Source organism: Gorilla gorilla, chromosome 15 (genome assembly GCF_029281585.2).
Source record: "Gorilla gorilla gorilla isolate KB3781 chromosome 15, NHGRI_mGorGor1-v2.1_pri, whole genome shotgun sequence".
In the NCBI taxonomy this organism is placed as follows: Eukaryota; Metazoa; Chordata; class Mammalia; order Primates; family Hominidae; genus Gorilla; species Gorilla gorilla.
Genome location: NC_073239.2, coordinates 89842695 through 89986318, shown reverse-complemented (window position 1 = coordinate 89986318; position 143624 = coordinate 89842695). Strand labels below are relative to the sequence as shown.

Genomic DNA, 143624 nt, shown 5'->3' with positions numbered 1-143624 from the left:
TCCCCCACTGCACAAAAGATGCATAGAAATGTTGATCCTTTTCTGATAGCTCTTTTCTCCCAAGAAAACAGTGTATTAGCTATAGAAGTAATAACTACTCAGAATGTGAAAGTTTGTTTTTCTTATTCCACTTAGTAAACGTGCATTATCAACTGCACAGATGGAAAAACACAGCTAATAAAAAACCAAGTATGAATCCACAGAACAAGCCTTCTTTACCTGTAATATTTGGGGTCATCTCTATCATCATCATAGTCTTCTAAGAATTCTTTTAGTCGTTTAGCTTCTTTGGCCTTTGAGGAAATAAGGACAATGTATAAAATTAACATACAAGTAATAAAGATTACTCTTCCCTTTTTTGTGTAAACAGATTTTTCTGACCCAGACATAAACCAAGAGTAAGAGGGAGATTTATAGGAATTTCTCTTCACATAATTTTAAGAAAAACATGGCCGTTTCAATAAATGAAACTAAAGTTTCTCCTGGATCCCAGAATTCAAACCATATTTATAAATGTATATGTATTCAGCTATTTGGTTTAAATAAACTTGTTGGGCTAGCCTGGGAAATGGTGTTTTTATTATTTTCTATAGAGAAAATATTTTCTAATTTAAATTGGAGCTATCTGTGCAGCTATCTCTCTACAGTTGTACACAAAATGTTTTTACTGTAAAATGAGATATGTATAAAATACCACTCTATGCCATAATAAAGATAATACTACTTTGGTTAAAAAAAAGATTTTTCTTGTCCTCTTAAATTTTAGTTTTCATATACTCCATATATTAAGTATAGGTCACATTAGACATTTTAATTTTTTACCTCTAAGAAAAGTCTGAATGAGGACGCATCTGTAAAATGCAAACTATATATATACACTACACTACAATAAATATGCTCTTTGAATATAATCTTCAAAATACAATACCTAAGCACACCAACAAAACTGGAGATTATCTTATTAAATGAAAAAATATGGCTGGGCGTGGTGGCACACGCCTGTAATCCCAGCACTTTGGGAGGCCAAGGTAGGCAGATCATTTGAGGACAGGAGTTTGAGACCATCCTGGCCAACATGGTGAAACTCCGTCTCTACTAAAAATACAAAATATTAGCTGGGTGTTGTGGCACACGCCTGTAATCCCAGCTACTCGGGAGGCTGAGGCAGGAGAATCGCTTATCGCTTGAACCTGGGAGGAGAAGGTTGCAGTGAGCTGAGATCACACCCCAGCCTGAGTGGCAGAGCAACACTCCGTCTCCAAAAAAAAAAAAAAAAAAAAAAGTATATACATATATATGTATACATGTATGTATGTATATGGTTTTTAATTCCATTTTTAAGGTAGATGATACTATAAAAAATAGTTTTTAAGAAACGCAGAAATTTAAATCATGTTCATCAATCAATTTAAAAGTAATGCCCCCCTAACTCTAAACCAATAGTAAACAATCCATGAGATAAAATGAATCTCTTAACTTACGGAATTTCAAATGCAACTATTACATCTAATAACAACAGTTCAACAATTTTAAAAATATGCAGATTCTTAAAAATAAGTTAATAAATTCTTGACTTAAATATTACTATATGACAAATTTACTTTGATGGTATACAAAAAGATAACTTTAGATGCAGCAAAAATTTGAAGAGGAAAAAAGATTTTGGTGTACTTAAATTGGCTCAAAATTACTCAAAATACATAAAAATTAAATTATCCATGAACAGAGAAGCTTGTGCATTTCAATTATTAAGTTACTTGTAGTTAGCAGTAAAGATATAATCTGACTTTTTACCTGAAAAGTCACTTATTTTAGCCTAGAATCTTACCATTTCTCTTCTTCTTTCTTCTTCTCTTTCAGCTTCTTTCTCATATTCCCGGGTTTTCTTTCGTTCTCTGATTTCCCAATTCTTAAGGCGCTAAAAAAATTAAATTTTCAAAGCTTTAAAAATTTATACATAGCATTCTATAAATATTGATTAACCTATTAAGGGATACCAAGATTTAAGAATAAAAGCATTTTCTCAACTTACCTCTTGATAAGCAGCTTCTTTCTCTCGGAGTTTTCTTTCAAGTTTTCTTCGTTCATATGCATCTTCTTCATCTTCTTCTCGGTCCCGTTTTTTGTCTTTTTCTCTTTCTCGCTCCCGTTCCCTCTCTCGCTCTCTCTCTCGCTCCCGTTCTCGTTCTCGCTCTCGTTCTCTCTCTCTCTCTCTTTCCCGCTCTCGTTCCCTTTCACGATCTCTGCTTTTTTCTCTAATGTAAACAAAATATTTTACAAATCTGTCAGTCTACTTTCTGTTTTCAAGACCAAAGTAAAGGAGGACAACATACATTATGAAATAATATAAAATCTCACAGGCCAGAATCTAGCACTTGATTTCCATAAAACTATGTAACCTCTACACTCATCAGAAAGACATAAATTGCAGTCCCAAATCCTAAAATGCATTCTAATACCTAATGCTTACTGGTATGTCAGAAAACAAATACAATCTGAATATAAAATAGTTATAAATCATTATAATGAATGGTTAGTTAATGCCCATCATATACTGGAATAATAGTCAATCCCCTGATGGTGTAAAACAGAAAAAAGGAAAACTTAATTCCCAAAAGAAATATGAAGGACTAATGAATATGTTAAGAGATAGTTTAGCTTACTAGTGATCAAGGAGTAAGTGCTGGCAAACGTGGAAAACAGAGAATTTTGACATGTTGCATGGATTAAGTTAGAACTTTTATAAGTATCAGCACTGAAAGTTCTCAAATATTTAATTAAGAGTGATAAAACCTAATCCCAACATTTTAAGAAGCCAAGGCAGGAGGCTTGCTTGAGGCCAGGAGGCATGGTGGCACGTGCTTGTAGTCCTGGCTACTCCAGAGGCTGATGTGGGAAGATCCCGTGAGCCCAGGACTTGGAGCTTACAGTGACCTATGATTGTTATCACAGCACTCCAGCACGTCTCTAAAAAAAAACGCCCGTCTCCAAAAAAAAAAAAAAAAAAAAAAAAGGAATAAAACCAAACTGCAGATTACATACAGCATGATACCAAGGATCTAATCAAATAACTGTGTGTGTGTGTGTGTGTGTGTGTGTGTGTGTGTGTGTGTGTGTGTATTTAATATGTATATATGAAATATGCTCTTTATGGATACACTTATGCCATAAATATAAGAGATGGATTTTATACATACCAACCTCTCAATGACTGCATCAGGAATGGACAGAATGAAATAATTTTAATGCCTACTGAAGGTTGAGAGCTCTGGGTTTCCAGTTCCAGTTCTAGCAACTAGGTGAAATGACCTAAAGTGGAACTCCCTCCAGCCATAATCAAGTAAGAAACTGCAACACAGTAATGTATATTTTTAAACTAGCCTGAAGAAAAAGGAGCTTTTTCTCTCTTCCTTGCTGCTTTCTCCTCTTCCTTTGTTCATGTTTGCTATACCTCATTGCTCAACAATGAGATGACTCATCAAAATAATTCAATATAAGGCCGGGCGTGGTGGCTCACGCCTGTAATCCCAGCACTTTGGGAGGCTGAGGCAGGCAGATTACCTGAGCTCAGGAGTTCGAGACCAGCTGGGCAACATAGCAAAACCTAGACTCTACAAAAAAAATACAAAAATTAGTCCGGGACAGTGGTGTGTGCCTGTAGTCCCAGTTACTCGGGAGGCTGAAGCAGGAGAATTGCTTAAGCCTGGGAGGCAAAGGTTGCAATGAGCCAACACTGCACCACTGCACTCCAGCTTGGGCAACAGAGCAACACCTTGTCTCAGGAAAAAAAAAAAAAAAAAAAAAAATCAATATAATTAAAAAATTTTAAATAAAAAATAAAACCTTCCAAAGAGTAAACTTACTAGAAGCCAGAGGTAGAGGTAGATAGTAAATTTATAGACAGAAAGATTAAGCTATGGCAGTGCAGTGGGCTACAAAAACAAATAAAAATGCTAGGGGCTAAAAAGACGTGGTGCTAGAGCTGATGTCTCAGTATACAGAACTTCAACAAAAAGAGCAACTTTAAAAATGCCCACGGACCCAAGGAGACAGCAGGGAGTCATGTCTGCCCAGAACATTGAGTGGCCACTGTGTTTCTATAAAAAGTGGCTTCAGACAGAAATTAACCAGAGTTGAAAATTATTACTTTTACCCATAGTGAGAGTGTGTGTGTGTGTGTGTGTGTGTGTGTGTGAGAGAGAGAGAGAGAGAGAGAGAGAGACAGACAGACAGACAAAGACCATGTTGTCTCTAAAAAAATTCTCAGGCCGGGCACAGTGACTCACGCTTATAATCCCAGCACTTAGGGAGGCAGAGGCAGGCGGATCACTTGAGGCCAGGAGTTCAAACCAGGCTGATTAACATGGCAAAACCCCATCTCTACCAAAAATACAAAAAATTAGCTGGGCATGGTGGTATGAACCTGTAATCCCAGCTACTTGGGAGGCTGAGGAATGAGAATCACTTGAACCCAGGAGGCGGAGATTGCTCAGCCACTGCAGTCCAGGCTGAGTGACAGAGTGAGAATGTCTCACACACACAAAAAAAGTTCTCATTCCATGAATGCAAATGGTACTCTGGAGGACTACCCGATAGTTCTCTTAAAGCTATCAGGAAACAGTAACTTCTGTAAAGCCTTACCTTGATCGACTGCGATCCTTATTACGATCTGAGCTCCTTTCTCTATCCCGGTCACGATCTCTCTCTCGATCCCGATCTCGGTCTCTCTCTTTTGTCCGGTCACGGTCCCTATCCCGTTCTCGTTCCCGCTCCCGTTCTTTCTCCTTTTCTCGTTCACGTTCTCTTTCCCTTTCTCGTTCCCGTTCTCGCCTTTCTCGTTCCCTTTCACGCTCCCTCTCTCTTTCTCTCCGTTCTTTCTCAATTTCCTGTCTTTCTTTTTCCTTTTTGCCTTTCTCTTCTTCCAGTTTCTAGAAACCAATAAAAGCACTTTTAGAGTTAACTCTGTAGCTCCAGTATTCAGATTTTTCCCGGCGCAAAGCCCAGTACTGGGAACAAAAACACCAAACCACTGATACATTAATATTAAATACTTGTGGTTTTATGTGACAAATTAAACTGAAGCAATCACAAGACTAGAAAGATTTCGTGCAAAACCATATACTCTACACAGACCAGGAATCTCCAATCTTGGATGCTGGGAGATTGTGTCAGGTGTGGCTGGCCACTCAATGACTATGTACTAACTAAAATGACCATGAAGAATGTGGTGGTTCGAAATATTTTCTATGAATACGATCATTGGTTAAAACTCAACTCTGTCCATTATGGATTTCTGTAAATCCACAAGATTATTAATACTAATTAAAACCCCAGACTGCACATTACCTCAAGTTGAGGGTTTCAAAGGGCCAGTGGTATAGAAGAATACCTATAATGCAACTAAATAATCTCTGCCCTCTGATTTGCCCACCCTCCAAAAGAAACACAAGCTGAATTCAGCCCAGAACTGCCTTATCATCTATGGAAACATTTACTCCCACCATTACAAGATGGACAGCCCACCAAATACAAAGTCTGAAAATCACTCACTTCAAGCAAAATATATGTAACTGTAATAGTTTCATTTAAAATATTTAAAAGCAACATACTTATGCCCATTATGCCTGTAAGACAATGAAAATATATTTACAATGATAAATCCATCCTTGGAAGGAACGATTGTGCATTAACTTACAGATGCTGTGCTAGGACATGGATCGCCAACACTGGATTAACCTTGCCTACAAGCTATGTTTCTGGGAGGAAGAGCAAGTACATGGTTCACAAATAAACCAAATAACAAAGTCAGACCAAGTTTGTACCCTGACAAGATTACCAGTGTACCACACGGTTTCTACACAAACTCAGAAAAAAATACCCCAAACAGGTAAAACAAAACAAAACAAAACACATTTATCCCTTTTGTTTCACGTTTAGTTTCACCAAAATGAAATTTTAAACTGCAACAATAAAATGTGCATTTTTCTTTTCTCAGTCATGTAATGCATTTAAAACAACTTTAAAAAGCAATCTTACCTGTCAGATACTCTTTTTCTCTTCCTCATGGATCAGAGAACTTATAGCAGGTTATGAAAGGAAAGCTAATGTATGAGCAATATATTCAGTTGCTGTGCCAGTCTATATCGAAGTAGAATACGGGCAAAGTCAAAACTGAATACATTGAAATTACAAAGGAATGAAATGAGATATGATAGAAAGAGGACAGAAACTAACAGCTATTAAAGGGGGAAAAATCTCATTTCTGAAACAGTTCTAATGAATATAAAAATTTATATTGTAAAATGAGGCTAGACTATATAAAACTTACCTCAATGGCATACACTTATAAAGAAATTTGTTTATTTCTGAAATAGATACTTACAGAATATTTTAGCTGTTCCAATACTAATTTTTCCTGTAGAACTCCTCAATTTTTAATTCTTGCTTATTTCACTGTGCTCCTTATATTCAGTTATACAAATAACCATTTGTTTCAGAACTCATTTCAAAAGTTTGGTTCTAAGTAAATGAAAAAGTGAGTGAATCTAGTCCATACTAAATGTTTCCTAAAGTTTATATATGAGATAGATAGATATATATATATATATATACACATGTATACAAATACAGGTATACATGTAAACATATACATGTATATTTTTAAAGAAAGACTGGAGAAGGGAAATGAGCCGAGTCTAAAATTATGTAAGAAAGTCATGAAGAGGAAAGGACAGATTAAAAAATCATAAATCTTACCTTATTCTCTCTTCAGACTCATCCGTGCTGTAAATGGACGCCCCCTGCCACGCTGATACCCTGACAGTCTGTGGTTATTTAATAAACTCATACCAAAACATGCAAAGGTTCACTGAGCTCATTTTTTGTTACTGGAGTTTCAAACAACCCTTTTAGCCAAACCACCCAATAAAAAACAACTGTTTTGGTTTTTCATTTTGATTTCTTTTTATTTTGAAAAGACATTCTGAAAATTCAAAACATTCCCTCCAGTGAAATAATACTAAGGCAGTAAAATGCCTGACAGATTCCCAAACTTTAAAGCAAATATATTTTTGAATTTTTCTTAAAACATGATTTCCTCATAATTTACCAATAACATGACAGGGTTTAACAAATAAATAAAAACAAAAAGGGGGTAAACCACACACACAACCATATACCATTTTTAAGCTTACTCGGTCCTGAATTTCAGTATTATACCTAACCAAAATTATTTATCTAAAATGATTTCCCATAGACCACCTTTTCAACTCTCAAGATGAATTTTGGGAGAATTATGTTTGTGCTCTTAGACACATTTAATTCTTGAAAAAGCATTGTGTATGTGAGCGAGGGCTGGGCATCTGGATAGTAAGTGTTCAGCAACACTGATTCATTGGCATTATTTGTGAACTGCAGATTTTGAAAGCAATGGGAAAAAGTAAGAATAAAAGAGAAAATGAACATTTAACATTTCACTGAGTTAAAGATCTCTCAGTCTATCAGTAAGAACCAGCAACACCTTATTATCTCTACCATCAAAATACATTTCATGCAGTGTTTGCATTGCACCGTTCAAAGCATCATTTTCAACACCAGCGAACATTCACAGATGCACTGTCATTGAGAGAAGCTTCAAATAGGCAAAACTCGTGAGTGGGATTTACTATGCATAAATACCCATTTCCAAGCCAGTTACCCCTTTGCATATTTTTCTGAGGGGGCATCCATAAATATAATAAAAAACAGAAGCTCATACTTACATCCTATTCCTTGTTACTTTCCAAGCTGAGAGTTTCATCTTGCATTAGTCACCATATGATCTCTATCATAATGGTGGGGGTCAATGAATAGATTAGCTTTATGGGAATTTACAGTTCTTCCATGCATCTAAAATTTGGTAAGTCTGGTAACCACTGACCTACTTTTTAAAATCTCCCCCACTCAACTTAAATCTATACAAATATAAAATGTAAATTTTAATCTCAGCTCTAAAGAAAAGGTATTCCTAAGATCAAGTTAAATAACTGCCCCCAGAAATACACTACAGTGTATGTTATCCTGCTGCCCCCTGAATCTAAGTCTGACCTTGATGTTTATGTTGAAATCTAAAAATAAAATTAGCTTCTATTCATATTAAAGTGAGATGACTGCAGAATAGTCAGTAACTGAAAAAACTAAGCACAACATGTCAAGGACCACTTTAATATGGTATTGGTCTTCTGTTTCTTTTTTCTATCTAAATATCAATTAAACCTATAAAAAACATTTAAAATTATATTCTAATTTAAGGTTGATTTTTTTTGTCTCTTTGCTTTGGATTCTGTAAAAAGTCTAGATTGGTATCAAGTGAAAAGACAAGAATACTACCTTATGTGTGTCTCTGAATTTGCTGATCTCTCGAGATATCAGGTCTCTTTTGTCTTCTTCCATTTCTATAGCATTTATGTCCTCCTAAAAGAAAACGGGCACAGGAGGGAATGAATAAAGAACACCCTACTTCAATATAAACAGTTAAAGGTTAGATATTCTGTATAGGTCTCAAAGAGTAAATAAGTAAACAGAATATCCACAATAACAAATCTAACAATCTAAAGTTAAATAGTGAAAAATCAGATAGACAAGAATGACAAATCAACAATCAGCAGTAAACACAGGTATTGTCAAAGCCTACAATTTAAACTAACCTTAGTGATGAGTGGATAAGGGATCAGTGGGGCCACTGGAAATCTGCGGAAAATCTGTGAAAAAATCCACCAAGAATCTTTTTTAAAAAAGAAAAACAGAGCTCATACTAATCTGCAAAGCAATGCCCTATACATTTATGACGTGAACAATACAGTACACTTCTGTGATGCTTTCTTGATTTCAAATTACTTGGGAATAAAAGTGATTTCACTCTTTTTACAATAACTGATCACACACTACCCTCCTCTCTGGATACTCCAACACCCCCAAGAAATGGAAATATAGAAGGTGATCTCATAGTAGCAGGGCTTTCTAATCATACCAACAATATTTACCCATAACTCCTGCCACAGAGGAAGAATTTATTATCTCCTCCCAATCCACATCAAACAAATATGTTATTTTTCTCCTTTCCCACTAATGAAGAAAGAGGAAGAATGAACTCTACAGGCCTCAATTACCCTGTACCTTACTGACCCTACCAATTACCATTCCTAACAGAATACACCTCCTTAGAAAAGTTATGGGTCGGGCACGGTGGCTCACGTGGATCACGAGGTCAGGAGATCGAGACCATCCTGGCTAACACAGTGAAACCCGTCTCTATTAAAAACACAAAAAAGTAGCTGGGCGTGGCGGCAGGCACGTGTAGTCCCAGCTACTCGGGAGGCTGAGGCAGGAGAATCACTTGAACCCAGGAGGCAGAGCTTGCAGTGAGCTGAGATCGCAGCTGCTGCACGCCTGGGCAACCGAGTGAGACTCCATCTTGGGTGGGGGTAGGGGGGGAACAAAAAAGAAAAGTTCTATGACCAAACGAGGAAACACATACCAAACAATAAAAATGTATGTATCTGGCCACAAAGAAAACTGAATATGGCCTAAAAAGGCACTGCAATTTAAAATAATATAAAATGTAACCATCCATTCATAACTAATCATAATATATATACCGCGTAGTACTTTTTTATTACATAATGCATGCATATAAAACACGTTGAGCCGGCTATGAGTGATTCACACTTGTAGTCCCAGCACTTTGGAAGGCTGAGGCAGGCAGATCATTTGAGCTCAGGAGTTCAACACCAGCTTGGGCAACATGGTGAAACCCCGTCTCTACAAAAAATACAAAAATTAGCTGGGTATGGTAGCACATGCCTATAGTCTCAGCTTCTCAGGAGGCTAACACAGGAGGATCACTTTAGGATGGGTATTCAAGGCTGCAGTGAGCCATAATTGTGCCACCATCCTCCAGTCTGTGTGACAGAGCAAGATACTGTCTCAAAAACATAAATAAAACACTTCCAATATTTGTGGGATTTTTTTTCTTACTTTATAGAAGGGTCTCGCTCTGTGGCCCAGGCTAGACTCAAGCTCATGGGCTCAAGTAATTCTCCCCTCAGCCTCCCAAGTTGCTGGGACTACATGTGTCAGCCACCACTTCTGGCTTCTTCCAGTATTTTTAAAAGAACACTTCCTATAATTTATCTAAGTTTATCCAAAGGAAATAAGTATGAGAAAACTAAACCTTTTCTTTCAACCTGGACTGCCCACTGTTCAATTAGCTTAGGGCCACAAAGAGGTAGCAATCAATTCACTGAGGAGGAATGTTTCAAGTTGTACTGCTCTTTCAGAATCCTCCAGTTTGATTATTCAATACCATTATTGTTCAGGGAGGGGAATGCGACATAGTTTCTTAAGGAAAGGCAGCTAAAAATTAAGAGTGGGTGGAAATCTTCAGTGAATCAGATCTGGTTTCTTGCTTAGAACAGAGACAGAACAACCATAGGCAAACAAAGTAAAATAAGGGCCGGGCGCAGTGGCTCATGACTGTAATCCTGGCACTTTAGGAAGCGGAGGCAGGAGGATAACCTGAACCCAGGAGTTGGAGACCAGCCTAGAAAACATAGTGAGACCTTGTCTCTGTAAAAAAGTTTAAAATGTGGCCGGGCACAGTGGCTCACGCCTGTAATCCCAGCACTGTGGGAGGCCGAGGCGGGTCAATCACGAGGTCAGGAGATTGAGACCATCCTGGCTAACACGGTGAAACCCCGTCTCTACTAAAACCCAAAAAATTAGCCGGGCATGGTGGCGGATGCCTGTAGTCCCAGCTACTCGGGAGGCTGAGGCAGTAGAATCGCTTGAACCCCGGAGGCGGAGGTTACAGTGAACTGAGATTGCACCACTGCATTCCAGCCTGGGAGACAAAGTGAGCCTCCATCTCAAAAAAGAAAAGAAAGAAAAAAAAAGAGAAAACTGACATGTAATCAAAGTATAAGAGTGATATCATAAAAAACAAACGGTAGAAATGATATGTTGTTGTCAGAACACATACGTCCTCCTTCTTTTCCTTCTTCTTCTTCCTGGGGTGAGAATCAGATTCCTGTGAGGGGGCATTTAGCTCACTGGAGTATTCACGAATTAAAACTTCAATAGCCCCTTTAATCATCTGATCTCTCCTCTTTGTTTCTTCATCCAAGGCTTCTTCATCGTCATTAGTGACAGTTTCTGGCCTTGCATTCTTAAACAAAACAGCAAATTCAGGGGAAAGAAAAATCAAGCAAGAAAATCAAAATCACTCTACAACAAGAGTTAATAAACATACATGTTTTCTCAAAAACATCTCTGTAGTCCTATTAAACACAGAATTGGTTTTGTTCTTAACATCAGAAAAGCTTCATTTTTTTATTTAACTATTCCTGAGATACTAGTTCATTTTCATTTTCTTTTTCTTAATAGCTAAAAAATTCTGGTCCCTAAATTTCAGGACTAGCACACTATACAACACATCTGCAAACCATTCACAAGTTTTCAGACTGTTTTGCTCAATAGGTACACAAATAGTAACAACTCTTTTAAACAGATAAAGTTGAAAATTCAGTTATGTAGTAAAGGCAAAATACAATTTTAAGTTAATTGTGATAGCTACCACTCAGAATAAGCAAAATTGTATGTAGATTAAACAAACAAACAAAAACATCAGATTGCTAAATATACCAAACTGCAAGAATCGGGAGTTTAGGGGCTGTAATGATGGCTTATTTCCTATTTGCTTTCTACGAGTGCTTATAATGCAGGAATACATACCACTTACAGAAACCATACACTTACAACACTAACAAGGAATCAAAGTAAGTATTTGTAGGTCTTTATCAATAATTTTCTGGCCAGGCACAGTGGCTCACTCCTGTAATCCCAGCACTATGGGAGGCCGAGGCGGGGGCGGATCATGAGGTCAGGAGTTCAAGACCAGCCTGGCCAACATGGTGAAACCCCAGCTCTACTAAAAATACAAAAATTAGCCGAGTGTGGTGGTGCATGCCTATAATTCCAGCTACTCGGGAGGCTGAGGCAGGAGAATCGCTTAAAACCGGAAGGCAGTGGTTGCAGTGAGCAGAAATTACGCCACTGCACTCCAGCCTGGGCAAAAGAGCGAAACTCCATCTCAATAATAATAATTATTATTTTCTAAGAAGTCTAGATTATTCCCTCTATGTGGGGAAAATTGTTGGCTTCTAATGTGCTACAAAAGGTGTGCTACAATAGTTGTGCTACAATAGTTCTGCATGCCCCAAAGTTTTTAACGACTTACTTGGTAAACATATACCGTGCACATTTTCAGATACATACAAGAACCATGCTCATGTGCATACATGCCTGGCTCTTGGTCATAATTCCTGCAACTCTATTCAAGGTGATTTTCATGCCTTGTGGCTCCTTAACAATGTAACTTAGCAGTAACTTTATAAGTTGACCACAAGCCTTCTGAAAGCTGTCTCCAATGGATACATATTCAACAAACATTTTATTTCTTAGATTAATTTGCTCAACAAATTCTTTTTTTTTTTTTTTTTTTTGAGGCGGAGTCTTGCTCTGTTGCCCAGGCTGGAATGCAGTGGCGTGATCTCAGCTCACTGCAAGCTCTGGCCTCCCGGTTTCACGCCATTCTCCTGCCTTAGCCTCCTGAGTAGCTGGGACCACAGGCTCCCGCCACCACACCCGACTAATTTTTTTGTATTTTTAGTAGAGATGGGGGTTTCACCGTGTTAGCCAGGATGGTCTCGATCTCCTGACCTCGTGATCCACCCGCCTCAGCCTCCCAAAGTGCTGGGATTACAGGCGTGAGCCACCACACCCATCAACAAATTCTTAAGAGCATACTGTGAGAAAGATGCTGCACTTAGACGGAATAAAATCCAAATTGAAAAACGCTCTCTTCTCCTCAAGCTGTATCACTACAGAGTAACAGATGGGTTATGACACAGATAACTTAAATATAAGGTATTACATGTTATTACAAAACTAACCACTTGGCAGGGCTTGGTGGCTCACACCTGCAACCCAGCGCTTTGGGAGGCCAAGGTGGGCGGATGACAAGGTCAGGAGTTCGAGACCCACCTGGCCAGTATGGTGAAACCCCATCTACCAAAAATACAAAAAATTAGCTGGGCATGGTGACATGTGCCTGTAATCTCAGCTATTCAGGAGGCTGAGGCAAGAGAATTGCTTGAACCCAGGAGGTGGAGACTGCAGTGAGCAGAGATCATGCTGCTCCACATTCCAGCTTGGGAGACAGAGCGAGACTCTGTCTCCACCCCCATCAAACACACACACACACACACACACACACAAAACTCGCTCCTGTAATCCCAGCATTTTGGGAGGCTGAGGCGGGCGGATCACAAGGTCAGGAGTTCGAGACCAGCCTGACCAACATGGTGAAACCCCGTCTCTACTAAAAAAATACAAAAATTCCCCAGCCGCGTGCAGCGGCTCACTAAGTCAGGAGATGGAGACCATCCTGGCTAACATGGTGAAACCCCATCTCTACTAAAAACACAAAAAATTAGCCGGGCATGGTCCCAGCTACTTGGGAGGCCGAGGCAGGAGAATGGCTTGAACCTGGGAGGCAGAGATTGCAGTGAGCCAATATCACGCCACTGCACTCCAGCCTGGGCGACAGAGCAAGACTCCGTCTCAAAAGAAAAAAAAAATCCTTATAGACCCTAAATTGATTATTGTTTCCACTGTAAACCAAAATTTAAATATCAGTATGGCTATTTTACTATTAGAGATAAAGCATTTGGAATTAACTAATTCACATTTTTAGAAGAAAAGTTTATTAACCCAAAAATCTTAACTGATTGCTAATATTTTTAAAAAAACAATAACAACAACAACAAAAAACCTAGGCCAGATGCAGTGGCTCACGCCTATAATCCCAGCACTTTGGGAGGCGGAGGCAGGCAGATCACAAGGTCAGGAGATCGAGACCATCCTGGCTAACACGGTGAAACCCCGTCTCTACTGAAAATACAAAAAAACTTAGCCAGGCGTGGTGGCGGGCACCTGTAGTCCCAGCTACTCGGGAGGCTGAGGCAGGAGAATGGCGCGAACCCGGGAGGCGGAGCTTGCAGTGAGCCGAGATCGCGCCACTGCACTCCAGCCTGGGCGACAGAGCGAGACTCCGTCTCAAGGAAAAAAAAAAAAAAAAAAAAAAACCTGATCATGGTAGATGATCAGGTTAGAAAGACCACTCCACAGACTGGCAAGTTTCATCTAAAGCTCTATCTCTGGAATATCAACTATACACGATTTTCTGATTTCCTGTTTTTTTCTTATACTTCAGAAACCAGATGGCCGGGTGCGGTGACTCACACCTATAACCCCAACACTTTGGGAGGCCGAGGCAGGTGGACCACCTGAGGCCCAGAGTTCGAGACCAGCCTAGCCAACATGGCGAAACCCATCTTTACTAAAAATACAAAAAATTAGCCAGGCGTGGTGGCGGGTGCCTGTACTCCCAGCTACTCAAGAGGTTGAGGCAGGAGAATCGCTTGAACCCTGGAGGCGGAGGTTGCAGTGAGCCGAGATTACACCATTGCACTCCAGCCTGGGCGACAAGAGTGAGACTTCGGTGGGCAGAGAGGGAGAAACCAGAAAGCATATTCAGTAATACTGGGAAACAAAAGGTGAAGGATTCAGCCATATAGGAAGCTGACAGATTATCTGTAATGTTTACATAGCCCACCTAGTTGGTTCTTTTCAGAGAAATTAAAATTTCAATAGTAAAGCTAGTAGCTGTGAAGTTAAACAGCTCTGCTGGGCTCATTCTTTGGCACTGAGGTCTAGAATCCAAAGTACGAATCTTTTAAAAAAATTTAAGGAAATGCAGAGTTCTTTCTTTTGAGAAAATGTACTCAGCCAGGCTAATTTCCAGACAAAGATGTTCACCTGAAGCAGCTGTCCTCTATTAAATAGGTTCTTTCCAGAGAATAACTGTGTTTCCAGCACTTGTCAGTGTTCATTCTTGAATATATGGTTAATAACTATGACTTGTGACATACAAGCAGATATATTGTCTCCTATACTATTTTTGCTGGACAGCCAGAAAGCAATAGGACATGAACTAAATTAGCATGGCCACCTCACACGGAATACTTTACAACTAGAGGTCAATAAGAAATGGAAAGAAAAAAAGTTACACCTGCAAATTCTGCAAAATCTAAATTAAATGTTCAGTCAAGTTGACAAGACACCTTACACATGTGCAAAATTCTTCTTAAAATTCTGAATCTGGCTGGGCGCAGTGGCTCATGCCTGTAAACCCAGCACTTTGGGAGGCCGAAGCAGGAGAACTGCTTGAGCCCAGGAGTTCGACACCAGCCTGGGCAACAGAGCGAGACCCCATCTCATAAAAAAAGAAAATTTTGGGGGGCAGGGGGGAGGGATAGGATTAGGAGGTATACCTAATGTTAAATGACGAGTTAATGGGTGCAGCACACCAACATGGCACATGTATATATACGTAACAAACCTGCACGTGGTGAACATGTACCCTAAAACTTAATTAAAAAAAAAAAAAAGAAAATTAAAAAAAAAATTCTGGATCATGAAAAATATGTTGCTCCCCTAGACAAACTCATGTTTCCTTTTTAGTCAATGAGAAATAAGGAACTAATTGTTTTCTCTTCTGCCTCAGAGGAAAATGCCTAATAAAGCAACACAAAGGGTTTTCAATGTCTCATTCTCCTACCCTCTACTTAACAGCTTTCTAAATTTCTCCAACTAATCAACGACCAAGAATAAAAAACAATCACCATGTCATATTTTTATACTGAAAAATCACGGCGGCAGTAGCCACCCATCTCGCCCCCACCATCTTCTCCCCTCCCCCTGCTCCCTCCCTCCAATCTCTCACTCTCCGACTTTCATCTCTCCCTACACCCCCCACCACCCTTAAAATAAAAATCATGGCAAATCTCTAATCTACTCCACTATATAGTAATATTTGCTTAAGTTATTTGAAAATCTTTTTTTACATCAGATAGAATGCTTTTTTAACCTATATTTGTTGAGTAAAATTGACACTTAAGGAAAATATGCCATGTTTATCCTATGACTTCAAGTACCACTGGGCAAGAAGCCAAAGGGCACTCAGAAATACACATATAACAGTTGGAACAATAAATCATATAACTGATATCTCTCAATTGTTTTAATTTCACTTTATTAAAAATAATTTTTCTGTGATTTTATTGCATGTAACTTCGCTTTTTTTTTTGACACAGAGTCTCACTCTGTCACCCAGGCTGGACTGCAGTGGCGCAATCTCAGCTAACTGTAACCTCCGCCTCCCGGGTTTTAAGTGATTTTCCTGTCTCAGCCTCCCAAGTAGCTGGGATTACAGGTGTGCACCACCACATCCGGCTAATTTTTGTATTTCTTTTTTAGTAGAGATGGGGTTCCACCATGTTGGCCAGGCTGGTTTCAAACTCCTGACCTCAGGTGATCCTCCGACCTCGGCCTCCCAAAGTGCTGGGATTACAGGTGTGAGCCACCACATCCAGACACATATTGCTTTTCCTGAAGACCAACAGATCTAAAGTGTGGTTACTCTGGCTAATGTTGATTATACAAAAAATGTAAGCTGGACACAGTGGCTCCTGCCTGTAATCCCAGCACTTTGGAAGGCTGAAGTAGGTGGATCACTTAAGCCCAGGAGTTCAAGGCCAGCCTGGACAACACAGTGAAACTTCATCTCAACAAAAAATATAAAACCTAGCCAGTATGGTGGTGCATACCTGTAGTCCCAGCTGAGGCAGAAGGATCACTGGAGCCTGGGAATAGGAGGTTGCAGTAAGCAGAGATCACACCACCCCACACTCGAGCCTGGGTGACAGAGCAACACTCTGTCCCCACCCCAAAAAAAAGCAAGCAAGCAAGAAATGCGAAGTCACATAATTGTGCACTTCCTTATTTATAAAAATACGTAGTATAGTGACTTATTTCATTCTCAGAGTTTTTCAGTATAACATTTGCAAATGCTACAAATTAAATGACCTCAAAAACTGAAGATTAAACACAAGAAAACAGTGAGTCCTAGCAAATCAGAACACTTTGAAGATACTGAATCCATACTTTCAACTAGTTAGTATACAGTTATCACAAGGCAAACCTGAAAATTCTTATTTCAAACATTTCTGTTTTTTGAGGTTTTAGTGATGTGACAGGCAGTATTACTGATTTGAAATAAAATATAAATAAAATATAACTTCCTTATGAAGCAGGGTGAGGATAGTAAGACTGACAGATAAGCGTCTATTAACAAATGTTAATTCCATCCTTGCTTTAGGCAAGACACTGTCCTAGATGCTGTGGAGGTACAAGATGAAAGAGACACAGCCCACAAACTTATCACCCTTTCTATTTGTAATCAGAGATGGGGGTTGAAAGAGAATATGGGAATGAGATGGGTTACAAGGGGCTGTGAAAGAGAGAGATATATAAACAATATCTACTAAAACAGCTATAAAGATCTGCTTTATATGGGAACAGAGGACTTAATTCTGTCTGAGAGAAACTAAGGGTAGGCTGATAAAGTCTGTATGAATCAAGGGACATGTTAATTATAAGTATGGAAAGAATTTCAACAGGAAGCTTGGATAGGCAACAAAGACATGAGATGCCAGCAAAGCAAAAAGGAAGACTGTGGAGGTACATGCAGTAGTATGTGCAGGGGAGGGAAGATGGAAGCTAGAAACGTGGACTGGAGTGAGCCTTGAATGTCATCCTGAAAATATGGGCTTTATGGCCGGGCACGGTGGCTCACGCCTGTAATCCCAGTACTTTGAGAGGCCGAGGTGGGTGGATCACCTGAGGTCAGGAGCTCAAGACCAGCCTGAAAGACATGGAGAAATCCCACCTCTACTAAAAATATAAAAATTAGCTGGGGGTGGTGGCGGGTGCCTAAAATCTCAGCTACTTGGTAGGCCAAAGCAGGAGAATCGCTTGAACCCGGGAGGTGGAGGTTGCAGTGAGCCAAGATTTCGCCACTGCACTCCAGCCTGGGCAACAAAGCGAGACTGCATCAGAAAAAAAGAGGGGGGGTACTTTTTTCTGTAAGAAATCCAAAACCATTAAGGATGGGTCTCACATAATATAAGCAAGAGTTTCATAAAATTATACTTATGTTTTAGAAATACAGGCAATGCTGACCGGGTGGAGTGGCTCACACGTAATCCCAGCACTTTGGGAGGCTGAGGCAGGCAGATCACCTAAGGTGAGGAGTTCAAGACCAGCCTCACTTACATAGTGAAAATACAAAAAGTAGCCAAGCCTGGTGGCAGACACCTGTAATCCCAGCTACTTGGGAGGCTGAGGAGGGAGAATCGCTTGAACCTGGGAGGTGGAGGTTGCAGTGAGCTAAGGTAGCACCACTGCACTCCAGCCTGGGCAAGAGAGGGAGACTCCATTTCAAACAAACAAACAAAACCCTACATTTGGCCAGGTGTGGTGGCTCACACCTGTAATCCCAGCACTTTGGGAGGCCAAGGAGAACAGATTACCTGAAGTCAGGAGTTCGAGACCAGCCTGGCCAACATGATGAAACCCCATCTCTACTAAAAATACAAAAATTTGCTGAACGTAGTGGTGGATGCCTGTAATCCCAGCTACTCAGGAGGCTGAGGCAGGAGAATCACCTGAACACGGGAGGCAGAGGTTGCAGTGAGCCAAGATCGCACCACTGCACTCTAGCCTGAACGACAGAGAGACTCTGTCTCAAAAAAAAAACAAAAAACAAAAAACAAATGAACCACATTCATACACAGAAAAATGTCTGGAAGAACATACATCCAAACTGCCTACAGTGTTGCTTATGATGATGGGATTACAGGTGGTATTTAATTGATTATTTATACTTTGCTTCATTTTGTGAGTTTTTTGGGTTTGGTTTTTATTTTTTTTAACAAAGAACTTGGAGGGAACGTGAAAGGTATTTCTTTTTTCTTTTTTGGCGGCAGGGAGACAGAGTTTCACTCTAGTTGCCCAGGCTGGAGTACAATGGCTAGATCCCGGCTCACTGCAACCTCCGCCTCTGCAGTTCAAGCGATTCTCCTGCCTCAGCCTCTGAGTTGCTGGGATTACAGGCACCCACCACAACGCTGGGCTAATTTTTTGTATTTTTAGTAGAGACAGGGTTTCGCCACGTTGGCCAGGCTGCTCTCGAACTCCTGACCTCAGGTGATCTGCCCGCCTCTGCCTCCCAAAGTGCTGGGATTACAGGCGTGAGCCACCGTGCCCAGCAAAAAGCGATTTCTATTTTGAAGATAATAAAAATTTGAAGACAGCGAAAGACTCTTCTGGTTTTGTTTGTGTTGGGGGAAGGCATTAATAAATCTATTTTGGATTTGTTCAGCATGAGATGCCAAAAAGGAACTAAGAAGAGAAATGAAGGAAACATATACTCAAGTTTTAGCTATGTTTCACTTTGCTGAGGAGGTAATAATGTATACATTAAAATACAATATACAACAATGTCGTTTATTTTAGCTTCACTTAGTAGAGCTTGGATAAAGCCCCCAAGCTAAGGCAAGTAATCAGACTTTCATTCATTTTAGAGTCGGTGTATTTCTAAAAGAGAGGGAAACTAATAAAAATTGTGTAGGTTGAAATATATTTTGTACTTACTTACAAAGCTGCCTTAATGAATTAGCTCTGTTTGGAATAGTCTGTACCAGTGCTTTCTCTGGCAAGTTAACCTTGTCCAGCCTCCCTTACTACTTTCATCCCAACCTGGAACAAGCAAACCAACAGTCATCCACCCACTATGGGCAGATAAGACTTAAAATAACTACAAACTATAAAATACCCTCCTACATTAAGCCACAAGCACATACATGATGATCTTTTGAAGCCCCATATTAGATTCATTTATAATGAGAAGCATTACACTGAAATAGCACAGTCTGGCCTAGAAAAGATAACACGACAGAAAACATACCCCATTAGAAGCTTTCTTCTTTGCTTTCCATTCATCCAGCTGTGCTTTTGTCTTTGCATCAACTTTAACGAGTAGCTTTTTCTCTCCAATTTGCAGGTCATGTAATAATCTGAGTGCACGGAGGGTAGATTCTGGCTCCTTGTACTCACAGAATCCGAAGGCTAGCAATGGATGAAAACAATTACTGAAATACCAATTCACTTACAAAAGAAAAAAAATTATGGAAAAGTAGAATCACTAGAGTCCAAATGTTTTAATACAAAGACCACTCAATTCATAATTCCACCCCTGTCCACCAATTCCCTTTGATAACCATTTCACTTTTAGTACCCTCAAACAACCAAAGGGGAAAAAAAGGGAAAAACAGAGAGGAAGAAAAATTCAAATCAGACAAACTGCTACTCATTAGAAGCTCTAATAAAATATTTAGCAGAGTCAGTGAAATTCATGATTAAAAGGAGTCAATTGGCCGGGCGCGGTGGCTCATGCCTATAACCCCAGCACTTTGGGAGGCCGAGGCGGGTGGATCACGAGGTCAGGAGATCGAGACCATTCTGGCCAACACAGTGAAACCCCGTCTCTATTAAAAATACAAAAAATTAGCCGGGCGCGGTGGCGGACGCCTGTAGTCCCAGCTACTCGGGAGGCTGAAGCAGGAGTATGGCGTGAACCCAGGAGGCGGAGGTTGCAGTGAGCCGAGATAGCACCACTGCAGTCCAGCCTGGGCGAAAGAGCGAGACTCCGTCTCAGAAAAAAAAAAAAAAAAAAAAGGAGTCAATTATTTCATAAATTCACCCTATCTAGACTTCCAAACAGCCACAGGAAAGAACAGACTGCAGGAACACAAACAATGCACTTTTCAATTCTGAGATGTTAAATTACAGAATTAGTGATCTTGTATCCTAGTTACCAGTCTAGTCTATTTTACTTATATCTATTTCCTTTTATAACTAGTCAATCTCACTATTAAGATGACTTTAACAGAGATATTAAAACAAAATTAAATCTAAGAGCAACCAACAAATTGAAAATAAAATCAAATAAATCTAAATATGTATATAATGACAGGAAATAGAAAAAAACTACTGATATTAAAATAGTAAATTTGACTATAACATTTTCAGTGTGATATACCATAAAGACAAACAGATATGCCCCTCAAAAAAGTACCTTTAGGCCGGGCGCAGTGGCTCATGCCTGTAATCCCAGCACTCTGGGAGGCAGAGGCAGGCAGATCACCTGAGATCAGGAGTTCCAGACCAGCCTGGCCAACATGGTGAAACCCTCTCTCTACTAAAAATACAAAAACTAGCTGGGTGTGGTAGCACATGCCTGTAGTCCCAGCTACTAGGGAGGCTAAGGAAGGAGAATTGCTTGAACCCGGGAGGCAGAAGTTGCAGTAAGCTGAGATTGCCCCACTGCACTCCAGCCTGGGCAACAGACAGAGACCCTGTCTCAAAAAAAAAAAGAAAAGTAATTTTAAATGATCATATTGCTGATGATAGTGTCAATGTTGTTAGTGTGAAACTGTTACATGTGCAATGCGAGATAAAGCAACTCAGTAATTAATAGTTTATCATCCCCAATGGCCTTGAAACTCAGGGACCTCAGTGTGGGGAAAAAGGAGATACAAATATATGACAAAACAGGTTAAATAAAAACCTTTCAGTCCTGAATCTGAATTAGTATACACTGGAAAAACCTAAAAGCAAACACCAAACCACTGTTTTTTGTTTTTTGTTTTTTTTTTTTTTTTTAGACGGAGTCTTGCTCTGTCGCCAGGCTGGAGTGTAGTGGTGCGATCTCGGCTCACTGCAAACTCTGCCTCCCGGGTTGAAGCGATTCTCCTGCCTCAGCCTCCTGAGTAGCTCAGACTAAAGGTGCGCACCACCACACTCAGCTAATTTCTGTATTTTTAGTAGAGACAGGGTTTCACCATGTTGGCCAGGATGGTCTTGATCTCTTGACCCGCCTGCCTCAGCCTCCCAAAGTGCTGGGATTACAAGCTCGAGCCACCACGCCCATCCCAAACCACTGTTAATATGAGTGCACCTAGTGTCCAGATCGTGATCTTCAAAACAATTTCCCCTGGAGAAATGGCTGGTTCTAAGTCTGGGGCCGAAAACCTATTATACTAGATGACCTTAGAACAAATTGTCATACCAGATAACAAAGCAGCTGTCAAAGGTGTTCAGGGTCATGTCAAAACCACTGGAGATGTAAAGTGCAGAGACAATTTAAGTTAAGCTTTAATGGTGATAATAACTACAATGAATCCATATTAAATACAATAACACTAAATATGCTTCAATTCCTAAGTTCACAATAATTCAAAAGAATAAAGAAAATCAGTCACTGCTAGAGAATGCTGAGGATAGCAACTCATTGTTTTAAGAAAGAAAGCCAGTGCATCTATCCTGCCTGTTCTGTATTAAATATGCCTCTATGCCAGGCATGGTGGCTCAAGCCTGTAATCCCAGTACTTTGGGAGACTGAGGTGGGTGGATCACCTGAAGTCACGTGTTCAAGACTTGCCTGGCAACCAGGGCAAAATCCCGCCTCTACTAAAAAAATCAAAAAATTAGCCAGGCGTGGTGGTGGGCGCCTGTAATCCCGGCTACTCAGGAGGCTGAGGCAAGAGAACCACTTGAACCCAGGAGGCGGAGGTTGCAGCGAGCTGAGATGGTGCCATCGCACTCCAGTCTGGGCAACAAGAGCGAAAAACTCCATCTCAAGAACAACAAAAATGCCTCTAAGTTACCAAACAGTAGATGCAGGGGCAACTTTCTCCATAGAGAAGCATTCTACTAATACATGAAAAAGATTTGTTCCTCAATAAAAGAATGACAGAATTCTTCAAAACAGACTACTGATGAGGCCGGGCGCGGTGGCTCACGTCTGTAATCCCAGCACTTTGGGAGGCCAAGGCGGGCAGATCACGAGATCAGGAGATTGAGACCCTCCTGGCCAACAAGGTGAAACCCTGTCTCTACTAAAAGTACAAAAATTAGCTGGGTGGGGTGGTACATGCTTGTAATCCTAGCTACTCGGGAGGCTGAGGCTGGAGAATCGTTTGAATCAGGGAGTTGGAGATTGCAGTGAGCCAAGATTGTGCCACTGCACTCCAGCCTGGCAACATAACGAGACTCTGTCTCAAAAAAAAGAAAAAAGACTACTGATGAATTATTTCCTAATGAATTAATCAATCTAGGCACTGGCAACACTGATGCTATTACACATACAAAAAAGACAATCTCACATGTGTTCCCTGATGGAAGAATACTACCTTTATAGTATTCTTGCTATAAGGTGCTAGAATAAAAACACCAAAAAAAAAAAAATAGCGGCCAGGAGCAGTGGCTCGTGCCTATAATCTCAGTACTTTGGGAGGCTGAGGTGGGCGGATCATAAGGTCAGCAGCTCGGGACCAGCCTGGCCAACATGGAGAAACCCCATCTCTACTAAAAATAAAAAATTAGCCGGGCATGGTGGCACATGCCTGTAATCCCAGCTACTCAGGAGGCTGAAGCAGGAGAACTGCTCCAACCCAGGAGGCAGAGGTTGCAGTGAGCCAAGATCACGCCACTGCACTCCAGCCTGGGTGACACAGTGAGACTAGGTCTCAAAAAAAAAAAAAAGTTAACAGGCCATGATTGTCTCTTCTTCTCCCTTACTAACACTAATTGTTCCATTTTGATCATGCAGTCATTTCTTGAGACAAAAGAGACTTTTGAAAGAACAAGAAACCAGTTAAATTGAGCAATTTTAATTTTTTCCTTTCCTCTTACACCTTTTTCCTCCTTCTGATCTCAATTCTCAGCCAATATTTTCCCAAACTGCCTTTTAACCCTATTTCAATAAAAAAGAGGACAAAGACTGCTAATAAAATAAGTCTTACTGATAAAGACAATGAGAGTTAAGTCATGCAAAGTGATTAAGCACACAGGTTAGTTAAAGTGATTTCAGCAAATAAGGAAAAAAATGACATACCTTGAAGCTTTCCGGAAGCACCTTGTACTCTCTTCCAGCTCAAAACCAAACCACATTTCTTAAAAAGAAAACAAAACAAAAAGATTGCTACCATTTAACAAAATAATTTTTAATGTAACTAAAAGCAAAATTCTATTTCTACTAGGGATAAAAAACATAAAATAAAAAACCAGCAACTACATTTGCGAAAATTTTTGCAATTCCCACAAACTTATCACATGAAAGAAATGAACAACAAATCATTTAAAGAAAAATATAAATTCCTACTGATTCCTCATTTGCAGAACATTGTTTAGCTTTTATTAAAAGTTTCGCATCACTACTTATCCTAACAAAATAAACACGTAAACCTAAATGCCTAAAATTAGAATGGTTAAAACAAACTATAATAAATTTAAGTAAATATTATGAATCTATAAAGAAATGTTTTGAAACAATATGTATGTATTCATAAAGGATTTTTTTTTTCTTTTGAGACGGAGTCTCGCTCTGTCACCCAGGCTGGAGTGCAGTGGCGTGATCTTGGGTCACTGCAACCTCTGCCTCCCAGATTCAAGCGATTCTTCTGCCTCAGCCTAAGTAGCTGAGACTACATGCAGGCACCACCACGCCTGGCTAATTGTTTTTTGTGTTTTTTTTTTTAATTTATTTTTAGTAGAGACGGGGTTTCACCATATTAGCCAGGCTGGTCTTGAACTCCTGACCTCGTGATCTGCCTGCCTCAGCCTCTCAAAGTGCTGGGATTACAGGCACGAGCCACTGCGCCCAGCCATCCCATTTACATGGGAAAACGCTTGATACGGTATGCAAAAATAACTTGGGAAAAGAAAATGCAGATACACAGCAAGACTTTAACTATAAACAAAAACAGCTTTCTGTAAAAATAAAGAGAAATATTCCAAAATGTGAAGGAGGGCAGGTTATCTGAACGGTAGGACACTGTTATACTTTAAAAATAAAAGCAGCCAGGTGTAGCTCACGTCTATAATCCCAACACTTTGGGAGGCTGATGTGGAAGGATTGCTTGAGCCCAGGAGTTCAAGACCAGCCTGGGCAACATAGGGAGACACTGTCTCTACAAAAATAAAAAAACTAGGCGGGCGTGGTGGCACACACCAGTGGTCCCAGCTACTCAGGAGGATGAGACGGATGGATGGCTAGAGCCCAGGAAATCGAGGCTGCAGTGAGCTGTAATCATGCCACTATGCTCCAGTCTGAGCAACAGAATGAGAATGTCTCAAAAAAGAAAAATAAAATAAAGTTCCATCCAGTTAAAAAAAAGAGGGTCGGAGGGTGTAGGTGAGAAATCTTCAGAGAACAAGAGAAAACTAATGGAAACTTGAAACATGGCATTAAAAATAAATATTTCAATGGAAGTCTGGAAGGTAAAGTTAAGGACAAATCCCAAGAACCCGTGCAAAATAGTAACAGATGGAAAATAGGAAGTCAAAAACACATAGGTCAAACCTGGAAGCTCAACATCCAAACAGAGTTCCTGAAGAAAGTAAAAAGAATTCTCAAATAGCTCAAAAATTTCTCCTGAAAAAAGTCTCCAGAACGAAATGGCCCACCAAGTAAGTGACCAACACAATGATATAAGAAAAATAAGAAAATCAAATAAACATTCGAAGAATTTCACATAATTAGGAACTAAAACCTCCAATCAGTCAAATCCTCACTAGGAGAGGCATTCCAGGGAAAAACAGTTCACACACAAAGAGCATTCAGAATGATGCGGGACTTCTGAAAACCATCATTAGATGCTATAACACGATAAGGCAGCACCTTCAATGTGAGGAAGATAAGCTTCATCACAGAATTCTATATCCCGGTAAACTACTGACCACATGAAATAAAAAGCGCTTCAGATTTAGATTCAGAAAAGTTACCAACCACATACCCATATATACCATGTACATCATATACAGAGGATGTATCATCCCAATATAACAGGAACTACTATGTGTCGGCACAAGCAAGATATAGGATCCAAACCACCCAACACAGAACAGCAATAAGGGGAATACTAGAAAAGACAGAAAAAAATCCAAGGATAAAAGTAGACTTAGAGGAACCAGAACACATGAGACGAACAAAGGGACCTGACAGGAGGAGCTCTAGAAAAGAAGGGAAAAAGAAGGGAAAAGAATCCCCACACTTTGGGAAGCCAAGGTGGGTGGATCACTTGAGGTCAAAAGTTCGAGACCAGTCTGGCCAACATGGTAAAACCCCATCTCCACTAAAAATACAAAAATTAGCCGGACGTGGTGGCGGGTGCCTGAAATCCCAGCTACTTGGGAGGCTGAGGCAGAAGAATCACTGACCCGGGAGGCGGAGGTTGCAGTGAGCTGAGATCGTGCCACTGCACTCCAGCCTGGGCAACAGAGCGAGACTCTGTCTCAAAGATAAAAAATAAAAAATTAAAATAAGAAAATGGACTAGGCACAGTGGCTCACGCATGTAATCCCAGCACTTTGGGAGGCTGAGGCAGGGAGATCACTGGAGGTCAGGAGTACCAGACCAGCCTGGCAAACCTGGTGAAACCCCGTCTCTACTGAAAATACAAAAATTAGCCAGGTGTGGTAGCAGGCATCCATAATCCCAGCTACTCGGGAGGCTAAGGCAGGAGAATCGCCCGAACCCCGGATGGCGAGGTTGCAGTGAGCTGAGATCACGCCACTGCACTCCAGCCTGGATAACAGAGTGAGACTCCATCTCAAAAAAAAAAGAAAGAAAGAAAACAAAACAAAAGAAAGAAAATACAATCATAGCACATAACCTAGTTCTGCTAAAACTATTTACATAATAATACTTATTAACAAGTTCGCCATCTTGTAACACCTGTAAGGAAGCTGGGGAAGGGAGACTGAGGCCTTTAACAGTTTAGGCCTCAAGCTACCATAACATGTCAACAGATAATATCAAAATTATGAAGAACAGTAAAAAGGCATATTGAAATAGGAATAAGGTATTTCACAACACAATGTAAAAGTCTAAATAAACACCAATTGTTAAAAAAGATGTGTAAGAGGGCCGGGCGCCGGCCAGCCGCCCCGTCCGGGAGGGAGGTGGGGGGGTCAGCCCCCCCGCCCGGCCAGCCGCCCCGACCGGGAGGGAGGTGGGGGGGTCAGCCCCCCGCCCGGCCAGCCGCCCCGTCCGGGAGGTGAGGGGCGCCTCTGCCCGGCCGCCCCTGCTGGGAAGTGAGGAGCCCCTCTGCCCGGCCACCACCCTGTCTGGGAGGTGTACCCAACAGCTCATTGAGAACGGGCCATGATGACAATGGCGGTTTTGTGGAATAGAAAGGGGGGAAAGGTGGGGAAAAGATTGAGAAATCGGATGATTGCTGTGTCTGTGTAGGGGGAGGCAGACATGGGAGACTTTTCATTTTGTTCTGTACTAAGAAAAATTCTTCTGCCTTGGGATCCTGTTATCTATGACCTTACCCCCAACCCTGTGCTCTCTGAAACATGTGCTGTGTCCACTCAGGGTTAAATGGATTAAGGGCGGTGCAAGATGTGCTTTGTTAAACAGATGCTTGAAGGCAGCATGCTCGTTAAGAGTCATCACCACTCCCTAATCTCAAGTACCCAGGGACACAAACACTCTGCCTAGGAAAACCAGAGACCTTTGTTCACTTGTTTATCTGCTGACCTTCCTTCCACTATTGTCCCATGACCCTGCCAAATCCCCCTCTGCGAGAAACACCCAAGAATGATCAATAAAAAATAAAAAATAAAAAAAAAGAGGGCCGGGCGCGGTGGCTCACGCCTGTAATCCCAGCACTTTGGGAGGCCGAGGCGAGCAGATCACGAGGTCAGGAGATCGAGACCATCCTGGCTAACATGGTGAAACCTTGTCTCTACTAAAAATACAAAAAATTAGCCGGGCATGGTGGTGGGCGCCTGTAGTCCCAGCTACTTGGGAAGATGAGGCAGGAGAATGGCATGAACCCAGGAGGCAGAGCTTGCAGTGAGCCGAGATGGTGCCACTGCACTATAGCCTGGGCGACAGAGCAAGACTCCATCTCAAAAAAAAAAAAAAATAAAATAAAAAAAGATGTGTAAGAATAGAAACTCGGACATGACACTGCTGCAGTAAATATAAATAAATTGGTGTGGAATTATCTTGTAAAGCTGCAGATAAGCATGCCCTAAGACTCAGAAACGGCACTTCTATGAGAATTTGTGATGAGAATCTTTTCACATAAACCTAGGGAGAAAACATTAGCAGTAATAACATAGCAAAACAGAGACTTCCAGAAGCAGACAGGAGCAAATACATTTCTATACTCCAGTACCTTCTGACTTTCCTGAATTCCATTAGAGCAGAGTAAGTGCTAGTTCTCTGCAGACCCCAGATTAGGCCTTGTGGCTACAGTGAAAAGAAGCCCAGGAGAAAACTCAAGAATAAAAATGGAGTCAGGCTTCAGACTGAAATTACCAAAAATCCCATGGAAATAAAAGAAGAAAACAAAACTGAGAAACCCAAAACATCCTCAAACCAGTTAATTAAAACTTACAGAGTGCCCAGGAGATCCAGTCTTCTAAAAGAACAGGAATTTCTTAAATATGAATAGTTGAGGAACAAGAATCATGAATGATGTAAAGTAATTGCCCAGCATCTCAGAGGGGCATAAGGAGAGCAGGCAACAATATTTCCAGAGGATGACAAGATTGCAGGACTCATACTGAACTACTCATGAGGTGAACCACAGGTTGAGATAACCCTGGCCCCGTCCTTACAGAGAACCTACACAAGATTCTGGGATACAGACAAAGAATGACATCTTTGCAGATCCTCTCAGTGCAGAATATAGTCATTCTTCCAAACTCCTTTTTTTGTGTGTGAGACAAAGTCTAACATTGTCACCCAGGCTGGAGTGCAGTGGCGCCATCTCAACTCACTGCAAGCTCCGCCTCCCAGGTTCAAATGATTCTCCTGCCTCAGCCTCCCACGTAGTTGGGATTGCAGGCACCAACAACCACGCCTGGTTAATTTTTGTATTTTTAGTAGAGACGGGGTTTCACCATGTTTATCAGGCTGGTCTCAAACTCCTGACCTCAAGTGATCCACTCACCTTGGCCCCCCAAAGTGCCAGGATTACAGGTGTGAGACACCGCACCTGGCCTTATTTTATTATACAATCATTCAGCATTATTTCACTTAACAATGTACATGTATCATCAAGATAAAATCTTAAAAAGGTAAAAAAAGTGAATCAACAAGTTTACCAAATTTAAACAACTTATTACTATTCAAGCTCAGAATAAAACTTTAAAAGGAATCAGTCAATCATCATTGGATGCTAAAATCATTGTTTAAGGTCACTGGGGAAAAGGACTCACAGTCTCAAAATATTAACCCAGGCCAGGTGTGGTGGCCCACGCATGTAATCTCAACACTTTGGAAAGCCAAAGCAGGCAGTTTGCTTGAGGCCAGGAGTTCAAGACAAGTCTGTATAACATGATGAAACCTTGTCTCTAAAAAAACACAAAAATGAGCCAGGTGTCACGGCACGCGCCTGTAATCCCAGCTACTAGGGAGGCTGAGGCATGAGAATCACTTAAATACAGGAGGCAGAGTTTGCAGTGAGCCAAGATGTCACCACTTCATTCAGCCTGTGTGACAGAGCAAATCTGTCTCAAAAGTAAATAAAAATCTTTCATTGGATCATGGATGAAAAATAAAACAACTATTAATATTATGGCCATTACTGGGAAAATTAAATATAAACTACATGTGCATTAGTTAACAATATTATATCAATTTTATATTTTTTTTTGTTTTAGAGACTCTCTTGCTCGGGCTGGAGTGCAATTACAAGATCATAGCTCACTGCAGCCTTCAACTCCTAGACTCAAGCAATTCTCCTACCTCAGATTCTGAACAGCTAGGACTACAGGCGTGCATCACCACACCTGGCTTTTTTTTTATTTTTATTTTTTAATTCCTGTCATTATTTTTTTGAGATGGAGTCTCGCTCTGTCGCCCAGGGTGGAGTGCAGTAGCACGACCTCAGCTCACTGCAGCCTCCATCTCACAGGTTCAAGGGATTCTCCTGCTTCAGCCACCCGAGTAGCTGGGATTACAGGCACACGCCACCATGCCTGGCTAATTTTTGTATTTTTTGTAGAGACGGGTTCTCACCATGTTGGTCAGGCTGGTCTCGAACTCCTGACCACAAATGATCCACCCACCTCGGCCTCCTGAAGTGCTGGGATTACAGGCATGAGCCACTGCATCTGGCCCTATTATTTTTTAATTTTTTGTAAAGATGTGTCTCGATATGTTGCCCAGGCTGGTCTCGAACTCCTAGCTTCAAGAGATCCTCCTGCCTCAGCCTCGCAAAGGACTAGGATTACAACTACAGGCAAAAGCCACTGCACCCGGCCAAATCTCATGTGTGATAGTGGTATTGTGATTATGTCGCAGAATGTCCTTGCTCTTAGGAGATAAATGAAGGATTCACAGGTGAAATGTCATGTCACAATTTACTTTCAAATTATCCAAGAAAAAAGTGTGTGTGGTACACATGTGCACATAAAATATCTAAACATGTTCATTGGTGAATCTAGGAAAAGAATACAAATGTGTTCACCGTACTTTTTCACCTTTGCTGCAGGATTGAAATTTTTTAAAATAAAAAGCAATCACTGAAAGTCTTCTTTCTGCTTAAGTTTGAAATGTAGAATGACAAAAAAATTTTTAATGAAAAATAAACAGTTTAACTTACAGCTAAGAGTTGTCTTATGAGCATGTCTGAAGCTTTCTCGGAAATGTTGCCAACAAAAACAGTAGTAGTAGGACCACAATTTTCATCATTTTCTTTAGCCTTTAAGCCTGGATGATCCTTTCTTGCGCCCAAATGCTTTCCAACCATAGACACAGTGGGTACTAAGACCTAAGGTGAAGAAACAAAATAAAAATGGATCCAGCAATTAAATTTCCTACCACAATTAACATTAGGCTAAAAACATCAGGATTAAATAAATATATATAGCACATTATTTAAGCTCTGCATGCTTGTATACTTCTAAAGCTCCTAAAGTGCATAGCACATTTCATTAATGCAAACTTATTTGTGACAAGTAAACTTCTACTATTAGATTACCTTTCTTCTTAAAAAAGAAACAAAAATAACCAAGAAAACTTTGTTATGTTTAAGACATAATTTTTACTTTTATTTTCTGAAACGGAATTTCGCTCTGTCGCCCAGGCTGGAGTGCAGTGGCATAATCTCGGCTCACTGCAACCTCCGCCTCCTGGGTTCAAGGGACTCTCCTGCCTCGGCCTCCCGAGTAGCTGAGATTACAGGCGCACACCACCAAGCCTAGATAATTTTTTGTATTTTTAGTAGAGACAGGGTTTCACCATGTTGGCCAGGCTAGTCTTGAACTCCTGGCCTCAGGTGATCCTGGCCTATGTCTTGAACATTTAAAATTTATGCCTTAGGCCATATACCTTAGGAAGGTAGGAGGAAACATATAAAAGGTATTCCACACAAATTTAATTTCAAAATTTTAATTTTTACAAGGATTCCTATGTTCTTTTAAGAGATCAGACATGTCACATCCTTCTCCCATCTCCCAGGACCAAGATGAGAAGGCAATGAAGAGCCAAAGTCCTAAATGTGTAATAACACGTATATTAAGAGTCTAGAGAGTAACAGGAAAATCATAGAATTATCTACTTAGGGAGCACATTGCAGGGGCAACTGCATATATGCACACCTAAGTGAAAATGATACTTATTCAAATAAATGATATGCTCTACAGGGGTGCTGTCATTCTGTCCTTGTTATTCTTTTAAATACTCATAATTTATCTAAGTTTATCATGCTGTTCAGCTTAAAAGCACTAGCACTACCATAACTCATTATTCCTCCTTTAAGTTATACTTACAGTTGGAGCAGGAGCCATAATGCTCATTGGTACAGGAATCATTGGGGTCCCTAAGAAAAGAAAAACCACACTGATTTTACATGACTGCATTCTCTATCAACAACATGCCACACAATTAAGTATCCTTACTCATAATTAACATAAGTGGAAATATAGGACAAATGAAAGTGAAATACTGATAAATACTATCTTATTTTCAAAAGGAATGTGGTATCAGGTTGGTCCATATAAACTTACAAAAAAGACTATCCTGAAAACAAAATGGCCACCTCAATATGCTTTTGACTTAAAGAGCATAAAATCCTGGATAGTTATCCATTCGGGTTCATGTGGTTCGGTGAGCCTCAAAACCAATGCCTTTCACAAATACAGACTAACTTATAGGTGAACAATGCTATTAAAGAATCCTTTAAAAGTAAAAACAGCTGGGCGCGGTGGCTCACCCCTGTAATTCCAGCTCTTAGAGAGGCACAGGCAGGAGGACAGATTGAGCCCAGGAGATCCAGATCTGCCTGGGCAAAATAGTGAGACCCCGTTCTCCACAAAAAGGAAAAAAAAAAAAAAAGACCAAAAAAAGGTAAAACACGTCGTGCAACATGGTGATACAGTTAGTAAGTGTACTATATTCTTGAAAATAACTAAGAGAAAATCTCCACTTAAAATCTAGGGTGTTCTCACAACAACAAAAAATAAGTATGTAAAGTAATACACCATGTGTTAATTAGCTCAATTTAGTCATTCCACAACATGTTATTTCAAAACGTTGTGCATGATAAACATATAAAATTTTGTCAAATAAATAAAGTAAAAACAAATCTTTTGAAAGTTATTTTAAGCATGAGATGAGAAATTTATGTGTAAATCTAAGAAGAATCTTGTTATTCCTGGCTCTTTCACAGAAAATAAAAATCATGGGCCGGACGCAGTGGCTCACGCCTGTAATGCCAGCACTTTGGGAAGCAAAGATGGGTAAATCACATGAGGTCAGGAGTTTGAGACTAACCTGACCAACATGGAGAAGCCCTGTTTCTACTAAAAATACAAAAATCAGCCAGGCGTAGTGGTGCGTGCCTGTAATCCCAGCTACTCGGGAGGCTGAGGCAGAATTGCTTGAACCCGGGAGGCAGAGGTTGCAGTGAGCCGAGATCACACCATTGCACTCCAGCCTGGGGGACAGGTGCAAGACTCTGTACCAAATAAATAAATAAATAAATAAAATCATGCTTGTAGTTGCAGCTATTCTGGAAGCTGAGGCACAAGGATCCCTGAGCCCAGGAGTTCAAGGCTGCAGTGTGCTATCATTGTGCCTGTGTATAACCACTGTACTCTAGCCTAGGAAACATAGCAAAACTCCATTTCTTTATTTAAAAAAAAAAAAAAGGCAGGGAGTGAGGGGACACGGTAGCTCACACCCATAATCCAAACACTTTGGGAGGCTAAGACAGGCACATCGCTTGAGCCAACACGGCAAAACCCCATCTCTACAGAAAATACAAAAATTAGCCGAGCTTGGTGGCACACACTCATAATCCCAGTTACTAGGGAGACTGAGTCAGGAGAATCACTTGAACCCAGGAGGCAGAGACTGCAGTGAGCTGTAATGGCGCCACTGCACTCCAGCGACAGAGTGAGACTCTCAAAAAAAGCAAAACAAAACAAACAAACAAAAAAAATCAAAGAAATTTAAAATCTTTTCTATAAACCCAATCTACTGGTAAGGAAATTAAAGCACAAATTCTCCATAACCATCTTTTCTGATTCTAAACAAGCGATTAAGCTTACTGCCACCCCCCACCTCCCCACAAGACAGGGTCTTTCTTCCCTATGTTGTCCAGGCTGATCTTGAACTCCTGGGTTCAAGAAATCCTCCTGCCCTCAGCCTCCCAAAGTGATGGGATTACAGGTATGAGCCACCATGCCCAGCCTATAACTTCTAGAACACTCGGGCTTTGCATCATGGTTATGGTAAGGCCCATCGAAAAATGGATCTGAGTCAGGCATGGTGGCACACACCTATAGTCTCAGCTACTCAGGAGGCTGAGGCAGGAGGATCAGTTGAGTCCAGGAGATAGAGGCCACATTAAGTTATGGTTATGCCACTGTACCCCCAGCCTGGGAGACAAAGAGAGATCCTGTCTCAAAAAAATTAATAAATTAAAAATTAAAACCCAGAACTGCATTATGAGCCTATAAATATATGAAGAAAATCAGGATATATGGACCAAAGAGAAAACTGAAGCCCAAATGAAAGTTGTTCAAAACACTTTCCTTCTATAACTATTAATCTGTTTGATGGCTGACAACTAACTTTATTCAGTTTTCTGCAACATTTTCTCAATTTTCTCAATAGAATTTCCTTTCAGCAAAATTTATTTTAAGAAAAAATTTTGTCCAAAGGGCCAGCTAGAGCCTTCCAGTAGAATTTAGTCTATTTATGGTCCATTATAAAACAACTAAGTTACTACTTAAAATCAGTAATTGTTACATGGGATAATAAAGCAGTAGTGTAAACTTTTACATTACTCCTCTGGCAGCAGATGATAACAAATATACATCCATGATTATCTAGAAGCACAGCTTAAAGCAGCTCCACTACAAGCATAATGTCTAAAATAGCTTATTAAAGTACTGCATTCTATTCCATAATATACATGCATAAACAGTTGTTCTGATTTTTTTTTCTTTTTGAGACAAAGTTGCATTCTTGTTGCCCAGGCTGGAGTGCAGTGGCATGATCTCGGCTCACTGCAACCTCTGCTTCCCAGTTTCAAGCGATTCTCCTGCCTCAGCCTCCTGAGTAGCTGGGATTCACACCTGAGCCACCACGCCCAACTAATTTTTTGTATTTTTAGCAGAGATGGCATTTCACCACATTGGCCAGACTGGTCTCTAACTCCTGAACTCAGGTGATCCACCCACCTTGGCCTCCTAAAGTTCTGAGGTTACAGGCGTGAGCCACTGTGCCCGGCCTGATTTTTTTAAATTATGATTTTCCCCCAATTCTTGAAGTGTTAAATAATATTCCACAGAAATTCCCATATTTATCTTGGGGCTTTTCAGACCCAAGGGTAGAAGGCTCCCAAAGCTGAGCCTGTGGCAGTAAATTAAAAATTTTACAATGAGTAGTTGAATCCAAAATAAAGACAAGGTCAGGTGCAGGGTCTCACATTTGTAATCCCAGAACTTTGGAAGGCTGAGGCGGGAGTATACCTTGACCCCAGAAGTTCAAGACCAGCCTGGACAAGATGGTGAGACCCCCATCTTTATAAAATGTTTTTTAAAAAAATTTTAATTAACAGAACATGGTGGCACAAGCCTGTGGTCCCAGCTCCTCAGGAGGGCTGAGATGGGAGCCCAGGAGGTCAAGGCTGCAGTGAGCCATGATTGTGCCACTGTACTCCAGTCTGGGCAACAAAGTGAGGCCTCGCCCAAAACACACATACACACATGCACACACAAACAAAATAAAGACACATGTGCTGTTTATACAACCCCCGTAACATACATGCTATGAATTAACAACCCATCATAAGTCAGCCAACTGCAATGTTCTTAAGTCAAAAGAAAAATTTCTTATAAGCAAAGATTTTTTGTTTTTTCAAAGATGAGGTCTCACTCTTTGGACTTGAACTCCTGGGCTCAGGCCATCCTCCCACCTCAGTCTCCTGAATAGCCAAGACAACAGACACACACCACCACACCCAGCATAAGCAATGTTCACTACGTACTTCAGGATAATGGTTCTCAAATGTGGATTCTCCATGCTTAAATGAGTGCCAAAAATTATCTGTGAACTTGTTAAAAATTAAGAATCCTGAGCCCCAATTTCTGAGGATCTGATTCAGGGGGATGGAGCAGGGTCTGAACATTTTTTTTAACTCCATAAATCTTTACTTATATTGACTTATAATATACACTTTTAAGTATCTGGAAAAATCAAGAAAAAACTAATAACCTTATTGCTTCCCTTTTTAGTAAGGGGATAGCAATAGCAGTTATGGGAATATATGAAGAAAATTTTTCACTGTATTACTTTCTGTATTTTTTTTTTGTTTTTGAACAATGTGTATGTATTACCCATTTTTTTTAAATATAGAATTTTTAGGCTGGGCATGGTGGCTCACACCTGTAATCCCGCACTTTGGGAGCCGGAGGCCGGCGGATCATTTGAGGCCAAGAGTTTGAGACCAGCCTGGTCAACATAGCGAAACCCTGTCTCTACTAAAAATATAAAACTTAGCCAGGCATGGTGGCAGGTGCGTGCAATCCCAGCTACTCAGGAGGCTGAGGCAGAGAACTGCTTGAGCCTAGGAGGTGGAGGTTGCAGTGAGCGGAGATCGTGCCACTGCACTCCAGCCAGTGTGACAGAGCAAGACTCTAGCTCAAAAAAAAAATAAAATAAAATAAAGAATTTTTTAAAAACTTTCCAGATGAGAAGAAAAAAAAAAATTTCCAGATGAGTTTGATACTCAGCCAGATATAAAAGCTACTGCTATAGGAAAAAGAGACATCCACATTTCCCAAACAACGCTGAGAGGCATCTTCACTAACACAGTCACATATCTAACATTTTCCTGAAGTTAGTATCACAAAGACAAAAGTACAAGTTTAACAACAAAAAACAGTATCAACAAACTTACCTGGAGGTACAGGTGGAGGAAATCCTGGAAACTGCGGGGGTGGGATCCCTGGTGGGAGTGCTGGGATTCCCATGGGAGGGCGATTCAAATGAGGGGGAAAAGACATTCTTACTGCAGCAGTCTAAAGAAAAAAGGACATGACAAATCATTTTATTTGAAAACTTCACAATTTTATATGCCTTCTTTGTTGACTTTCATTTTTAGAGTATCTGCAAAATTCTGAACTTTTCTTACCCAAATAAATTGGCAAAGACCCTCTTTTCATTGAGAATTCTTACGACTTAGATTTTTTCTAAAATAAGTTTCCAAAATGTACATGACCGAAGTTCAGGACAGACTCCTACAATCATGTAGGAATACATATAAAGGAAGAAAAAAATTTGGAGGTTCAGTTAATATCCAAAAATTAAATACCATACATAAATGAATCTTTTTAGACCAAACTGAGAATTCAGAGGGGTATCTAATAGTTTTTAAGTGTTCTGATTTTTTTTTTTTTTTTTTTGAGACAGAGTCTCACTCTGTGGACAGGCTAGAGTGCAGTGGCGCAATCTCCGCTCATTGCAACCTCCGCCTCCCGGGTTCAAGCGATTCTCCTGCCTGAGCCTCCCAAGTAGCTGGGACTACAGGAGCGTACCACCACGCCCAACTAATTTTTGTATTTTCAGTAGAGACGGGGTTTCACCATGTTGGCCAGGATGGTCTCCATCTCTTGACCTCAAGTGATCCACCCTCCTCGGCCTCCCAAAGTGCTGGGATTACAGGCGTGAGCCACCATGCCTGGCCTTTTTTTTTTTTGAGATGGAGTCTCGCTCTATCGCCAGGCTGGAGTGCAGTGGTGCAATCTTGGCTTACTGCAACCTCCACCTCCTGGGTTCAAGCAATTCTCCTGCCTCAGCTTCCTGAGTAGCTGGGATTACATGTGCGTGCCACCACGCCCAGCTAATTTTTATCTTTTTAGTAGAGAAGGGGTTTCACCATGTTGGCCAAGATGGTCTCCGTCTCCTGATCTCATGATCTGCCTGACTCAGCTTCCCAAAGTGCTGGGATTACAGGCCTGAGCCACCGCGCCCGGCCCATTTTTATTATATCTATCAGAATCCTAAAAACTAAAGGTACCAAGTTACACAGTATTTGTTGCTTCAATGCTGGCCACTACCTAAGAGACAAATGTGCTCATGAACCATACATCTCAGTAGGGGGAAATAAACTCCTGACTTCCAGTCAGATAGTAACCATTCAAATATAAAGAGAACATACAACTTTTGACAAGAGAAAAAAAAGTCACAGTTTTTTTTTAAACTTAAAAGTAAACCTTGTAACCATTCTTGAATCAAAACTGAAGAATCAGAAGCTAGCATTTGATTTTTTAAAGTTTAAGAACAGGTTGGTTGCAGTGGCTCACGCCTGTAATCCCAACACTTTGGGAGGTCAAAGCGGGTGGATAACCTGAGGTCAGGAGTTCGAGACCAGCCTCACCAACATGGTGAAACCCCGTCCCCACTAAAAATACAAAAAAAAAAAAAAAAAATTAGCAGGGTATGGTGGTGTGCGCCTGTAATCCCAGCTACTCGGGAGGCTGAGGCAGGAGAATCACTTGTAATCCACTGCACTCCAGCGTGGGTGACAGGGGAAGACTCTGTCTCGGGGTGGGAAGAAAAAGAAAAAGAAAAAAAAGAACATATTTAACTGTTTCACTTAGTTTGTCATGTTAAAGAAAACTTTGTCATTTTGTTAAGTGTTGCCATTTAATGTTAATATTTAAACATTAGCATTTTCAGTATTAAAAACAATTTCCAAATTAGCCAAGCATGATAGTGCGTACCTATGGTCCCAACTACTTGGGAGGCTGATGCGGGAGGATGGCTTGAGGCTGAGAGACAGAGCAAGACCCTGTCTCAAAAAAAAAAAAAAAGAAAAAAAATTTTTTTTTCACCTCAAACTTTATTTTCAGCAACACACTTTTTTTTTTTTTTTTTTTTAAGAGACAGGGTCGGCCAGGCGCGGTGGCTCACGCCTGTAATCCCAACACTTTGGGAGGCCGAGGCGGACAGATGACCTGAGGTTGGGAGTTCAGGACCAGTCTAGCTAACATGGAGAAACCCCATCTCCACTAAAAATACAAAATTAGCTGGGCATGGTGGCGCATGCCTGTAATCCCAGCTACATGGGAGGCTTAGGCAGGAGAATCGCTTGAACCAGGGACAGGGAGGTGGAGGTTGCAGTGTGCCATTGCACTCCAGCCTGGACAACAAGAGCAAAATTCCATCTCAAAAACAAACAAAAATATTTGTCTCTATTATTTTGTCTTTCATGTTTTACAGAAACATAAAAAGAGAAAACATAAAAAGTTTAAGTCTTCCACTTCCTTGCCCCCAATCCCAACAGTTTGGTATCTACTGCTGTGCTCTTCTTAATATCATTCTATGAACTAATAATTTTTATTTTTCTACAACCAATCACATCATGTGAATTTCTCCCTCATTATAATTGCCATCTCTTCATGTCAGTTCACAAAAGTTTTATTCCAAGCCAGGACGGTGGCTCACGTCTGCAATCCCAACACTTTGGGAGGCCAAAGCAGGGGGATCACTTGAGGTCAAGAGTTCTAGACCAGCCCGGCCAACATGGTGAAACCCCATCTCCACTAAAAATACATAAATCAGCCAAGTGTGGTGGCACATGTCTGTAATCCCAGCTACTCAGGAGGCTGAGGCAAGACAATCACTTGAACCCAGGGTGCGGAGTTTGCACTGAGCTGAGATCGTGCCACTACACTCCAGCCTGGGTGACAGAGTCTGTCTAAAAAAATAAAAAACAAAAATAAAGTCTTATTCCACTCTTTATAATGCAGTAAATTGGCGGGGCGTGGTGGCTCACACCCATAATCCCAGCACTTCGGGAGGCCGAGGTGGGTAGATCACATGGTCAAGAGATTGAGACCATCCTAGCCAGCATGGTGAAACCCCATCTCTACTAAAAATACAAAAATTAGGAGAGGGGGTGGCTGCAGTAGTGAGAGGCTGGTGCTGCAGCTCTTTCCCTGCAGTCCAGCCAAAGAAGCGTGCGTCCCTGGCGCTTCCTTCTCTTTGGACAGAGAGCTTGGGATGTGGTAATGCCAGCCAGACTTCTCAGAGCCATGGTCAGATCTACCGTACATTGGCAAAAGCACATCAGTGCCAAAGAATTGGTCATCTAATGTTAAAACCACTAAAGGAATTTGAAAATGCGACATGCGGCACACTGACAATATGTCAAAACTTGGATTTGTTCCTTCCTGATAATACAGCTGGTGGTCTGAATAAGTCTCAGATCCTGTAAATGAAGCAAAAAAAAAAAAAAAAAAAATCAAATACAAGCATTGTCTCTCCATTAAATGCTGCTCACTGCCCAGACGAAAAGGCACACCTTCCAACCATGAAATCCTTTGGTACTCACAAGAGAGTGACCCACAAACCAAATCTATTGGGGTCTAAATGGTTTATAAAAATATTAAAGAGGCATTTCTCATCTGTATCAATGGAAACATTTGTTCCAAAACAAGGCTTTCCACATATCAAGAGACCACTAAAAGCATCCAGGACCAAACAGCCATCTAGGACCAACCTTCCAGTTCTGTCTGTGAACGAGGTAAAGTTGGGATGGTCGTGGCTCATGTGCTTAGTGATCACTGCTCACACTAAACCAGTGTGCACTGCACCCCAGCCTTACCGCCAATTTAAGAAACTGGCAGTCAACTCAGACTGCTCCATCAAGATCTTTGAAGCCTAATAAATATCCAAAGAGATTAAAAATCTTAATTTTTAAGAATTAATGATACATATAAAAACAAAATACAGGCCGGGCGCAGTGGCTCACACCTGTAATCCCAGCACTTTGGGAGGCCGAAGCGGGTGGATCACGAGGTCAGGAGATCGAGACCACGGTGAAACCCCGTCTCCACTAAAAATACAAAAAAAAAAAAAAAAATTAGCTGGGTGCGGTGGCGGGCGCCTGTAGTCCCAGCTACTAGGGAGGCTGAGGCAGGAGAATGGCGTGAACCTGGGAGGCGGAGCTTGCAGTGAGCCAAGATCGCGCCACTGCACTCCAGCCTGGGCAACGGAGCGAGACTCTGTTTCCAAAAAAAAAAAAATACAGGCAATAAAACATGAAAAAAATACAAAAATTATCCAGACATGGTGGCACATGCCTGTAGTCCCAGCTCTTGGGAGGCTAAGGCAGGAGAATCACTTGAACCCGGGAGGTGGAGGCTGCAGTGACCCGAGATCAAGCCACTGCACTCCAGCCTGGCGACAGAGCAAGACTGTCTCAAAAATAATAAAATAATAATAATGCAGTAAATTATTATAATATGGACATATTTATTTAACCAACATTAACAGTTGGCTCCACTTTCAGCTCTCACAAATAATGTTGAACATTCCTGGAGATAATAGACATACAACTGTATGCATCTGTACAGGTAATTCTCTAATACAGGTTAGAACTATATGTATCTGATTAGCTGGGTGTGGTGGCAGGTGCCTGTAGTCCCAGCTACTCAGGAGGCTGAGGCAGGAGAATCGCTTGAACCTGGGAGGCGGAGGTTGCAGTGAGCCGAAATGGCACCACTGCACTCCAGCCTGGGCGACAGAGCAAGAATCCATGTCAAAAAAAAAAAAACAAAAAACTATATGTATCCAAACTTTACCTCCAAAATCATCCCTGAAAACTAGCATATAAATGTATATTCCCACCACCAGAATATGGGTATGCCCTTTCCTCATATCCTCATCATTGGTAGAATTAGATCAGTGTCAAAATTCTCACAATTTCATAAAATATACTCTTATTTCAATTTACATTTTCCTCATGACTAATGAGGTTGAGTATGTGTTTACCCGTTTACTAGACATCTCTTTAAAACAGAAAAGCATGACCTACATGCTCACAGCTCTACTTCCTCAGAATTCCTTTGACTTAAATTGGGATAATACCATATTCAATAAAACTAAACTCCAACTTCAGAAAACACAGTATACTTAAAATATTTAGAAAACTTTATAGGTAAAGGAATCCCTAGGATGCATTTTTTTTTTTTTTTTGAGATGGAGTCTTGCTCTGTCACCCAGGCTGGAGTGCAGAGGCACCATCTCAGCTCACTGAAACCTCCGCCTGTCGGGTTCAAGCGATTCTCCTGCCTCAGCCTCCCAAGTAGCTAGGATTACAGGTGCACACCACCAGGCACGCACGACCAAGCTCAGCTAATTTTTGTATTTTTAGTAGAGACGGGGTTTCACCATGTATGGCCAGGCTGGTCTCAAACTCCTGGCCTCAAGTGATCCGTCGGCCTCGGCCTCCCAAAGGGCTGGGATTACAGGTATAAGCCACTGCGCCCAGCCCTTAGGAGGATTTAATATACTTGGCAAATGAGGTATTAGAAATGTTTTAAACAGTAGGTAGGTTATCAGTACATATTAACAATGAAAAACACAAGATTGCAAGACTGTAAATGTGTTGAGTTTTAAAATAAACTTTCTGTAAAACTTTTTGACCAAAACCAAAAACTGGGGGTGGTATCTCTTTTTAAAACAGAAAGGGCTACTGTCCTACTTACAGAAGCTCTTCTATTATCATTATAATAGCCTATCTCAGTGCTTTCTTAGGATAGTTGGTTTTCATACCTGTTGAATAAACTGATTAATGAATAAATCAGTAAACAAACCCTGAGGACTTCAATAAACAAATTTATTATGCTATCTCATGCCGCATACTATATTCTAGCAATGGCCCAGTGCCTAGCCTCACAATGGTTACAAGACTGGGCCATGAACTCATTTTTAAAACCACTTTTCCCCAATAATATTAGATATAAATAATGCTTAAAAACTAAAACTCTCGGCCAGGGGCGGTGGCTCACACCTGTAATCCCAGCACTTTGGGAGGCCAAGGCGGGCAGATCACTGGAGGTCAGGAGTTCGAGACCAGCCTGGCCAAAATGGTGAAACCCCGTCTCCACTAAAAACATAAACACTGGGCTGGGTGAGGTGGCTCATGCCTGTAATCCCAGCACTTCGGGAGGCCAAGGCAGGCAGATCACAAGGTCAGGAGATCAAGACCATCTTGGCCAACACGGCGAAACCCCATATCTAATACAAAAAGTTATCCAGGCATGGTAGCGTGCGCCTGTAGTCCCAGCTACTCAGGAGGCTGAGGCAGGGGAATTGCTTGAACCTGGGTGGCAGGGGTTGCAGTGAGCCAAGACTGCGCCACTGCACTCCACCTTGGCGACAGAGCAAGACTCAGTTTCAAAAAAAAAAAAAAAAAATTAGCTGGGCACAGTGGCTCACCCCTGTAATCCCAGCACTTCGGGAGGCCGAGGCAGACAGATCACTTGAGGTCAGGAGTTGGAGACCAGCCCGGCCAACATGGTGAAGCCCCGTCTCTACTAAAATACAAAAACTAGCCGGGTGTGGTGGCGGGTGCCTGTAATCCCAGCTACTCAAGAGGCAAAGGCAGGAGATCACTTGAACTCGGGAGTCCGAGGTTGCAGTGAGCCGAGATCACGCCACTGCACTCTAACCTGGGTGACACAGTGAGACTCCGTCTCAAAAGAAAACAAACAAACAAACAAACAAAATTAGCCAGGTGTGGTGGTGCGCACCTGTAATCCCAGCTACTCTGGAAGGTGAGGAAGGAGAATTGCTTGAACCTGGGAGGCAGATGTTGCAGTGAGCCGAGGTCACGCCACTGCACTCCAACCTGAACGACAGAGTAAGACTCCGTCTAAAAAAAAAAAAAAGTAAAACTCTATATTCCTGGTATTTAAGTTATATTTTATGGTTTTTAAATGTGTGATTCATTCTGTAGAGGTAACCAGATATATTTAATTTTCGTTTATGCCAATATACCCATTCCATTCACTTCAAATTTTTCCATAACATATTCCCCTTTATTTGGAGCTGCCAAAACTTGCTTGTTGATAGGCTGGACTTCAAAGGTGAAGGCAAAAATACCAGTTAACGGCTAATTTTTATGGATATTCCTTTAAGATAATTGGCCTCTCCTGGGCGCAGTGGCTCACATCTGTAATCCCAGCACTTTGGGAGGCTGAGGCGGGCGGATCACAAGGTCAGGAGTTCGAGGCCAGACTGGCCAACATGGTGAAAGCCCGTCTCTATTAAAAATACAAAAATTAGCCAGGCATGGTGGTAGGCGCCCGTAGTCCCAGCACTTGGGAGACTGAGGCAGGAGAATTGCTTAAACCTGGGAGGCAGAGGTTGCAGTGAGCTGGGACCGCGCCACTGCACTCCAACCTGGGTGACAGAGTGAGACTCCATTTCAAAACAAAAATAAAAAAAATTGGTCTCTCATGGAAAATCAGAAAACATTTCTCATCTTTGATAAATACTAATGTCCACTTTAAGCAGCCTAAAAGGAGATTACCAACTACTTATTTCAACACAGGTTTATGTGTTTTGCTATGTGAAACTGATTGAGAATTAATTTTTATAATCATAAGCAAAGCTTATCTGTTACCTATAGATGATAAACAAAATAAATTATAATACATTGAAAGATGGTATGTACTTTGTAGAAAAATAAATTAGGGAAGAGAGCTATGGAGTAGTTTATTTTAAATACAGCGATTAGGCCTCACCAAGAAGGTGAAGATTAGAACAAAGATTTAAAAGAGGCAGAGGCAGGAAGCCCTATTCATATCTGGGGGAAAGACTTCCAAGCAAAGGAAAAGACAAATACAAAGAGGCTGAAGCAGGAATGGTGTGTTTGAGGGAGGAATAGCAAGGCCAACAGTATGACTGGAGCAGAATAAATGAAGAAAATCAGAAATAAATACTGAGTATTATGAGTAGAGTGTAGGGCTATGTAACACAATGTAAACAAACATTTTAGTTTTAACTCTGAATGAGGTGAAAATCATTTGAAGAGTTTCTGACTTGTCACATTTTAACAGTATCACTGGCCACTGTGTTAAGCCTGGAAGGGAACAGGATACAAGCAAGAGACTGGTACAATAATCCATATAAGAGATGGTGGCCTGGAGAGATGGTGGCCTGGAACAGGTGGTAGTGGTGAAAGTGCTATCAAGTTGTTGGATCCTGGATATATTTTGAAGGCAGCCAATAGGATTTGCTGAGGCATTCTATAATATGTGGGATTTAAAAGAGAGAAATGCAGAGTTATCTTATGGCACTGAAATCATTTCCATAGCATTTTTTAAAATATTGAAAGTACCTCACATTTTAGAAGGTTCAAAGCACCTTTTCCTGCTAAGTATGAAACTCTGGGCCGGGCACGGTGGCTCAAGCCTGTAATCCCAGCACTTTGGGAGGCCGAGGTGGGTGGATCACGAAGTCAGGAGATCGAGACCATCCTGGCTAACACAGTGAAACCTCGTCTCTACTGAAAATACAAAAATTTAGCCGGGCATAGTGGCAGGCGCCTGTAGTCCCAGCTACTCGGGAGGCTGAGGCAGGAGAATGGCGTGAACCCGGGAGGCGGAGCTTGCAGTGAGCAGAGATTGTGCCACTGCACTCCAGCCTGGGCGACAGAGCCAGACTCCGTCTCAAAAAAAAAAAAAAAAGAAACTCTGTAGCCCACGATAATAAAAACAGGAACCCGGGCCAGGTGCAGTGGCTCATACCTGTAATCCCGGCACTTTGGGAGGCCGAGGCATGCAGATCACTTGAGCTCAGGAGTTCAAGACCAGCCTGGGCGACATGGTGAAACCCCATCTCTACCAAAAATACAAAAAATTAGCCAGGTGTGGTAGCATGCACCTGTGGTCCCAGATACTCAGGAGGCTGAGATGGGAGAATCGCTTGAGCCCGGGAGGTGGAGGTTGCAATGAGCCGAGCTCACACCACTGCACTCAAGCCTGGGCGACAGAGTGAGGCCCCCCAAAAATTAAATAAAATAACAGAAACCTATGATGGAAGGGTTCCCTACCTCTAGTGTGGCGGTGGTCACACAAGTATATGCATTTGTCTAAACTCATTGAAATTAAAACAGATGCATTTTATTGTATGCAAATTTTATCTCAAGAAATCTGGTCCAAAAAGAAACCCTGAAGACGTATCTCTAGTACTCAACATATGCATGCACTCAGCTTTTCTTTTATTCACTTTTTTCTCTTTGAATCTTTCAAACTATTTTTTCTGCACTCTTAAGAATACTGCAAGTATGCAAAATACAGAAAAACACTGCTAATAAGCATTCCTCTATTGTAGACTTATCCAGATAGAAACAAAATTATTTCTCCCAGGATAGATTATTTTAGACTAGGTCCATCAGTACACTACGTGCCAAATTTCTGAAATGATAATGAACTGAGATTCCTCTGAGCAAATATTCACATACAACTCACTCATTCATTCAATATCTACTTCCAATTATGTGTCAGGTCTGCAGGAATTATTCCTAGAAAAAAAAAAAAGTGTTTTATGCCCAAAGAAGAATGGGAAATGCTTAACAGAAAAACTACTTTTACAGCAAAGCTTTTCAGAAGTATGAAAATACTCAACTGTTTGGAAATCTCCAAAAAAGAGTTGATCTTTTTCTGACATTGCCACTTTTGTTGTTTTACCATTTTCAATGATTAAAGAGCAACACTCCTGTGCCTGCCTATAGTCACAGCTACGCATGAGGATCGCTTGAGCCCTGGAGTTCTGGGCTGCAGCACACTACTGATCAGGTGTTCATGCTAAGTTCATTCAGCATTAATATGGTGACCTCCTGGGATGAGAGAGAACCACCAGGTTGCCAACAGAGAAGGGCAAAACTCCCAAACTGATCAATAGTGGGATTACGCCTGTGAATAGACACTGCACTCCAGCCTGAGCAACACAGGAAGAATCCATCTTTTTTAAAACAAAAACAAGGCTGGGCACAGTGGCTCATACCTGTAATCCCAGCACTTTGGGAGGATGAGGCAGGTGGATCCTTTGAGCCTGAGTTCCAGACCCGCCTGGGCAACATGGTGAAACCCCATCTCTACCAAAAATACAAAAAAAATAGCCAGGCATGGTGGCGTGCACCTGTGGTCCCAGCTACTTGGGAGGCTGGGGTGGGAGGATTGCTTAAGCCTGAAATGCAGAAGTTGCAGTGAGCCAAGATCGCAGCACTGCCCTCCAACCTGGGTGAAAGAGACCCCCATCTCAAAAACCAAATAAAACAAAAAAGCAGCGCTATCTACTGCTATCTATACAGAAAAATGAGTGCTTGCCTGAAACTGGGGTGGAACAGGGTGACTTGCAAACAGAAAGAATCCTTTTGGGGTAATGGATGCATAACTTTGTATATTTACCAAAAATCATTGAATTGTGCACGTACAGGTGAATTTTCTATGTCAATATAGTTCATATAGTTGCCATTTTAAAAAAGGCATATTGGCCAAGTGCGGGGGCTCACGCGATCCCAACACTTTGGGAGGCCAAGGCGGGTGGATCACCTGAGGTCAGAAGTTCCAAGACCAGCCTGGACAACATGGTCAAACCCCGTCTCTACTAAAAATACAAAAATTAGCCAGGCATGGTGGCAGGCACCTATAATTCCAGCTTCTATGGAGGATGAGGCAAGAGAATTGCTTGAACCCGGGAGGCGGAGGTTACAGTGAGGTGAGATCGCGCCACTACACTCCAGCCTGGGTGACAGAGCGAGACTCCATCTCCAAAAAGGAAAAAAAAAAAAAGTATAATAACTCAGAAGAATCGGCAAAATCTATTTAAGAACTGTAGATTAGGTATTTTATCAGTGTTAGTTTCCTGATTTTGATTGTTGTACTGTTGTTAGGTAAGACTAGTCCTAATTTTTAGAAAATACACTTAAGTATTTCTGGGTTAAGGGGCATCACATCCGCAACTTACTAGCAAAACATTTCAGAAGAAACCTATGAAGAGAAGAGAAGGATAAAGCAAATTGGCAAAATGTTAACATTTGAGGAATCTGGTGAAAGACAGCTGAGATTTCTTTTGTACTATTCTTGCAACTTTTTTTGTAAATCTGAAATTATGTCTAAATAAAAAGTTAAAAGCCAATACCAATAATTCTGGGTAGTGGAATTTTGTTCTTCCTTTTAGTTTCAGCAACTTTCAATTTTCAAAAAAAGGTAGAAAAGCTATTTAAGAAGAATCAAAAATCCCCTTTTGTGAATGGCAGTGATAGTGTTTGAAAAGTCAATCAAGAGATCTCTAAAATACACACTGTTTTAGCAAGATGTTAAGATTGATAAATGATTCCTTTGCTTCCAAAGCTATAAAATAATGTAAATTTTCACTAAATCATGTGTAAATAAGAAAAGTAAACTGCTAATTTGTCTGTGGACAAAAACATAACTTGAAAATTCCAAATTCCTGTTAGGTCTGAAGTAGTTACCCAATGTTAACATGGACTAGTTTTACTTTAAAAATACATTCAGAAGGCCGGGCACGGTGGCTCACGCCTGTAATCCCAGCGCTTTGGAAGGCCGAGGCGGGAGGATCACGAGGTCAGGAAATCGAGACCATTCTGGCCAACATAGTGAAACCTCACCTCTATTAAAACTACAAAAATTAGCCGGGCGTGGTGGCGCGCGCCTGTAGTCCCAGCTACTCAGGAGGCTGAGGCAGGAGAATCGCTTGAACCTGGGAGGCGGAGGTTGCAGTGAGCCAAGATCGCGCCACCGCACTCCAGCCTGGGCAACAGAGCAAGACTCCGTCTTAAAAAAAAAAAACAAAAAAACACGAAACAAAAAAAAATTACAGAGTCAGGGTTGGACTCATATTTCATTGAAAATCCTTAAATAACAAATTATGTCAATATAGATTTAAATGCTTATGCGTGTTACCTGGATACAGCACGAAGGATTTTACATACGTTTTTCTTAATCCCCAACCCCAATAACGTATAGATACTACTATAAATTCATTTTACAGAGGAACAAAAACCAAAGCTTAAAAGAAAAAAGAAAAAGAAAAACCAAGGCTTTAAGTTAAATGAATTAGAATACTATAAGATTCACTTTAATCATGAGTAACTTATGACCAACTTAATCCCTTTCAAGTCCTCTGAATGTTTTTGGAAATAGCCTTTAAAAAAATTAAAAGCTCCAAAGACAATACAAAAATTATTTATACATTACTGCCCACGGCCTAATACACAGAGTACTTCACACTAATACAGCAGTAGGGTGCAACAGAGGTCCAATCTCTTCCCTTCTCTTGACTCCACTCTGCCCAGTATCAAAATGGCATTTCCATGGCAATACAAATCCATATTACATAACCTCCGAAAAATCTTCATAGTCCTACGTCTATTCCGGAAAACCGTACTTAAAAGCATGATTGACGACCAAAGAAAAATGAGAAAGTAACATTTTAATGTGGAGCTTAGTAATCGCCTAGAATGAATGGCGATATACAGTTTACTGCACCCTCCAATGCGCAAAAGAGGCAGGATGGCAAAATTCATGACTATCTTAAGCAAGCCAGGAGACTGCTAAAAAGGTAGGTATTAGCTCAATTCCAAGGGGGTGGGGCCCAGTTCACTTGGTGGCGGGCTCTAGATGGCCAAAGAGGAAGGGAAAGATATCCGTTGGTGGCCAGCACCTCGCTAAAAAGGGTGGGTAGAGGCTAACTTCAAGGCAACGGCTGGGGCGAGAGCGTCCCAGGCCCGAAAACCTACTGTGGGGCTCCGGTAAGTAAGGGGGCTCAGGGAAGGGCTCCCCTGGGGCAGATCGATCGTTTTGTATCTAACGTGGAGCCCAGGAGGGGCAGAGAAGATTCACTCCGCGGCGGAACGTGGAAGGGAAAGGGAAAGTGGGCGACAATGCAAGACGGAAAGCTCAAGCCGTAGGTCTGGCCTCCACCAGCTACGGCTGGGCCCACAGGTTTTCCAGGCCTTAGAGAAGAGGAGAAACCAAGCCTCGTGCCGACCCCTCCCCCACCCCCGCCTCCGCGCCCCCCCCTTACCTCTACCCCACCCTGGCGCTTTCGCAGCCACCCCGGCTTTTCCCCCTCCACCAGCTGAGGCACCCGGTCTCCCGGTTTCCACACGCGTTCAGAGACACAAACTCACCCGCCGCTGAGGAAACGGTACTGCCTTCGCGACCTTCTGGGATCCAGGTTACGAGTGCGCTCCACCGGTTTGAGATTTCTGCCCGTCGCTCGCCAGAGAGACCGAGTGCCCAAGCGCCTACTCGCACAGGCCGCAAATACAGCCGCGCTGCGCGGGGAGCTGCTGGAGGTCTTCCTCTTGCCCGGCGTGCACTGCGGTCGGGGGCGGGGAGCGCGGAACCATAGAGAAGAACGTATATAGATCGTCTCCGCTGTTGGCTCTGACTCACCAAGCCGAGACGAATAACCATAGAGAAGCAGCGTCTAGCGGTTACTAGAAAGGCCCGACCTGTAAATTATGACCCACCATGTTTGATTGGAGCCGACTGAATCTTACGACTACGGGACGCCATCTTGAGGTCAAGGTTCTGGCTGGGCACGGCGCGAGGAGTGTTAGAGGATTTCTCACTTTTCGTAGTTTTTCGGGGGGTAGAACCTTGCTTTGTGATTCCTTGAGGTTCGAGGAACTGATAGCTGGGCGCGATCCGCAACCTTAGTGTTAAACCCCAAGTGCTGTTATAACAACTACTCGAGATCAAATAATTGGCAAAGGCTGTGGAGGTTTTTTGAAAAGCAAAAGCTTATGCGTAGTTGTAGGGCCAAAGAGGTGGCTAGAAGATGTTTGGAAAAACGTGAAAAGTCCTGTAATACTAGTTAACACAGCTTTCGTTCTGTAATCTAAACGTGCTAAAAGAACTTAGCTTAAGTTAATGGAAATGAATAAAATTAATCGTAAATGATTACGTTATTCAAATTGTGGACCTTATAGGCAATATCTAGTTATACGCCTTTCTCAACTGCTTGCCTCTAGGAAGGCATAAAACGTATTCAGTATAAAGTTATTGCCTCCCTGAGTTCCTGGTGCTGTGTTAAGTGCTGGAAGTATGAAGGCAAATGGAAGTGAGATTTGTTCCTGTCCTGCAAGAACTGTGAGCCAGGTGAAATAGATGACAAACCATGACCAGCCTAATATAAAATTGAAACATACTACACACTTCCTGCCTGCCTCTCCTACTTAATTTTACTCTAAAGCTCTCATAACCATCTATCATAACATACATTTTTCTTGCTGATTTTATGGTCCGTCACTACCCCCACTAGAATGTGAATGTAAGCAATGCATGGATTACCTGTTTTGTGCAAGAACAGGTCCTGGTACATAGCAAGCGCTCAATAAATATTTGTTGAGTGACAGAAATGATTACCGGCCGGGCGCGGTGGCTCACGCCTGTAACCCCAGCACTTTGGGAGGCCGAGGCGGGTGGATCACCTGAGGTTAGGAGTTCGAGGCCACCCTGGCCAACATGGCAAAACCCCGTCTCTACTGAAAAGACAAAAATAAGCCAGGCGTCGTGGCAAGCGCCTGTAATCCCAGCTACTCGGAAGGCTGAGGCAGGAGAATCGCTTGAACCCTGGAGGCGGAGGTTGCAGTGAGCCGAGATGGCACCACTGCACTCCAGCCTGGGCAACAAAGCGAGACATTGTCTCAAAAAGAAAAAAGAAAAGAAATGATTAACATAAGATGAGTACCAATAGAACACAAAATTTAGTGGGAGCACAAATGAGAAAGTAGCACTAATTACTACCATCTGCAAAATTTACATCCGTCTATACTTCTGCTTGCTAGGTTTCCTTACCATTAACTAAAGTTAATAATACCTTTGGCCATGCGTGATGACGAGTGCTTGTAGTCCCATTTACTTGGGAGACGAAATTAACTTATGTATGTTTGTACTTTGTTCAGTAAAGTGCTATTCAAATTTATAGTTTTTATAGTGCTACTCTATAATGCTATTTATTGTTTGTAAATAAAATGAGTTTCTTTTTTTTGTTTTGTTTTTTGTTTTTTGAGGAGGGGTGTCTGTTTCCCAGGCTAGAGTGCAGTGACGTGATCTTGGCTCACTGCAATCTCTGCCTCCCAGTTCAAGCGATTCTTGTGCCTCAGCCTCCCCAGTAGCTGGGATTATAGGCGTGGGTCACCATACCTGGCTAACTTTTGTATTTTTAGTAGAGGTGGGGTTTCGCCATGTTGGCCAGGCTGATCTCCAACTCCTGACCTCAGGTAATCCACCCACCTGGACCTCCCAAAGTGCTGGGATCAAAGCTGTGAGCCACCATGGCCACCGAAGAGTTTGTGCCTATTTACAACAAAAGGCATAAACAGAAATCTCAGATTAATCTGTGTCCCTTTTTATTATTAGAAACATTGTACATGAATTTGTGTTTACTGTGTAATAATGGGAGCCCTCAGGCAACAATTTGCTAACTTTCCTACCTTAGACAATTTGTTGCTGATGTCCATGCAGCATCCATTCCCCTTGCCTTTAGTAATGAACCCTCCACATTTTTTAAAAGAAACCATCTTGGCCGGGTGCGGTGGCTCACGCCTGTAATCCCAACACTTTGGGAGGCCGAGGCAGGCAGATCACGAGGTCAAGAGATCAAGACCAGCCTGACCAACATGGTGAAACCCCGCCTCTACTAAAAATACAAAAATTAGCTGGGCTTGGTGATGTGTGCCTGTAGTCCCAGCTACTTGGGAGGCCAAGGCAGGAGAATCGCTTGAACCTGGGAGGCAGAGGTTGCGGTGAGGCGAGATTGTGCCACTGCACTCCAGCCTGGGCAACAGAGCAAGACTCCGTCTAAAAAAAGCCAGGCGCAGTGGCTCACACCTGTAATCCCAGCACTTCAGGAGGCCGAGGCGGGTGGATCACCTGAGGTCAGGAGTTCGAGACCAGCCTGGCCAAAGTGGTGAAACCCTGTCTCTACTAAAAATAACAAAAATTAGCTGGGTGTGGTGGCAGGCGCCTCTAATCCCAGCGGCTCAGGAGGCTGAGGCAGGAAAATCGCTTGAACCCAGCAGGCAGAGGTTGCAGTGAGCCGAGATCGCGCCATTGCACTCCAGCCTGGACAACAAGAGCAAAACTCGGTCTAAAAAAAAAAAAAAGAAAAGAAACCATCCTTCCACTACTCCAGATCCATGTACTTTGGATAGGAAGTCCCAACTCTAACCAGACCCCCTTAGGACACGGGAGTAAACTTACAACCTAATCAAAACCTGATAATTTAGTCACCCCTCCCTTTTTTTTTTTTTTTTTTTTTTGGTACTAGCCGCAGTTTAAAGCATTTTGCAAATATCAACTCCTTTAATCCTCATAACAACCCCCTGAAGTAAGAACTATTGTGATACAAATGAAGAAACCAAGGCTTGCAAAAATTAACCTATCAAAGGCTACAAAAATAGTAAGTGAGCCAGTCTGGTTCCTGAGTTCGTGCTCTGGAACATTATACTGCTTCATCCTTTCAGGAATAATCCTAAAAAGAAGGGGAGGGGTCTCTATATTTTTCATTTAAATTGATTTTTTTTTTTCAATTTAAGCTTAGGAGGATTTAAGCTTAGAATAGATGGGGATGAGAATGAAATCACAGAAGAAAGCAGAAGTAAGACAGGGTGAGAGATTTTTGACAATATCAGTTGAGAAAATGGTTCATTCATTCATTTTGTTTGTTTTTTGGTTTGTTATTGCTGTTGTTATTTGAGATAGGGTCTCCCTTTGTTGTCCTGGCTAGAGTGCAGTGGCATGATCACGGCTCACTGCATCCTCAACTTTCCAGGCTCCAGCGATTCTCCCACCTCAGCCTCCCGAAAGCCAGGATTACACTGAGCCCGGCTGGCTCAGCTACTCCTAAAGCCAGCTGTTCTAGGCTTATCAGTATGTAACCCAATACATTACTTTTCCAAAATCAGTTTGAGTTGAGTTTTCTATTCCTTACACAGAAAGAACTCTAAATGATACACTTATATACCACTTGTAGAGAACAAGCCAAGCCATTCATTTGCGATGCCAGTTATCCTCCTTCTATTTTTTTCTTACAAATCCTTGCTAAGGAAACTGTAGATAATTAATTTGGATACTACATTCTGTGTGCATTTGGACACCATTCTTTTTTTTTTTCTTTTTTTTTTTTTTTTTTTTGAGATGGAGTTTTGTTCTCATTGCCCAGGCTGGAATGCAATGGCATGATCTCGGCTCACCGCAACCTCCACCTCCCGGGTTCAAGCGATTCTCCTGGCATAGCTTCCCAAGTAGCTGGGATTACAGGCACACGCCACCATGCCGAGCTAATTTTGTATTTTTAGTAGAGGTGGGGTTTCTCCATGTTAGCCAGGCCGGTCTCCAACTCCCGACCTCAGGTGATCCACCCGCCACAGCCTCCCAAAATGCTGGGATTACAGGCATGAGCCACCACACCTGGCCTGGACCCTATTCTCATTGGCCACATCTGACCCAACTAAACAGCAGCATACCAGGAAAAATGTTGTTTAGGTGGAACTGAGCAGATCTTCTCAAAAATTGAAACTGGAGCCCAGCACAGTAGTACACACCTGTAGTCTCAATCATGAGAGAGGATTGCTTGTGTGTGTGTGTGTGTGTGTGTTTGCGTGTGTATGCATGGCCATCATTTTACATATATATATACATAAATACATATACATACATAAATATACATATATACACAATGCCATTATATAGTATATAATGGCATAAAATATATAAATATAATACATATAATGCCATTATATATAATATATGTGAATATATATAATATATATGTGTATATAGAGAGAAGAAGATAGAGAGAGGAAGCACATTAACACAGAATCTAGAGATCAAGGCTGGACTCCCCAGCAAGGTGGAGTAACTGAAGTTTACCAAGTTAAGTCAGGACTCTGAAAGGATCTTAAAGTGCTCCCTTGTTAGTAATAGTCCTAGGCTCTTGACAGAAGCAAACATAGTCCCCATGGAGAAAGGAATCCCTAATTTAGGCTTCAGGATTCTGATATCAAATGTGAGCTTAAAATTTAAAAATGCAGGCCAGGCATGATGGCTCACGCCTGTAATCCCAGCGCTCTGGGAGGCTGAGGCGGGTGGATCACCTGAGATCAGGAGTTTGAAACCAGCCTGACCAACATGGAGAAACCCTGTCTCTACTAAAAATACAAAACTTAGCCAGGTGTGGTGGAACTCACCTGTAGTCCCAGCTATTTGGGAGGCTGAGGCAGGAGAATTGCCTGAACCCAGGAGGCGGAGGTTGCAGTGAGCCAAGATGGCACCACTGCACTCCACCCTGGGTGACACAGCGAGACTTAGTCAAAAAAAAAAAAATTGACCGGGCAATGTGGCTCACATCTGTAATCCCAGCACTTTGGGAGGCTGAGGCAAGTGGATCACCAGAGGTCAGGAGTTTGAGTCCAGCCTGACCAACATGGAGAAATCCCATCTCTACTAAAAATACAAAAAATTAGCCAAGCATGGTGGTGCATGCCTATAATCCCAGCTACTCAGGAGGTTGAGGCAGGAGAATCGCTTGAACCTGGAAGGTGGAGGGTGTGGTGAGCCAAGATCACGGCATTGCACTCCAGCCTGGGTAACAAGAGTGAAACTCTGTCTAAAAAAAAAAAAAAAAAAAGCCAAGGGCCAGGCATGGCGGCTCACACCTCTAATCCCAGCACTTTGGGAGGCCGAGGAGGTGGATTGCTTTGAGCTCAGGAGTTCAAGACCAGCCTGGCCCACATGGTGAAACCCCATCTCCACTAAAGTACAAAAATTAGCCGTGCGTGGTGGCACACGCCTGTGGTCCCAGCTACTCAGGAGGCTGAGGCAGGAGAATCAGGTGAACTTGGGAGGTGAAGGTTGCAGTGAGCTGAAATCGCTCCACTGCACTCCAGCCTGGGCAACAGAGTGAGACTGTCTAAAAAAAATTAAAGTGCCAAGAATATTAGGAATGAGCCACCATAAATGCAGCATCACACACACATACACACATGTGCACACACAAAACCAACAGACTTAAATTCCCAATTCAGATATTGAAATATTAGATATGGAATATAAAAAGACTACATAGGAAATCTTTAAAGGGATTTTTCTTAGGCTGAGGACAGTGGCTAACGCCTATAATCCCAGTGCATTGCGAGGCCAAGACAGGAGGATCACTTGAGTCCTGGAGTTTGAGACCAGTCTGGGCAACATAGGGACACTCTGTCTCTAAAAAAATTTTTTTTGTAATTAGCCAGGCATGGTGGGGCACAGGTCAAGGCTGCATGAACCATGATCACACCATTGTACTTCACCCTGGGTGACAGAGTGAGACCCTGTCCCACTCTGTAGAAGAAATAAGTAAATAAATAAATAAATTAGTCATAAATAGATGTTGAATTTTATGGAGTTCTTTTTTAGCAGTTGTTGAAATGAACATATTAATTATCAATGATAAAACCTTAAAACTTTGAGAACATCTTATGAATTCATGATAGGGAAAGATTTCTTTTTTTTCTTTCTTTTTTTTTTTTTCTTTTTTTTGAGACAGAGTTTTACTTTGTCACCCAGGCCGGAGTGCAGTGGCGTGATCTTGGCTCACTGCAACCTCCGCCTTCCAAGTTCAAGGAATTCTCCTGCCTCAGCCTCCCGAGTAGCTGGGATTACAGGCGCCCACCACCACGCCCAGCTAGTTTTCGTATTTTTAATAGAGACGGGGTTTCACCTTGTTGGCCAGGCTGGTCTCGAACTCCTGACCTCAAAAGTGATCTGCCCGCCTCAGCCTCTCAAAGTGCTAGGATTACAGCCATGAGCCACTGTGCCCCGACAGGAAGGATTTCTTAAGGAAGATACTATAAGCATAACCTAAACAGAAAAGATTGACAAATCCAACTATATTAAGAACTTTTGATATATTGAAAGTCACCATCAAAAAAAAATGTTGGCCGGGCGCGGTGGGTCACGCCTGTAATCCCAGCACTTTGGGAGGCCGAGGCGGGTGGATCATGAGGTCAGGAGATCAAGACCATCCTGGCTAACATAGTGAAACCCTGTCTCTACCAAAAATACAAAAAAATTAGCCAGACGTGGTGGCGGGCGCCTGTAGTCCCAGCTACTCCGGAGGCTGAGGCAGGAGAATGGCGTGAACCCGGGAGGTGGAGCTGGCAGTAAGCTGAGATCGTGCCACTGCACTCTAGCCTGGGTGACAGAGCAAGAGTCTGTCGCAAAAAAAAAAAAAAAAAAAAATCTTGAATATGGAACATGAGCACAGGGGAAGGAAATAGCATTGCACTTATAAGCACTGCACTTTAAGTAGAAAATACAATGTCTTAAGTAAAACTGTATTTAATATTGGCAAAAAAGGCCAGGCGCAGTGGCTCACGCCTGTAATCCCAGCACTTTGGGAGGCCGAGGCGGGCGGATCACAAGGTTAGGAGATCGAGACCATCCTGGCTAACACGGTGAAACCCCGTCTCTACTAAAAAATACAAAAAATTAGCCGGGCGTGGTGGCAGGCGCCTGTAGTCCCAGCTACTCGGGAGGCTGAGGCAGGAGAATGCCGTGAACCCGGGAGGCGGAGCTTGCAGTGAGCTGAGATTGCGCCACTGCACTCCATCCTGGGCGACAGAGTGAGACTCCGTCTCAAAAACAAAAAAAAAACAAAACATTAGCCGGGCGTGGTAGCATGTGCCTGTAATCCCAGCTGCTTGGGAGGCTGAGACAGGAGAATCGCTTGAACCTGAGAGGTGGAGGTTGCAGTGAGCCGAGATCGCGCCCCTGCACTCCAGCCTGGGCAACAGGGCAAGACTCCATCAAGATGAAATGAAATGAAATGACATGACATGACATGACATGAAATGAAATGCAAAAAAAGAAATCTGTATATAACACCATTAATACAAAGCTCCAACCTTGGCATAACTAATAATCTATTGTGTAGAAAAACATATACATGGGATAAGACTATATATTTTTTAAAAACCAAAGAAATAGTTAATAGAAAATTCAAGATAGGCTGGGCACGGTGGCTCATGCCTGTAATCCCAGCACTTTGGGAGGCCGAGGCAGGTGGATCATGAGGTCAGGAGTTCGAAACTAGCCTAACTAACATGGTGAAACCCCATCTCTACTAAAAATACAAAAATAGCTGGGCATGGTGGCAGGCGCCTGTAATCACAGCTACTCAGGAGGCTGAGGCAGGAGAATCGCTTGAACCCGGGAGGTGGAGGTTGCAGTGAGCCGACATCGCGCCACTGCACACCAACTTGGGCAAGAGAGCCAGACTCCTTCTCAAAAACAAAACAAAACAAAACAAAATCTAAGATAGTGTTTCCCTCTTGGAGGGAGAAAATGTAATGAGACTGAAAAAGCACACACGGGTAGCCAACATGATTTCTGTAATGTTCTAGTTCATAAGTTTAGTGATGGATTGACTGATTTTATTATTATCTTCATAATTTACATTAAATTTTTTAATGTACCAAATATTACACAATTTTTCTTTGCTTTCTTTCTGTTTTTTTTTTTGTTTTTTTTTTGTTTTTTTTTTTTGAGACAGAGTCTTGCTCTGTCACCCAGGCTGGAGTGCAGTGGTACAATCTTGGCTCACTGCAACCTCTACCTCCTGGGTTCAAGCGATTCCCCTGCCTCAGCCTTCTGAGTAGCTGGGATTACAGGGCTCCTGTAACCATGCCTGGCTAATTTTTGTATTTTAGGTAGAGACGGGGTTTCACCTTGTTGGCCAGGCTGGTTGGTTGCTGGTCTCAAACTCCTGACCCCAAGTGATCCACCCACCATCTCAGCCTCCCAAAATGCTGGGATAACAGGCATAAGCCACTGTGTCTGGCCTTTCTTTTTTTCTTTTTTTAATTTTGAATCTTTAATTTCCATTTTCACGTATTTTCTTCTTGCTTCCAAAAGGAAAGGAGTGTGTAGCTCTGTCGCCTGTACATCATCCATGGCCCCTGGGTTGGGGTGGAGTATTTTTATTTTTATTTTTATTTTTTTTGAGACAGGGTCTCACTTTGTCATCCAGGCTGGAATGCAGTGGTGTAATCACAGCTCACTGCAACCTCGACCTCCTGAACTCCAGAGATCCTCCTTCCTCAGCTTCCAAAACAGCTGGGACTACAGGCACGTGCCACCACACCCAGCTAGTTTTTTCTAGTTTTTATAGAGACAGTGTCTCCCTATGTTGTTCAGGCTGGTCTCAAACTCTTGGGCTCAATCGATCCACACACCTCAGCCTCTCAAAGTCCTAGGATTACTGAGGATTACTGGTGTACTGGTGTGAGCCACTGCACCTAGCCTTTGCTTTTTTTTTTTTTGAGAGGGAGACTTGCTCTATCCCCCAGGCTGGAGTGCAGTGAGCCACTCAGCTCACTGCAACCTCTGCCTCCCAGGTTCAAGTTATTCTCCTACCTCAGCCTCCCAAATTCCTGGGATTACAGGCACATGCCACCATGCCCAGCTAATTTTTGTATTCTTTTTTTTTTTTTTTTTTTTTTTTTTTTTAGTAGAGATAGGGTTTTCACTATGCTCGCCAGGCTGGTCTCAAACCCCTGACCTCAAGTGATCTGCCTGCTCCAATCTCCCAAAGTGCTGGGATTACAGGCATGAGCCACCATGCCTGGCCTGCTTTTTAAAAATTTTGCCAGTATATAGAACTCTACTTCATTTTAAAAACTGATATTATTTTTAAAACTCCTACATTGTATTCTTAATATGGTTGTGTCATAGTGTATCATCTAGGAGGCTTTCAGAAGCAAGTACCAGACAATCCAACTCAAACTAGCTTAAACAATAAAGAATGGGCCGGGTACGGTGGGTCATATCTGTAATCCCAGCACTTTGGGAGGCCAAGGTGGGCAGATCACCTGAGGTCAGGAGTTCAAGACCAGCCTGGCCAACATGGGGAAACCCCATCTCTACTAAAAAAAAAAAAAAAATTAGCCTGGCGTGGTGGTGGGCACCTGTAATCCCATCTACTTGGGAGGCTGAGACAGGAGAATGGCGTGAACCCAGGAGGCAGAGCTTGCAGTGAGCCAAGATCGCACCACTGCACTCCAGCCTGGGCGACAGAGCGAGCCTCTGTCTCAAAAAAATTAAAATAAAATAAAATAAAAATAAAAAAGAGAAAACAAACAAAACCAATAAGGAAATGTATTGGCTTGTCCAGCAGAAAGACTAGATAGGCTGCTCTTCAGGGTTGGGTCATCCACAGGCTGAATAATTTCATCAAGAATGAGGTTCTTCCTGTCTCTCTGTTTTCCTATCTCTGCTCTACCATCTACAGTGTGGGCCTCATTCTAAGTCTGACTTCCCTAATGCTCAGAAGATGGCTATGTTGAGTCCACAAACTTTTGAATTCAGAAACAAGATTGAGTTGATTTCAGAAGCTCTCCCAGAAGATCAAGAAAGAACTTTCCAGGATCTTCAGGAACCTGAATTGAGTCATACGCCAAAGTGAGTTTCATGCTCTTTGGCAAAACAATCATTGGCAGGATAGATGTAAGTACACTTAGGCAATTATACCTATCCTTTGAGCCACTGGTGAGGTCAGCTTTCTCTGGGACTTTGGGCCTCAGAGGAAAGGTGGATATTTGCATAAAATTATAATTTTGTTAGAAAAGAGGAAGAAGGAAATGGATACTGAGAAGGCAACTATCATCCACTATACAATTTAATCATTCCCTTAATTATGGACATTTGTTTCCAATTTGTAGACATGTAAACAATCCTGCAATTACCATCTTTGTACATGCTTTCTTCTAAATTTGTGCATGTAATTCTCTACCGCTGATACCTACAAGTGGAAACTCAAGGTAGAAGGCTATGCTAATTTTGAAATTTAAATATATATTACCAAATAGCTCTGCCAAAGAGGTATACCAATTATATTTCTTTTTTTCTTTCTTTCTTTTTCTGAGACAGGGTCTTGATCTGTCACTTAGGCTGGAGTGCAGTGGCATAATCACAGCTCACTGCAGCCTCAACCTCCCTGGCTCAAGTGATCCTCCCAAGTAGTTAGGACCTTAACATTTTTTTGTAGAGACAAGTCCTCACTATGTCGACCAGGCTGGTCTCAAACTCCAGTGCTCAAGTGATCTTTCCCGCTTGGCCTCTCAAAGTTCTGGGATTACAAGTGTAAGCTACCACATTTGGCCCCCAGTTATATTTACTTTTATTTATTTATTTGAGATAGGGTCTTGCACTGCCACTCAGGACATTTTCTCTCCCCCAAATAGAAACTCCACAAATATGAAGCAGTCATTCCTTACTATCTACTCCCACAGTCCTGAGCAACCACAAACCCACTTTCCATCTCTATGAATTTGCCTATTCTGGGTATCATAGTATATGTGGCCTTTTGTATCTGGCTTCTTTTACTTAGCATAATACTGTTAAGGTTCATCCATGGTGTAGCATTTATCACTACCTCATTCCTTTTTTTTGAAATGGAGTTTTGCTATCATTGTCCAGGCTGGAGTGCAATGGCGCAATCTAGGTTCACCTCAACCTCTGCCTCCCGGGTTCAAGCAATTCTCCTGCCTCAGCCTCCCAGGTAGCAGAGATGACAAGCATGAGCCACCACGCCCAGCTAATTTTGTATTTTTAGTAGAGACAGGGTTTTTCCATGTTGGTCAGGCTGGTCTCGAACTCCCGACCTCAGGTGATTCCCCCACCTCTGGCCACCACACTGGCCGACTTCATCTTAAAACAAACAAACAAACAAACAAACGGCCAGGTGCGGTGGCTCACACGTGTCATCCCAGCACTTTGGGAAGCTGAGGCGGATGGATCATGAGGTCAGGAGTTCAAGACCATCCTGGCCAACATGGTGAAACCCCATCTCTAATAAAAATGCAAAAATTAGCCGGGTGTGGTGGCAGGTGCCTGTAATCCCAACTGCTCGGGAGGCTGAGGCAGGAGAATCGCTTGAACCCGGGAGGCGGAGGTTGCAGTGAGCCGAGATTGTACCACTGCACTCCAGCCTGGGTGACAAGGGTGAAACTCCGTCTCAAAAAAAAAAGAAAAAGAAAGAAAGAGAGAAAGAAAAGAAAGAAAGAAAGAAAGAGAAAAAAAAAAGAAAGAAAAAGAAAAAATAAATGGTGGTGGGGGGGAATCTTGCTAGATTACCCAAGCTGTTCTTGAACTCCTGGGTTCCAGTGATCCCTCCTCAGCCTCCTAAGTGATGGAATTACAGGCACAAGCCACCATACCTAGCTCCAAAGCTTTTGATGTTGATGAAATCTAATTTATCTTTTTTTTTTTTTTTTTTGAGACAAAGTCTTACTCTTGTCCCCAGGCTGGAATGCAGTGGCATGATCTTGGCTCACTGCAACCTCTGCCTCCCAGGTTCAAGTGATTCTCCTGCCTCAGCTTCCCAAGTAGCTGAGATTACAGGCGCCTGCCACCATGCCCGGCTAATTTTTGTATTTTTAGTACAGATGGGGTTTCACCATGTTGGCCAGGCTGGTCTTGAACTCCTGACCTCAGGTGATCTGCCCACCTCGGCCTCCCAAAGTGCTGGGATTATAGGCGTGAACCACTGTGCCCAGCCCAATTTATCTACTTTTTTAATTGCTTGTACTTTTGGTATCATATTTAAGAAACTGTTTTCTAATCCAAAGTCACAAGGATTTATATGTTTTCTAACAGTATTATACTTCTAGCTCTTACATGAGGTATTAGGTGCATTTGAATTAATTTTTGTGTATGTTGTAAACAGGGGTCCAAATTCATTCTGTGTATGTAAATATCAAATTATCCCAGTTGAAAATACTATTCTTTCCTCACTGAAAGGCTGTGGCACCATTATAAAAAATCAATTGGCCAGGCGCAGCGGCTCACGCCTGTAATCCCAGCACTTTGGGAGGCCAAGGTGGGCAGATCACCTGAGGTCAGGAGTTTAAGACCAGTCTGGCCAACATGGTGAAACCCTGTTTCTACTGAAAATATAAAACTTAGCTGGCCGTGGTGGCACACATCTGTAATCCTAGCTACTTAGGAGGCTGGGGCAGGAAAATTGCTTGAACCCAGGAGGCAGAAGTTGCAGTGAGCCGAGATGGCGCTGCTGCACTCCAGCCTGAGCAACAGAGTGGCACTCCATCTCAAAAAAAAAAAAAAAAATCACTGACCCTATCATCCCAGCACTTTGGAAGGCCGACTCCAGAGGATTTTTTGAGCCCAGGAGTTTGAGACCAGTCTAGCAAGATGGCAAGACTGCATCAAGAGGGCAAGACCTCATCTTTACAAAAATAAAATTAGCTGGGAATGATGGCACGTGACTGTGATCCCAGTTAATTGAGTGCCTCCTTCCCTCAGGAGGCTGAGGTGGAGGATCCTTTAAGCCCAGGCATTCAAGGCTGCAGTGAGCTGTGATCATATCACTGCACTGCAGCCTGGGCAACAGAGAAAGATCTTGGGTTTTTGTTGTTGTTGTTTGTTTTTTTAGACAGAGTCTTGCTCTGTCGCCGAGGCTGGAGTGCAGTGGAAAGATCTTGGCTCACCGCAAACTCTGCCTCCTGGGTTCAATCGATTTTCATGCCTCAGCCTCCCAAGTAGCTGGGATTACAGGTGTGTGCCCCCATACCCAGCAAATTTTTTCTATTTTTAATAGAGATGGGGTTTCACTGTGTTAGCCAGCTGGTCTCAAACTCCTGGCCTCCAGTGATCCACCCAGCTGGGCCTTCCAAAGTGCTGGTATTACAGGTGTGAGCCACCTTTCCAGGCCAGCAGTTAGAATGTGGGTAAGAATTTCACTGAATATGAAGATCAATCTGAGAAGTACTGCCATCATAGCAATATTAAGTCTTTCAATCAATGAAGACAAAATGTCTTCCTATTTATGTAGATCTTCTTTATTTTTTTCAGTAATGTTTTGTAGTTTTCAGTGCATAAGTCTTACATTTCCTTGTATAAACTTATTCTTAGGCCAGGCGTGGTGGTCACACCTGTAATCACAGCACTTTGGGAGGCCGAGGTGAGCAGATCACAAGGTCAGGAGTTCGAGACCAGCTTGGCCAACATGGTGAAACCCTGTCTCTAATAAAAATTCAAAAAATTAGCCGGGCGTGGTTGTGTGTGTCTGTAATCCCAGCTACTCAGGAGGCCGAGGCAGGAGAATCACTTGAACCCGGGAGGCAGAAGTTGCAGTGAGCCAAGATCATGCCATTGCACTCCAGCCTGTCAATAGAGCAAACTCTGTCTCAAAAAAAAAAAAAAAACTTATTCCTAAGAGGAGGCGGTGACCCCCCTGGACCCAGATTTCACTATCTTTGTGTGTCTATTATTTTGACGCTACTGTAAATGGAATTATTTTCTTTTTTTTCTATTAATTTATTTGTTTAGAGATAGAGTCTCCCTCTGTCACCCAGGCTGGAGTGCAGTGGCTCGATCTCGGTTAACTGCAACCTCCGCTTCCCAAGTTCAAGTGATTCTCCTGCCTCAGCCTCCTGAGTAGCTGGTACTATAGTCGCAGACCACCATGCCTGGCTGATTTTTTTTTTTTTTTTTGAGACGGAGTCCTGCTCTATCGCCCAGGCTGAAGTGCAGGGTAAGATCTCGGCTAACTGCAACCTCTGCCTCCCAGGTTCAAGCTATTCTCCTGCCTCAGCCTCCCTGGTAGCTGGGACTACAGGCATGTGCCACCACACCTGGCTAATTTTTATATTTTGAGTAGAGATGAGGTTTCACCATGTTGGCCAGGCTGGTCTCGAACTCTTGACCTCAAGTGATCTGCTCACCTCGGGCTCTGAAAGTGCTGGGATTACAGGCGTGAGCCACCACACCCGGCCAGCTGATTTTTATTTATTTATTTATTTATTTATTTATTTATTTATTTATTTATTGAGATGGAGTCTCTGTCGCCAGGCTGGAGTGCAGTGGTGCGATCTCGGCTCACTGCAACCTCCACCTCCCGGGTTCAAGCGATTCTCCTGCCCCTGTGTCCCAAGTAGCTGGGACTACAGCTGTGCACTACTACACCCAGCTAATTTTTGTATTTTTAGTAGAGACGGGCTTCACCATGTTGGCCAGGATGGTCTGGATCTCTTGACCTCATGATCCACCCGCCTCAGCCTCCCAAAGTGTTGGGGATACAGGTGTGAGCCACTGCGCCCGGCCTGATTGTTATTTTTATTTTCATTTTTGAGATGGAGTCTCCCTCTGTCGGCCAGGCTGGAATGCAGTGGTGCAATCTCGGTTTACAGCAACTTCCTACTCTCAGGTTCAAGCGATTCTCCTGCCTCAGCTTCCCGAGTAGCTGGGATTATAGGCGTGTGCCACCACACCTGGCTAATTTGTTGTTGTTGTTGTTGAGACGGAGTCTTGCTCTGTCGCCCAGGCTGGAGTGCATTGGTGCGATCTTGGCTCACTGCAACCTCTGCCTCCCAGGTTCAAGTGATTCTCCTGCCTCAGCCTCCCAAGTAGCTGCGATTACAGGCATGTGCCACCATGCCCAGCTAATTTTTGTATTTTTAGTAGAGACGGGATTTCACCATGTTGGCCAGGCTGGTCTCGAACTCCTGACCTCAGGTGACCACCCGCCTTGGCCTCCCAAAGTGCTGGGATTACAGGTATCAGCCACCGTGCCTGGCTTTTTTTTTTGTATTTTTAGTAGAAACGGGGTTTTACCTTGTTGGCCAGGTTGGTCTTGAACTCCTAACCTCAAATGATCTGCCTGCCTTGGCCTCTCAAAGTGCTGGGATTACAGGTGTAAGCCACCACACCTGGCCTGTTTTCTTTTTCTTTTATTTTAAGAGACAGGGTCTTTACTATATTGCCCAGTCTGGTCTTGAACTCCTGGCTTCAAGAAATCCTCCTACCTTGGCCTCCCAAAGTGCTGGGATTACAGGCATGAGCCACCGCGCCCGGCCCTTTGTTTTTTATTTGAGATGGCATCTTGCTCTGTTGCCCAGGCTGAAGTGCAGTGGTGCAATTTCTTTCGGCTCACTGCAACCTTTGCCTCCTGGGTTCAAGTGATTCTTCTGCCTTAGCCTCCCCAGTAGCTTGGACTACAGGTGTGTGCCACCACACCTGGCTAATTTTTGTATTTCTTTCTTTTTTTTTTTTGAGATGGAGTCTCGCTCTGTCACCCAGGCTGGAGTGCAGTGGTGCGATCTCGGCTCACTGCAAGCTCTGCCTCCCTGGTTCAAGCGATTCTCCTGCCTCAGCCTCTCGAGTAGCTGGGATTACAGGTGCACGCCACCATACTCAGCTAATTTTTGTATGTTTTGTAGAGACGGGGTTTCAGCATGTTGGCCAGGCTGCTCTCAAACTCCTGACCTCATGATTCACACGCCTCAGCCTCCCAAAGTGCTGGGATTAAGCGATGAGCCACTGCAGCTGGCGGTTTTGTGTGTGTGTGTGTGTGTGTGTGTGTGTGTGTGTGTGTGTGTGTGTGTGTTTTAAGACAGAGTCTTACTCGGTGCGCAGGCTGCAGTGCACTGATGGGATCTCAGTTCACTGTGACCTCCACCTTCCAGGTTCATGTGATTCTCCTGTCTCAGCCTCTGGAGTAGCTGGGACTTCAGGCACATGCCACCACACCTGCCTAATTTTTTGTATTTTTAGGGGAGACAGGGTTTCACCATGTTGGCCAGGCTGATCTGGAACTCCTGACCTCAAGTGTTCCACTGCCTGGCCTCCCAAAGTGCTGGGATTACAGGCGTGAGCCACTGCACCTGGCCTCTTTTTTTTTGTTTGTTTTATTTTGTTTTGAAACGGGGGTCTGTCTATGTTGCCAAGGCTGGTCTAGAACTCCTAGGCTCAAGTGATCCCACCAGAGAGATCAAAACAAACAACTGAAATTCTTTGAGTATAATGTCTGTTCTGCTCCCTCTGGTACTGGGCACTCTTGCTATGAACACAGTGCATCTTCAAGGTCTCTTTTGTGCTGAGGAACAGGGGAAGGTTCAGCATAAGGTACAATGTCACAAAGCTCTTCTATGAAGATTCAGTTGTTTTTTTTTAACTAAGCATTTCCTCGGTTGTGGCAAGGTTCCGATGAGTAGCCAGAGTTCTGAGAATGATCATTCTGTGAGTTTCTGTCAGTTTATCCATGGTCCTTGTGGAGGGACAGACCAGGTGTTCCTTATGCCACCATTTTCACCAACTTCCCCTGTTTCTTCTCCTGTTTCCCATCCCAGTAAGTTCTTTATCATATCCAATTGCTGAGATGTTATCCTGGGCATTATTCCTTATTTTCTCTCTCCTCTACAAACCCTTACACGCCTGCCTATTGCCCTCAGTATAAAATGCAAACCTGACAATCTAATTTACAAGCTCCATCACAGGCCAGGTGTTGCCCAGGCTAGAGCGCAGCCTCAGTTCACTGCAACCTTTGCCTCCTGGGTTCAAGCAATTCTCCTGACTCAGCCTCCTGAGTAGCCGGGATTACAGCCGTGTGCTACCGCACCTGGCTAATTTTTGTATTTTTAGTAGAGATGGGGTTTTGCCATATTCCAGGCTAGTCTTGAACTCTTGGCCTCATATGATCTGCCCGCCCCAGCCTCCTAAAGTGCTCGGATTACAGGCGTGAGCCACCGCACCTGGCCCCCACCATTTAAAAATGTAAAAACCACTGGGCACGGTGGCATGTTCCTATAGTCCCAGCTACTCAGGAGGCTGAGGCAGGAGGATTGCTTGAGCCCAGGAGTTCTGGGCTGCAGCACATGATGCCAAATGGTTGTCTGCCCTAAGTTCAGCATCAATATGGCGACCTCCCAGGAGCGGGAAACCACCAGGTTGCCTAAGTGGGGGTGAACCAGCCCAAGTCGGAAACAGAGCAGGTGAAAATTCCAGTGTTGCTCAGTAGTGGGATCACACCTGTGAATAGTCACTGCACTACAGCCTGGGCAACATGGTGAGACCTGTCTCTTAAAATTAATAAATAATGTACAAACCTTTTTTTTTCTTTTTGAAATAGAGTCTGCTTTGTGGCCCTGGCTGGAGTGCAGTGATTGGTTCAGTCTTGGTTCACTGCAACCTCCGTCTCCCAAATTCAAATGATTCTTGTGCCTCAGCCTCCTGAGTCGCTGGGACTACAGGCGCGTGCCACCACACCCGACACATTTTTGTATTTTTAATAGGAATGAGGTTTCACTGTGTTAGCCAGGCTGGTCTCGAACTCCTGGCCTCAAGTGATCCACCTGCCTCAGGCTCCCAAAGTGCTGGGATTACAGGCCTGAGCCACCGTGCCCAGCCTAAAATCATTCTTACCTTGTGGGCCATACAATAATAGGTGGCGTGTAGTTTGGACATCCTTCATGTAGATAAAATAATCTCTGCAATTCCTTCCTGTTCCAAAATGCCATAATTACTATATGTAAATCAGCCTCTCCCCCAAATCTATCCAAACGTATTTATCCTACAGCCTTTCCCTAAGGGCTGTTTTCTGTTTTTTCCAGGTGAGAGGTAAATACAGTAATATGATAAATGAATCCTTTTTGGATGCATTTTAGCAGGAATCCTGGAGAATTTGTCCCTGATATCCCTTTAAGGGATTCATTTTGAGGTCAGTTTTTTCATGCCAAGGGAAAGACTCTTTGAGGCTCTTCAGCTCATCTCTAATTTCTCTGGTTCTAGGCCTTTCCACTGTTGGCTGCACATTAGAATCATCTGGGAACCTTTGGGGGAAAAGCAAAAGCAAAACAGAATACTGATACCAGGCCTAATAAATCAGATTCTCTAGGAGCAGAGACTGGACATCAATATTTTTTTAAAAACCCAAAAACCTTCAGATGATTTTAAAGCAGAATCAGGGTTGAATACCAATGTGTTTTTCAATTACTTAGAGGCTCCAGTTGTATTTACAAATTTTGGTGTGCATAATAGTCACTGTGGTACTTGTTAAACAAGGAGATTTTCCTCGCTCCACCCCTAGAGATTATAATTCAGTAGATCTGAGTGGGGTTTAGGAATCTACATTTTTAAGTGGCCCAGATAACTTTTATTTGGGTGCTATGAAGCCATCACTGTAAGAGATACTACCGTAGGTATTATGAATATATAAGTGAGTTGGAGATTGGTGGTCCTGTGTTTTCTCATTTATTTATTTATTTTTTTGAGATGGAGTTTCACTCTTGTTGCCTAGGCTGGAGTGCAATAGCACCATCTTGGCTCACCATAACCTCTGCCTCCCGGGTTCATGTGATTCTCCTGCCTCAGCCTCCCGAGTAGCTGGGATTACAGGCATGTGCCACCATGCCCGGCTAATTTTGTATCTTTAGTAGAGATGGGGTTTCTCCATGTTGGTCAGGCTGGTTGCGAACTCCTGACCTCAGGTGATTCGCCTGCCTAGGCCTCCCAAAGTTCTGGGATTACAGAGCCCTCACACCCGGCCTTATTGTTTGATTTTTATGGTGATCTGTTAAACATGATTAATGTTCTACACAAATTAATCTATGCCAATAGAAGTGAAAAGACTGGGCCGGGCGCGGTGGCTCATGGCTATAATCCCAGCACTTTGGGAGGCAGAGGCGGGTGGATCATCTGCTGGTCAGGAGTTCGAGACCAGCCTGGCCAACATGGTAAAACCCCGTCTCTACTAAAAATACAAAAATTAGCTGGGCATGGTGGCAGGCACCTATAATCCCAGCTAGTTGGGAGGCTGAGATAGGTTCAAGAATCCAGGGTTCAAGCAATTCTGCTTCAGCCTCCCGAATAGCTGGGATTACAGGCGTGCACCACTACACCCAGCTAATTTTTGTATTTTTAGTAGAGATGGGGTTTTGCCATGTTGACCAGGCTGGTCTGGAACTCCTGACCTGAAGTGATCCGCCTGCCTCAGCCTCCCAAAGTGCCGGGATTACAGGCATGAGCCACCGCGCCCAGCCATCTTTATTATTTTCTTCTCTTTGCTTATTTTGGATGACTTGAGCCCAGGAGTTTGGGCAACCTAACAAGACCCCCATCTCCACAAAAAATTTTAAAAATTAGCTGGGTATAGTGGCACACACCTATAGTCTCAGCTACTTGAGAGACCGAGGCAGGTGGATTGCTTGGGCCCAGGAGGTCAAGGCTGCTGTAAGCCATGATTGCATTGCTGCAGTCTATTAAGTTTCAACATGAATTTTCGAGGGGACACAAACATTCAAACTATAGCAGGTATTTTCTGACATTCTTCATTCTTTTATGTGCATCTAATTGCCCTCTGATATCATTTTCCTTCTGCTTAAATAATGCTCTTTTTTTTTTTTTTTTTTTTGAGATGGAGTCTCGCTCTTGTCACCCAGGCTGGAGTGCAATGGTGCAATCTCGGCTCACTGCAACTTCCGCCTCCCGGGTTCAAGTGATTCTCCTGACTCAGCCTCCCATGTAGCTGGGATTACAGGTACCCAACACCATGTCTGGCTAATTTTTGTATTTTTGTAGAGAAGGGGTTTCACCATGTTGGCCAGGCTGGTCTCAAACACCTGACCTCAGGTGATCCACCCACCTCGGCCTCCCAAAGTGCTGGGATTACAGGCGTGAGCCACCGCGCCCGGCCTAAATAACATTCTTTATCATTTCCTTATAGTGCAGGTCTGCTTATGATTAATTTCCTATGATTTGGTTTGTTTGAAATGTCTTCATTTTGCCTTCATTTACATATTTGATTATTACAATAGCTGAGAATCTCAGCCGTAAAAATATATTATTTATTATTGATTCTTATTCATGGAGACTTGTTTTTGTGAGTTCATGCTTAGCTTAAGTTTCTTTGTGACAAACTTAGAAGTTTGAGTTGAGGAGGTTTCTTCCAAAGAAGGTTTGCAATTTATATTTGCTGTGTGCCAAAGTGCAGTACCACCTTGGGGTCACTAGAATTCAACACTCAGACCCTAAAAAATGAGAGTAAAACTATGTTCACAAATTCTCAGAAGACACTTTTTTTTTTCCTTTTTTTTGAGATGGAGTTTTGCTCTTGTTGCCCAGGCTGGAGTGCAAAGGTGCAATTTTGGCTCACTGAAACCTCTGCCTCTCAGGTTCACGAGATTCTCCTGCCTCAGCCTCTCGAGTAGCTGGGATTACAGGCATGTACCACCATGCCTGGCTAATTTTTGTATTGTTAGTGGAGATGGGGGTTTCACCATGTTGGACAGGCTGGTCTTCAACTCCTGACCTCAAGTGATCCATCTGCTTCAGCCTCCCAAAGTGCTGGGATTACAGGTGTGAGCCATCGCACCTGGCATTTTATTTTTTTTTTTTGAGTGTTTTCCTCTGTTGCCCAGGCTGGAGTGCAGTGACTCAATCTTGGCTCATTGCAAGCACTGCCTTCTGGGCTAAAGTGATTCTCGTACGTCAGCCTCCTGAGTAGCTGAGATTGATTACAGGAATGCACCACCATGCCCGGCTAATTTTTGTAGTTTTAGTAAAGGCAGGATTTTACCATGTTGGCCAGGCTGGTCTTGAACTCCTGGCTTCAAGTGATCTGTCTACCTTGGGCTCCCAAAGTGCTGGGATTACAGATGTGAGCCACTGCGCCTGGCCTGCACCCAGTTAATTTTTAAATTTTTTGTAGAGATGGGGTCTCACACTGTTGCCCAGGCCGATCTTGAACTCCTGGGCTCATGCAATCCTTCTGCCTAGATCTCCTACATTGCTGCGCTTACAGGTGTGAGCCGCTAGGCCTGGCTCCTTTTTTTTTGAGATGAAGTTTCGTTCTAGTTGCCCAGGCTGGAGTGCAATGGCATGATCTCAGCTCACTTCAACCTCTGCCTCCTGGGTTCAAGCAATTCTCCTGCCTCAGCTTCCTGAGTAGCTAGGATTACAGGCACCTGCCACCATGCCGGGCTAATTTTTTACATCTTTAGTAGAGATGGGGTTTCACCATGTTGGCCAGGCTGGTCTCGAACTCCTGACCTCAGGTGATCCACCCGCCTCGGCCTCCCAAAGTGCTAAGATTACAGGCCAAGACTGCGCCACTGCACTCCAGCCTGGGCAATAGCGTGAGACTCTGTCTTAAAAAAAAAAAAAAAAATTAGGTGCCTTTCTCCAAGCTGAGAAATGGAGAAGGAAGCAAAGTGTTGAGTGTATCATTTGAGTTCCAGATTCAGCTTTGGCTAAAACTGTCATATCTCAGATTGTTCAGTTATGTAAGCCAATACATTTCTTTTATTGATTAAGGCAGTTTGATTTGTAATTTGTCTTAATTAATGGAAGAAAGATGTTGCTCATAGTTCAGCAGGACTTAAATGTAATTTGATGAAATATGTTATCATACTTATTTATTTATTTATTTATTTATTTATTTATTTATTTATTTTGAGACGGAGTTCACTCTTGTTGCCCAGGCTGGAGTACAATGGCATGATCTTGGCTCACCGCAACCTCTGCCTCCCGGGTTCAAGCGCTTCTCCTGCCTCAGCCTCCCGAGTAGCTGGGATTACAGGCATGCGCCACCATGCCCAGCTAATTTTGTATTTTTAGTAGAGACAGGGTTTCTCCATATTGGTCAGGCTGGTCTCGAACTCCTGACCTCAGGTGATCCGCCCGCCTCGGCCTCCCAAAGTGCTGGGATTACAGGCCTGAGCCACCGTGCCCGGCCATACTTATTTACTTATTTATTGAAACAGGGTCTTGCTCTGTCGCCCAGGCTGGAGTGCAGTGGCGCCATCTCGGCTCACTGCAACCTCCGCCTTCTGGGTTCAAGCAATTCTCCTACCTCAGCCTCCCAAGTAGCTGGTACTATAGGCATACGCCACCACTCCAGGCTAATTTTTTGTATTTTTAGTAGAGACGGGGTTTTACCATATTGGCCAGGCTGGTCTCGAACCCCTGACCTCAAGTGATCCTCCTGCCTCACCTTTCCAAAGTGCTAGGATTATAGGCGTGAGCCACCTTGCGGCCTATATTATATTGAAAGAGAAACAAATCAACCAGAAGTAGAGTCGGTCAGCCATTGAAGTCTAGAAAAAGGAAAGTTATTTTAGCAACATATAGGATTGCTCCCGGCTTCAAGCGATCCTACTATCTCAGCTCCCAAATTGCTGGGATTACAGGTGTGAGCCACCACGACTGTAAACTGTGTGAACAAATGTGAACCTGAAAGAGCCAATCATTAAAGATGGATCCTGGGTGGCTGATTGTGCCTAAATTTAAAATAGAGCCAAGCAGCCATTTGCTGATGACTAGATGCCACACACGCAGAGTTCTTCTCTCTCTCTCTCTTTTTTTTTTCTGAGACAGAGTTTCGCTCTTGTCCAGACAGAGTTTCGCTCTTGTCCAGGCTGGAGTGCAATGGCGCGATCTTGGCTCACCGCGACCTTCACCTCCCGGGTTCAAGCGATTCTCCTGCCTCAGCCTCCCGAGTAGCTGGGATTACAGACATGCGCCACCACGCCCAGCTAATTTTGTATTTTTAGTAGAAATGGGGTTTTCCATGTTGGTCAGGCTGGTCTTGAACTCCCGACCTCAGGTGATCTGCCCACCATGGCCTCCCAAAGTGCTGGGATTACAGGCGTGAGCCACCGCACCCGGCCCACACTCTGGGTTATCTAAAAACCAGTGTTTATTTATTTATTTATTTTTTGAGACGGAGTCTCGCTCTGTCGCCCAGGCTGGAGTGCAGTGGCGTGATCTCTGCTCACTGCAACCTCTACCTCCCAGGTTCAAGTGATTCTCCTGTCTCAGCCGCTGGAGTAGCTGGGATTACAGGTACCCGCCACCAAACCTGGCTAATTTTGTATTTTCGGTAGAGACCTGGTTTCACCCTGTTGGCCAGGCTGGTTTCGAACTCCCGAGTTTCAGTAATCTGCCCGTCTCGGCCTCCCTAAGTGCTGGGATTACAGGTGTGAGCCACTGCGCCCAGCCCAAAACCAGCGTTTTTTAAAACTTTGGTACTTTCAGAACTCACCTGAGCTGGCCGGGCGTAGTGGGGCACGTGTGTAATCCCAGCACTTTGGGAGGCCTAGGCGGGCAGATCACTTAAGGTCAGGAGTTCAAGACCAGCCTGGCCAACAGGGTGAAACCCTGCCTCTATTGAAAGTACAAAAATTAGCCGGGCGTGGTGGCACATGTCTGTAATTTCAGCTACTTGGGAGGCTGAGGGAGAAGAATCACTTGAATCTGGGAGGTGGAGGTTGCTGTGAGGGGAGATTGCACCACGGAACTCCAGCCTGTGCTACAGAGTGAGAGAGATCCTGTCTCAAAAACAAACAAACAAACAAACAAAACACAACCAAAAAAACCATTCACCTAAACCAACCAATGAGAACTCAATCTGGGCTGAAGAGGCCAATCAGAACTGAGCTATATTGACCAATCAGAACTAAGCTAGTTTGACGCCTTCATTTGCATAAATGGACCTGATTGGAACTTGGGCAGGAACTTGTGCTATAAAAGCTGAACTGTGCAGCGGGACGCAGATGGCTCACATCTGTAATCCCAGCACTTTGGGAGGCCGGGGGGGGTGGGGGCAGATCATCTGAGGTCAGGGGTTCGAGACCAGCCTGACCAACATGGTGAAACCCGTCTCTACTGAAAATACAAAAATTAGCAGGACCTGGTGGTGTGCACCTGTAGTCCCAGCTACTCGGGAGGCTGAGGCAAGAGAACTGCTTGAACTGGGCGGTGGAGGTTGCAGTGAGCCAAGATCCCACCACTGCACTCCAGCCTTGGTGACAGAGCAACACTCCATCTCAAAAAATAAAAATAAAAATAAAATAAAATAATAAAATACTGAACTGTCTCTTTAGTTTTTGGAGCTTAACGTCGTTTTACACGGAAGGCCGCATTTCTATAGTTTGCTAACTGTTCACTAGAATAAAAGTCTTTTTCCTCCAAATTCCTTTTCAGATATATATATATATTTTCAGAGACAGAGTCTTGCTCTGTCGCCCAGGCTGGAGTGTATGATCTTGGCTCATTGCAACCTCCGTCTCCCAGATTCAAGCGATTCTCACGCCTCAGCCTCCAGAGTAGCTGGGATTACAGGTGTGTGTAAATAGCCACAAAGCTTGGCTAATTTTTGTATTTTTAGTAGAAACAGGGTTTCACTATGTTGGCCCAGCTGGTCTCGAACTCCTGGCCTCAATTGCTCCACCTGCCTTGGCCTCCCAAAGTGGTGGGATTACAGGCATGAGCCACTGCCCCTGACCAAAGCTCGATTTTTCTAGACATCCTGAGGCAAGTGGGACAGAAGACAAAGCCCAGGACCTGGGGGAAGTGGGAAATCTAAATCTAGGAACTCAGTCTACAGTTTCAGTGAGGGAAAATGGGAAGTAATTATATCTTTCACCAACAGAGTGAAAAGAAAGATGTCTTGGAAGAGAGAGTTTGTGGAGGTATGTGTGGGTGGCACTAGACCCATAAGCCAGCCCTCCCAGGGATATGTAGCCCAAATATACATCTCCTGGTGGTCAAAAATACAAACCTCAAATGGTGAATTGTTTCAAGTGTCCTTCTTTGCAGAAGCATAAGCAAATCCTCTCTGGAGGAATAAACCTTTATCCTAGGCCTCCAAGAATTCCCACAAATATTTTCCAAGGAAAATGTGGCTCATGGTAAAAAATAACTTAGTGTGCAAAGAATGAGAATGAGTAAAGAAAACTGACATGAGAAACAGATCTGCTAATTTCAATGATCTGGTAAAAGAATAAAAGTAGGCCAGGCATGGTGGTTCATGCCTGTAATCCCAGCACTTTGGGAGGCCGAGGCGGGTGGATCACCTGAGGTTAGGAGTTCGAGGCCAGCCTGACCAATATGGTGAAACCCCACCTCTACTAAAAATACAAAAATTAGCTGGGTGTGGTGGTGCTCGCCTGTAATCCCAGCTACTCTGGAGGCTGAGGCAGGAGAATTACTTGAACCCAGGAGGTGGAGGTTGCAGTGAGCCGAGATCGCGCCACTGCACTCCAGCCTGGGTGACAGAGCGAGACTCTGTCTCAAAAAAATAAATAAAAAATAAATAAAGGCCAGGCGTGGTGGCTCATGCCTGTAATCCCAGCACTTTGGGAGACCAAGGTGGGAGGATCATGAGGTCAAGAGATCGAGACCATCTTGGCGAACATGGTGAAACCCCATCTCTACAAAAAATACAAAAATTAGCTGGGTGTGGTGGCACTCGCCTCTAGTCCCAGCTACTCAGGAGGCTGAGGCAGGAAAATTGCTTGAACCCTAGAGGCAGAGGTTGCAGTGAGCCAAGGTCGCACCACTGCACTCCAGCCTGGCAACAGAGTGAGCCTCTGTCTCAAAAAAATAAATAAATAAATAAAATAGTTTATTAAACACCATTTTGTTCCCAGGAGATATATGTGTGTGTGTGTGTGTGTGTGTGTATATACACATATACATATATATATACACATATATATACACATATATACATATATACACATATACATATATACACATATATACATATATACACATATACATATATACACATATACATATATATACACATATACATATATACATATATATACACATATACATATATATACACATATATACATATATACATATATATACACTTATTTTTTTTGATACAGAGTTTCACTCTTGTTGCCCAGGCCGGAGTGCAATGGCACAATCTTGGCTCACTGCAACCTCCGCCTCCCAGGTTCAAGCGATTCTCCTGCCTCAGCCTCCCAAGTAGCTGAGATTACTGGTGGCTGCCACCACACCTGGCTAATTTTTTGTATTTTTAGTAGAGATGGGGTTTCACCATGTTGGTCAGGCTGGTCTTGAACTCCTGACCTCAGGTGATACACCTGCCTTGGCCTCCCAAAGTGTTGAGATTACAGGCGTGAGCCACTGCACCTGGCTGCAAGTGAGGTTTTTATTTTTATTTTTATTTTTTTAGATAGGGGTCTATCTTGCCCAGGTTGGTCTTGAACTCCTGGGCTCCAGTGATCCTCCCACATCAGCCTCTCCAGTAGTTGGGGTTATAGGCACCTGCCACCACACCAGACCCAAAGGTTCTATCTATACAAACACCACATGTCCCTACGGTCATGTGTTACACATTCCAAATAGATTTACATCCCAGATGTAGTGGCGCATGCCTGTAGTCCCAGCTATTTGCGAGGCTGAGGCAGAAGAATTGCTTGAACCTGGGAGGCAGAGGTTGCAGTGAGCCAAGATCGTGCCTCTGCACTCTAGCCTGGGCAACGGAGTGAGACTCTGTCTCAAAAAAAAAAAAAAATTTACATCCAGAAGGCAGGGTTGTGTTTGATGTTTTTCCCATCATTTTATTTTCTTTATTTTTAGGAAGACGGAAAAGAGTTGTGGGGGAGGGTTCTCACTATATTGCCCATGCTCTTCTGGAACTCCTGGGCTCAAACGATCCTCAGGTCTCAGTCTCCAGAGTGGCTGGGATTACAGACATGCACCACCACCGTGCCTGGCTAAAGGAAACTTTTTTTTTTTTAGACAGAGTTTCCCTCTGTCACCCAGACTGGAGTGCAATGGCGCGATCTTGGCTCACTGCAACTTCTGCCTCCCAGGCTTAAGTGATTCTTATACCTCACCCTCCCGAGTAGCTGGCATTACAAGCAGGTGCCACCACGCCTGGCTAATTTTTGTATTTTTAGTAGAGACTGGATTTTGCCATGTTGGCCATGCTGGTCTTGAACTCCTGACCTCAAGTTATTTGACCACCTTGGCCTCCCAAATTGCTGGGATTACTGGTGTGAGCCACTGTGCCCAGCCAAGGAAACTATTATGGCTCCAAGTTACTATAGGGATAGTCCTATCTGAAGTCCAATGGCACCATCTCAGCTCACTGCAACCTCTGCCTCCTGGGTTCAAGCAATTTTCCTGCCTCAGCCTCCTGAGTAGCTGGGATTACAGGCGCATGCCAACACACTCGGCTGACTTTTTGTATTTTTAGTAGAGATGGGGTTTCACCATATTGGCCAGGCTGGTTTCAAACTCCTGACGTTGTGATCTGCCTGCCTCGGCCTCCCAAAGTTCTGGGATTACAGGCGTGAGCCACTGTGCCCGGCTCAGAAATTTTTTAATGTTTTTTCTTTTTTTTTGAGACGGAGTCTCACTCTGTCACCCAGGCTGTAGGGCAGTGGTGCGATCTTGGCTCACTGCAACCTCTGCCTTCTGGGTTCAAGCAATTCCCTGCCTCAGCCTCCTGAGTAGCTGGGATTACAGGCGCCCGCCACCAGGCCCGGCTAATTTTTGTATTTTTAGTAGAGCCAGGGTTTTGCCATCTTGGCCAGGCTGGTCTTGAACTCTTGACCTCGTGATCCACCTGCCTCGGCCTCCCAAAGTGCTGGGATTACGGGCATGAGCCACTGCGCCCGGCCCTAGAAGTTGTTTTTAGAAAACAATTTCTCAGCCATGTTTCATAATCCAACCATTGGCTCTCTGCCCAGTATTGAAAATATAATTTTCAGCAATTTAATCCTCATATATGGGTCATTATTATGTAGATTTGATTTTGCTAGTGGTTTACTTATGTCCCTGGAATCATAAGGTAAAAAGTATTGGACTTCAAGTCAGCAGATACAGTCTTGTCCCAGATTTGTCAATAATTTGTTGTGTAACCCTGGCAAGTCACTTAATCTTAGTTTTCTCTTCTGGGTTAACAATTATCAAGATAGAATCATAGTATGTTGGAATTGGCAGGGACTTCATTAATTACAATTTCTATTTTGTGGAGAGGTTGAGTGACTTACCCAACCACCTGAATAGTCAGGACGTTTTCTTTCTTTTTTTTTTTTGAGATGGAGTCTCTCACTCTGTCACCCAGGCTGGAGTGCAATGGCGCGATCTCGGCTCACTGCAACCTCCAACTCCCGGGTTCAAGTGATTCTCTTATCTCAGTCTCTCTAGTAGCTGGGATTACAGGTGCACGCCGCCATGCCTGGCTAATTTTTTTTTTTTTTTTTCGTATTTTAGTAGAGATGGGTTTTTACCATGTTGTCCAGGCTGGTCTTGAACTCCTGAGCTCAGGCAATCCACCCGCCTCAGCCTCCCAAAGTGTTAGGATTACAGGCGTGAGCCACTGCGCCCAGCCTCTTTTTTTTTTTTTTTTTTTGAGATGGAGTTTTGCTCCATTGCCCAGGCTGGAGTACAGTGGCACAATCTTGGCTCACTGGAACCTCTGCCTGGGGTTCAAGTGATTTTCCTGCCTCAGCCTCCAGAGTAGCTGGGATTACAGGTACATGCCACCATTCCCAGCTAATTTTTTGTATTTTTAGTATAGTCATGGTTTCACCATGTTGGCCAGGACCTCAAGTGCTCTGCGTGCCTTGGCCTCCCAAAGTGTTGAGATTACACACAGGAACAACCACACCAGGCCTTCAGGAGCTTTTCTAGAGCAAGCAGTCAATCTTTGGCAACACAGACTCAGGCTTTCTTTCAATGTTGTTTCAAGAAACAAACAAAAAGTGAAAGCACTAAACAAATATAAGGCCATAAAAAAAGAAAAAAAAGCCTGATAAATGTTAACCATTAGCCTGCACTGTAGCCTGAAAACTTATCTGAAAATTTAGCCCATCTAACGCAAAGAAAATTTCTTTCTTTTTTTTTTTTTTCTTGTTTGAGACGGAGTCTTGCACTGTTGCCCACGCTGGAGTGCAATGGTGCCATCTTGGCTCACTGCAACCTCTGCCTCCCGGGTTCATGTGATTCTCCTGCCTCAGCCTCCCGAGTAGCTGGGATTACAGGTGCACACCACCACACCCAGCTAATGTTTTGTATTTTTAGTAGAGATGAGGTTTCACTATGTTGGCCATGCTGGTCTCGAACTCCTGAGCTCATGATCTGCTCTCCTTGGCCTCCCAAAGTGCTGGGATTACAGGCATGAGCCACCGTGCCTGGCACTCAAAGATAATTTCAAATTGAGAAGTTCTGAAACTATAATAGCTTTTTTTTTTGTTTTGTTTTGTTTTTTTTTGAGACAGAGTTTCCCTCTTGTTGCCCAGGCTGGAGTGCAATGGTGTGATCTTGGCTTACTGCAACCTCTGCCTCCCAGGTTCAAGCAATTCTCCTGCCTCAGCCTACCGAGTAGCTGGGATTACAGGCATGCACCATCACGCCCGGCTAATTTTGTATTTGTTAGTAGAGATGGAGTTTCTCCATGTTGGTCAGGCTGGTCTCGAACGCCCGACCTCAGGTGATCCGCCCACCGCGACCTCCCAAAGTGCCGGGATTACAGGCATGCGCTACCGCGCCCAGCCTGAGAAGTTCTGAAACTATAGAAGGAAAGATCAGAAAAATAATAGGTAGGAAAAAAAATTCATGGTTGGCTTGGAGAATACCCTTGAAGGGTGTTAAGTAAAAATGATAGGAGGCCTTTGTTTTGGACTAAACTCCTGCACCAGGCCCCAATAGACCTGGCTAAAATAAAAATGGAGTCACCCATGCTAAAGTTTCACCTCACCAAATCCAAACTAAGTTGTTACCAAACCCAAGCTAAGTTGTTATCTGACCTTCAGAGAAATCAGGAAAGAGGGATAAGGACAGCCAGTTTCCCAAACAGGCTTGTTTTAATGTTGCATGATAATGAAGCTCCTTCTGTTGTAATCCTTACACAAAAGAAGTAGCCTGAAGTAACTGATGTCAACTAATCAGTTATTTTTCTATTGTTCTGTTTCTCTGTCCTCACCTTCCAAGGAAAGTAGCTTAGAAGTGACCAATATGTCAAGGTCCCATGAGAAGACTGAAACAAAGAGAAGAAAGAGGAAAGAAAAGAATGACAAGAAAGAGAAAGAAAGAAACCAATATGCTCTTTGTTCTTTGTTTTTGCTTCCTCAAGCTTTTCTCTGTCTACAAAGCCAACCTCTCCTGCTCAGCTCATCAGAACATTCACTCCACTTTCTGGAATGAAGTGTTGCCTGATCCTAGAGTCGCAATAAAGCCAATTGAGATCTTAAAACTAAATTCGTTGTAATTTTGTCCTTTGCCAAGGGGGGAAAAACAACAAAAACTTCCCAAGAGTACCTATATCCTCTTATCACTTTTTCTGATCTTTTCCTTAGTTTTTGCGAAGTGAAATTGGGAAGGTGGAGACTGTGCTCACACGTTTCTGAGGGAATGGTGTGCAAGAGGTTACTTGAATCCAAATTAATTGACTCACCATTTCCCACTTATACTAGACATTATTACATCAGTTCTCTAATGTAGCACCATGCCTTCCCCAGTTACAACCCAAAAGAACGTGCTGAAACCTGCGGACACCACACTCAATGCAAAAACTCCAAGTCCCGAAATCCTCCGTAGCCTGTCCCCACCGCCTCCTCGCAAGAGTAGCCTCTTCAGTACTGGGAGTTGTAGTCATTCAGAGTCTTCCCTTCCGGGATGAGGGGCGAGAGCACGCCTCGAGGAGCTACATCTCCCAGGAGGCAGTGCGCACTACGCCCTTGCTGGCGCCGGGCTCCTCCCTCTCTCGCTCCTCCCTTTCTGGGCTGCACCGCTCACGCCTTCCTGTTAGTTCGAGCTGGGAGAAGTTCACTCCGATCAGCTGATCCCAACTGACAACAGGAGAGGAGGAAGCCCGGGAGGCAACGAAGGAGGAGGGTGGCGGAGATGGAGATGAGGATGGATCTGCCGGTGTCCTGAGGAATAGCCTCTGCCCCCACCGGCGCCCTGCGGCCCCCCGACGCCGCCTTGCTGCGGCCGAGCTTCTCAGTGGTGGGATCCCCGGGCCGCGGCGGGCAGGGCAGGGCGGGGAGGGCACGGCCCAGCGCGGGGCGAGTGATCGTCCTGGGGCTCAGGCTGCCCTCGGGAGGAAGGGGGGGCGGGTGCGGCGGGGGTGGGGGTGGGGTGGTATAAACAATGGATTCGGCTCCGGGCTTTGCCGGCGTGGGGGGGATTTTGGGGGACCTTCTTTGTTCTTAGGCTCCGCTCCTGCCCCTCGGGTTGTGGCGGTGGTGTCCGGGTGGAAGGAAGGGTGAGGAACCCCCGGCTGGGGAGAAGTGTCGAGGTGGGGGCCCGAGTGGGCAAAATGTTTGGTTGACATGGCCGGGCGTGAGGTGTACTTTTGAAGGTTGATTTTATATTTTTCTCAATTGTGACAAGTTTGATTTTTGTTTCTGTTTTGGGAGCTGGCTGGGCATGTCTGAGGTTAGAGTGTAAATAAGATCCCCTAGTCACTCCCTTCGCCTTCCTTGTTTATCTAAAAATAAGGTTGATAGATTGATTACTGTAGGGGAGGAGTGACTATCAGAAAGGCAGGGCTTTACACCTTGTCGGGGCCTTGGAATGCGGGTCAAGGCTAGGGGGAATTAGGAATATAATTGTCAAAGTGACAAAAGCCCCTTTCTTGCCCCAGTTATCTTTTTTCCTATTTTGAAGTTATTTTTAAGTTAGTTTTTAAGTGACAAAGAGAAAAATTATTTATTTTGATTCACTGCAGGCCTGGCTTTGCCATGGGTCAAAGTAGAGGAATTGTCTCCTGTTGCTCCTTTTTTTTTTTTTTTTTTTTCAGTTAGTGAAAGGGACAGAAGAATTACAATGTAAAAAAATTGTTTTTAAAGATGAAATTGTTACTATTGTTTCTAAGTTTTGAGTCTTTAATATACATCTAGCTAGAGTTGAAACAATCCAGTTACAAGGCTAACCAGGTCGGCCCAGGTATTTGATAGATCTAAAGTTTATTATTACATTTTCATTAGCTTTGTGAAGGCCTCTCCACTCCTCCCAATTGTGGGATGCATGTGGGGGTGCAGAGGGCTGTCCTTCCAAGGACTACTCATTTAGTGATTTAGATTCTGAATTTAATATCTGAATGAACAGAAAATTCCAGTCTGGGAAATAGAGCAGCAAAGTCTCTTAAATGCCTTGGACCTAGAGGTGGCATTTGTTGTCAAGAGGAGGAGCTTTAGCCACAATTTTGACATTTTTTTTTTTTTTTTTTTTTTTTTTTGAGGGAGTCTTGCCCTGTCTTCCAGGCTGGAGGCAGTGGCAAGATCTTGGCTCACTGCAACCTCCGCCTCCTGGGTTCAAGTGATTCTCCTGCCTCAGCCTCCCTAGTAGCTTGGATTACAGGTGCCTGCCACCATGCCCAGCTAATATTTGTATTTTTAGTAGAGATGGGATTTCACCATGTTGGACAGGGTGGTCTCGAACTCCGACCTCAAGTGATCTGCCCACCTCGGCCTCCCAAAGTGATGGAATTACAGGTGTGAGCCACTGGGCCTGGCTATACAACAAGCCAGTGTAAGTGTTAAGATAAAAAATGAGATTTCTGGCCAAGTGCGGTGACTCACGCCTGTAATCCTGGCACTTTGGGAGGCCAAGGCGGGCAGATCACCTGGGGTCAAGAGTTCAAGACCAGCCTGGCCAACATGGTGAAACCCCGTCTCTACTAAAAATACAAAAATTAGCTGGGCATTGTGGCTAGCGCTTGTAATCCCAGCTCCTTGGGAGGCTGAGGCAGGAGAATCGCTTGAACTCGGGAGGCGGAGGTTGCAGTGAGCCGAGACTGTCCCATTGCACTCCATCCAGCCTGGGCAACAAGAGCAAAACTCTGTCTCAAAAAAAAAAAGAAAAAAAAAGAGGAATGAGATTTCTCTCAGTAGTTCTGGGCTAATATTTAATTTAGTCAAAAAAATTTTTTTTAAAGGTGCACTTCTGTTTTTTTAGATGAGTGAAATCCTTTTCCTTCCTCTATTCTAGGTATCCCCTGAAATACTGACTTCAGGTCGAATTATATTGAAAAGCTCCTGACCACTTTCTTTCATTACCAAAACTTTGTAGCTGATGTCCAACCGATGAACCCACCACCGTGAACCCATCAGACCTCTCTCAGATAGCCATAAAAGACCCTTCCAATCAATTTTGACCACATCTTTGCTTGCACTTCATGGAGGATGAAACCATCAAACCAAATCAACGTTGCTGCTAATACAAGAGTCTTAGAGGCAGCAAATTAAAAATTTGAACATTTGTTTGTGAAGAACTATAACAGGACATGAAAAGTGTTCCTTTTTAAAGTGTTCAGAACCCTGTGGAAGTTTCGTGCAGTCTTCAGACTCAAATCTTCGTCTTCACCCCCGGGGCAAGCTCAGTGACTATTATATGGTGGGTGTGTTTCCTTACCAGCGTGAGTATGAGTACCCAGACTTCCCCAGCAGAGAAGGGCCTGAATCCGGGGCTGATGTGCCAGGAAAGTTACGCTTGCAGCGGGACTGATGAAGCTATCTTTGAGTGTGATGAGTGCTGCAGTCTGCAGTGTCTCCGCTGCGAGGAGGAGCTCCATCGGCAGGAGCGCCTGAGAAACCATGAGCGGATAAGACTCAAACCTGGCCATGTCCCTTACTGTGACCTCTGCAAGGGTCTCAGTGGGCATTTACCAGGTGTTAGGCAGAGGGCAATAGTGAGGTGCCAGACCTGCAAAATTAACTTGTGCCTGGAGTGCCAGAAGAGGACTCATTCTGGGGGTAACAAAAGGAGACACCCTGTTACTGTGTACAATGTCAGTAATCTCCAGGAGTCACTGGAGGCAGAAGAGATGGATGAGGAGACCAAGAGGAAGAAGATGACTGAGAAGGTTGTGAGTTTCCTCCTAGTAGACGAAAATGAAGAAATTCAGGTAAGCACACGGGTATAGTGGGATTCATGTGTAGTGGAGCAGATCTGTTGTTGGAAGCCAGCTCTCAAAAAACAATGTCCAAGAGGAGATCACATTTTAATCATTAAAAGGCAAGACCTCTGGAGGCTTTAGTTGCATGGAGTCAGATTTAGTTACCAGCTGCATGACCTCTGGCCGAATTACTTTACTTTTCTGAGCCTTAGCTTTTTCATCTATAAAATGGGGGACAGCCTACTTCATCGAGTTGTGAGGTTGAAATGAGACAGTGTTTGTAGAGCCTGTCGCATAATAAATGGTCAGTGTATACGGTAGCTGTTGTTAGTATTAATTGTAGCATTATTATTAGAACAAACTGATGTAAAACATTTCAGAATGAGAGCACCCTGGCAAGCTGTGAGTAAATGTTAGTGATGCGGGACTGCACCTATCCAGGGAAACACACACAGTGGGTCCCATGGGAGTGCTAGCTAATAAGGCATAAACCTGTTATCTTGATTTAAAAAGTGGCTTTTAATAAGGACAATATTCTTTCCAGATGGTCTCTTCATATATATATTATATATATAAAACATATATAAAATATGTATATAATATATATAAAACATATATAAAATATATATAATATATATAAAACATAAAATATATAATATATAAAACATGTAAAATATATATATTATATATATATATAAAACCTATATAAAAATATATATATATATATTTTTTTGAGATGGAATTTCGCTCTGTCACCCAGGCTGGAGTGCAGTGGTGCTATCTTGGCTCACTGCAACCTCTACTTCCTGGATTCAAGCGATTTTCCTGCCTCAGCCTCCCAAGTAGCTGGGATTACAGACATGTGCCATCACGCCTGGTAATTTAGAATTTTTAGTAGAGACGGGGATTCACCATGTTGGCCAGGTTGATCTTGAACTCCTGACCTCAAGTGATCCACCCGCCTTGGCCTCCCAGAGTGCTGGGATTACAGGCGTGATTGGCTGGTCTCTTCATATTTTCTTGTATAGATTTCTGATCAGTAAAAGCCAGTGAGGGCATCTGGGAGTACAGAATGACTAGGGGATATTTGGCTTGAGTCTGAGTTGGGGAGATGGTAGTGTTGTGACAGCTAGGTGAGATTGGGGAAGGGGTAGTATAATGTTTATACTTTTGAATGAAGGTAGTGTAATGTCTATTCTTTTGAGTGGGCTTTCAAGTGAAGTTTGCTTGAATTCACATACTTGTTTACCAATCACTATATAGCCAAGGGTAAGTGATAAAAATCCTTTCCATTCCTAATCTTTTTGAGTCCTATCAACAATCCTGTAAAGTACAAGTGAAACTGAGGCACAGCTTAAATGATTTTTATCACAGTCTGGCACATAGTATCCAGTACCAGTTTGTTGTAGTCAGTATCACTGGAGTATCTGTGGTCCACTGACTCAGTACTTTTGATGGTGGTGACTCCTTAGGTTTCCAGTTTGGAGGGGAGTACCTATGTAAGTTACCATTTGAGAGGCTGCCTAATTACCCACCTAATATTTTTCTTCTGTACTTTTTTCCTCCTTGGATAAAGCTGATGGAAATGAGTTACATCATGATTCCTATATACTTCCATTGTCATGTTAATACTTTGCTAACACAGATTTTCTTTATTGGTTTGAGAGGATCGAATAGAGTTATGGAAGAGTGACCTAGATCCCATTCCGTGTCCCTTGTCAGCGATAATGTCTTTGTTATGGATTACACTCTAATTGGGCGACATTGTGGACTAAATCTTTTATAAATGGAACACTTGGATTTTGGGTGATTCTTGATGGTTTTGCTCAGTTCTCTGTAATGTCAGCTTTTGGAAAGTCATAGTTTGGTTGTTGCCACTTTTGTCAAACGAGGGGAAGCTTTGGGATGAACTAGTAACCCTCATGGATTGCATTGGCACCTTTAAAAAGAATGTTTTTTTGGGGAGGAGAATGTGTATTTTTTTTCTTTTTGTAGCATTGATACGTGTTCCTTAGTTGAGAATTAAGAGCATATAAAGAAGTGTAATGAAGAAGATAAATCTAACTACCCAGAGATGATATTGGTCCTTCATCTTTTTTTTTCTTGAATGTAATATGTATATAATTGGATTGTTTGTAAAGATTCTTCCCACATTTCCTCTGTTCATAAACATTAACCACGTCCTAGGAAATAACAGTTTATTAACTGCAAGCAGCATTTTTGGGACTGATGGTTTAGACATAGAATTCATTGATTTTAGGTGATTTGTTCTCATAGAGTCATAAATGGAGAAATACTTAAAATATCTAGTTCAGTTTTCTGATAGTGAATGTTCAAAACAATTAGATGATTGACATAAATCTAGGTTATAAATTCAGCTAGATTGTGAACTGGAGAGCAGGACCATGTTTCATGGCCTATGCCATGTACAGTGGTAAACACATTGTCAGTGCATAAATACTTACGGATTGGTGTTGTCACATCTCAACTTCAGTTTTTTATTTATTTATTTATTTATTTATTTTTATTTTGAGACAGAGTCTCACTCTGTCCCCCAGGCTGGAGTGCAGTGGCACAATCTTGCCTCACTGCAACCTCCGTCTCCCAGGTTCAAGCGATTCTCCTGCCTCAGCCTCCTGAGTAGCTGGAACTACCGGCACACACCACCATGCCTGGCTAATTTTTGTGTTTGTTTTAGTAGAGATGGGGTTTCTCTACGTTGGTCAGGCTGGTCTTGAACTCCTGACCTCAAGTTATCCGCCCACCTCAGCCTCCCAAGATGCTGGGATTACAGGCGTGAGTGATCGTGCCCAGCCAACTTCAGTTTTTAAAAAATGGATATCAAGGCCAGACATGGTGGCTCATACCTGTAATCCCAGCACTTTGGGAGGCCCAGGCAGGTAGATCACCTGAGGTCAGGAGTTCTAGAGCAGCCGGGCCAACATGGTCAAACCCTGTCTCTACTGAAAATAAAAAAAATTAGCTAGGCGTGGTGGCTCACGCCTATAATCCCAGTACCTGGGATTACAGGCACCTGCCACCACGCCCTGCTAATTTTTGTGTTTTCAGTAGGGACCTGGTTTTGCATGTTGGCTAGGATGATCTCCAACTCCTGACCTAATTGATTCTCCTACCCTGGCTTCCCAAAGTGCTGGGATTACAGGCTGAGCCGCCGTGCCTGGCTCCTGCTCTTTTTTCTTAAAGCAGTCACCATTAACAATGAACTGCGACCGGGCGCGATGGCTCACGCCTGTAATCACATCACTTTGGGAGGCTGAGGGAGGTGGATCACGAGGTCAGGAGCTCAAGACCAGTCTGGCCAACATGGTGAAACTCCATCTCTACTAAAAATACAAAAAATTAGCCTGGTGTGGTGGTGTGCACCTGTAATCCCAGCTACTCAGGAGGCTGAGGCAGGAGAATCACATGAACCCGGGAAGCGGAGGTTGCAGTGAGCTGAGATCACACCATTGCACTCCAGCCTGGGTGACAGTGCGAGACTCTGTCTGAAAAAACAAAGAAACAAAGAAACAAACAAAAAACAGTGAACTGCGTGCCTTTCTAGAATTTTTTCATGTATACTTATCCTTTCCTTTTTTTTTTTTTTTTTTTTTTGAGATGGAGTCTCACTCTGTCACCCAGCAGGTGCTGGAGTGTGATGGCACAATCTTGGCTCACTGCAACCTCTGCCTCCTGGGTTCGAGCAATTCTTCTGCCTTAGCTTCCCGAGTAGATGGGACTACAGGTGTGTGCCACCATGCCCAGCTAATTTTTGTATTTTTCGTAGAGATGGGGTTTCACCACGTTGACCAGGATGGTCTTGATCTCTTGACCTTGTGACCTGCCCACCTTGGCCTCCCAAAGTGCTAGGATTACCGATGTGAGCCACTGCGCCCGACATAAATTTTCTTTTTCTTTTTTTTTTTTTTTTTGAGACTGAGTCTCACTCTGTTGCCCCGGCTGGAGTGCAGTGGTGTGATCTCGGCTCACTGCAACCTCCGTCTCCTGGGTTCAAGTGATTCTCCTGCGTCAGCCTCCCGAGTAGCTGTGATTGTAGGCACCACCACCACGCCTGGCTAATTTTTGTATTTTTAGTAGAGACGGGGTTTCACCTTGTTGGTCAGGCTGGTCTCGAACTCCTGACCTCATGATCCACCTGCCTTGGCCTCCCAAAGTGCTGGGATTACAGGCGTGAGCCACTGCGCCTGGCCTCGGCCTAAAGTTTATAATTAAACTTCATTGTGGCCAAAAGCACCAGCTCACCAATTCTTTATGGCTGCTGTGAGAATCCGATGAACCATAGCTCTGTATAAATGTATTATTTATCATTATCAAAGTGTTATTGATGAACTTCCTAATAGCAGTAAAGAGTCTATCAGTTAGGTTCTGATTTTGTTTTTCTTTTCATGTTTCTAGGCATTTGTGGGTTTTGAGCATTTTCAATTTAGTACATAGGGATTTTTTTTTTTAGATGGGGTCTTGCTGTGTTGCCCAGGCTGGCGTTGAATTCCTGGGCTCAAGCAATCCTTCCACTTACAGCCTCCCAAGTAGCTGAGACTACAGGTATGCACCACTGTGCCTGGCCCATAGATAGAGGTTATTTTAGCACCTGTAGGCTGTAACCCTTGTGTGTGGTCTCCTCAAATTCTATGGCCTAGAGTCTCCTAAGATTTTTGTGTATGATTTGAGTACTATTCAGTTTCTTTTAGAAAATGTAAAAGGACTAAAAGCTTCCTTTAAGGGTGAACATTTTATCATTACCTTGTCATTTGAGTGTGTACTATAGTGGTAAATTTGAGAAGAGACTGACTTTTGGTCTCAGAAGTAGAAAGTCACCTGTGGCTCCTAAATGGACACATTCGACCTGCTAGCCAAAGACATCCATTAATTCATCACATTTTTGGTGCATATATTATGTGCCAGGAACTTTTTTTTTTTTTTTTTTTTGAGATGGAGTCTCTGTCACCCAGGCTGGAGTTCAGTGGCACGATCTTGGCTCACTGCAACCTCTGCCTCCTGGGTTCAAGCAATTGTTCTGCCTCAGCCTCCTGAGTAGCTGGGATTACAGGTGCGCGCCACCACGCCTGGCTAGTTTTTTTGTATTTTTAGTAGAGATGGGGGTTTCACCATGTTGGTCAGGCTGGTCTCGAACTCGTGACCTCATGATCTGCCCACCTCGGCCTCCCAAAGTGATGGGATTACAGGCATGAGCCACTGCGCCCAGCCGTGCCAGGCACTTTCTGTGTTCTGGGGATACATGGTTAATAAGACATGGTCCATTCCTTCATAGAGCTTACTATTCAAGTGGGGAAAGCAGATTTCACACATGTAAACACCTAAATAGTTGGTTCAGCTGTAGTGAGTATTATTAAGAAGAGTGATTTGGAAGTCTCTTTGTCAGGATGGTCAGAGAAGGTCTTATTGTAGAGGTGCCTTTTTTTTTTTTTTTTTTTTTTTTGAGACGGAGTCTTGCTCTGTCGCCTAGGCTGGAGTGCAGTGGCGCAATCTCACCTCACTGCAACCTCTGCCTCCCGGGTTCAAGCGATTCTCCTTCCTCCACCTCCCAAGTAGGTGGGATTACAGGCACCCATCAACACACCCGACTAATCTTTGTATTTTTAGTAGAGATGGGGTTTTACTATGTTGGCCAGGCTAGTCTTGGACTCCAGACCTCAGGTGATCTGCCCACCTCAGCCTCCCAAAGTGCTGGGATTATAGGCATGAGCCACTGCCCCCAGCTTGCAGAGGTGATTTTTAAGCAGAGACCTTATGGGTAATACTAATGTGCTATGTAGGCCTCCAGATAGAGGGAATGGGAAGAATATGAAGGTTGGATGGCATGTTCGAGGCTAGAAAGAATGCCACTGTGGCTGGAGTGAGCTGGCAGAGAATGGTAAGGGAAGAGGTGCAGAGGGAAGCAGGTGCCAATGCATGGGAGGCCGTGCAGGCTGTAGAAGTAAGCGGATTTTATTTTAAGGGTGATGGGAGACACCAGACTGCTTTATGCTAAGAAGTCACAGGACCTGGTAGAAGCTATAGTGACCTGATAGAGACTGATGTATAGACTAGATGGTAGTGACTGTAGAGGGACAGGAAGGAAGGCAGGGAGACCACTTAGGAGGCTGTTGCAGAGGGTGGGGAAAGAAGTGGTGTAGATTTGGTGTTACTGAGATGGGGAAATGGAGAGACATTGATGAATTTTGGACAAAGTTCGTAGGTAAAGTAGGAGTGCTGATATGTTGGATGGAGGAGTGAGGGAGTAGGAGAACTCAGTGGTGACTTGTAGGCATTTGGTTTGTACAAATAACACTTGCTTATTTAAGACACCAGGTTTTATTGTGTGAAATTGATAAAACTAAGTCTTTAAGAACCTGATTAGTACAAAAAAGAGAGATAAATTAGTCCCATTTGTATTACCTAACACAGTGGTTGTCAATCAGGAGCGATTTTGCTCCCTCAAGGGACATTGGCAATGATTGGAGACATCTTTGGTTGTCACAACTGAGCTTTTGGGGGAGCATGCTGCTGGATAGTGCATAGAGGCCAGGGTGCTACTTAAAACCACAGGCGGGACATAGGGCAGCCCTGACAGAAGGAGTTGTCTGGTGGTATAAAAGGTCAGTAGTGCTGACATTAAGAAAGTGATCGATCTGACAGATGAAGGTTTAGTCTAACAGGATATCTGGACACTAGTGAAGTGGAAAATATATCAGGGACAAAAAAATTGAACCAAACATCAGTTTTTCCTTCATCTTTTTTTTTCTTTTTTCTTTTGAGACAGGGCCTTACTATGATGGCCAGGCTGGTTTCCACCTCCTGGGCTCATGTGATCCTCCTGTGGCCTCCCAAACTGCTGGGATTACTGTACCTGGCCTTTTCCCTCCTTCTTTTAGTTCTGTTTGCTCCTCAAGTAATTTAGCTGGTGAACTCAGCATTCTCTTTTGACATATTTGGTAACCTCTCTAGTGAAATGGTAAGACTTTCTGAGTTGTATTCATTGATCTTTTTTTTTCTTCTTTGGGAACTGGAGTTTTGCTCTTGTTGCTCAGGCTGGAGTGCAGTGGTGCAATCTTGGTTCACTGCAACCTCTGACTCCTGGGTTCAAGTGATTCTCCTGCCTCAGCCTCCTGAGTAGCTGGGATTACAGGTGCCCGCCACCACACCTGGCTAATTTTTAGTAGAGACGAGGTTTCACCATTTTGGGCAGGCTGATCTTGAACTCCTGACCTCAGGTGATCCACCAGCCTCGGCCTCCCAAAGTGCTGGGATTACAGGCATGAGCCACTGCATCTGGCCGTATTCATTGATTTTTCTAGGCGTCAGTGGAACTGTACTAGGAAAACCAAAGGACTTACAGATCCTTTATTTATTTATTTATTTATTTGAGACGGAATCTTGCACTGTTGCCCAGGCTGGAGTGCAGTGGCACGATCTCAAGCTCACTACAAGCTCCACCTCCTGGGTTCACGCCATTCTCTTGCCTCAGCCTCCTGAGTAGCTGGGACTATAGGCGCCCGCCACCACGCCTGGCTAATTTTTTGTACTTTTAGTAGAGACCGGGTTTCACCGTGTTATCCAGGATGGTCTTGATCTCCTGACTTCGTGATCCGCCTGCCTTGGCCTCCCAAAGTGATGGGATTACAGGCGTGAACACCGTGCTCGGCCCAGATCCATTATTTAGAGCTCGTAATAAATAAATGATTCATGCTGACGAGTCATCTGTAATCTCTTGAAGCCAGAGGCAACACCTTAGCAAATAAGTTAAAGGTCAGAAGAATAAGATTTCTGGTAGTTAGAGTTCTTAGTGGGGGAAGAGGATAGAATTTTCCCATCTCTTGGGTCTTGTGTGGGAGTCAGACATCTTGTTGTATTAGAATATTAACCTGTCAGGAGAAGAAAGGTGAAACAGTAAAAGGCATTTGTTTTTCTTTGTTCTTGTGTTTTTATTATTTATTTATTTATTTATTTTTGAGATGGAGTCTTGCTCTGTTGCCAGGCTGGAGAGCAGTGGCGCAATCTCAGCTCACTGCAATCTCCACCTCTTGGGTACAGGCGTGAGCCACCGTGCCCAACAAGACTGCTTCTTTAAAAAGACCCATCGTGTAGCTTGGCGGCTTCACTTGTTTACAGTCCCAGAATAGTGTTGCTCAGAATACTGGGACTTGACTAAAAGAGATGTTATTCTAGTGGAGTTCAGGAATGGAAAATAGCAGGCCGGGCGTGGTGGCTCACGCCTGTAATCCCAGCACTTTGGGAGGCTGAGGCGGGCGGATCACTTGAGGTCAGGAATTCGAGAGCAGCCTGGCTAACATGGCAAAACCCCGTGTCTACTAAAAATACAGAAATCAGCTGGGCAGGCACCTGTAGTCCCAGCTACTCAGGAGGCTGAGGCAGGAGAATCGCATGAACCCAGGGGGTGGAGGTTTCCTCTGCTATTTCCTCCCTCCCTTCCTTTCTTTCTTTCTTCCTTCCTTCCCCTTCCTTCCCCCCCTTCCTTTCCCTCTTCCTTCCCCCCTTCCTTCCCCTCTTCCTTTCCCCCTTCCTTCCCCTTTCCTTCCCCCCTTTCCTTCCCCCCTTCCCTCCCTCCCTCCCTTCCTTCTTTCCTTCCTTCCTTCCTTCTTTCAGATGGAGTCTCACTCTGTCACCCAGCTGGAGTGCAGTGGCACCATCTTGGCTCACTGCAACCTCTGCCTCCCGGGTTCGTGCAATTCTCCTGCCTCAGCCTCCTGAGTAGCTGGGACTGTAGGCGCCTGCCACCATGCCTGACTGATTTTTGTATTTTTAGTAGAGACGAGGTTTCGCCATGTTGACCAGGCTGGTCTCAAACTCCTGACCTCAAGTGATCTGCCTCAGCCTCCCAAAGTGCTGGGATTACAGGCATGAGCCACTGCACCCGGCCCTGTATGGGAATTCTTTACCACAAACTGGGCGTACTGGTCTGCCACATGTCTGTGCCACTTCTATTTCAGGCTTGTCTGCTGTTCATTTTCTTGGACCTGTTCTTGGCTTTCTGGTCTAGGGTAGCTTCCTGGGGCTTGTTCTTTCCAGCTCCTCTTGTTTGAGATTGGCTGGTAGATAACATAACAGAAGGAAATCCTTCGGGACTTTATTCTGGTCAGTAGATCATGAGCCAGAGGGATCATAATCTTTCAAATTGTTGAATTTTCCCATTTTTCTCTTCCAATGGCCAGAGTATTATAATGTAAGGACTAATTTTGGTGCAGTGGCTGGTTAGCCCTTTGGCAAGTTCTGGTCAGAATATGAATATATCTATTATTGGTTTCTTAGGTGTCATATAAATATAACAAAAAAATAGATCTTCTTAGGAGCTGTCAAAATAATAACCAATAGTTGGGTTGGTAGCAGGGCTTCCTCCTCCATCATTGCCTTTAACACAAAGAAACTCAAGTAAAAGCCCCTTTTGTTTAGTGATAATGGTAGAGGGGAAGGCATTATATGGTGTTTACTGGGAAACACAGGGTTGAGGATGACTCAGACCAAAAGAAAGATGAAAGAAACCCTATTATGTGCCTTCAGTTTCTGCCCAGTGTCTTGTGAGCTTTTTCAGCCTGGGGATCATTCAGTTACAACAGACTCCTGGCATTTAACTTGGTACGCTATTTTGTTTTAGTACAAGGATGTTTCAAATTTGACCCATGTAAGCCATCGAAACCACTGTGAGTCAGCTTTCTAGAGAACCTGTCTTTAACTACTTTAAGACACCTTCAGTTTGCATGATTCTGTTTTTTCTTCTGGCCTGTCAATTCCTTGAAGTGATTGATTTTTCTGGATTTGAGCAGGCATTTGGCTTTTTGAGCCAGGATTAACATAATAGACATATTTCTTATTAATTTGACCTTCAATGTTTTCCTGTGGGTGCATCTACTGGCTGAACCACCCTTGAGTTTATCCAGGAGATTATATAGGCAGATGCACTTCTGATGGCTGGTCAGACTTTTCTGGGGAGTCTTCCCTACTTCGGGAGGAGCTCTCATGAGATCATTTCTATCTGAGGTTAGAACTGCTAAATGTATCGAACACATTTGCTTGATGGGAAATCGGAGAAAAGATGTGGGGAGACCATGAAGAAGGGAAGAAAAACAAGGGTAAAGAAGTTTCAGGCAAGGGGAGTTGGAAAGACCTATGGAAAGAGACGCAGAGGAGCTTTTGAAGGTGGGGAAGGGTGGATACTTCCCTGGAGAATATTTTGTTCATTTCCCCCTTCTTTTCTTTTTTTTTTTCTTTTTTTTTTTTTTGAGATGGAGTTTCGCTCTTGTCGCCCAGGCTGGAGTGCAGTGGCGCAATCTTGGCTTACTACAACCTGGGTTCAAGCGATTCTCCTGCCTCAGCCTCCCAAGTAGCTGGGATTACAGGCACCCGCCACCATGCCCGGCTAATTTTTGCATTTTTAGTGGAGACGGGGTTTCATCATGTTGGCCAGGCTGGTCTCGGACTCTTGATCTCAGGTGATCTGCGCACCTTGGCCTCCCAAAGTGCTGGGATTACAGGCGTGAGCCACTGCACCTGGCCCATTTTGCCCCTCTTCTCAATGGCTTTTGGCTAGCATTGAAGAGCCTCTGTTGACTGGTTTATATGGTCAGCTTGGTCGTAGCTGGAGTTCTTGGGGCAGAGAAGTTTTCCAGCCATACATAAGTAGTTGACCTCTGGCTTGACTTCACTGGAGGATAATTGGACTTCCAGGTAGCTTCTAGAATTTTTGGTCCCTTCCTGATTTCCTTCTACTTGAGACTAGGTTATTGCTGTCTTCCCCAGGAAATTTGACTCTAGATGTTAGAATACTTGAAAAGAACTGTCAGAGCCTGGTTCTGGCATGAAGTCACAGACCCTCAGGTTCAAGTGAAGGGGCAGCATGATCCTGAGCAATCCAGAATTCAAAGAGTATCCTAGAAATTCCTCTACTTTCTAGCTCAATCCCTTCTGTCTCATGAATATGTTATCTACACAGCTAAACTGTCACCTCTCATAATTTTTTCTTTCAAAGCGTTCAATATAGTTTATGTGTATCATTCTACAGCAGTCATAAATATTTATTGAATTGTCAATTGCATGCTTTGTGAGTTTCGGTAATATCTCTGAAAAAATGATTTAAAGTGAAAACTCAGATTAAATGACGCTAGGGAGGAATGGCAGAGGCCTTCATTCTCTGGAATGAAGCTCTCTTTTCTGTTTATCTGAGTAGAGGCTTTTCAAGGATCCCACAGTTCTTTTTTTTTTGAGACGAAATCTCCCTCTGTTGCCCAGGCTGGAGTGCAGTGGCACTATCTCAGCTCACTGCAACCTCCGCCTCCTGGGTTCAAGCAATTCTCCTGTCTCAGCCTCCCAAGTAGCTGGGACTACGGGCACACACCACCACGTCCAGCTAATTTTGTTATTTTTAGTAAAGACGGGGTTTCATGACATTAGTCAGGCTGGTCTCGAACTTCTGACCTCAGGTGATCCACCCGCCTCAGCCTCCCAAAGTGTTGGGGTTACAAGCATGAGGCACCGTACCTGGCCCCTCGGTTCTTTTTGCATCTCCATTCTGGCCTGGTGACTCATGGGTTTAGTTTGTAATTGGTAGGTCATTGGGTGCACTATAATTTTTTTCCTTATGTCTCAGTTAACTGTTACCTACATCTGTGATATTTGACAGACAACCTATCTACCTCTTCCCCTTTTCCTTTCTTTCTCTCCCTACCTTTCCCTTTGCTTCTCCCCAACCCTCCACTTGTTTCATGAATTAAGAAATTAAATCAGTGGGATTCAGGCATGAACCACAGTGTCCAGCTATTTTTTAATTTTTAATAGAGATGGGGTCTTGCTATGTTGCCCAGGCTGGTCTCAAAGTCCTGGCCTCACATGATCCTTCTGCCTCGGCCTCCCAAAGAGTTGGGATTACAGGCGTGAGCCACCACACTGGGCCATATCATTCTTTTGAAGAAGATTGAATGTTTTCTTATGCATTATATATATATATATGTATGTATGCAATCTTATTATAGGTTTCTTTTTTTTTTCTCTTAAAACAATGTTTTAGGCCAGACATGGTGGCTCACGCCTGTAATCCCAGCACTTTGGGAGGCAGAGGCAGGTGGATCACCTGAAGTTAGGAGTTTGAGACCAGCCTGGCCAACATGGCAAAACCCCATTTCTACTAAAAATACAAAAAAATTAGCCTGGCATGGTGGTAGGCGCCTGTAATCCCAGCTACATGGAAGGCTGAGGCACTAGAATTGCTTGAACCCGGGAGGTAGAAGTTGCAGTGAGCCAAGATCATGCCACTGCACTGCAGCCTGGGCAACAGAGCAAGACTCCATCTCAAAAATAAAATAAAAATAAAATAAAAATAAAACAAAACAATCTTTTGAGAAGGGGTCTCACTCTGTTGCCCAGGCTGGAGTGCAGTGGTGTGATCTCAGCTCCCTGCAACCTCCGCCTCCCTGGCTCAAGCCGTCCTTCCACCTCAGCCTCCTGAGTAGCTGAGACTACAGGCATGTGCCACCACTCCCGGTTAATTTTTTGTATTGTTAGTAGAGATGGGGTTTTGTCATGTTGCCCATTCTGGTCTCGAACCTCCTGGCCTCGAGTGATCTACTCGCCTAGGCCTCCTAAAGTGCTGGGATTACAGGTGTGAGCCACCTCCCCAGCCATATGGGTTTCTTTCTTTCTTTCTTTTTTTTTTTGAGACAGTGAGCTTTTAATTTTTTTAAAGGCTGTTTCCAAAAACATTCAGAGGACTTGAAAGGGATTAAGTTGGTCATAAGTTACTCATGATTCAAGTGAATCTTATAGTATTCTAATTCATTTAACTTAAAACCTTGGTTTTTCTTTTTCTTTTTCTTTTAAGCTTTGGTTTTTGTTCCTCTGTAAAATGAATTTATAGTAGTATCTATATGTTATTGGGGTTGGGGATTGAGAAAAACATATGTAAAATCCTTCATGCAGTATCCACGTAACACACAGTAAGAACTTAAATCTAGATTGACATAATTTGTTATTTAAGGATTTTCAATGAAATGTAAGAGTCCAACCCTGACTCTATAATTTTTTTTTTTGTTTTTTGTGTGTGTTTTTTTTTTTTTTTTTTTTTAGATGGAGTCTTGCTCTGTCACCCAGGTTGGAGTGCAGTGGCACAATCTCAGCTTACTGCAACCTCCACCTCCCCGGTTCAAGCGATTCTCCTGCCTCAACCTCCAGAGTAGCTGGGATCACAAGCGCGTGCCACCATGCCCGGCTAATTTTTTGCATTTTTTTTTTTTTTGAGACGGAGTTTCACTCTTGTTGCCCAGGCTGGAGTGCAATGGTGCGATCTCGGCTCACTGCATCCTTTGCCTCCCGGTTCAAGTGATTCTCCTGCCTCAGCCTCCTGAGTAGCTGGGATTACAAGCATGTGCCACCACAGCCAGCTAATTTTGTATTTTTAGTAGAGAAGGGGTTTCTCCACGTTGGTCAGGCTGGTCTCGAACTCCCGACCTCAGGTGATCTGCCTGCCTTGGCCTCCCAAAGTGCTGGGATTACAGGCATGAGCCACCGCACCTGGCCAATTTTTTTTATTTTTAGTAGAGACAGGGTTTCACCATGATGGCCAGCCTAGTCTCAAACTCCTGACCTCAGGTGATCCTCCCACCTCTGGCCTCCAAAAGTTCTGGGATTACAGGTGTAACCCACTGTGCCAGCCTAGGTTTCTTTTTAATTCAAAAGATACATCCTTTTGAGGGAAGGAGTGTTAAGTATTGAATAAGGATCCTGCTTGTTCAATTATCCCTATTTCTCTGTTTTTTTTGAGACATGTTGCTCTGTTGCCTAGGCTGGAGTGCAGTGGCACCATCATAACTCAAGCAGTCCTCCCACATCAGCCTCCCAGGTAGCTGGAACTACAGGCATGTACCACCATGCCCAGCTAACTGATTGATTTTTGTAGAGATGAGGTCTCATGATATTGCCCAGGCTGGTCTCTAATTCCTGGACTCAAGCAGTGCTCCGGTCTCAGCCTCCCGAACTGCTGGGATTAAAGACATGAGCCACTATGCTCGGCCTATCCTTATTCCCTTAATGAAGCATTTATTGGAAACCTTCCCTAAGGAGAGTTTTGTTTTGTTTCGTTTTGAGATGGAGTCTCACTCTGTTGCCCAGGCAGGAGTGCAGTGGTGCAATCTCCATTCACTGCAACCTCTGCTTCCTGGGTTCAAGTGATTCTCCTGCCTCAGCCTCCTGAGTAGCTGGGATTACAGGCACGTGCCACCACTCCCACCTAATTTTTGTATTTTTAGTAGAGATGGGGGTTTCACCATGTTGGTCAGGCTGGTCTCGAACTCCCGACCTTGTGATCTGCCCGCCTCGGCCTCCCATAGTGCTGAGATTACAGGCGTGAGCCTCTGCGCCCAGCCTCCCTAAGGAGAGCTTTTACTTGGGATAATGAAATTTCCAGCTGATGGTGATGACTCTGGCTTGGGGCAAACCAGCAATGATGTCAGTCATCATGCCTCTAGCATTTACTACAAGTTATTCTGGGCCTCCACTGTGCTAAGTGCCTGATGTACATCATCTTATTTAATTTTTGCAGAAATCCTATGAAGTAGATTGTGTTGTTATCTTCATTTTAGAGGTGAGTAACAGAGCCCCAGAGGGGTTGAATAAAGTTATCCTAAAGTCAGTGGATGATAGAGTGAGGTTGGTTGAACCTTTAATGGTGATACTATACCATTCCCTCCCCCAGAGGATATAGCGTCTAGACATTTTGTGCTGTGTTCATTCATTTATTGATCAATTGTGTCTTGATTTCCTATTTTGCGTCAGGCACTGTGCTAGGGTTACGGTAGTGAACAACACAGACCATATCTCTGCCGGCCTGGAGTACATTCTAGTTGGGGTGTTTAGCGCTGGAAGAGTGGGAAAACGTTAACAGAGGTGGTGGGTGGGAATGGAGGCTTTGAGCAAGAGAAGGGTTGAGTCATTTGCCCAGGGTATGATTTAAACCTAGCTCTCTTTTCTAGCCTGGTTTGTGTAGCTTAGCTTTTACTGTTAAGTCCTTTCTTAGCCCTCAGAATCATTCCAGAATGAAAGACCATTCTGCTTACTGACAGGCCTTTACTGGAGCTTACATCTGTTTTCACAGCTGGCCAAATATGGATATGCTATGCCACTTAAAAAGGCAGCTGCATCTCCCATCCAGAAGCTCCTCAGAAAGTTCCCTTGAGGATGAGGTGGGGCTTGGGGATGACTCGGTATTTCCAATGTGTCCTCAGAATTCATCTTTGCCTTGGAAAGCTTTTTATTCAGATATAAATGGATTGCTGAACTGGGTGTGTTGGGTGTGGTCAAAGAAACTGATCAGGGAGCTAAAAATGACTTTTTTTAAAAAAAGAATTTTTGTGGACCATCTCTGCATAGAAACACTTTTATTAGGCCAGGCATGGTGGCTTACGCCTGTAATCCCAGCACTTTGGGAGGCTGAGACGGATGGATCACCTGAGGTCAGGAGTTCGAGACCAGCCTGACCAACATGGAGAAACCCTGTTTCTACTAAAAATACAAAATTAGCTGGGTGTGGTGGCACATGCCTGTAATCCCAGCTACTCAGGAAGCTGAGGCAGGAGAATCACTTGCACCCGGGAGGCAGAGGTTGTGGTGAGCCGAGATCGTGCCATTGCACTCCAGCCTGGGCAACAAGAGTGAAACTCCGTCTCACACACAAAAAAATAAAAAAAGAAACACTTTTATTTCTGCTAGGATAGGAGAGGAGCTGCAGGCAGTCTCTGTGAAGCATAGTGTCAGAAGCACCACTGGTAGTTACAAGACATGGAGAGGAATTCCTGACCTCTCAAGTAATGGAACACTTTGGGGACACTAGAGTGGAAGAAAGTGATCTTTGTCCCTGCCAAATGTGCTCAGTGTGTTTGTGAGACCAACCCTGTGACTTCAGTGTCTTCAGAAAACATTTGATTGAGAAATGATTGTGTTTTTATGTGAAACTCTAGCAACATGTACGTGGATAGACATGAGGTATACATGCCCTTTAGGATAGAATGAAAAGAAATTTTCTAAACTTGCTGTGTTGAGGAAACAGACTTAATAGAACTTAAACCTTGCTATTGGAAGGAAATCTAATCATTTGGACTTTAAAATAGACTGGTTACTGATCTGTATGACATAGTTTAGGTAAAATCCTGTTTGAAATTTAGGCCATGGGGTTGGGCTCAGTGGCTCACACCTATAATCCCAAGTGCTTTGGGAGGCCAAGGAAGGAGTATTGCCTGAGGCCAGGAGTTCAAGACCAGCCTGGGCAACATAGAGAGACCCTGTCTCTACAAAAAATAAAAAAGTTTAGCCAGCTATGGTGGTGCACGCCAGTAGTCCTCCTAGCTACCCAGGAGGCTGAGGCAGGAGATTGATTGAGCCTGAGAGGTTGAGGCTGCAGTGAATCACTGTATTCCAACCTGGGCAACAGAGCAAGACCTGTCTTTAGAAAAAAAAAGTTGGAGGAATGTATGATTGTAGTTGGTACAGATTAAATCTCGTTTTTCCCAGGGGCCAGTACTGAAAAGACCTTGGTGCCAAACTACTTTTCTTAAGAGTGTTTTCCAGGTTTGTTGGGGTTTAACTTCTAGAATCTCTGACTGTGCTGTGTTGAACTTCCTTCCTTCCAAGGCTCTTTAGTTCCTTCCTCACCTCTTGGTTTCCCTTTTCAGGCCTCCTTGGAACAGAGCCGGTGCATGGTCTTTCATTCTAGAATGATTCTGTGAGGGCTTGGAAGGAATCTCTCGAGGGAGAACATCATCATTCCCTTGGCCTGCTTGGGTCGCAGGTTGATGCTGGACACTTTTCACTACCATGAACTATTCTGAATTCTAAATTGGGGCCGGGCGCAGTGGCTTATCCCTGTAATCCCAGCACTTTGAGAGGCCAAGGTAGGCAGATCACCTGAGATCAGGGAGTTCGAGACCAGCTGGACAACATAAACCCTGTCTCTACTAAAAATACAAAAAATTACCTGGGTATGGTGGCGCGTGTCTGTAGTCCCAGCTACTCAGGAGGCTGAGGCAGGAGAATCGCTTGAACCAGGGAAGCAGAGGTTGCAGTAAGCCAAGATTGCGGCACTGCACTCCAGCCTGGGCGACAGAGTTAGACTCTGTCTCAAAAAAAAAAAAAGGAACTGGGGTGGGGGATCATTGAGTACAGTTATATTTCATTTTACAGACTCTTCTTGGGAGTCTATACAAAGTAAAAAGCTTTGGGTGAATTGGAGGGAGAGAGGGAGGTGCTGCTGGGTTTTGTAAAGGTTTTTAGACAGAGTCTTACTCTGTTGGCCAGGCTGGAGTGCAGTGGTGCAATCTCGGCTCACTGCAACCTACACCTCCTGGGTTCAAGTGATTCTCCTGCCTTAGCCTCCCGAGTAGCTGGGATTACAGGCATGTGCCACCACACTCAGCTAATTTTTATATTTTTAGTAGAGATGGGGTTTCACCACGTTGGCCAGGCTGGTCTCGAACTCCCTGCTTCAAGTGATCAAACTTCCTAGGCCTCCCAAAGTGCTGGGATTACAGGCGTGAGCCACCACACCCAGCCTCGTAAAGATCAATACAATATTAGATAGTTACTAAGAGCCAGCTATAAAGCCAGTATGAATAATAATGTGTTTTGGCCAGGCGCGGTGGCTCACGCCTACAATCCCAGGACTTTGGGAGGCCCAGGCGGGTGGATCACGAGGTCAGGAGATTGAGACCGTCCTGGCTAATACGGTGAAACCCCGTCTCCACTAAAAATACAAAAAATTCTCCGGGCGTGGTGGCGGGCCTGTAGTCCCAGCTACTCCAAAGGCTGAGGCAGGAGAATGGCCTGAACCGGGGAGGCGGAACTTGCAGTGAGCTGAGATCGTGCCACTGCACTCCAGCCTGGGCGACAGAGTGAGACTCCGTCTCATAAAAAAAAAAAAAAATGTTTTGATTAGCAGGAGAAGGTTATCTGATGCAAGCAGTGAGCTCTTTCATTTTAGGTAGAATTCATTTAGATCTTACCACATTGCTGAATCAGCCCCCAAATGAACAATTCACAGGTGCAAGCCCAGCTGCTGCTGCTGTGCACCTGGGTGTTTTCCCAGTGGACTGGTCTTTAGTAATGGTTCACGTATCGAGTGCTTACTCCATGCCAGGCACTGTGCTATGCCTTTTACATACTTTATCTCTTTTAGTCCACTGAGTGTCGCTAGGAGCTGGACATCTGTTATTATCTCATTTCCCTGAGGCGTTGAGTAGTTAAGTAACTTTCCCAAGGCCACACCATGGTTTCAAAGCCTGTAGTGGCATTCAGGTGTTTTGGACTCGCCTGAGGCCTAGCAACCTTGGGGAAGATGGAAGGCAAAAGTTGGGGAGGGGTGGCTTTGGTGTCCCTCCTGCGTTTGCTGTTGGTAAGGCCAGTGACCATTTCAAACATGTTGTCAACTGGGATGGGGTGGCCAGTTGGCCAAGCTCAGGGCCAGGTAACCTATTTAACTCCAGGATTGGAGCACCATGGGGTCACTGAGTGTAGACAAGCCGAACAAGTAGAGCTGGAGCTTCGTTCCTTCCTGGGCCCTTCCTTCCTTCATCAAAGGGAATCTTCTTATTTTTCTCTGCCTTTCCCTCCCTGACTGAAAACCGGTCTTGCTACCACCTAGGCTAGGCTGTTCTCTCCTTTCTAGCTTAGGGAAAAATACTCATGTGTTAAGGATGAATTTAGTAGTATATCAGGAAGCAAAGTAACATGAAAGGCAGAGAACTGTGCCAGAGAAGTGTGGTTTCAGTGTGCCAGCATTTTCCTGCGTATCTGTTTATTTGATTAATTAGCACCTGCAAAGATGGTTATAGCCTCCTTTTTTTTTTTTTTGAGACGGGGTCTCACTGTCACCCAGGCTGGAGTACAGTGGCGTGATCTCGGCTCACTGCACACTCTGCCCAGGCTCAAGCAATTCTCCCACCTCAGCCTCCTGAGTAGTTGAGATTACAGGGACGTGCCGCAACGCCTGGCCAATTTTTTGTATTTTTAGTAGAGATAGGGTTTTGCTAGGTTGCCAAGGCTGGTCTCAAACCCCTGGGCTCAAGTGATCCATCTGCTTTGGCCTCCCACAGTGCTGGGATTACAGGTGTGAGCCACTGCACCTGGCCTAGCCTCCTTTCACATGACGAAAATGCAGTCGGTGCACGTTAAGGGATTGTTCACTGCTTGTCAGTAGAAAAAACAGCCTGGAGCTTTGAGTTCCTCCTCCCTGGAGTATTATTTGCACTGGACTCATCTATAGGCCCAACACATGGACATCCACATTGGACATACCCCCGGACACCAAATGGCTAAGTGGTATCACCAAATGCAGGCAAGGAGTGTTTTCTTTCCATCTCATATGAGTTATATATATATATATAGTACATCATTTGGTGGACACTTAATATGAATCCCGAGACATTTAATTCTGTACCTAAATGTTCCCCTGTCCCCACTTTCGGGTGCCTGCTCTTAGATACTCAGGATAGCAGTGGCTGTTTTGTTTGTAAAGAGTCACGACAGAGTAGATTTCCATGGGGAGAAAATCCCTAGGCCTGGTCTTCCATACCAGGCCTGGTGGAGCAGGTGGATGGCTCTTCCAGCAGCCACCCTGACCTCACCTGACTCCGTGCCGGTAGAGCTTTACGGAGCTTTTGTTTTGTTTCTCTTGCTGGCTGACTTAGCAGCTTGGAACCAGGCTGGCTGAGTGACACGGGTCCAAAATGGGCTATTCTGTGTAACTTCTTGTTTCTCTCCGTTGTCTGCTAGATCGGTTAGCCCATCACCAAGTTTATGAAATGCTGCTGTGTGTTCAGCCCTGTGGAAGATGTATGATGGGAGAAGCGTTTAAGGTACCTGGGTACCTAACAAGGTGCCTGGCGTTTATTCCCTCACTCATTCACTCAGCAGCTGCACACTGAGCTCCTCCTGTGTGCCAGGCGGTGTCCTGAGTGCTCTGCATGTAAAGATAAGGTAGACACGGCCCTACCCTCATGGCTGTAGTGAAGGACACTGTCACTGCAGCCGGCATTCAGTGAACTGTTAGTATTATCAGGAATATTCAGGCTCTTAATAATGAAACAATAGTGATGTCATTAATAGAATAATGAGTGGTTTACTTTTTTTTTTTTTCCAGTTAGAGTCTTGCTCTGTTGCCCAGTGCAGTTGCACGATCTCGGCCCACTGCAACCTCCACCTCTTGGGCTCAAGTGATTCTCCTGTCCCAGCCTCCTGAGTAGCTAGGACTATAGGCGTGAACCACTAAGCCCAGCTAATTTTTTGATTTTGTAGAGTTGGGGTCTTGCTGTGTTGCTTAAGGTAGTCTTGAATTCCAGGGCTCAAGCGATCCTCCCGTCTTGGCCTCCCAAAGCACGGGGATTTGGTTTACTATCTTGATGAGATCATAGGAAACAAAGGTTTATCATATTTTCACACTGAGTGGTCTGTATATTTCTCTGTTATCAAACCAGCAGACTCTTGAGAATCAGCAAGGTGTTCACCTCTATAATCCCAGCACTTTGGGAGGTGGAGAGGCAGATCACCTGAAGTCAGGAGTTTGAGACCAGCCTGGCAAACATGGCGAAATCCCATCTCTACTAAAAGTACAAAAAAAATTAGCTGGGTGTGGTGACATGTGCTTGTAGTACCAGCTACTCTGGAGGCTGAGGCAGGAGAATGGCTTGAATCCAGAAGGCGGAGGTTGCAGTGAGCTGAGATTGTGCCCCTGGACTCCAGCCTGGGTGACAGAGTGAGATCCTGTCTCAAAAAAATAAAAAAAGGGCCGGGCACGGTGGTCACGCCTGTAATCCCAGCGCTTTGGGAGGCCGAGGCAGGCGGATCACGAGGTCAGGAGATCGAGACCATCCTGGCTAACACGGTGAAACCCCATCTCTACTAAAAAATACAAAAAATTAGCCGGGTGTGGTGGCGGGCGCCTGTAGTCCCAGCTACTCTGGAGGCTGAGGCAGGAGAATGGCGTGAACCTGGGAGGTGGAGCTTGCAGTGAGCTGAGATTGCGCCACTGCACTCCAGCCTGGGCGACAGAGCTAGACTCTGTCTCAGAAAAAAAAAAAAAAAGCAACGTGTTTTATTCTCTGTTGGCTGGAAGATACTTGATGTGAAGCTTCCTCACTCCTTTGGCTGCAGTAGCCATAAGCTCTTTGAATTAGGAGCTTTGACCCTGGGCTGCTAAAAATACAAAAATTAGCCGGGCGTGACAGCGCATGCCTGTAATCCCAGCTACTCGGGAGTTTGAGGCGGGAGAATCACTTAAACCCAGGAGGTGGAGGTTGCAGTGAGCCAAGATCATGCCACTGCACTCCAGCCTGGGCAACAGAGCAAAAACTCCGTCTCAAAAAAACAAAAACAAAACCAAAAACTGTATTGAGATGTAATTCACATACCATAATATTCACCAGTTTAAAGTATATAATTCAGTATTTTTAGTATGTTCATAAAATTGTACAGTCCTTACCACTATCTAATTCTGGAATATTTTCATCTTTCCAAATAGAAACCCAGCTTTAGCAGTCTCTCCCTCCTCCCTCCTTCCTCTAGCCTCTAGCAACCACTAATCTACTTGCTGTCTATGAATCTGCCTGCTCTGGATGTTTCATATAAATGGAGTCGTACACTATGTGGTCTTTTGTTTGTGGCTCCTTTCACTTACCATGTTTTCAAGGGTTATCTGTGTTGTAGCATGTATCAGCACTTCATTCTTTTTTGTTGTTGTTACCCCAGTAGTGTCAAGCAAATATTATTTGATAGCCAGCTACGTTCATTTCACAAAAATGTTTTCCCAGCATTTCTACCTAAATGTTATTAGGTAACAGTGAAATTTGTATTCTTTCTTTTTCTTTTTTTTCCGAGACTGAATCTCGCTTTGTCGCCCAGGCTGGAGTGCAATGGTGTGATGTCAGCTCACTACAACCTCTGCTTCCTGGGTTCAAGCGATTCTCCTGTCTCAGCCTCCCGAGTAGCTGGGATTACCGGCATGTGCCACCATGCCTGGCTAATTTTGTATTTTTAGTAGAGACAGGGTTTCTCCATGTTGGTCAGGCTGGTCTCGAACTCCCGACCTCAGATGATCTGCCCATCTCGGCCTCCCAAAGTGCTGGGATTACAGGTGTGAGCCACTGCGCCCAGCCAAAATTTGTATTATTTCTCTAGGGAAAATATTTGCACTTTAGCCTCTCCATATGATAATTGGGAGTGGGAGGTAGGTACAGAACTCTCACTTGTCCAGGTTATAAGCACATTTGGAGGGTAGGATTATTAATACTTTGGAAATATACAGAATATTACAAATTCTATAATTATAACCGTGAAAAGCATTTCTCATCTTTAGATGAGATCCGGTGTGTTCAGTGGGGTATGGCCGTAGACAATGTCTTTAGAATAAGAGAAATGTAACTGTATTTTACATGCTTTTCTCATTCTTTCAGTCTAAGGTTAAGTAAGTAAAACTTAAATAAAAGACTACTGTGGATTTTAGGAAAATCTGCTATCGTAATAGTTTTTCTCCACTAAAAAGCTAATTGAAATGATTCAGGATACAATTTCCAATAGAATCTTTCAGATGTATGATTCCCTTCAAATTTGCTAGTCTTATCTGTTTTCTGACCAACCTAACAAGTCAATAGGGAAATAGTATAGTGAAAAAAAGAAAAAAACAACCAATACTAGGTCAGTAGATATTACTTCAATACAATAAACAACATTTTGCAACAGCAGGAATATGCAGTCTTGCGTAGCATTCAAAGCCTCCTCTGAAGTTTAAGAAGCAAAGATTTAGGAAGACTGAAAGGAGGAAGTGGCACAGTCATGACAGAAAACAATCAAGGCGTAGATAGGAATTTCTGCCGAGTCAGGTCAAAGTAAGAACATGTGTAAGAAATGCCCCAAAGGTGAGAATAACCGACGCATATTGAAGCAAGGGGTGGAAGTGGCTCCTTCCTTTTTATGGCTGCATAGTAACTCAGTGTGTGGATATACCACATTTTATCAGTGGATGGGTACTGGGCTGTTTTCACTTTTTTGGCTGTTATGGATAATGCTGCTGTGAACATTGATGTACTTAGAAGATTTGTGTGGACATGTGTTTTCAGTTCTCTTGGGTATATAGCTAGATGTGGACAAGCTGTTTTCCGGACTGGCTATGTGATTTTACGTTCCCACCAGAAGTGCATGAACATTGTGATTCTGTACATCCTTGCCAATGCTTGTTGTCTTTTTTTTTTTTTAGAGACAGGGCTTCTCTCTGTCACCCATCTTGGAGTGGAGTGGTGCAATCATGGTTCACTGTAGCCTCGAACTCCTGAGCTCAAACGATCCTCTTGCTTCAGCCTCCTGAGTAGCTAGGATTACAGGCGCGTACCACCATGCCCAGCTAATTTTTATTTTTTTTTACAGAGACAGAGGTCTCACCATGTTGCCCAGGCTGGTCTCAAACTCCTGGCCTCAAGCTGGTCATCTTCTCTTTTTTGCCTCCCAAAGTACTGGGATTATAGGCCTGAGCCACTGCTCCCAGCCGTTTGTTGTCTTGTGGATATGAAGTGATAGCCCACTGTAGTTTTGCTTTGCATTTCTCTAATGACTCAGGACTTGGAGCATCTTTTCAGATGCTTATTGGTTGCTTGCATATCTTTTATGGAGAAATGTCTATTCAAATTCTTTGCTTACTTTTTAATTGGGTTGCTTATCTTCATTGTTGAGTTGTAAGATTTCTTTGTATGTTTGGAATACTAGTCTTATTAGATTTATTTTATTTTATTTTATCTTATTTTATTTTTTGAGACAGGTTCTTGTTCTGTCACCCAGACTGGAGTGCAGTGGCACAATCTCGGCTCACTGCAGTCTGCCTCCCAGGTTCAAGCAATTCTCCTGCCTCAGCCTCCCGAGTAGCTGGGATTACAGGCATGTGCCACCACACTCAGCTAATTTTTGTGTTTTTAGTAGAGATGGGGGTTTCACCATGTTGACCAGGCTGGTCTCGAACTCCTGGCCTCAAGTGATCTGCCCCCCTGGGCCTCCCAAAGTGCTGAGATTACAGACATGAGCTACCATGCCCTGCCTCTTTGTTTATTTTAACGAGGCGGATGACACTGTGTTTCCCAAGGTGGCTGTAAACTCCTGGGCTCAAACAATCCTCTTGCCTCAGCCTTGTTGAGTGTCTGAGATTACAAATGGATGCCACCATGCCTGGCTCCTTATCAGATATTTGATCTACAAATATTTTCTTCCATTCTGTAAGTTGTCTTTTCATTCTTTTTTTTTTGAGTCAGGGTCTCACTTTGTCACCCAGTCTGGATCACAGTTCACTGTAACCTCCAACTGCTGGGCTTGAGCCATCTTCCCACCTCAGCCTCCGCAGTAGCTGGGACTACAGGCATGCACTCAGCTATGTATTTATTTATTGATTTGAAATGGAGTTTCGTTCTTGTTGCCCAGGCTGGAGTGTAATGGTGCGATCGCTGCTCACTGCAACCTCTGCTTCCCGGGTTCAAGTGATTCTCCTGCCGTAGCCTCCTGAGTAGCTGGGATTACAGGCATGTGCCACCATGCCCAGCTAATTTTGTATTTTTGTAGAGATGGGGTTTGTCCATGTTGGTCAGGCTGGTCTTGAACTCCTGACCTCAGGTGATCTGCCTGCCTTGGCCTCCCAAAGTGTTGGGATTACAAGTGTGAGCCACCGCACCCGGCCTCATTTTTTATTTTTTGTAGTGACACAGGGTCTTGTTATGTTGCCAGACTGCACTTGAACTCCTAGGCTCAAGCAGTTCTCCTGCCTTGGTCTCTCAAGGTGTTGGGATTATAGCCACTGCTCCTGGCTAGATCAAGTCTAATTTATCTATTTTTTCTTTTTATTTAGTTATTATTTTAAAATTTTTAATATTTTTAAAATTTTTAGCAGAGACAGGATTTCACCATGTTGCCCAGGCTGGTCTTGGACTCCTGAGCCACCTCACTCGGCCCCACCCCCCTTTCTTTTTTTTTTTTTTGAGGTAGGGTCTCATTCTGTTGCCCATGCTGGAGTGCAGTAGCACTGTCATAGCTCACTGCAGCCTCAAACTTCTGGGCTCAAGGGATCCTCCCTCCTCAGCCTCCTGAAGTGCCACTGTTACATGCGTGAACCACCACACCCGGCCTTATCTGTTTTTTCTTTTGTTACTTGTGCTTGTGTTGTTCTATCTAAGGAACTATAGACTAATCCAAAGTCACAAAGGTTAATTACTTTGTTTTCCTCTAAGAGTTTTACGGTTTTAGCTCCTTTTTTTTGTTTTTTTGGTTTTTTTTTCTTTTCTTTTCTTTTTCTTTTTATAGTTTTAGCTCTTTTGGCCGATTAGTTATTTCCCTGACTAAAGCTTCAGAGGTTCCTTTGAGCTGTTTGCTAAGGGTGGAGGTGGGGAGCTATTATCCTGTGACTTCCTTTCTTTGACAATTCAATCAAGTTCCTTGTCCTTGGGAAGCACTTCTTCTTGTAGGTGTTTCTAGTGCTTTTACAGTTTCTGTATTTCATAGTCTTTTTTTTTTTTTTTTTTTTTTTGCAGGTAACAAATGAAGAAGACTTCATTAGAAAATTGGACTGCAAACCTGATCAGCATCTGAAAGTGGTTTCCATTTTTGGAAATACTGGCGATGGAAAGTCTCATACTCTCAACCACACTTTCTTTTATGGTCGTGAAGTCTTTAAAACCTCCCCCACCCAGGAGTCCTGCACTGTGGGAGTGTGGGCAGCCTATGACCCAGTTCACAAAGTAGCAGTGATCGATACAGAAGGGCTCCTGGGGGCCACCGTGAATCTAAGCCAGAGAACACGGCTGCTGCTTAAGGTCCTGGCCATCTCAGACCTCGTCATCTATCGAACTCATGCAGACCGGCTGCATAATGACCTCTTCAAATTCCTTGGGGATGCCTCAGAAGCTTATCTGAAGCACTTCACCAAGGAGCTCAAGGCCACCACTGCTCGCTGTGGCCTGGATGTCCCTTTATCCACCCTGGGCCCTGCAGTTATCATCTTCCATGAGACCGTGCACACCCAGCTACTGGGCTCTGGTGAGAGATGGGGTACAGTGTCACAGCTCAACCTTTATGGGTACAAGGAGACAGCTATTTGGGCTGCAATAGCAACTTGTTGGTAGTGGATTGCCCAGAAAGATTTCTGTCCAAAGAAGACATAGAAAGTGTTTCAAGGAGGATGGAGTGATCAAACATGTCAATCTGCTTATAGGTCAACTAGCATAAGGATTGAGAATTGCCAATTGGTTTCGGCAATATATAAGTCCTTAGTGACCTGGATAAGACCTGTTCCCTGAGGTGGTGGGGGGTAAAAGCTTGATCAGAGTCAGATCAAGAGAAAATAGGAGGAAGCCAGGTACAGTGGCAAGTGCCTGTAATTCTAGCTACCTGGGAGGCTCATGTGGGAGAATCCCTTGAGCCCAAGAGTTAGAGATCAGCCTGGGCAACATAGTGAGGCTGTGTCTCTAAAAAAAAAAATAAGATTAGGAGAAGAATTACTTTATTCAATTCTTTGACAGAGTTCTGTAAAGCAAAGAAGAACAATGAGATTGTAGCTGGAGGCTGATGTGGGATTTCAAGGGATTTTTCTTTTTTAAAATTTAAGATGTGACGTATTGCAGATATTTATGTACTGATGAGAATGATTCATTAGAGAGGGAAGAATGTAGATGTAAGAGAGCAGGAACAGTTGGAGTGATGCATGAATGGAAGGGTCGGCCTTAGGACCACGGACAGTTCATCCATAACAATGGGAAAGAAAGTAGACGATATGGACACGGTCACAGATAAGAAGATGGATGTGGACATGGGACGTGTGTGTGTAAGTTCTTATTTGTTTTCTTAGAGAAATAGGAAGCAAGATTGTCACCTGAGTGGTAGGAGGATGAGGGAAAGGTGCAATAACAGATTAGATAGGAGGGGAGCAGTAAATTTGGCTCCTGAAACAATTGGAATCTTCACTTGTTCATTCAGTCATCAAAGTTTATTGAGTGCATATGTCATGTGCTGAGCACTGAAGCACAGAGCAGAAAAAACACTTCCTGTCTTTGAAGAGCTCACAGTCTAGTTGGGGCGACCGCACGGTGTTCTGTGCATACCTCCGTACCTACAGGTACGGTGCTGTGGGAGTCCAGAGCAAGGACACTACACCTTATGGAATCTAGGAAAGAAGAGGCGACATTTGAGCTCTGAGAGACTTGGCTAGATGGAGGAGGGGAAGAAGATGCTCTAGGAAGAGCAAACTCCTAGTAGCTTCAAGGAACAAATTGCGTTCAGAGAACTGCAGGTAGGGCTGGGTGTGGTGGCTCACACCTGTAATCTCAGCACTTTGGGAGGCCAAGGCAGGAGGATCCCTTGAGCCTGAGAGGTTGAGGCTGCAGTGAGCTGTGATCGTGTTATTGCACTCCAGCCTGGGCAATAGTGAGACCCTGTCTCAAAAAAAGAAGGAAAGAAAAAAAGAGACAAGGGAAGTAGTTCTGCAGTAGCTTCCAAAATTCCATTCTAACTCCCTTCAATGCATTCTCCATGTGGCATCCAGAGTGATCTTTTCAAAAGCTTAATTTACACTTCAGATCATGTAATACTTCTGCTTGCAGCCTTGTCAGTGGCTTTTGACTATGTCAAAATCCAGACTCCTAAATGTAGTGCCATCACTTTAACTCCTGCCTTTGTCTCTGACCTCCTCTAGTTACCCCTCTTCATTCTCCCCCTGCCCACTGAATGCAGCCCCTCCCCTGCCACCCCGACTGCCATGTTTGAAGCATGGCTTGTGTGGGAGGGAATGATGGAGAGACTCAGGGATCAGATCATGGGTGGCCTTGACTCAGTTCTCAAGTATGGCAGGAGTCCATGAAGGATCTTAAGCAGAGAGTTAGATGGCCAGATCTATATTTTCAAAAGATTCCCTGGCAGTCTATTGCAGGATGACTGAGGCAGGGGGACCAGTCAGCAGGATATCAAGTCACTCAAGTGAGAAGTGGTTGGGATTCAGCCAGGGCAGTGGCAGTAGGAGGGAAGTGCACAGAGTAGGCCATAAAGGAGGTTGAATCTGAAGGACCTGGCACCAGTTGATTCTGGTGGTACCAATGACACATGCCCTATAGAAGATAATACATGTAAATGTTCCCCAGTGAAGGAGCAGATTAATTAGCAAGTGCCTCGAAGATAAGGAGAGGAGGTGAGAAATGCTGACTTTCAGCTGCCTCCTGTGATCAATACTTTTATGCCACTTTGGATCTTTACAGTGTTGGTGAGGGGAAGGTTTAATTGCCAGTTCAGGATTTTGAAGTAACCAGCCCTTGAAAAGTTATTGTATTTTAGGCTGAGCACGATGACTTATGCCTATAATCCCAGCACTTTGGGACATTGAGGCGGGAGGATCACTAGAGCCCAGGAGTTTGAGACCAGCCTGGGCAAAATAGCAAGACTCTGACTCTACAAAAACATTAAAAAATTAGCCAGTTGCAGTGGTACATACCTGTGGTCCCAGCTCTTTGGGAGGCCAAGGTGGGTGGATCATCTGAGGTTTGGGGTTTGAGACCAGCCTGGCCAACATGGTGAAACCCTGTCTCTACTAAAAATACAAAAATTAGTCAAGTGTATGGTGGTGGGCACCTGTAATCCCAGCTACTCAGGAGGCTGAGGCAGGAGAATCGCTTGAACCCTGGAGGTGGAGGTTGCAGTGAGCCGAGATTGCACCACTGCACTCCATCCAGACTGGGCAACAGAATGAGACTTCGTCTCAAAAAGTAAGTAAGTAAGTAAATAAATAAATAAATAAAAAGGAAATTAAAAAGTCCTTTCAACCTTTATCACCGATACATTTATTGAATCCATCTGTGCTATGGCTGCCCAAGTTTCTGGACAAATGATGAGAGTGTGGGCAAGCAAATACCCTTATACATTGGTAGTTTTCCCAGAGCTTCCTCACAAAAGACCAGAATTTTCAAAGTACAGAGAACTGTAAAAGTTCCTCAGGAAGGTGATTAGTTAAGTATATCCACAGGATCGAAGACTGTATTGCTGCTTTTGAGTGTATTGTGACAAGGACAGGTACTTACAGTATGTTACTAAGTGAGAAAAGAGCAAGTTGCATATATATGTTGCTAAGTCTGTAGGAAAAATGTCTGAAAGGGCCAATATTGAGCTGTGGTTACTTTCGGGAAGTAGGTGAGAGCAGAGGACATAATTTCTTTCCTTTTATGCTTTGGCATATCTAGATTTTTCCAACGAATGGGTTTTTGGGAAAAAAGACTCCTCCTTGAAGTATAATGTGCATACAGAACAGTGCATATCATATCAAGGTATCATGTGATGAGTTTTCACTGCCTGAATGCCCCTGCGTACTCAACGCTAGACCATAGGACACCAGCCCTCCTCATAGAAGCCCTCCTCATGTCCTTTACCAGGAAAGGGTAACCTGAGTTCTCACAGCATAGATCAGTTCTGCCTGCTTATGTACTTCATGTACATTGAGTCAGAGTATCTTACTTTTTTTTTTTTTTGAGACAGCGTCTCGCTCTGTCTCCCAGGCTGGAGTGCAGTGGTGCGATCCCGGCTCACTGCAACCTCTGCCTCCCAGGTTCAAGCAATTCTTCTGCCTCAGCATCCTGAGTAGCTGGGATTACAGGCGTGCACCACTAGGCCCGACTAATTTTTGTATTTTTAGTAGAGATGGGGTTTCACCATGTTGGCCAGGCTGGTCTCGAACTCCCGACCTCAGGTGATCCACCCACCTCAGCTTCCCAAAGTGCTGGGATTACAGGTGTGAACCACTGCACCCTCCCGTATCTTACTTTTTTTTTTTTTTTTTTTTTTTTGAGACCGAGTCTCGCTCTGTCGCCAGGCTGGAGTGCAGTGGTGCGATCTCGGCTCACTGCAACCTCCACCTCCCAGGTTCAAGTGATTCTCCTGCCTCAGCCTCCTGAATAGCTGGGATTACAGGCACCTGCCACCACGCTCGGCTAGTATTTTTAGTAGAGATGGCATTTCACCATGTTGCCAGGATGGTCTCCATCTCTTGACCTCGTGATCCACCTGCCTCGGCCTCCCATAATGCTGGGATTACAGGTGTGAGCCACCGCACCCAGCCTCGTATCTTACTTTTATAATGAAAGATTTTTGTTGTTGTTGTTTGACATAGAGTCACTTTTGTCTCCCAGGCTATAGTGCAGTGGTGCGATTTCGGCTCACTGCAACATTCGCCTCCTGGGTTCAAGCGATTCTCCTGCCTCAGCCTCTGGACTAGTAGGGATTACAGGCATGCGCCACCACGCCCCGCTAATTTTTTTGTATTATTAGTAGAGACAGGGTTTCACCATGTTGGCCAGGCTGAACTCCTGACCTCGGGTGATCCGCCCACCTTGGCCTCCCAAAGTGCTGGGGTTACAGGTGTGGGCCACCGTGCCTGGCCTACTTTTTTTTTTTTTTTTTTAAATGTCACTCACTACCCATGTGCCTGTGTTTCTGCTTGTATAGATCATCCCTCAGAGGTGCCAGAGAAGCTCATCCAGGACCGGTTCCGGAAGCTGGGCCGTTTCCCTGAAGCCTTTAGTTCCATTCACTACAAGGGAACGAGGACTTACAACCCTCCCACGGACTTTTCTGGGCTTCGGCGTGCTTTGGAGCAGCTACTAGAGAATAACACCACCCGTTCTCCCCGGCACCCGGGAGTCATCTTCAAAGCCCTGAAGGTCAGTTGGCTTGTGCCCCAAGGGCTTCTCATTGGGGTGCCAGTGGGTGGTGAGAACACTTAGTTCGCCAGCTTTTGTGGTGCTGGTGATTGGAAATCTGGGTGGAAAGAGGTTATAAGAAGCGGAAGCACATGAATGGAGTCCGCACCTGTCAGATGCCTTCATCTTGCCAGGAGTGCAAATATGGGGAAGTCATATGTGATAGTAAAAAAAGTGCCCGGTCCTCAGCTAGGAGAAAAACCAGGCACTCATTTCTGGCTGGTGTGGCTCAGCCCTGGTGAGTTGGTGTCATGTTGAGTCTCACTTAATCTGGACAGCCTTTATGCTTTTCTTAATATCGACTCACTGTTTTTTTCTTATTTAAATTAATTTATTCGTAGAGGAAACTTTTTGTTATCACTATAAGTGGAAAACTATTATCACAGGTAGAAATTGTTTTTTGTTCGGGGGGCGTTTAGGAGCAGAGGTTTAATAGGCAAAAGAAAGAGAAAGAACAGCTCTCTCTCTCTTGCAAGGTGGGGGGGGGGGGGGGGCACCTGAATGGGACTTCCCCCCAGAGGTAGAAAATTACCAAAACAAAACACAAAAATAGATACACAATAACACTACTATTTATTATATACCAAAGTTCAGAGTACTCTGTATGGATTAGTTCACTTAATCCTTACAGCAACTCCATGAGTTAAGTACTGTTAACATCCTCGTTTACAGATGAGGAAATGGAGGCACCAAGAGATGAAGTAATTGATTATACACAGTTGGTGAGTGACAGCAGGCCTAACGCCTGGCCAGTTTACGCTAGAGCTCCTTCTCATAACCACAAAGCCTGTACTGCCTCTCAACAAATAAAATCGCCTATTATTCCTTAGCTAGAGACTATTACGCGTGGAAGGTTCTGAGACTGGGTCCTGTTTTTTCTTTCTTTAAGAGGGAGATTTACAGCCAGGCGTGGTGGCTCACGCCTGTAATTCCAGCACTTTGGGAGGCCGAGGCGGGTGGATCACTTGAGGTCAGGAGTTTGAGACTAGCCTAGCCAACATGGTGAAACCCCCTTTCTACTAAAAATACAAAAAAATTAGCCGGGCATGGTGGCGCACTCCTGTAATCCTAGCTACTTGGGAGGCTGAGGCAGGAGAATTGCTTGAATCCGGGAGGCAGATGTTGCAGTGAGCCGAGATTGCCCCACTGCACTCCAGCCTGGGAGACAGAGCGAGACGCTGTCTCAAAAAAAAAAAAGAGAGAGATTTGGCCTCTTAAAGAGAGGTGGAGATTAAATGAAAGCATACTTAAGAGACAAAGTACTTGTTATATAGTAAAAATGTTCAGTGAATGTTAATTGTGAATAATATTTAGGAAAAACTATTGAAAATGATTACATTTGAATAATTCATGAAATACATACGTTTCCAGTTAGAATTTGAAGTTCAAGTGCACTTAGTTGTATTGGCTAATAATGTCCTTGTAGTGGCTCAAAGGCAGTGAAAACGGAAGATGACGCTTACGTAATGCATACATTCTGAAAAGACGCTGAATCAGGCAAAGGGCTGTAAATCTGATCACTGTGCATTATAAGGCAAATAGGCCAGAGGCTGGATTATAGCAGCTCCTTTGCTCTTCTGGAAGCTAACCCAGATTAATGTTTAAGTAAGACCATCAGGGACACTGAGCACTGTAAACTGTAATTAGTGCTCAGGGATTTTTCCCCTCAGAAGTCTTGGATGTCCTACCTCAGGCCAATTTATTACTGGCTTTGAGAAAAATAGTTACACTGTATTCTTCCGAGGTGGTAAGAGTCACCAAGCTTTCTGCGATTAAAATGAACCTGGTCTGTCGGGTGAGGTGGCTCATGCCTGTAATCATTCCCAGCACTTTGAGAGGCGGAGGTGGGCAGGTCACGTGAGGCTAGGAGTTCGAGGCCAGCCTGGCCAACATGGTGAAACCTGTCTCTACTAAAAATACAAAAATTAGCTGGGCGTGGTGGCAGACGCTTGTAATCCCAGCTACTAGGGAGGCTGAGGCAGGAGAATCACTTGAACCTGGGAGGCGGAGGTTGCAGTGGGCTGAGATCGCGCCACTGTACTCTAGCCCAGGCAACAGACCTAGACTCCCTCTCAAAAAAAAAAAAAAAAAAAAAGGCCAGGTGCGGTGGCTCACGCCTTTAATTCCAGCACTTCGGGAGGCAGATGGATCACCTGAGGTTGGGAGTTCGAGACCAGCCTGACCAACATGGAGCAACCACGTCTCTACTAAAAATACGAAATTAGCCGCGCGTGGTGGTGCATGGCTGTAATCCCAGCTACTCAGGAGGCTGAGGCAGGAGAATTGCTTGAATTTGAGAGGCGGAGGTTGCAGTGAGCTGAGATCTTGCCACCGCACTCCAGCCTGGGCAAGAAGAGCGCAACTCCATCTCAAAAAAAAAAAAAAAAGAACCTGTTCAGCTGGAATTCTGATGATTCCTGGTAACTGGCATCTTCAGAATTTCACCGAGATCTGATATTTTCTGTTCTCTGAGGTATAGGGGCTGTGCTGTACTGAGCTATGGGACTGAATTCTTTTGTCTATGGGAAGGAGTCATTTGTTTAAGCTTGTGATTTGGGTTCTCCCCAGAGAATTGTGCAGTTGTTGCAGTTTACCCAAATCTTTGAAAAAATTGGTTTTGTACTTTTTTGTTTTAAACATCCTTTAAATTAAAAATGCTTAATTCTCTGGTTATCACTCTGATAGCCACTTTTAAGGTCTGCCTTAGGCAAATTGACCAAGTAGAGTTTTATTGTTAAAATAGACTCTAACTAAAGTTTTCATAGTTCATAGCAGTGTATAATATAAATGGCTGTCTTTTCTTCTCCACTTGTTTTTATTTTGTTTTATGCTGTTGTATTAATTTTTTTTTATTAGTAGCCTTGAGTCCTTTTGAGGTAAAAGAGTTGGGGTGGGTATAAACAGATAAATGACACGTCAGAATAATTTGTTTGATTTCTTGAATCTCCCATTTTTTCTTCCTTTTTTTCTTTTTCTTTTTTTTTCTTTTGAGACAGGGCCTTGCTCAGTTGCCCAGGCTGGAGTGCAGTGGTGTGATCACAGCTCACTGCACTCCAGCCTCTCACAGCCACTGCACCAGGCCCCAAGAGCTTTTAACTCCATGCTGTATTCCTTCCCAATAGTTATTTCACTTCTAAAGAGGTCAGACGATGGGACCATTTTAAAAGGTTCCTGATACATACTGTCAGTTATATTTGAGTATTCGGTTATTTTAATTAAAACAGAGATGTCATTTTAAAAATTATAAAAGCAATGCATATTCATGATAAACAATTCAAGTACTGCAGAATGTATGAGACTTAAGTCCCCTTTCCTTCCCCTACCTCCCCCCTCCTCAGTCTGTAGAGATAACTCTTAATACTTTCTCACGTAAGTGTCTAGAAATTTTTATTGCTGTGTAAGCACATGCATAAATATATGTTATAATGTATGTTTTTCTTCCTGAATAAATGGGATCATAGTAAAGTTAAATACTTTTCCCCTGCCTAGTGTCCTTTTCTAACTCTGCAGATAACCATTAGTAGTAGTTTATTATATATGCTTATAGAAATTGCAAATGCTGGCTGGGTGCTGTGGCTCATGCCTGTAATCCCAGCACTTTGGGAGGCTGAGACAGGCAGATGACGAGGTCAGGAGTTCAAGAGCAGCCTGGCCAACATAGTGAAACCCCATCTCTATTAAAAATACAAAAATTAGCCGGGTGTGGTGGCGGGTGCCTGTAGTCCCAGCTACTTGGGATGCTGAGGCAGAAAGGCTTGAACCCCTGGAGGCGGAGGTTGCAGTTTGCTGAGATCGCGCCATTGTACTCTGTCCTGGGCGACACAGCAAGACTGTCTCAAAAAAAAAAAAAAAAGAAGAAATTGCAAATGCTGTAAAAGTGCATGTGTGTGTATGTATATATATCCTTCATAAATGAGATCATACCATTTATATTATTCTATGATTTGGTTTATTTTCACTTTTTTTTTTTTTTTGAGACGAGTCTTGCTGTGTCGCTCAGGCTGGAGTACAGTGATGCAAACTTGGCTCACTGAAACCTCTGACTCCCAGGTTCAAGTGATTCTCATGCCTCAGCCTCCCAAGTAGCCTGGATTACGGGCACACAACACCACGCCTGGCTAATTTTTGTATTTTTAGTAGAGACGGGGTTTCACCATGTTGGCCAGGCTGGTCTGGAACTCCTGACCTCAGGTGACCCGCCCGCCTCCGCCTCCCAAAATGTTGGGATTACAGGTGTGAGCCACTGTGCCAGGCCCAAAATGCCTATTTTAAATGCCACTAGTATACTTAAAAAAAAAGTGATTAGGCCAGGTGCAGTGGCTCACACCTGTAATCCCAGCACTTTGGGAGGCCGAAGCGGGCAGATCACCTGAGGTCACGAGTTCGAGACCAGCCTGGCCAACACGGCAAAACCCCGTCTCTATGAAAAATACAAAAATTAGCCAGCCGTGGTGGTGTGTGTCTGTAATCCCAGCTACCCGGGAGGCTGAATCAGGAGAATCCCTTGAACCCCGGAGACGGAGGTTGCAGTGAGCTCAGATTGTGCCACTACACTCTAGCCTGGGTGACAGAGCAAGACTCTGTCTCAAAAAAAAAAAAAAATGTTGTTAGCCCTATCTTATTTTTGAAGTTCCACCTGATTGATGCAGTATTCTGTTGGATTCAAAGGAAGTCAAAGTACTACTTTTTGTGTTTATTATTAACTGGGAAATGTGGATTTGGAAATGTGATGAATGAGAAGAACAGTGTTTGGTGTGCACACATGCATGCACATATGTGTGTGTGTGTGAGAGAGAGAGAGACACAGAGAGAGCTATGCAGCTGTTTTCTGCCCTAGTGGCTTGCCCATACATACCTGGGAGTGGTTTCCCTATTCCTCCTGCTGACAGGATCACTTTTGATGTCATTCAGCCACACTGTTGTGCAGGCCCCAGGCCCCTTTTTTTCTAGCTGGCTTATGTCCCATTTCTTGACTCCTTTGCTCAGGGTCCACAATAGCAACAGCCCAGATACCTACAAGCAGCGCACACCTGCACTGAGCAGATAAACCTGCTTACAGGAAACAAATGCTCAGGCCTCTATCGAATAGAGGAATTAATATTCAATACTGGAATTGAATATTGAGTTAACTATGGTTGTCTGTACTTACAGTTCTGAATAATTGGGAGAACCATTTCATAGTTGGATTTGTATAGGTTTTATGTAATTTTGTCTTAATTTTTTTTTTTAAGACAGGGTCCGGCTCTCTGTCCCCTAGGCACCATCTAGACTCATTGCAACCTCTGCCTCCTGGGCCCAAGCCATCCTCCCACCACAGCCTCTCAAGTAGCTAGGACTAACAGGCACACGCCACCACACCTGGCTAATTTTTGTATTTTTTGTAGAGACAGGGTTTTTGCATGTTGCCCAGGCTGGTCTTGAACTCCTGAGCTTGAGGTATCTGTCTGCCTTGGCCTCCCAAAGTGATGGGATTACCAGGAGTGATCCACTGTGCCCATCCTTTATGTACCTTCTTTAACTTCTGAGCTCTAAATGTAGAAACTCTTGACGTTCCAATTCTGTCACATCGGGAAGCATTTATGAGGTATTTATAAAGTTATGTTTTGTTGGGGTGTGATGTCATTGATGACAGAAGTGTGTCCCTTTTGAGTCAGGAAATTCATTGCTAGCCCTTGATGACTGGGGCCAGCCCTATAGATACAATAGAAAGAGCCACACTGTTGTCTAGGCAACTAAAGTTCAAGATCATCTGGTCTCCAGGCAACCTTTTCCAGACTTGCCTCAAATGCTTTCCCAAGCTTTCTTGGGGTAGGTGGGCCCTTCCCTGCCTTTCTCTTCTAGCTTTGGGATCTCAGGAGGAGGAGAACCCAAGAAACTGTGGAATGATGTGAGGTTTGGAATTTTTGAACCTGCTAATAAGTATATGGATCAGGTGGTATGTAAAGAAAAATCAGGGCCGGGCGCAGTGGCTCACGCCTGTAATCCGAACATTTTTGCAGGCTGAGGCAGGTGGATCACTTGAGGTCAGGAGTTTGAGACCAGCCTGGCCAACATGGTGAAACCCTGTCTCTATTAAAAATACAAAAAATCAGCTGGGCATGGTGGCACACGCCTGTAGTCCCAGCTACTTGGGAGGCGGATATTGCAGTGAGCCAAGATCACGCCACTGCACCCAGCCTGGGTGATAGAGCGAGACTCTGTCTCAAAAAAAAAAAAAAAAAAAAGGAAAGGCTGATTAGATTCTAAAGGAGGAGTTTCTCTCTACTCTTGCATCTAAAACATGCTGACGGTGGATTTTTTTTTTTTTTTTTAACAGTTACTGTTATTTTCCCACACTCTTGATTCTTGTAAAGCCTCCTGAAACTTGTCAAGGTCTGATTCATTAGTCAGGCTGTGACTTGTGAACGAGTGAGATGCTTGTTCTTACCTCATATGCAAGAGCGTCAGTGGCCAGCATCTGAAGGCTGGCTTGCCTGAAGTCTCTTTCTTATGTCATAAGTGGTTACCTGTTACCTTGGACAACATAAGCCAACAGTTCATTTGTCTAGGGCAGGGAATGATGTACTGTGGCAAATCAGGCTGCAGATTGTTTCACACCAAGCCTTGAGATACTTACAAATGCCCCCATTTCTCTGAAGAACTTTCAGAGAAGTGAACCAGGTCACTTGGGTTGAAACAGTAAGAACCTTACGCTGTATTGGATCCTAATTTCCCATTTACTGGGAGTTGGCATCCTCTGTGAATTCAACCCAGCTGTTGCACTCATGCCAGATTTATATCATTTGTCCTTAGGAAAATTAGTACTTAGGCTAGCCTTTCAGTTACCTGTTTAAAAGAAAAGCTCTGCGGCTAAAAATTGCTATTCTTGGCTGGGCGCAGCGGCTCACGCCTATAATCCCAGCAGTTTGGAAGGCTGAGGCAGGAGAATGGCTTGAGTCCAGGAGACCAGCCTGGGCAACATAGTAAGACCCTGTCTCATTTTAAAAAATGAAAATAATAAAAAATAATTTGCTATTTTTTTTTTTAAATAATAATTGCTATTCTTTGGTGTTCCCTATACCTTCTATAGTGGCTTCTATATTCCTTAGCTGTCTCCTCTTTTTTTCTTTCTGTATCATCTCATTAGATACTTCAGCATCTTGGCCAGGTGCGGTGGCTCACGCCTGTAACCCCAGCACCTTGGGAGGCTGAGTTGGGTGGATCACTTGAGGTCAGGAGTTCGAGACCAGCCTGACCAACATGGTGAAACCCTGTCTCTACTAAAAAAAAAAAAAAAAAAAAAAAAAATTATCCATACATTGTGGGAGGGGCCCGTAATCCCAGCTACTTGGGAGGCTGGTGCAGGAGAATTGCTTGAACCAGGAGGCAGAGGTTGCAGTGAGCCGAGATCATGCCACTGCACTCCAACCTGGGTGATGGAGCGAGACTCTGTCTCAATAACAAAACAAAAACAAACAAACAAAAATTATTGGGGCATGGTGGCATTTGCCTGTGATCCCAGCTACTTGGGGGGCTGAGGGAAGAGGATTGCTTGGGCTTAGGAGGGTGATGCTGCAGTGAGCTGTGAACATGCCACTGCACTCCAGCCTGGGTCACTGAGTGAGACTCTGTCTCAATAAAAAAGCTGCCTTTTCCCATCAGGTGTCCTCAGAGTGTTCTGTACATATCTGTTTGAGAAACAGCCTGGAGAGCTATTGATAATTCGGCCAGTTAGGGAGTAGTTAGCCTTAAATTTGAGAGGACCTCTGGGGATGGGATGAAAGAAGCCTAGGGCAAGGGCAGGGCCAGGAGAGGAGGAGGGCAAGGTTGGTTTGTGAAGGGGAGTTGGTGCGGGGCACTTATTCCAGCAGTTCTAGCTGAGTACCTGTTAGGTCCTTTGCTAGGATTTGGAGGAGGATGCAAAGGTAGGAAGCTGCTTTCACAGTATTTATGATCTAGTCCTGGAGATAAAATACAGCAAGCCCATAGCTTTGCATCATTGCCTAATTATTTAATACCGAGTTACAGTATTGAGTACAATGGGCCGTCAGAGAAGGCAGAGAGTGATGTGGGTGGAGAGGCTTCATTGGAAGAGGTGAGACCACAAACATCCCTGAAGAATGGGTCTCATGTAGAAGCAGGAGAGAGAACGCTGTATAGGCTGAAATGTATAGGCCGACTTGTAATTCCACTTGCCCTCCTTCTCATTTATTCTCAGCATTTCTATATATTCATTCATATCCTCTTTCAAGATCTTCATGTTTTCAATTTTTTTTTTTTTTTTTTTTGAGACGGAGTCTCACCGTGTCACCCAGGCTGGAGTGCAATGGCGTGATCTTGGCTCACTGTAACGTCCACCTCCCAGGTTCAAATGATTCTCCTGTCTCAGTCTCCTGAGTAGCTGGGATTACAGGCGCCCGCCACCACGCCCAGCTAATTTTTGTATTTTTAGTAGAGATGGGGTTTCACCATGCTGGACAGGCTGGTCTCGAACTCCTGACCTCGTGATCCACCCACCTTGGCCTCCCAAAGTGCTGGGATTACAGGCATGAGCCACCGTGCCTGGCCCCATGTTTTAACTCTTTATCAAAGTACCCCCGAGAAATATAGGACTTATGTGTTATTTGTCAGACCATTTTTTTTGTTGTTTGAAGTCCAGGGTTGCCACTTGGTCGGTCGTGGCTGACAGATGGTGTTCTATGGCCTCTGCAGTAGCCCTGCAGGACCTGAATGAGAATGTCCTTGGGTGAGTTGTGTACCTTCAATTTGACCCACTCCTTGCCACTATTCTGGTCCTACACCTGACCTGACTCAACATTGATATTACGTGCCTTTGTAGGGACTTGAGTTTGCAACTCCTGGTGTTAAGACTGCATTGGACTTTTTAATGATCGCCATTCTAACTGGTGTGAGATGGTATCTCATTGTGGTTTTGATTTGCATTTCTCTGATGGCCAGGAAACAACAGGTACTGGAGAGGATGTGGAGAAATAGGAACACTTTTACACTGTTGGTGGGACTGTAAACTAGTTCAACCAGCGTGGCGATTCCTCAAGAATCTAGAACTAGAAATACCATTTGACCCAGCCATCCCATTACTGGGTATATACCCAAAGGATTATAAATCATGCTGCTACAAAGACACATGCACACGTATGTTTATTGCGGCACTATTCACAATAGCAAAGACTTGGAACCAACCCAAATGTCCATCAATGATAGACTGGATTAAGAAAATGTGGCACATATACACCATGGAATACTATGCAGCCATAAAAAAGGATGAGTTCATGTCCTTTGTAGGGACATGGATGAAGCTGGAAACCATCATTCTCAGCAAACTATCGCAAGGACAAAAAACCAAACACCGCATGTTCTCACTCATAGGTGGGAATTGAACAATGAGAACACTTGGACACTGGAAGGGGAACATCACACATCGAGGCCTGTTGTGGGGTTGGGGGGAGGGGGGAGGGATAGCATTAGGAGATATACCTAATGTAAATGACGAGTTAATGGGTGCAGCACACCAACGTGGCACATGTATACATATGTAACAAACCTGCACATTGTGCTCATGTACCCTAGAACTTAAAATATAATTTAAAAAAAAAAAAAAAGACTGCATTGGAAACAGGAAAAGGAACCTTGCATAAGAAGTTCTAATTGTTCGGCCGAGCGTGGTGGCTTACGTCTGTAATCCCAGCACTTCGTGAGGCCGAGGCGGGTGGATCACCTGAGGCCTGGAGTTCAAGACCAGCCTGGCCAAAATGGTGAAACCTCATTTCTACTAAAAATACAAAAAATTAGCCGGGTGTGGTGGTGGGTGCCTGTAATCCTAGCTACTTGGGAGGCTGAGGCAGGAGAATCTCTTGAACCCAGGGGGCAGAGGTTGTAGTGAGCCAAGATCGTGCCAGTGCACTCCAGCCTGGGCAACAAGAGCAAAACTCCATCTCAAAAAGAAAAAAGTTCTAATTGTTCTTCGTTTAAAACCTAACCTGCCCTTTTTCCAGATCTCCTTTAAAATTCTCTTCTGCCCTTTTACGGAAGGAAATAACATATTGTCCTTTTGTTAAGGCTCCTTTCCCTTATTTTCCCTTGGATAATGCCTGGCTTCTTCACACTGGGGCTGGACTGAAAGTTAGAAGCTTGGAGCAGCATGTGCTTAGTGATTTCCAAAGCGTGGAAAGCGCCTTTCTGTAATTAGCCTGAGGAATACTTTCAATATCCAGTAATAAGTGAAGATAGGATTAGGAATGGAAGCTACATTTCAACCTGAAATTTTCAGTTTGCTTTGTGGATATGTTATCTTCTTGGCATTTATTTTGGCCATTTGCTGTCCTTTGGGTAATGTCTGTTTTGGAGGTTGGTAGAGTTGATAAATGACTGGCAAACACTATAATAATTCTTCTTGTTTTTTTTTTCTGGTGACATTTTTCCTGCTTTGAGTTTGTCTGTGGCCTAGTAAACTCCAAGTAAGTGCCTGTGGTTATAGCTGGGATAGAAGCCCAGGAAACTCACAGATCACATCTGGGCTCTGCCTGTGGCTTAAAGAGGAGCCATCCTCGTGAGTCTTGGTTTCTTGGTTCCAGCCTCACATAGATGAAATGGGCATTCATCATTATTTATGGTGGTCTTGAATAAAAGACTGAGTGGTGTGAGGTGTTTATAACCTGCAAGGCAATTAGGGGAGAACAGTAACTTTGCTTATCTTGACCTCCTGGGGAATGGGCTGGTTCTTTCCAAGGTTTCCCATGGTAAGGACTGATGTGAGTGGGGTCAGGAAGGTCAAGGGTAATGAGCAGAAGTTACTGGATTTCCTCTGTGCGTGTGTTGCTTGTATGGTGCCTGCAGTGGGGGGCCAAAGTGCGGAGCTCTCTACTGAGTGCCATCATATGTCACCTTCCCTCCTTGGCAGGCACTAAGCGACCGCTTCAGCGGTGAGATCCCCGATGACCAGATGGCGCACAGCTCCTTTTTTCCAGATGAGTATTTCACCTGCTCCTCCTTATGCCTCAGCTGTGGGTAAGTAAGGCCGCTCCCCCACCCCCCACCCCATACCTTGAGAATAGAGCCTTTGAGTGGTGCTTCCTAGACTTCGGTGTGGATGCAGATCCCCTGGGATCTTGCTAAATTACAGTTTGTGATTTAAATTATCCAAAATGGTGCACTCCCATGTTCCCACAAGATCCTGGTGGTCTAGGAACCACACTTCTGAGGTAGCAAGAGCTTGAAGGACACATGGTGGTGAAGAATCTCCTGGAAATTCCAGCTGGTATAGATGTGAAATTGACCAGCTTCTGGTTTGGGAGGTTTTTAGGGCAGAAGACTTTGGGTTGCCTGCTTTTCTGTGTTTTTTGTACCAGAGCTTCCAGTCACTTATTCATAGTATTCTAAGTATTCAAGTGATATTTGAGTGCCCCCCTGTGCAAAGCACTATGGGTAGGTATTGATTCCAGGTGATTCCTTTCACTATTAGGGGAAATGTTTAGAGCACATTAGAATTTTCTGGGGAGCTTTCAAAATTATTGATGCCAGGGCACCACCTTCTGGGATTCTAATTAACGGGTGGTGTGTAGGACCTCTGCATTGCTATGTTTAAGATGCTCCTCAGAGGATTCTAAAGTGCAGCCCGAGCTGAGGACATTGAGTTGGGACAGTGCTTCCGAAACTTCAATTGCATATGCATCACCTTGAGATTCTGTTAGAATGCAGATTCGGAATCAGGTCTGGGTGAAACCTGAGATTCTGCATTTCTGTCAAGCTTCCGGGCAATGGCTGTGCCGCTGGTTTGTGGGCCGCACTTTGTTACGGTTAGAGCAGTGATCCGCAAATTTTAGCATGCATCAGAAAAACCTGAAGGTCAGGATCACTGGGTGCCCCTCCACAGTTTCTAATTCCGTAGGCCTGAGGTAGGGCCTGGGAGTTTGCATTTTAATAAATTTAATAAATTCTCGGCCGGGCACGGTGGCTTACGCCTGTAATCCCAGCACTTGGGGAGGCCGAGGCAGGTGGATCACGAGGTCAGCAGATCGAGACTATGGTGAAACCCTGTCTCTACTAAAAATACAAAAAAATTAGCCTGGCACGGTGGCCGGCGCCTGTAGTCCCAGCTACTCGGGAGGCTGAGGCAGGAGAATGGCGTGAACCTGGGAGGCGGAGCCTGCAGTGAGCTGAGATTGCGCCACTGCACTCCAGCCTGGGCGACAGATTGAGACTCTTTCTCAAAATAAATAAATAAATAAATAAATAAATAAATAAATAAATAAATAAATAAATTCTCAGGTGATGCTGATGTTGTTCATGGGGACCACCCTTTGAGGATCACTTGATTAGTTTGAACTGTTGATGGCTGTTAAATCAGTGTGGTGACTTGTCTGATGGGCCCCAGGGGATTTAAAGGCAGTGTGTCGAGGTCAGATGGCAGCCTCCATGTCCTGTAGACAATCCCTTCCACTCTCTTCACTACCAAATTGTCTTTGCTCCTACCAGAACCACCCTGTCCTGCACACTTGTCCTTTTACAGGAGTAGACCTGACCTATATCTGTTATGAATGGTCATTTCGCTTTGAGTCCTGTAGGCCACCTGCTGCATGCAGAACCACCTCTGACCTTGCCGAGAAAAAGACCTGCTTCTTGGATTATACAACCTGGGCAAGGGAGAACTAAGGATTATCTTGGAGAGTTCAGTTTGGAAAGGGGAGAGGGATGTTAGTTGACAGTGTGACTTACCTTCCTTTTTGCATGCCCCATGAGCCCAGCACAAGAGACTTAAGCACTGTTGGATAATTGCTTTCCCATTGTGAGCCTCCCCAGGATTTCTGGAACTTTCCCTTTTATCATAGTGAAATTCTAAAGTCCTGATCTCTGTTTTTGCATTATCAGGATGGCAGAGCTCATTGTTCATTTGGAAGGCTTGTTCAGCCTGAGCCTCCCCTTAATGCATTGCCAGATTTTGGGGTTGGTTTTCATTTTGCATCTTGGCAGCCTGTTCTGGGTAAACATTCCATTTCATCTTGTTTGGATTTTTTGAGTCTTCTGAGAGCTGTTCAGGTTTCCTCTCTGGTCAAGTTGGTATCTTATGGCTCCTCCATTTCTGATGAGGGGACAGGTAGTTTTTCCAACAAGAGATTTCTGGGTGTATTTTTTTTTTTTTTTTAAGACAGAGTCTCGCTGTTGCCCAGGCTGGAGTATAGCGGTGTGATCTTGGCTTACTGCAACCTCCGCCTCCTGGATTCAAGCGATTCTCCTGCCTCAGCCTCCTGAGTAGCTGGGATTACAGGCATGAGCCACTATGCCTGGCTAAATTTTTTGTATTTTTAGTAGAGACGGGGTTTCTCCATGTTGGTCAGGCTGGTCTTGAACTCACTGCAACCTTTACCTCCTGGGTTCAAGCGATTCTCCTGCCTCAGCCTCCTGAGTACCTGGGACTATGGGTGCCCGCCACCATGCCCGGCTAAGTTTTGTATTTTTGGTAGAGTCGATGTTTCACCATGTTGGCTAGGCTGGTCTTGAACTTCTGACCTGAAGTGATCTGCCCCCCTCGGCCTCCCAAAGTACTGGGATTACGGACGTGAGCCACCGTGCCCGGCTGAGATTTCTTTTTCCCCTGTGTCCTCATACAAGGATAGTAGTCGCTGTGCCTCTGTAGTGCTGTTGATTGCAAGTGTAACAAAGAGGCATGTGGGTTTCCGGCTACCCTTTCTGTGTTCAGCATCTGAGGCCCAGTTAGTAATCAAGATCTGGTCGTGGCCTTGTGCCTGGCTCAGGGTCAGGCTGTTCTGTGTAAGTGGCCCTGGCTCCTTTAGCCGTCTCATTGTCAGTCTTTGGGCTTCATTCAGGGTTGGATGTAAGAACAGCATGAATCATGGGAAGGAAGGAGTGCCTCATGAAGCCAAGAGCCGCTGCAGATACTCCCACCAGTATGACAACCGAGTGTATACCTGCAAGGTGAGTCCTCCGAGCTCCTCCCTGTGTCAGCAGCGGGCTTGCTGACCACTCTCTCTTTGGCAAGACTATCTTGGGGCCATTTTTTGCTGCATGCCGAAGTATTTGATATTCAAATTGAATATTTCTGGAACTTCTCTCCAGCTCTAACAAAAAGCACTCACATGTCTTCATTGGTGAGGGTCCCTTTGTTTACTGTTTTAAGCTTATTTTCTTCTCATTCTGTTGAGCTTGTATGTAAGGGTAATTTATATCGAACATTCATTCTTTTTTTTTTTTTTTTTTTTTGAGACAGAGTCTTGCTCTGTCAGCCAGGCTGGAGTGCAGTGGCACAATCTTGGCTTACTGCAACCTCCACCTCCTGGGCTGCAGCAATTCTCCTGCCTGAGCCTCCTGAGTAGCTGGGATTACAGATGTGTGCCACCATGCCCAGCTAATTTTTGTATTTTTAGTAGAGACGGGGTTTCACCATGTTGGCCAGGCTGATCTCGAACTCCTGAGATCGGGCAGATTGCTTGAGCCCAGGAGTTCACAACCAGCCCGGGCTGGTAAAACCCCGTTTCTGTTAAAAAAACAAACAAAAAACAAACAATAAGCTAGCAGAGTGTTTCCTGTTTCAGGCCTGCTATGAGAGAGGCGAGGAAGTCAGTGTAGTGCCCAAAACATCTGCTTCCACTGACTCCCCCTGGATGGGTCTCGCAAAATATGCCTGGTCTGGGTGAGTTTAAACAACATGGCTCAAGATTTTCTGGTGCGTTTGTCTCCCCAGGCACCTGGCTGGGTAACAGTATTGATTTGCTTTCCTTGTAGGTATGTGATCGAATGTCCTAACTGTGGCGTGGTCTATCGTAGTCGGCAGTACTGGTTTGGAAACCAAGATCCTGTGGATACAGTGGTGCGGACAGAGATTGTGCATGTGTGGCCTGGAGTAAGAACTGTTGGATTTCTCTGTTTTTCTTTATCTTGTGTCATTCAGTTTTTCATGTGTATAGAAAACTGGAACCTGCTTAAAATTAAGGTTAACCATGAATTTCAGAATGTTGGCGGTTTAGAAAGGCATCATCTGGAGAGCTTTTTTGTTCTCTAGACCAAAATTGTTTTTATTTTTTCTTTTTTTTTTTATTTTTTTTTATTTTTTATTTTTTATTTTTTATTGATCATTCTTGGGTGTTTCTCGCAGAGGGGGACTTGGCAGGGTCACAGGACAACAGTGGAGGGAAGGTCAGCAGATAAACAAGTGAAGAAAGTTCTCTGGTTTTCCTAGGCAGAGGACCTTGCGGCCCTCCGCAGTGTTTGTGTCCCTGGATACTTGAGATTAGGGAGTGGTGATGACTCTTAACGAGCATGTGGCCTTCAAGCATCTGTTTAACAAAGCACATCTTGCACCGCCCTTAATCCATTCAACCCTGAGTGGATACAGCACATGTTTCAGAGAGCACAGGGTTGGGGGTAAGGTCACAGATCAACAGGATCCCAAGGCAGAAGAATTTTTCTTAGTACAGAACAAAATGAAAAGTCTCCCATGTCTACCTCTTTCTACACAGACACGGCAACCATCTGATTTCTCAATCTTTTCCCCACCTTTCCCCCCTTTCTATTCCACAAAACCGCCATTGTCATCATGGCCCGTTCTCAATGAGCTGTTGGGTACACCTCCCAGATGGGGTGGTTGCCGGGCAGAGGGGCTCCTCACCTCCCAGTAGGGGCGGCCGGGCAGAGGCGCCCCTCACCTCCCGGACAGGACGGCTGGCCGGGCGGTGGGCTGACCCCCCCCACCTCCCTCCTGGACGGGGCGGCTGGCCGGGCAGAGGGGCACCTCACTTCCCAGTAGGGGCGGCCGGGCAGAGGCGCCCCTCACCTCCCGGACGAGGCGGCTGGCCGGGCGGGGGGCTGACCCCCCCACCTCCCTCCCGGTCGGGGCGGCTGGCCGGGCGGGGGGGCTGACTCCCCCACCTCCCTCCCGGACGGGGCGGCTGGCCGGGCGGGGGGCTGACCCCCCCACCTCCCTCCTGGACGGGGCGGCTGGCCGGGCAGAGGGGCTCCTCACTTCCCAGTAGGGGTGGCCGGGCAGAGGCGCCCCTTACCTCCCGGACAGGGCGGCTGGCTGGGCGGGGGGCTGATCCCCCCCACCTCCCTCCCGGATGGGGCGGCTGGCCGGGCGGAGACGCTCCTCACTTCCCAGACGGGGGTGGCTGCTGGGCGGAGGGGCTCCTCACTTCTCAGACCGGGCGGCCGCCAGGCAGAGGGTCTCCTCACTTCTCAGACGGGGCGGCGGGGCAGAGACGCTCCTCACATCCCGGACGGGGCGGCAGGGCAGAGGTGCTCCCCTCATCTCAGACGATGGGCGGCCGGGCAGAGACGCTCCTCACTTCCCAGATGTGATGGCGGCCGAGAAGAGGTGCTCCTCACTTCCTAGATGGGATGGTGGCCGGGCAGAGACGCTCCTCACTTTCCAGACTGGGCAGCCAGGCAGAGGGGCTCCTCACATCCCAGACGATGGGCGGCCAGGTGGAGACGCTCTTCACTTCCCAGACGGGGTGGCGGCCGGGCAGAGGCTGCAATCTCAGCACTTTGGGGGGCCAAGGCAGGCGGCTGGGAGGTGGTTGTAGCGAGCCGAGATCACGCCACTGCACTCCAGCATGGGGGCCATTGAGCACCGAGTTAACGAGACTCCGTCTGCAATCCCGGCACCTCGGGAGGCCGAGGCTGGCAGATCACTCGCGGTTAGGAGCTAGAGACCAGCCCGGCCGACACAGCGAAGCCCCGTCTCCACCAAAAAAATACGAAAACCAGTCAGGCGTGGCGGCGCGCGCCTGCAATCGCAGGCACTCGGCAGGCTGAGGCAGGAGAATCAGGCAGGGAGGTTGCAGTGAGCCGAGATGGCAGCAGTACCGTCCAGCTTCGGCTCGGCATCAGAGGGAGACCGTGGAAAGAGAGGGAGAGGGAGACCGTGGGGAGAGGGAGAGGGAGAGCTGTTTTTATTTTTTCTTGCATATATATTAGAAGTACAACTTTAAATGAAATAAACTAAAAATCTGTAGTTTTACTCCTTTGGCAAATAAAACGTTTTTGCATGTTCTACTCATTCATTTTCTATATGTGTATGTTTTTCTAGATGCAAATATTTACATGCCTTTTTCCTGCTTTTTTTTCTCACAGTGCTATTTTATTTAGTTTTATTTCCACCTTTTTAAAAAAATCATTAAAATGCTAGTCACCATCTTCGTGTAAGAAAGCCATTTTTTTGTTATAGGAAATTTTCCTGAAGTATATTCTAAGAAGTGGGACTCCTATAGACGCTTAATCTTTTTTTTTTGAGACGGAGTTTCGCCCTTGTTCCCCAGGCTGAAGTGCAATGGTGAGATCTTGGCTCTCTTGGCTCACTGCAATCTCCACCTCCCGGGTTCAAGTGATTCTCCTGCCTCAGCTTCCCGAGTAGCTGGGATTACAGGCATGACCGCCACGCCTGGCTAATTTTGTATTTTCAGTAAAGACAGGGTTTCTCCATGTTGGTCAGGCTGGTTTCAAACTCCCGACCTCAGGTGACCTGCCCACCTCGGCCTCCCAAAGGGCTGGGATTACGGGCGTGAGCCACCACGCCCAGTCTAATGATTATTTTTTAACTTTTGAATTCCAGATGTCAGAAATACAAATCTGTTTGTGAGGCAGTGATATCATGCTTTCATTCTGCATTAAATCACTGTTCACACTTAGCATTGTCCATAAATCACAACAAATCCAAAACCTTTTCCTTTCATGGAAAAAAGGCAAGTGATTATCCCCGAGGGACTTATTTTACTCTGTGTCATTGTCCTCGCTGGGTGATTCCTAAAGCCACCGTTCAGCCTAGGAGTCCTACCTGCAGGTCCTCTCCTGAGCTTTCCTGGATCCTATAGGTACCATAAAACTGAAGATTTCCTTATTTTTTAAACTTTTTTTTTTTTTTTTGAGATGGAGTCTTGCTCTGTCATCCAGGCTGGAGTGCAGTGGTGTGATCTCGGCTCACTGCAACCTCCACCTCCTGGGTTCAAGCAATTCTCCTGCCTCAGCCTCCCGAGTAGCTGGGATTACAGGCGCGTGCTACCACACCCAGCTAATTTTTGTATTTTTAGTAGAGACGGGGTTTCACCATGTTGGCCAGGATGGTTTCGATCTCTTGACCTTGTGATCCACCCACCTCGGCCTCCCAAAGTGCTGGGATTACAGGCGTGAGCCATCGCACCCGGCCGATTTCCTTATTTTTCTCCTCCTTTTTCTAATTTTCCCGCCCACTGAAATCTGTTATTATATAGTAGTCTCATTATGGGAGCCCACCTCCTTGGCATAATGGTTTATGCCATTATGTCCCAAGGATTTAACGTGGCCTTATAGCGAGAAAGTAAAGGTGGTAAGATAGTTTATGTTCCAGGAAAACAGGACTGCAGTAATTTACTCTCAGGTCACATTCTTCACAGTCCTCGAAATTAGGAGGATACAGATGCCTTCCCTGCTGTTTGTTTGTTCCTTCCTTCCTTCTTTCATTCATTATTCAGCATACATTGTTGTGTACCTTGTGCCCAGCATTGAGCTAGTTACTTTACAAAATACAAAAATGACAAAGAGTTATTGTCAGGGAGTTCAGAGTTTAATAGGGAAGTCAGATACCTAAATGGATATTGTACTTAGATAGACAGAAATAGGATTCCTAGAGATGTCCAAGTATTAGAAGAACTGAGAGGAAAGGTTCTTAACTCAGCCTGCGGTGCGGGGCCCCCTGGAGGAGGTGTCATCTCCTGTATTATATGGGCTTAGTAAGTCCTGAATTGAACAGCTACACATCAAGTCTTATGGTCACTTTGAAGAGAATAAAGCCAGAGGGATTCCTGGTGTGTCTCCGTTCTTCCCTGCCAGGGAGTTAGTGGTTCTGAGTTGGCCACGGTGAGTGTGCAACTCACCAGACATCCCTCTTCCTCCTTCCTTTCACTCCCTTCTCAGAGCATGATGGAAGCCTGCGTTTTCATTTCAGACTGATGGGTTTCTGAAGGACAACAACAATGCTGCCCAGCGCCTGTTGGACGGGATGAACTTCATGGCTCAGTCGGTGTCCGAGCTTAGCCTTGGACCCACCAAGGCTGTGACTTCCTGGCTGACAGACCAGATCGCCCCTGCCTACTGGAGGCCCAACTCCCAGATCCTGGTATGGTGTGGCAGGATGCCCCTCCACCCCTGGCACAGCCCATCCTACTTAATGCCGCTTTGCCCTGTGCTAAGCTTGTTCTGTGAGGGAGACGCAAACATTTTCTGCCAGCGCAGTGAGCTCTGTGAGTACCGGCAAGGGGAGGAGTCGTTGAGGCAGCCAGTTTCTCTTTGCCCATTGATTTCCCTTCGTGTTTTCCTGCAAGTATTTTCTGTTTGGTGAGTTTTAGTTTCCTTGTGTGTGACGACCAGTGAATATTGCTTAGATATGTGAGGACCCAGATAAGAATCTGGAGGAAAAGGGGTCTTTAGAGGTTATTTAGGGTCATCCTCAGCTTGATCCATTAACGCTACAGCACCCAGAGCAAGAGAGCACCCAGCTTCAACCCAGACACTTAGTGAAAGGAAACTCACTGTCCACCAGGCTTCCTTTCCATTCTCAGATAACGCGTTACTAGAAAGCTCTTGTCCTTGTTGGGCTAACGCCACCTGCCTTAGTTTCTGCTTGCTCCGGGGTCTTGTTGACTTTCTCAGCTGAGCAGACATGTACCATACCTACCTGCCTCTCTGTTTTGTTTTGGGCTTGGAACAGAGCTGCAACAAGTGTGCGACGTCCTTTAAAGATAATGACACTAAGCATCACTGCCGAGCCTGTGGGGAGGGCTTCTGTGACAGCTGTTCATCAAAGACTCGGCCAGTGCCTGAGCGGGGCTGGGGCCCTGCGCCGGTGCGGGTGTGTGACAACTGCTACGAAGCCAGGAACGTCCAGTTAGGTAACGTGGGACCTGGGAGCTGCAGGGGTGGAGGGGAGAACCTCCCACATTGGCCCTGGGTGCTAAGAACTGGATATCCAGATGCCCTAATCCTGCTCATAACCACATCTCCCTTGTGAGAGTACTTCTAGTCTTGGCCAGTCAGCCTCTAAGCTCCTTGTTAACAGCGTCCTACGGGTGCTGTTCCTCAGGGGCTCGAACCTGTCCTGCATTCTTAGCTGCAGAGGTGCTTCTGGGGGAAGGGAATGCGCACATAGCAACTGAATTCTGAAAAGGCTGCAGTGTTTACCAGAGATGGCTTAGACCAGTCTTCTCCTTTGAGAAGGTTCTAGTTTTCGCTCCTAGAACCTTTCTGCCTTACTTTAAAAGAAGGGTTATAAAGGAGCCCCAGAAGGTTGCAGCTAAAGGACTAACAGATGTCATCTAATTTCAGAGTCTGGGCTGACCTGACCCACAGCACAGACCCTTGCAGTAGTTGGACAGCACAGTGGTGTCTGGGATCAGAATCCAGAAGCGTTCTGCTATTGGTCCCTGAGTTTTCCATTTGGGAGAGGACTTAGAGGTGACAGCATTTCCTTTATTACTGTCTACAGCTGTTACCGAGGCACAAGTGGACGATGAAGGTGGAACACTCATTGCTCGGAAGGTGGGCGAGGCCGTGCAGAACACTCTGGGAGCCGTGGTGACAGCCATTGACATACCACTAGGTGGGCCTGGCAGTGCTTCTCTTGGGGGTAGTGGATGCGGGTTGAGGGGTTTCAGGTGCCCTGGGCTGTCACTTTGTAAAGGCTTGCCAACCTAGATTGAGATGGGTGGTAAAGGAATCAATTACACAATGCCACACATTTGCTTGCTTCTGCTGAATGCCTTAGTAGTTTCATGTTTATTGCTGGAAGCCATTCTCTTACAGCATCTAGTGCTGTGTAACGAGCTACCTTAAAATGTAAAGGCTTAAAACAGCCATCTTTGATGTCTTTGCAGGTCTAGAAGTCAGGAAGGGTAATTATTCAGCTCCAAGTGGCATTGGCTCTAGTTACTACCTGATATTCCAGGGTGGTAGCTGGAGTGGTCTCAAGGGTCCAAGCTGACCTCACTTACAAGCTGGGTGCCTTGGCAGGGACAGTTAGGAGGCTGTGTGTAGCAGAGCCTCACCCGGTCTTTGTATTCTCCAGGCCTCTTCAGTGGTTTCTTTGGCACTTCTTAAATGATGTCAGGGTTCCAGGAGTTAATGTTCCAAGAGACAGGAAGTGGATGCTGCCCATCTCTTTTGTTTGTTTGTTTGTTTGTTTTTTTGAGATGGAGTCTTACTCTGTCACCCAGGCTGGAGTACAGTGGTGCGATCTTGGCTCACTGCAACCTCCGCCTTCCAGGTTCAGGCAGTTCTCCTACCTCAGCCTCCCAAGCAGCTAGGATTACAGGCATGTGCCACCATGCCCAGCTAATTTTTGTATTTTTAGTAGAGACGGGGTTTCACCATGTTGACCAGGCTGGTCCCGAACTCCTGAGCTCAGGTGATCCACCCGCCTTAGCCTCCCAAAGTGCTGGGATTACAGGCGTGAGCCACTGTGCCCGGCTGAAGCTGCCCATCTCTTGAGGCCTAGGACTGCAGACAGGCACTTCTGCTGTCATCTCCTGGAGTCTGCTGCCGTCACAGGTTTGTCTAGATTCAAGGGAGGGGGCAGGAGTGTCAAAGATGGAAAGTGGGTGAAAGATTCTATGGCTGTCTTTAGTCTGTCACACCAGCCAAACTGTTAGCAGTTTAAGATTTAAAATAGCTGGCCGGGCACCGTGGCTCACGCCTGTAATACCAGCACTTTGGGAGGCCAAGGCAGGTGGATCACAAAGTCAAGAGATCAAGACCGTCTTGGCCAACACACGGTGAAACCCCGTCTCTACTGAAAATACAAAAAAATTAGCCAGGCGTGGTGGCGGGCGCCTGTAGTCCCAGCTACTAGGGAGGCTGAGGCAGGAGAATGGCATGAACCCGGGAGGCGGAGCTTGCAGTAAGCCGAGATCGCACCACTGCACTCCAGCCTGGGCAACAGAGCGAGACTCTGTCTCAAAAAAAAAAAAAGATTTAAAATAGCTACCCAGCCCTGGGTGTGAGGGGCATTTGTATTTAGGATGGCAAGGGGGAGAGGGAGGGAAATCAACCAGTGCTTGGCAGGCTTACGCAAGGCTGGCCAGGCCTGGGGCAGCGTGGCACATTGTAGGGGAGCGAGCAAAAGTGGGTAGTGATGAAAATGGCCTGGAGCAGATTTCCTCATTGCAGCTCACAAAGTGAGTAGATGACGTAGGAATTGCTGGATTTGCCCAAGCTTAAATCTCAGGTTGCATCTGTCCCCAGGGGTACCTGGGAGAGGCAAGAACTGTCCTTGGCACAGAAGGCAGAGCATAGCCTGCTGGCTGTGCTCACCAAGTGCTCCCATTCTGAGCACCCACAGGGTGTGGAGTACCAGGCCAGTGTGTCAGGCATGTTCTTTCTTCTCATCCTCATCACAGCTCTTGAAGGTGGGTTGTTAAAGATGAGTAAGCCCCTGAGAGGTTAGCTCACCTTTCTTTTTTTTTTGAGACTGACTCTCGCTATTGTCCAGGCTGGAGTGCGGTGGTGTGATCTTGGCTTACTGCAACCTCCACCTCCCAGGTTTAAGTGATTGTCATGCCTCAGGCTTCCAAGTAGCTGGGGTTATACCACCACGCCCGGCTAATTTTTGTATTTTTAGTAGAGACAGGGTTTCACCATGTTGGCCAGGCTGGTCTCGAACTCCTGACCTTGAGTGGTCCTCCTGCCTCCGCCTCCCAAAGGGCTGGGATTATAGGTGTGAGCCACCATGCCCAGCCTTAGCTAACCTTTCTTAATCCAGCAGCTGCTGATTAACCTGATCTCAGTAGAATTGGGATTTGAGTGTCTGACTCCAGAGCCCAGACTTCTTTATATTTCCTCCAGGGGTTCTTAACACGGCTGCCCCTTCAGTTTACAAGGAGGGCTTCATAGATACATAAAGATCAAGGACCTGGGTGTGGGGGTGCCTATAATCCTAGCTACTTGGGAGACTCAGGCAGGAGGCTCCCTTGAGTCCCAGTAATTTGAGACCAGCCTGGGCAACAGAGTGAGACCCTGTCACAAAAGGGAAAGAAAGGGCGTGGTGGCTCATGCCTATAATCTTATGCCTACAATCCCAGCACTTTCGGAAGCCGAGGTGGGCAGATCACTTGAGACTAGGAGTTCGAGACCAGCCCGGACAACATGGTGAAACCCTGTCTCTACAAAAATTAGCCAGGTGTGGTGGTGCACACCTGTAGTCCCAGCTACTTGGGAGGCTGAGGTGGGAGGATTGTTTGAACCCAGGAGGCAGAGGTTGTGGTGAGCCGAAATCATGATACTGCACTCCAACCTGGGCGACAGAATGAGACTCTGACTCCAAAAAATCTTAAAAAATGTGAAAAAGGAAAAGGGAAAATCAGTGCCTATGCGACAGCCCCAAAGACTCTGATCTGGATGTGAGTGGCAGAGCCTGGGCTTCTGCATTTTTAAAAAGCTCTGTCAGCAATTCTGTGTGCAGCTGGGATTATAAGCCAGTAAGCATCCGAGGATGGCCTCTTGCTAGTTGGGCCTCGGGGTATTGGGCTTTGGGTGTCCTGACCATTGTTTCCTGCCTTAGGTCTGGTAAAGGACGCGGCCAGGCCTGCGTACTGGGTGCCTGACCACGAAATCCTCCACTGCCACAACTGCCGGAAGGAGTTCAGCATCAAGCTCTCCAAGCACCACTGCCGGGCCTGCGGACAGGGCTTCTGTGATGAGTGCTCCCATGACCGCCGGGCTGTCCCTTCTCGTGGCTGGGACCATCCCGTCCGAGTCTGCTTCAACTGCAATAAAAAGCCCGGTGACCTTTAACCCCAGCCCCCTCTCCGAGTCCTTCACAATTCCTTAGGTTCTCAGGGTTAGAAACAGTCTTGCGAGGTAGGCCCTCCTCCCGGTCACCTGCTGTGGTGTGTGTCCTCTCCTCTCCGCATCCAGGGCCACTTTCCCTCAGTGGGGGTGAGCCTGGCGGCAGGCCCGAAGGTGTGGACCCCTCAGAGCAGGGGACCTTGCAACTTATCGCAAAGGGGAATGAACCTGAATCCGTTGCATTTATTTCAGTTAAAAATAATGAATATATATGTGTATATCTCTCTCTCATATATACATATGAAAGGCACTGGGGGCGTATCGAGGCTGCTGCTGGCTGCGAAGACTTCGCACAGTCTCCTCCGCACAGGGTGAGGTGGCAGTGGCAGCACGTCTTCCTCATGAGCCGAGCCAGGTCCATGGCCACCACGTGGCTGGCCCCTTCCTCTGCTGCTCTTGGAGCCTTGGAAGCCTCTCCTGTCCTTGGCTCTTCCCTCCATGCCTGTCAGCTACCTGGGGAGTGAGCCTCCCTGGTCCTTCCTGCCTGAAACAGCCTGAAGGGAATTCTCCCTAGGTCTCCTGGGAGTCGAGTCCCAATTCTTGGCTTAAGCCTGTTTTAGTCAGAGACCACCCAACTTAGCGTGCAGGTCACCAGAGTGGGTGGAGGGTCAGAGGTCGGGTCTTCGGCCCTGAGAAGTAGAAATGCAGGGGCCGTGCTGTCCCTGGTCCCCCAGGGAACAGCAAGGAAGGAACTGAGCCTTCTCCAGCAGGGCTTCCTGTCCCGACGCTTCTGTCTCCACTCGGCTTTCCCAAAAGGCGGCACCCAGCTCCTCAGTCGAAGCACCCGCCTCCCACCCCTCGGCCCCCTCGAGCCCACCATCTGCTTCTGAGTGTCGCACTAGGATTTTCATTGCTTATTTTAAAGTGTCTTAATCCTTTGTTCCCAGACACACAACCCCTCTAGCTCTCGGAGGGGAGATCATGAGAAACCTTCCAGGGAAACTGAGCACAGGATGAACTGTTAGTTGTTTTTAAAAGTCTATATAAATATTTCAACAGATCGTAAAGAAAAAATTTATCTCTTTGGTCCTTGCAAGAGAAGTCAAAGGAACTTTTGTTTCTCCTCAAGAGCCTGGACATCTCTGTCTGTCATGACTGGAAAGGGCCCGTTGTGCTGAAATCCTATCATCATGGTGGATTTGATCTTCAGTGGCCAAACACGAATTAAAGTATAATTCTTAACTGAACTGGTGGGTGGGTTGAGCTTTAGGGAAGTATATGGCGGTCATTCCTGGTGCGCGTATCGGCGTGACATGAGCCCTGGAGTGTGTCGTCCCTCTCAGCCCTGCTCCTCCTGCCTCCTGGGGCCCAGTGACTGGGGCCCTACTCTAGAACTGTGTACCATCCAATTCGCCATCATAAAGGAATCTTCCTGCATCTCGACTGTGCTGGCTCTTTCCTCTCATTCCATCAGTGCCTTCCAGCCACCATCTGTCTCCAGCTGATGGTGGCTTTCCAAGCAGAGGCCAAGTAAGGGGCATGTTTCAAGGGCGGTAATATTTTACCTGCAAATACTGCAGTCTTTTACTCTGACAAGAACTTTTTCAAAACCATAGCCGGCCGGGCGTGGTGGCTCATGCCTGTAATCTCAGCACTTTGGGAGGCCAAGGCCGGGGGGGGATCACTTTAGGTTGGGAGGTCGAGACCAGCCTGACCAACATGTAGAAACCCCGTCTCTACTAAAAATACAAAAAATTAGTTGGGTATGGTGGCGCAATCTTGTCATCCCAGCTACTTGGGAGGTTGAGGCAAGAGAACTGCTTGAACCCGGGAGGCGGAGGTTGTGCTGAGCTGAGATTGCACCATTGTTGCACTGTAGCCTGGGCAACAAGAGTGAAACTCTGTTTTAAAAAAAAAAAAAAAAAAAAAAAAAAAAAATGGCCAGGTGCGGTGGCTCACGCCTGTAATCCCAGTACTTTGGGAGGCCAAGACGGGAAGATCGTGAGGTCAGGAGATCAAGACCATCCTGGCTACCATGGTGAAACCCCATCTCTACTAAAAATACAAAAAAATTAGCCGGGCGTGGTGGTGGGCACCTGTAGTCCCAGCCACTCAGGAGGCTGAGGCAGGAGAATGGCTTGAACCCGGGAGGTGGAGTTTGCAGTAAGCCGAGATTGCGCCACTGCACTCTAGCCTGGGTGACAGAGTGAGACCCCATCTCAAAAAAACAAAAAAACAAACAAACATACAAAAAAAACACCATAGCCAAGTACCCCCAAACCATGATCCTGTGCAGTGGATGTCAGTCTCATGACCACAGCTTGTTGTCCCCAGCCCTTTGCTAGATACCATGCCCCACCCAGATCAGTGTGCTGACTGGGACCAGAGCTTTGAGCTGGTCATGAATATTCCTTTATGTAGGGAAGGCAATAGCTGACAGTCATGGAATTCTCTCTAGTGACTAGAGGGCCCCCACATTCTTACCACTTATCCTGTACTTAGAGGTGTTCCTCAGACCTTTCTGCAGCCGGGGTCACCCGGCAGACCCCCTTTCTGCAGCCGTGGCATTGGCTGAGCAAGGCTCAGCGGTAGCGGTTTCACAGCTTGGGTTCTCTGGGTTACACTCTGGCAGCTGTCGGGTCAGGGTCTGTTGAGGAATCCTCTCGCACAGTAGAAGAGATGGGGTATTAGTCCTGATTTTCACTCCCTAGGTTTAAAATACGTAGTCCTGGCTAGGCGTGGTCACTCATACCTGTGATCCCAGCACTTTGGGAGGCCAAGGTGGGCGGATCACTTAAGCCCAGGAGTTTGAGACCAGCCTGGGCAACGTGGTGAGTGAACCCTGTCCCTACCAAGAAAACCAACCCCTCCCCCAAAAAAAGCTGGGTGTGGCAGCACACGCCTGTAATTCCAGCTACCGGGAGGCTGAGGTAGGAGGATTGCTTGAGCCTCAGAGATGTCACTGTACTCCAGCCTGGGTGACAGAGTGAGACCCTGTCTCAACAACAAAAACACACCTATTGAACTATTATACATCTATACTTCAGCTTGATTTTCTCAAACTGAATAATACTACGTAACCAATCAGCACCCAGATTAAGAAACAGAACATGGCTGTCCTGCAAGAACTCCTGGTCCCTCCCCCCACCAGGAGTAACCACTATCCTGACAATGTAGTAACAGATTTTCGTCCCCTCTCCTTTTCAGGGGGAGCCATGGAAAGGGTTTTAATCACTTTCTGGTTTAAAAGTCTTGCTCATAGGTAGAGACAGTTGTTGAACATATCCCTGAGGGCTGTGACTGGAGATTGCAACTTGTGGCTGAGAATGACGCGGTCTCCTGATCAATGAGACCAAGTGGGATTCTTACATATCCCTTGGGTTTAACTGCTGATTTATTTGGGAACCGGAAAAGCAAAGAGAACCAATATTTAGGTGCCTGTTAACGTGCCTTGCACTATGCTAGGAGCTTTACATGGTTAATTGTCACAACCACACTGGAAGGTCCGCAGTTGGGTTCTTGTCTTACAGCCTAAGACACTGGCTCCTAGAGGATCAGAAGCCCAGCGTTGCCCGGCACACTCCAAGCTGGCCTGAGTCCAGGCAGCCCCAGACCCCTTCTATCACCATCGCACTGTAGAGTTTCTCCCCTTGTTTTCCTTCCCCTTCACAGCTTGTTAATTCTTTTGCATTTCCAGGTAAGGTCAATATCTTCTTAGGAGGAAAGGTAAGAATCAAGGTGACTGCTAGTGTGGTCAGCAAGCTTAGCTTTGATCATTTCAATTGGCCTTGAAGATTCTCACGGCTGAGGGCAATCACACTTTTTCACTAAAAGCAGCTTTATTTTTCACTAAAAAGACTCACTGGCTGAGAGATTAAGCAAGTTGATCTAGCCTATAACACGAGCTAAGCTTCCAATTTTTTTTTTTTTTTTTTTTGAATTTTATAGAGATGGGGTTTTGCTGTGTTGCCCAGGCTGGTCTTGAACTCTTGACTCAAGCAATCTGCTGCCTTGGCCTCCCAAAGTGCAGGGGGTACAGGTGTGAGCCACTGCTCCTGGCCAGCTTCCAATTGTTAAAAAAAATTGATTCAATGTTAATTTTGCAGCTATGTTTGCATTTTCCATTTCAGACTTACCATGATTAGGGAGAGACAGTGGAACCCACAATCGTAGTCTGTAATTCTTCTCATCATGAATAGGATGTTTTAGTTACTGTACAAAATCTGAGCACATTTTAACTCCTAAATCTTAAATTGCACCTGGCATAATTTTTTTTTTAATGTACCTTGGAAATCGTCACATACTTGTGAACACTAAAGCCCATAGGGTATGGGGTTTTCTGGGATTAGATAATCTGTAATTTAGTGACAGGCTCATGTGAACAGAGCCATCTTTGAAACTACCATTTGTAGACAGCGAGCCATGCAGTCCTCCAGTACATGATGCTGTACTGAGGGACTTAAACCACTGTCACGTTTTCAACGGCCACCTTAAACTGGCCATACCCTTAACTCTAGCCAGAATCTCTCTGACGCTCTGGCTTTATCCTTAGATAACTCCATTTCATATCCAAAGATAGTGGAACTCAGCTGGGCACGGTGGCTCGTGCCTATAATCCCAGCACTCTGGGAGGCTGAGGCGGGAGGTTCACTTGAGGCCAGGAGTTTGAGACCAGCCTGGGCAACATAGCAAGACCCTGTCTCTGTGAAAACAAACACAAAAATACTGCAACACAAGCAGAGCCTGAATGGATTTCCCAGCCACCATGGCACCTCGGTTCTGGCTGCCCTGGACTACCAGGAACATTTGTGTCTGCGTGCCTTTGCTCAGATTATGGCGTCTACAGAGAATATCCTTTTCGGTATTGCAACAGCTGCCTTTATTCACGTGAAGCCAAGAGTGCAAGCAGGCAGGCAGGTAGTAGGAGCAAGCAGGGAGACCTGAGCAAAGATACGATAGCCAGGCCCAGGCCAGAAGGTACTGTGGGAGGCAGAGGCAGTGAGTCTTAAGGAAAGAGGAAGAAAAGGGGAAACTGTTGAACTGAACCCAAGAAGATCTTAAATGTCCAGAGGAACAGTAAGAAGCCCATTCTCCCCAACACAAGGGGCCTAATAAGAGTCTTGAACTTCAGTAGGAGCCTCAGCTGGCTCTGCTACACTTACCAGCAGAAGACCTTGGGCAAATCACTCTCTTGAGATTCAGTTTTTTCTTCTGTAAAG

General features: G+C 44.5%; 2 protein-coding genes and 1 pseudogene across 6 annotated transcripts in view; 2 read left to right on the top strand and 1 right to left on the bottom strand.

Annotated features, from left to right (window-relative positions):
• RBM25 (RNA binding motif protein 25) overlaps nt 1-49783 on the bottom strand; it is a 65039-nt gene extending 15256 nt beyond the window's left edge. Inside the window, exons 1-14 of one of the 3 annotated variants that reach the window (XM_055360829.2) lie at nt 45865-45912; nt 43141-44640; nt 36498-36618; nt 31858-31907; nt 30690-30857; nt 23957-24014; nt 19967-20127; nt 11018-11203; nt 8685-8738; nt 8368-8451; nt 4642-4928; nt 2033-2255; nt 1829-1918; nt 220-293 (exon numbers count right to left, since the gene is read on the bottom strand). In XM_055360829.2, the coding sequence (XP_055216804.1) occupies nt 220-293; nt 1829-1918; nt 2033-2255; nt 4642-4928; nt 8368-8451; nt 8685-8738; nt 11018-11203; nt 19967-20127; nt 23957-24014; nt 30690-30857; nt 31858-31907; nt 36498-36603 (1541 nt within the window). In that variant the 5' untranslated portion in view covers nt 36604-36618; nt 43141-44640; nt 45865-45912. Of the gene's footprint in view, nt 1-219; nt 294-1828; nt 1919-2032; nt 2256-4641; nt 4929-8367; nt 8452-8684; nt 8739-11017; nt 11204-19966; nt 20128-23956; nt 24015-30689; nt 30858-31857; nt 31908-36497; nt 36619-38322; nt 38391-43140; nt 44641-45864; nt 45913-49550 lie in introns of those variants that run through there. The other 2 variants (XM_055360826.2, XM_004055406.5) reach the window with 2 other exon arrangements.
• On the top strand, nt 39613-40268 carry LOC101142048 (required for meiotic nuclear division protein 1 homolog; annotated as a pseudogene).
• Nucleotides 49784-80713: 30930 nt separating the features above from the next.
• ZFYVE1 (zinc finger FYVE-type containing 1) lies at nt 80714-139842 on the top strand. 3 transcript variants are annotated; one of them, XM_031001723.3, is made up of 12 exons: nt 80714-80988; nt 82975-83890; nt 109444-109948; nt 114389-114603; nt 125540-125646; nt 128463-128571; nt 129189-129286; nt 129379-129496; nt 133574-133744; nt 134336-134516; nt 135110-135223; nt 138179-139842. In XM_031001723.3, the coding sequence occupies exons 2-12, from the start codon at nt 83408-83410 to the stop codon at nt 138409-138411; spliced, it is 2334 nt and encodes a 777-aa protein (XP_030857583.2). In that variant the 5' UTR covers nt 80714-80988; nt 82975-83407; the 3' UTR covers nt 138412-139842. The 3 variants fall into 3 exon arrangements, with proteins under 3 accessions (XP_030857583.2, XP_055216799.1, XP_055216800.1); XM_055360824.2 differs by lacking the exons at nt 80714-80988; nt 82975-83890; nt 109444-109948 and adding an exon at nt 110392-110732; XM_055360825.2 differs by lacking the exons at nt 80714-80988; nt 82975-83890; nt 109444-109948; nt 114389-114603 and adding an exon at nt 120405-120534.
• Nucleotides 139843-143624: the final 3782 nt, after the last annotated feature.

Coding starts and splice junctions, on each gene's coding strand:
- ZFYVE1 (XM_031001723.3), top strand. CDS start 83,408: ATGAGTACCCAGACTTCCCCAGCAGAGAAGGGCCTGAATCCGGGGCTG. Junction 109,949..114,388: donor CACCCAGCTACTGGGCTCTG/GTGAGAGATGGG, acceptor CTGCTTGTATAG/ATCATCCCTCAGAGGTGCCA. Junction 135,224..138,178: donor AGCCATTGACATACCACTAG/GTGGGCCTGGCA, acceptor TTCCTGCCTTAG/GTCTGGTAAAGGACGCGGCC.